The sequence below is a fragment of the Pelodiscus sinensis genome, chromosome 6 (genome assembly GCF_052426305.1).
Source record: "Pelodiscus sinensis isolate ZL-2025 chromosome 6, ASM5242630v1, whole genome shotgun sequence".
NCBI lineage: Eukaryota > Metazoa > Chordata > Testudines > Trionychidae > Pelodiscus > Pelodiscus sinensis.
The window spans coordinates 35,335,182-35,467,520 of NC_143057.1; the positions used below are offsets into that span (position 1 = coordinate 35,335,182).

Here is a 132,339-nt window from a genome sequence, read left to right on the forward strand (position 1 = left end):
AATGAATATATTTAGTTCTATATCCTGCAATCAGATCTGCTAGCATGGACCTGAGCTTGGCTCTACATCTTCCACGTTAGGTGATCAGATTGCAGGTTTGAAGCCTTGAGATCAACTTGCTATTATCTTTAGAAAATATGTGCCATGAAAGTCAGTTGTTAACAATGAAAAGCATCATCTACCTGTAGCATTAAGCTAGGAAAAATAAAGGTGTTTGTGCACAAACCTTAGGCCTTTTTTTCCCCTAAAACTGGGCCTTTAACACTTTTTCCAAATGTCATTATGATCTCTGAAAAATAAACAACAGTTAAAATGTTACCATAAATGCCACTGATCATTAGATGTTTTCTTCAACAACAAACAGGAACACTCAGTTACATGCACAGCTACATTCCCTCTAAAATTTTCCATCGATGAGCGGAGTGAGTTTGTCTTGTGCACCAATATTGAGATCACATGTACTTGTTTGGATATGTGCACCGTGGCACCCACCAATGGCACTGCTCCCCGCGAGCCTCCACTGTGCAGAGACCCCAGCCCAGCCCCCCGCCATGCTGCGACCTTGAGCCCTGCTCCCAGGCAGTGCCACCCCACCCCTTTTGGGGAGAAGGTGAGACCTGCTCCCCCAGAAGGAGTGCTACTCCTGGGCAGCCTATGTGCAGGGCTAGTCCCTGCCTGGACAGAGGCAGTAATATGTGGAGAACCAAGGAGGAGCTGGCAGGAGGCTGAAGGGGGCAAGGAGCTCTGAGAGCCAGAGGGGGAAAGAAGGGTGTGTGTGTGTGTGCGTGCGGGGAATAGGGATGCAGGGGTCCCTAGACCCAGGAGCATCCACACAGCAGCCCGGCTCCAGCTCCAGCTCCAGCTCCAGCAGCACCTACCATGTGGCCCTGACTGCAGCTCCAGTACTAAGGAATCAGGGACAGCAGAGAGCTACCTGGCTGAGCCTTACTCCCCCACCAAGTCCACCAGCATCTAACCTTGCATCAGCATGCTACTGCACGGCTCTGCTGAGGAGGTGGGCAGGACTAAAATTCTCTCTGTGTGCCCACGCAAGCGCACGCCCTTGAAGAAACTTAGATGCGCAGTTAGTTCAGTTCATTTTGCACATTTTTGCATATGAATTACAGACCTTCTTTGTTCAAAGTGTGACTTTGAGTCATATTTCCTTTAAACCACTGTACATGACATTAAATGGATGGGCAACTCAAACTCCTTTCTCAACTTATCCCACACCTTAGTGTTCTTGATTACAATGTGTTTATGCTTCAGCCAGGGATCCTGAAGAAGGCTGTAATTCACACACTTGTTTCTCAATGAAACTGACTAAACATACACTCTCAGCAAAAAAAGGGATTGCTTCTGGATCACTGATAATTGAGAATGAAATTTACTTTCTCACTGAAGTTTAGATTTCTTTCAGACTTACAGTAAAAAGCCTTATAATATATCTAGCAGTACTAGTTCAAATCTCAACTGATCTATTATATAGGTGGCATTTTTCAGGAACACTAAATTGTCTTTCAAAATCTAGACTCTTTAAAAAAAATCCTTTGCTCCTTTTAAGCATAAGAAAATGAAAAACAGAAGAGCTGACTGAGCCCCCCTTGAAGTATTATTTTTGGAGAATACACATACTGGAGGATTTTATGTTGGGCAGTTGAAAGAAAGAAGAAAAGTTTCTTATGGACAGAAAAATAAACTAAGCATGCTTTTTGTTTGTTACTGAGGATCTTTTCCTTATCTGATAACAGGTATTAAAACAGAAACTGTAAACATAGTCCTGTGAAGAACAGGATGTCTAGTCAATAATCTGTTTCTTTAAAAAAGGAAATAAACAGGATTTCCCCCCTTGAATTACCATGGATCAGAGAAGTAAAGAAGAAACAGTCAAGGAGAAATCTCAACAGTTAATCAAATATAGGAGGAATGGAATGGAGCTATAACAGTACAGGTGGCCTTGAAACTCAGTAGGGGCAAACCTGAAAAAGGACTATCCAAAGTGAAAAAAAAAGAGAGGAAAATATAGCAAATGAATCCATTATTAGTGACAATTCATTTACTGTACTTCATGGCCAGAGGAAAGTGAATGAAAAGTACGTTAGATAAGTTGCCATCTTTTTAATGTTGCCTTTCATGTGTCAGATCATAATGTTTTAGCTGAAAAGATGTGTGAGGATATTTTTAATATCTTGGCAGCTTTGTAACTACAGGAAACTTAACACAAGAGGCATATTTACCTGCCATGATCCTCCAAAAAGAAAGTAATTATGGGAGTACAACTGAGTGCAGATATGGCAGATTTCACATATAATCTCATAAAACATGTAAATACCACTCTTTCTGGTTAAATCAGACCAAAATTCTCCTCTGCTTTGCATCCTGTGTGGTAATTTACACCTGTTCAAAGTGAATACAAAGTTAACATTAGAGACTACCAATTCAGAATGACAACAATTTATATCTTGTCTGTAAAGGTATTAATGACTAAACAAGGAGCAGGGCAGGAAGGAATCAGATCTAACATAAATAACCAGATTTTCACTAATTAGCTCAATAGACTCCATTAAATGCCACAAAAGTAGTACCACAGACAAACAAAGTAAACAGCATCATTGATACTGAAAAGACACCATGCCAGGTCAAGAAAGACAGCATAGGGATAGCTGCTTGTTCATTGGAAAGATCAATTGCACCTCCTGGTGGCAAACAAAAAATTACGTACATCTAATGTGGGTAGACTCTTTTCCTACATGAAATAAAATAAACCACATAAGAAATAGATTTTATCAATTTTAATGTATACCTTTTGATTTACTCAAGAACATCGGAAGATTGGCCTAGATGCAAATTGAAATGAAATCTATTATCTAAATGATAGAATATTCATTTTCTATTTTAGAAAAATTGTGCAGTGTACATACAATTTATACAGATCATTGTGGAAGGTGTGTTATTAATTGCTTGAATGTCTCTGTAAGTGTATGAGTAGAGAGGGAGAAAATTAGCTCATGGCTAGTATCATTGTCTCAGCTTCATCAACTAAAAAAAAATCTCTTGCTATATATAAAACAGTTTTTCCTGCTAGGCGACAGAATGGCGGCATCACACTCTCACACTCTCTGGACGTCATCATGCTACCATGCTCTCTGGAGATCTGCGAATACATTCAGTGCCAGGAGAGAACATTATTGTATTATGAATAAGGCTGAGTGCATCTCCTAAACTACAGTACCAGGTATTAAGTGCCAGAGACTAAATGGCCTCGCAACATAAAAACAAGGAATAAACCTTTATTATTAAATCCATGATTCAGACCACCAGCCCTTTTTGGGTGCTGTGCTCAGATTTACCCTAAGAGCTGGCTCGTTGAGGCTTTTGATCTGCACTGGATAAGGCTACACTTTGCAACAATATTGAATTGATGCTCATTACCACTACCATAATTCCCTGCTACCAACTTTTTACTCTTCTAATCCTTTTTAGCCACAATTATCAGGCCTCTTGGCAGCTGTGAAGAAGGCAAAAAACCAAAACCAAAACCAAAACAAAACCAACAACTGCCCCCACCCCGACATCTTGTAAATTGTGCCCTGAGGGAAATATTCCTCTCTGACCCTAAAGAGCAAGCCTGGATGCCCAACTCTAACAGCTGTAAGCTAGGTCAGGTGGGACAAGCTTCCCAAGATGAATGATTGCTGGGTGCCTGGGAATACTTAACCACAGAGTGAGGAAGTGGGAGGCCTTGCTGGAGCCAATCGGCTTCCTTTTTCCCTGGGCCCTGGTACTATATGAGTCTGTTTCGCTAGCATTATTGATAAATTAAAGCATTCAAAAATCATGAGTCAGCCCCCTGGCCCAAATCAAGTGTGGTTTAGAATAATGGGTTAAAAAAATACAACTAAAATGTGTATTCTTTTTATTTACTTTCTAATTTGTGAGCCTTTAGGATGTATTCTGCTCACGTTTTCAGGCTCTTCTCTGCAATCATGAGGACTAGAAACTTAACTTTTAATTTTAAAGGAAACCAGAAACTCTCATATATTTCCATGCCCCAAAGACCTGGGATTTTAAAAAAACCAAACCAAATGCCATGAGGCTTGTGAGTGATAAAACTGTGCGAGCTGGTAGCACTTCACAGTACTCAAATGTTTGGATCAGTTCTTGTTTCATCTGAAACAGTTTGGTCATTTCTAGTGGTGTGCATTTTAAATTAATCAACAGCTGCACATAATTTATTTGATGACCACAAAACAATAAAGCAAGCTTGGGAAAAGCTCTATTAAGCAATACTTTATCAATTTCCAGGCAGTCTCTTCATGCTACATGCTTTTACAGAACAGCCAATTAAAAATCAGTATTAAATATTAATGCAAATGGAGATGAGTTCAGGGAAAGAGAAAATACATCATACAACAGACAAAAAATACATAAAATAATGGAGGTCAGACCTGTAAAATAAATGCCTAGGGCTTTTCAATATAGTAGATGACAAGCTGCAAGGCCCCCATGGTGAAAATGTCTGCTTGGAAAGAAGGCACAGCAGTTCAATCAGTCTAAAAAGCCCTCCCCCAGTAGGCTGCAGGGGATATCTTTGAGGCAGTTGTGCAGCCAAAATAGTGGATGAGGCCAGGATACCTGGGAGATGTGCTTATTCATGGCCATTTTCAGGAAGCCTTGGTCAGTAAGGATTCTATCTGCATTAAAACAATCGGAGTCTGAATTTAACAAGTATTCCTTTATTCACAAATTTTATATTACAGCAAGTAATTCCTACTTCCTGGTTCCATCTGTAATTTACTGATCTATCCTTGTAGTCCAGCTCATGTCTTCTATGATAGAGGATCACATTTGGCCTCTGCAGCAGGGGCACTGTTGCCAACTCTCTTGATTTTATTGTGAGTCTCTTGATATTTGGAAGACTCATCTGGAATGCTGTTATATGAGAATTCAGTTCTCATTTTATAATAAACTTAAGTTTCTAACTCTCATGGTTGCAGAAAAGCTCAAAAATGTGAATCTTAAAGGCATGATACCTAGAAGATAAATTCAAAGAACCCCAAATTTTATATTTTTAAAAAATCTTATTTTTAAGCATGCTTCCTGATTTTTTGTGAGCCCCCAGCTGACCCCAGGTTCCGCTGCTGTGTGGAGCCCAGGATCAGCTGTGAGTCCCTAGCTGACCCCAGGCTCTACGGCGCATGTCCCTTTGAAATGCCAGAGGTGCCATTTTAAAGGGGCAGCTGCCACACAGCTGATCCACAGGTTCATGGAGCCCAGGATCAGCTGGGAGTTCCTAGCTGCGTGGAGCCCAGGATCAGCTGTGTGAAGCCCAGGATGAGCTGGGAGTCCCTCTGGCATTTCAAAGGAGCAGCTGCCATGGAGCCCAGAGTCAGCTGGGGTTCCCCAGCTGATCCTGGGCTCCACGTGGCATTTCTCCAGAACCTGGGGATCAGCTGTGCAATGGCTGCCCCTTTGAAATGCCACCTCCAAGCATTTCAAAGGGGGCAGTGGAGCCCAGGGTCAGCTGCGGAGTTCCCTGCTGATCCTGGGCTCTGTGCAGCATTTCCCCAGAACCTGGGGTCAGCTGGGGAGTCCCCAGCTGACCTCGGGCTTTGTGTGGAATGCAGCGTAGCATGGAGCCCAGGGTCAGCGGAGGACTCTGAGTCCCCCACTGACCCCAGGCTTCATGGCTTTGAAACGCACAAGAGCCCCTGCTGAGGATTCTTGTACATTTCAAAGCAGGCACCCACATGAAACCTGGAGTTATAGGGACTTCCCGCTTGCCCCGGGCTGTATGCGGAGTTCTGTATTCCTCCTTTAAAATGTACAAGAGCTCCAGCCCCCAAAAGGAGGAATGTGGAAGTGCTTATTGACTAGATGAGTAGTGGATGGAAATTCCATCGACTGGTCAATTAACCTTATTTGAACTCCTAATCTGGAGTTCTTTATAGTAAGTGGTGTTGAGGTGGCCTCATTGATATAGTACTTGCTTTGTTTCCTGATTTGATCACTATGGCTATGTCCAGACTGCAAGCCTCTTTCGAAAGAGCCTCTTTTGAAAAAGAGCGTCTAGACTACAACCAGTACTTTTGAAAAAGCAAGCGGCTTTTTTTGAAAGAGAGCACCCAGGCACTCTGGATGCTCTCTTTCAAAAAAGCACAGTTTGCATTACATAGTGCCTTTTTTCGAAAGAGCACTTTCAAAAAAAGGCATTCTTCCTCATAAAATGAGGTTTTCCATGGTTGAAAAAACTGCCGTGTTCTTTCGATTTACTTTTGAAAGAACGCAGCAGCAGTCTAGACACAGGGGAAGTTTTTTTGAAAAAAGGCCACTTTTTCGAAAAAACCCTGTAGTCTTGACACACCCTATGTGGTGATCACTGACTAGCTTTTAGAGGTGCTATAGCTTTCTTTTGGCATGGAAGTTAAAGGTTTCATGAGTTATATTTTGGCCTATTGTCAGCCGACGGTCAGGGCAGTGAGTGGTGTGTGTGTGTGTGCTATACACCCGAGACTTCAACTGCTGAGACCGGGGTCCCAGATTGACGAGCGCCCCAATAAGTTTGCAGGGAGAGCTTATTACACTTCAGATTTTAGCTGCTAGAATCTGTGATTCCTTCACAGCGGGCAGCCTGGGGGAGGCTGAGAAGTGCCCCCAACGGATCTGCCACCTGGGAGTGACACAAATCCAAACGCCCAAGCTCTTCCTATATCTGTCCCTTAAGACCGGCTGAAGTTCTTTTAAATTGTGCCTGGTTCTGTTACAGCAACTGAAGGAGTCAGGTTAAAGCTTAAACAGTTACAGGTTTATTGAGGAAGCTTATAAATCATATGGTTGCAATGGCTATTGTTCTATTTCTTAACTGCTAGCAAAATATAGATCTTAAAAATGGTTACAAAGAAGATAAAGATAGGAAAAACAGAAATAATAGTACCAAGTAACAGCTTAATCTTTAAAGAGCTCTTAGTCTGTGTACACTTAAGACAGAGGACCACATCCAGGTACAATTTTTACCCCCTTCTGTGCCTCTCGACTCCAGCCTGTCAGGCCAGGGCCGGTCCCTCAATTCCTAGGAAAGAGGAAAATACGAGGTGGGCGTCCCCATAGAACCTCGGGAGGTCAAACACCTAACCCGACCAGCAGGTAGAGGGTAGATTGACACTCAAAAGTGAATATGCTGCTGTACCCATCTTTATACCCATTGGGTCACGTATTTCTCTTTCTTATCTGTGATGCCACATAGTGCTGGTCTGCCTTTTGTGAGACCAGTTCTTACAAGGGAGTTGTGAACTTAATTTACACTTGTAAGAGAGAGTTGAGAGGATTAAATTGGAAGTACTGGAGATTCTTTTCTCAGTGGGGGATTCCTCTCCCAGGGACGGCTGTGTGTTCGTATCAACATGGGTTCCAGCCGGACACTTCTCGCAGCCTCGAGGCCAGCTTATTGCCTTAATCGTTCTCTCCTCATATCTATGTTTTTAGCTTCTCAGGATCAGATGAGCCAGCATAGACTATGCTGATTTTATTGTTCCTTCTCTGTCCTGTATGCTTCAGGAACCTCAGAGAGGCAAAATAAGATGGATGAGATGGGGGCAGAGGGTGCTGTCTGGCTACACCTGTGACTGTAGTGGTGTTAACAGGTCACTTCACCTTGAATAGATACTTTAAACATGTTAACTGCCTGTGATGAACAATCTGTTCCTCCTAGTATTTAGCTGTAGCATGGAATACTTCTCTCGGACCTGAAAAAGTTCTGTGTATTTTGAAAGCTTTTCTCTTTCATCAACACATGTTGGTCAAATAAAAGCTATTACCTCACAAACCTTGTCTTGTAATCATGTTGGTCCCACCATATTAACAACACCACTGCAAACATGAGGACAAGATCAAGGTTAGATCATAATAGTGACCAGATGCCGTTCCAGATGGAATGGAATGTCTGGTTTTACACATTCAGATAATGGAGGAGATCTGGGGACTAAATGTGTGAAAATTACAAATGTCACACCCAGATCACCACCTCCTGTAGTTTGAGGTCAGGGTTCACCTCTGCTCTTAGTGATGCCACAGAGGTGAGCCACTAAAACTCCATGAGCAACTAAAACTGAGGCTATGTCTAGACAATGGGGCTTTTCCAGGATACTGAAGGGAATGCGTCTGCGCTTCTGCTTTTTTTTTTTGCGGAAGAGCAGACATGCTCTTTTGGAAGCCCTGTCTTCCTCTTCCCACAAGGAAGAAGGGCTCTTCCGAAAGAGGTTTATTTCCCAAAATTTGGCCCAGTGTAGACAAGCACAGTTTCTAAATTAAATTGAGCAAAAAATATAGTAAATAAATCTGTGTGGTTTCAAAAAACAAACATCAGATGACACCATTGTCTTTCTAACTATGGACATAGCTCTTATTGTTTCTCATCATTCCTAACAATAATAATTAGAATTGGGGAATAGCCATAACACTTTAATCCAGATCCAGATTTTGAAGAACTTCAAATTTCAGCAGTGTTTGAATTCTCAGTTCCCATTAGAGATATTGAAAAGTTAAACCCTAATCACAAAATTCAAGATTGGGGTTTGTTTCCCATTTACACCTTAAAGTTCAGTATTGCTCCGGATACAATTTTTTATTTAAACTGAGTTGTATTATTATTAATGAATAATTTACTGGATTGGCCATTTTGTTCCCCAATCACCTAGCTTTATGAAATTCTTTTGAAGCTTTTCATAGTCTTGCTTTGTTCTTAACTATCTTAAGCAGTTTAGTATCATCTGCAAATTTTGCCACCTAAGTGTTTACCCCTTTCTCCAGATCATTTATAAACAGGTTAAATAGGACTGATTCCAATATGGTCCCTTAGGGGGTCTCCACTAGTTACCTCTCTCCATTCTGAAAACTGACCATTTATCTCTACCCTTTGTTTCCTGTCTTTTAGCCAGTTATCAGTCCATGAGAGGACCTTCCCTCTTATCACATGACAACTTGGTTTCCTTAAGAGCCTTTGATGAGGGACATTTTCAAAGGCTTTCTGGAAATCTAAGTTCATTATGTCCACTGGATCCCCCTTGTCCACCTGCTTGCAGACCTGCTGAAAGAACTATAGTAGATTAGTAAGGCATGATTTCCCTTTACAGAATCTATGCGGACTTTTTCCCAACAAATTATGTTCATTTCTATGTCTGAAAATTCTATTCTTAACTATAGTTTCAACTAATATGCTTGGTACTGATGACAGACTTTACGTTCTGTGATTGACAAGATCGCCTCTAGAACCTTTTAAAAATACTGGCAACACATTAGCTATCTTCCAGTTATTAGGTACAGAAGCTGATTTAAAGGACAGGTTGCAAACCACAATTAATAGTTCCACAATTTCACATTTGAGTTCCTTCAGAACTCTTGAGTGAGTGCCGTCTGGTCCCAGGGTATGTCTACACTACCACCCTAGTTCGAACTAGGGTGGTAATGTAGGCAACCGGAGTTGCAAATGAAGCCCGGGATTTGAATTTCTTGGGCTTCATTTGCATCTTGCCGAGCGCTGCCATTTTTAAATGTCTGCTAGTGCGGACTCCGTGCCCCGTGGCTACATGGGGCACGGACAAGGTAGTTCGGATTAGGCTTCCTACTCCGAACTACCGTTACTCTTCATTCCACTAGTGGACCTTTAAAAATGGTGGTGCCCGGCAAGATGCAAATGAAGCCCGGGAAATTCAAATCCCGGGCTTCATTTGCAACGCCGGTTGCCTACATTACCACCCTCGTTCGAACTAGGGTGGTAGTATAGACATACCTCCAGTGACTTATTACTGTTTAGTTTATCAGTTTGTTCCAAAACCTCCACTAATGACGTACCCTCCTCACTCCTCCCCCTGAAATTTGGAAACTCAAGAGTGTCTGAAAATTATTTTTTGGGGGGACTCAAACTGCTGCATAAGGTGTTCCATACAGAACTGGCAGTAAAATCCACCCATCATCATTACTGCAATCCATCAGCAAAATCTTTGAAAATATTTGTTTAAAATATAAATTGAATGCTCTAAAAAAAAGAAGCAAAATCTTTTCAGGGGGAACTTTTTAAAAGAAATTCATACATTGTAAAGAAAGTGCAGGCTTCACTTTGAACATTATTTTTCTTCAGAGTTAGTAAATGGTGTAAAAATGGATAGAATTCTATATCACAGTAGATATGTTTGCACTTATAACCTTTAAAAGTGAAATCACTTTTTAAATAACCTGATCCTTCAGTATTGTATATTTCTAGACTAAGATCTCTTTGAAATGTTTTTGAGAAGTGATCCCTCCATTTAAAAAAAAGTTTTATTATTTTTTACCTTAATGCAGCCGCAGTTTAGTATAGAATACTATTTTATAAAACTTACATAATTTGTTTCTAAATTGATCACAGTACAAACAAGGCCTGTAAGAGTCATAAGGAAGAGATCTATGTAGCTTCAAGATGGTCATGACAGTGGAGTTTTAAATCCATTAAACTGATTTATTAAAGCTCAATTAATTTGTCAATCAACATTTATTAGGTTATAGTCCAATAACTGTCTAATTAAACCAAAATTAAATGTATTCTAGGAGACATTATTTTACTATTTGGCTGACATGGAACGCAGAATCACTCAAGGCCCTTTTGCTGATTTTCATCCCATTGACATCAATGACACAATTCTCATCAATGTTAGTGACAGTGGCTTTTTTCCAGGTCCTTCTGTTCATGTGAAACTCCTAGCTTGATTTCCAGCCCAAAAGAGGTTCAGAGAGATTTGAATAAGTAAATGAATTGCTCAGTATTGTGTGAACCATTTAACAGTTAACCCAGTTCCATTCTGCATCTGTTTTTATCTTTGTTCTCCCTCAAGCTTGAATTACACCTCCCTGGAAACTGAGATTTTATAGAAAGTTCTACAGAATGCATCAGCTCTTTAGCGTTTCATGTTTAAAGTAAATAGCCTATGTGACACCTAAGCCAAAGAAATCTGCAGAAGATACATGACAAGAATACTAATGAAATCTGACTGCCTTTACTTTAAACAAAGCTCTTAGTTGCATGAATTACAATACAGATGCTAATCAACATTAAGACGTGGGAGGCTCTGTACATTAAATTCATAGAAAATTAGGGAAACTGTCAGGACTTGTTGGTGGGAAATATTTTAGCTTGCAGCAGAGAAGTTTGGATGGAATCCAAACTGCATAGATGCCAATGTTTTAAACTGCTTGAATTATATCATGAGAAAAAAAATATAGAAACCAAGTTTCTGCCTTTCTTTCCTTTTAAGAACACTGGACTGGTGCTGAAAAAGATCAGTCATACAAACTACTATTAGCTATATGTTCTGTGATCATTTTCTTTAACTTACAGCTAAAATAATCGTGGCTTATATTGGAAAAAATAATATACAAATACAAATTTAAGTTCCTCCCTCCACCCAACTCTTAGGGCTTATCTACACTACAAGTTATGGAAGTTAAAATTATATTGTTTAGGGATATGAATAAGCTACTCCCCTTAGCAACCTAAGTTATATCAACTTAAGGCTGGGTGTGGACACCACTGACAGCAGAATAGCTACCCCATCTCACCAGGGGAGCTGACAGGCTCACCCATTTCCTGAGCAAGGTGAGTGGGGGGGTTCCTGTAAGAGGCGGGATGGGAAGCATCCAGCCCTCAGTGCCACCTAGACCAGTCCTCAGAGCCACCTGGAGCATGCACTGCAGGGCTATTTTGGAGATTTAAAGGGCCCAGACTTCAGGCACTACCACTGCTGCTATAGCAGCATCCGGGAGCCCTAGATCACCACTCCCCCACCAGTGGGCCTGCCTCTCACAGAAGTGATTTTATTATCCCAACAGGATATCTGTAGTGCTTCTAATGCAGAAGCTAGTGTAGTGCTTCTAGCTGTAGTATGAGTTACATTTCACAGTTATTATTTTCTCTGTGTTTCTTCTTTGGTTTAAGAAAGAACTCTACTGTTCTAATGTAAATCAGTCTTGAAAAATAAATAATAGACTTGACTAAACAAATATTGAGAGGTCTGAATTATCAATATTACCATTCATTTTTTTCTGTGACTATTAGAAATAGATCCTCTGTGCTCTTAACTCCCATCACAGGCAATGAGGGTCCAGGCTATGATTCAGGAAAGCACTTATCCACATACTTGACTTTAAAATTTCAGTGGGGCTTAAGCATATGCTTAAAGTCAAGCACTTGCTGAAATGTTTTCCGGATAGAGATGCTTTCCTGAATTGGAGTCCAATGGGAATTTTGTCACTGGCTTACACTGGAATACAATGGAGCTCACAGGGAGCCACAAGTTCTCAGTCCCTGAAAAAGTTTATAGTGTCTGAGAAAAGGACATATTTTCTACTGTTCTGAAGAGAGATCCATTAAAGTTAGCATTAAAACATATCTCTAATTTTAATATCTTAGTGTCATATGACACGGCAACGGGTCTTTTGCAGCCTGCAGGCCTCAGAGAGCAGGAATGGAAATTTCCATGTATGCTGTCTGCAGCTCAGCATAGCCCTGTACCTGCAGGCGTAAACACCAGATGTCTCTTATCAGACGGCCTTCATCAGCCGTAACTCCCTAGGCTTGTTGACTGGGAGCTGACTTTGGGGTAAATAACATGATCTCAGCTCTCAGTTCCATGGGAACATTGAAGGTGGCATTAGGCCAGTTCGCGCACACGCAGTAAACAGCTGGAGGATAATATAATTGGGAGTCCTGCCCCTAAGGGAGTCTCCTTGCAGACCTCTCACCTCAGAGGTGACCCGAGATTCCCCCAGCTGGAGCCACGTCTACCGCAGCCCTGATGTGAGGCATCTCGGGATTGGGACTCCCCATGGCAGAAGGGATGTAAGCATTTCAAGGAGCCTTTTACTCCTTTAAGCATTGTTCTGTAGTGCTTTTGCTTGCTAAGGTGTACCCTGTGAAGTGTAGTAGCAGTGGGGTAGTAAGCTTAATAAAGTACATTATCCTTATAGCTCTGTGTTGAAGCAAATCCCATAATTCTCTTCATCCTTGAGCATTGTTGGCTGACACTTGGGGCCTACACATCTCTAATTTTACTATCTTGTTTGTTTAAAACAAACAAAAGGTAGTTTTTCTTCGCTCATCGCACAGTCAACCTGTGAAACTCCTTGCCAGAGGATGTGGTGAAGGCTAGGACTTTAACAGGGTTCAAAAAAGAGCTAGATAGATTCATGGAAGTTAGGTCTATCAATGGATTGGTAGGAATGGTATCTCTAGCCTCTTTTTCTCTGGAGGTGGGTGACAGGAGCTTACAGAATATCTCATAGTCCCATTATCTTGGTGGAGCTGAAGACACTCAGAAACCTGTAGGATACAAATCTAGTTAATAAAAAAATTGTATACATTATTGTAAAAGGTGGCATGACATTATTTTTTTTGGTGTAAAATGGCTAATGATTATTGTATCATATGATTTCTAAAAAAGATACAGCAAAAGAAGTATAAGAATATTGAAGTAGCCCTCTAACTGGTGAAGGTACAAACCCGTCCAAAGCAACCAGCTGAGAATATGTCAACCACAGAAAAGACAGAGTCAGTAACAAACTGAAGTTTGATGAAAATGTTACTTGTTACTGCTAAAGGGGCATTAGCATTATCACTACAATAGAAGAGTATATCCACCCTTCTCAGTTATATTCTTTTTTCATTATTTCAAAATCCCTAAATGGTTATAAAAATATTATATTACACAGATGATGTTTCATTGTACATTAAATGAAGAATTCATTGGAAATGAGCTAGTAATGAATTATTTTAGATCCGAGCATAACAAACAGGTAATATTATGCTACAGACATGGTAATCAACACTTGATTATTCATAGCTGTTTCATTCGGGGAGTAGGTCATTTTACATGCAATGAACATAAACATTACTTCATAGAAATATCTGTGTAAGGTGAAAGATTTCCTTCCTTATGCTATACAGTTCCACACGTGAAACAATATTACATGATGTTCAAAGCCAGATAGTATCATTTCATTCATATAAAGTTTAAGAATATTGAGTTTAAACACTAGGGTAGTAATTGACATTCTACTTTCATGCAGGAAGAACACACACACACAAACACACACACACACACACCCTCTACCACTCGATTTTTAATTAACACTCTAAAGAATGGCAGAAACATACCCACCCAATAAAAACATTCATTCGCCAGATTTACAATTTCATTATGCTGCCTTATCAAAACCAAGAATGAATATAACAATTTTCTTTGTGCTGCGTATAATCCTAGATCACCATACCTTTTACAAAGCAGCAGTATTCAGAGAAACACAACAGTTGTCCTGTTGCAACATCCTTCAAAAATAGAATTCATGTAGTCACAGCAAGAAGCACCTAATTTCTCTGAAATTGCCAACATATTATAGAACTAAGATATTTTTCTATAAGACTGGCAATTGATGCATCCAAATAGGCACTTGTCGTCAGAGGGATTTATTCATCTTGCACCTCAAAATTATCATCATCATCAAATGTTTACATGACCAAGTGGCTGCTGCATAAACACATGGTTTAATTGACTGATGCCTCTGGACATCGTCTTAAAATCATAGAATCTTAGAATCATAGAATCCTAGAACTGGAAGGGACCTCGAGAGGTCATCAACTCCAGTCCTCTGCCCACATGGCAGGACCAGCCATTGTTTAGATTATCCTTGACAGGTCTGTCTAACCTTCTCTTAAAAATCTCCAGTGATGGAGATTCCACAACCCTCCTAGGCAATTTATTCCATTGGCTAATGGTTTAACCACCCTGACAGTTAGGAAGTTTTTCCTAATATCTAACCTAAGCCTCTCTTGCTGCAATTGAAGCTCATTGCTTCTTGTCCTATCCTCAGAGGCCAAGGAGAACAATTTTTCTCCCTCCTCCTTGTAACACTCTTTTAGATACTTGAAAACTACTATCATGTCCCCTCTCAGTTTTCTCTTTTTTCTAAACTAAACAAGCCCAATTCTTCCTATCTTCCCTCATAGGTCATGTTTTCTAGACCTTTAATCACTTTTGTTGCTCTTTTCCGGACCTTCTCCGATTTCTCTACATCTTTCTTGAAATATATTGCCCAGAACTGGACACAATACTCCAACTGAGGATTAATCAGCCCAGAGTGGAGTGGAAGAATGACTTTGCATGTCTTGCTCACAACATTCCTGTAATGTATCTCAGAATTATGTTTGCTTTTTTTGCAACAGTGTCACACTGTTGACTTATGTTTAATTTGTGGTCCACTATGACTCCTAAATCCCTTTCAGCAGTACTCCTTCCTAGACTGTCACTTCCTATTCTGTGTGTGTAAAACTGAAATGTCTATGTAAAACTAGAAAAAATTTAAGATGGTACAGCATGTGTCTTCGTTTTATTTTGAAGCCATTGATGATAAAGTATTTGTCTCAATGTGCCATTGAAAGTAAGTGGAGCATCTCCACTACCAAGCTGGTTATTTTGAAATAAGGGGCTGGTTATTTTGAAATAATAACTCTTGCTTTCCACGAGCAACAACGCTTATTTCAAAATAGCTATTTTGAAATAGCGGTAGTGTGGATGTTCCACTGCTTCTATTTCAAAATAACGACTTCCAGACTCATTCAAAGTAATTACTCCCCAGTGCTTCCTGGAGCTTTAAGTTGAGGTAGTGCATCCACATTAAGGGAGCATGCTCAGACTAATTTTGAGGCTTTCCTGTAGTGTGGACGCACTATTTTGAAATAGTTACTTTGGGAGTTATTATTTTGAAATAAGTTATTTTGAAATAATTTCCTAGTATAGACATGCCCTTCAAGAAACTATGACCAGTGGGAGAGAGACTGAGCCAGCATAGACTTATGAGGAGAGAGCAAGAGGGTGACAGGGACAGGAGGAAAACCAGGGACTACTGGTGTGGACAGTAAGGAGAAAGTGATTGGGGTCACTTATTTTGGGAGGGTAGCAAAAAAGGCAGGGCTCATGGAAGGACTTCAAGTTTCTTCATCAGCACAATGTATCTATGGCTATGTCCAAGTAAATGACATCTAGAGCTAAGGAATTATTTCAGTTTTTCACATGGTAATGGGAAAGCAGCAAAGTGGGTAGATTTCATTTGAGTGTTGAACAGCACAGCATAAAAGAGGAGATTAATTTGGCATACTGTGAAGTTTAAAAAAAAAAAAAACCCATCTGGCTACATAGGTGTAGACTAGGAATGCCTTTATTGACATAAATTAATTTATACTAATGCAGAACATGCAGAAAAGGAGAATCGGTGCTAACATATTCATTCCTTTTATCCCTTGTATCAGATGGAAGAGAGTCTAGTCAAAGGTAGAGAAGGGAAATAAGTTGATTGTGCTAATGACTCCTATATAAGTAATATACAACTAAAGGTTGAAAGGCTATACAACTGATGCTCTGTATTAATCTCAGAAAATGATTATAAATACTAGTCAGGCAGTAACTACCTGATTACTAATACAGGTCCTGAACCTGCAAATACTTAATAATACACTTAACTTTACTCGTGAGTTCAATGGAATTACTCATGGCTAATAAAATTTACCATAAGTGTGTATGCAGGATCAGGGCCATAATTAAGTGTGGAGATTTGTGCTAAAAGAACCAACATTTTAGGCTTGTCCTACATAACATACATGATGTCCATTCTGATTGGACAAAATGACTGGCCTGAAATTTGTTTAAATTATAGCCTTGTGTTAACAGCTATTATTAATAGCGCAGTCAAAGGCAGTGGAATAATAAACAATATTCAATATGTATTACATTGACATGAAGTACTGAAATAGCTTGTGATCTAATATCAACTAATTAAATTCAATTCAAATTAACAACATTTTAGGTAAAGCAGCCTATTTCATACCAATAAAAGTATTATCCAGAGAGAGCAATACAGATATCATTTTATAGTTCTAGACATAGATATATAGTTACAGAGATATTTATAATTTTGAATTGACTTAGAGATACTTGTAAACAGTTTAAACAGACAGACCACTTCCTCTTTAAAAGGGATAGATCAAATACCCAGACCTGTCCCATCATCAGAGTAGATGAAGGTCCTATACAAAAGTCTCCTAGCTTTAATTAAATAAATTAAAGATTCTGCAAATGTAGCTTTTCTTATTGCCCATAAATGAATGTCTGAGAAATCCATGATGAGTATGAAAGAGTTGGGAAATGCAGATGAGCGCAGAGAACTGGGGGAAGGAAGAACATGAGGGAGCACAGGAATCTGGAGAGAGAAGCTGTTATGGTGAGAAATACAGAGAAGATATTGAGTGCACAGAGTTGGAGTGCAAAGAATTTGGGGAAAAGTAAGTGTGTGAAGAGAGATAGGACTAGTGTTTTAAAGCCAGGGGTCCCAATTTCAATTTACCTTAGGGCTAGTGCTAGTCCTCAAATCCTCCTAGTCAGCCCACAGCTTCCCCCTCCCCAACTAGCTAGCTCCCTGCTTCCATCCCCCTGCTGAACACAGCTTCTTCCCCAGTGTCTGGGCAGCAGAACTCAGGAGTGGGAGCCAGTGCTGGGAGGGACAGAAGAGGTTGTGTTCCTGCACTGAAGGGAGAGAGCAGCCCAGGCACAGCGAGGGTCCGAGGAGAGCAGTTCCTGGAGAGAGAGGGGTGCTAAGAGGCTGCTGCATTGTAATCTCAGTTGTGCTCCAGGACAGGTGAGATTGTGGGATTTTCCTGGGAAAACAGAGTTAGATTTAAAAGCAACCATGATGGAGGGTTTCTAGCTCCAGATTCCTAGCCCCGGGGCTGGGTTGTTTTCACTTTCAGCTGAGCATAGCCTTTCAACTCTCCCTGCGCAGGGGAGGGATCTGAACCCCTCTGATGCATGTTGACAGCTTTATTTTGTGTTGTTAATGAATGAATTGAAAAAATGGACATCAGTTGCTGGAGAGAGACAGCCTCCCAGGGGCTGAGAGTTATGTGGTCCCATGGTGCTCAGGCTCTAGGAATAATGCTGGGCAGGGGGTGTTTATCTCCACGCTACTCCCGCTCCAAGTGCTCCTGCAGCCAATGGGAGCTGTTGGGGTGGTTCCTCTGGGCAGCAATGAGCAGAGACCCTCTGGTCTCCCTGCCCAGGATGCTGCCAGAGGAAGGTGCCCCAGATAAGCATTGCACATCTGCAGGGCCAGCCCACAACATTTTGGCACCTGAGGTGGGGATCTCAACTGATGCCCCCATACCCCCTCGCTTGGGCCAAAACTTTGAAAGGTCTCAATTCTGCCTTCTTCCTGTTCTACTTCTCTCATGGCACTCCACCATCTCTGTGCATCTAGAGCAGAGAGAATACATATGCACCAGCAGAAGACACAATTTTCTACACTCTGGGTCCTAGTGGTTCCCCCTACAGTCTGGCACCTGAAGCGGCCGCCTCAGTTCGCCTCATGGTAAGGCCCGCCCTGACCGCCTGCCTTCTCTCTCCCCCTACTTTCTCTTTCCTCCCCACCTTCTCTTCCCTCCTGCACCTAAACTTCATCCTAGAACCTGCATTCTTCATCCTTCCCTACACCCCCATCCTCTGACCTAGTCCAGAAGCTGGACCCCAACCCTCTCCCGTATCCAAACTCCATGCCAGAGCCTATACCCTCATCCCTCCTGCATCCAACCCTCCCCTCAGAACCTGCACTCTGCACCCAAATTCTGTCCCAGAGCCTTAGTCAGGTTGGGAAAGGGCTTGGACCTGTTCTGGGCACCACCAAGATTTCTATAAAACTTGCCCCTCTCTTACACAACCTTGTGCCCCATGATAGATTAAGTTTAAAGTCGATTTTAAAGCAAACTTGAAAACATCTCCTTCTTCCAAGAAAGTATTTTGCACTGTCTGAATGAAACATTTTAAATCTCATATATATTGTTTTTAAAAATCTCATAGATTGAAATTCACAGACCAGAATAGATCACCTTAAACTTTACACACATGTCCACATAAATAAGCAGCAAACCTATTCTCTTCTGACCAGCCAGCAAACATAGTGTGTGAAGTGTGCCAGGACTTACTCAAGGCATTGCAAAACAAGGGAAGGCTTCCAGAAATTAAGTACACAGCAAGGGAACCATTTGGGGGTAGGCAGAGAGGGAGTAGCTGGGAGCAACACTGCTTGCTCACTTAATCATCTCTTCCCCTTCCCTTGCTTTCACTCCCCAAGAAGGAGTATTGTGGTTCACTCATTCTTTCCCCCTCCCTTCCCTGAGCTTGATAGTCTTTGCACAGCCAATAGGAATGCAGAAGTGTTTCTGGCAGAGGTAATAACAGGGCTGGGTGCTTCTGCCGCACTTTTCAAATTCATTTTCCTGAAACAAACCGGATGGGGGGAAGGGAAGGGAGCTCCGGGCTTAGGACAGAAGATGCTTGCTGCAGATTTTATCAAGATCTGCCATTGACCTGGGAAGAAGTAGGTTGTGCCCATGAAAGCTCATGATACCATCTACATGTTTTGTTAGCCTTTAAAGTACTACCAGACCATTTGTTGTTTTCAGGGCTGGCCCAAGTCATTTTGGCGCCCAGGGCCTGGGCGTGCAGCACTGCCCCCGGGCACACCGTGCATGCACGAGCCCGCCTGTGGGGTGCAGGCCCACCCCCGGGGAGCATGGCACAAATCTGGCCATGACCACTGGCGCGCAGCCTGGGACCCGCCACCGGGGCGCACGGCACATGCGCTGCCCAGCCTGGCCTGGCCACCGCTGCTGGCACACGCACCGGGCCATGCAGGGCTCCGTGGCCATGGGGGGTCGGGTGCTGCTGGCCGGCGCCGCGGGGCCGGCACTGCAGGAGCCGGGCACGCGACACCTGATGGCAGCTATAAGGGACGCCGCGCACCACTTACAGCTGCCATCAGGTGCCCCCCATCGGTTGGCGCCCCGGGCAGCTGCTCGGCTCACCCACCCCTCAGTCCAGCCCTGGTTGTTTTTTAAGTTTATCCTGTACAGACTAACTCGGCTACCCCCTGAAGCTTCTGTTACAACAAAGGCAGGAGTAAGTGCTTTATGACACAAGTATACACAAGGCTCCTCAAGTGTAGAAGGGGGCTGAGATCTTTCCCTGCTGTCACCAAATAAAGGTGAGCTGACTCCACAATAAATAGTGTTTAAATTAGACTTAAAACTGCCCCATTTTTTCCAATTCTCTATTTTTTGAGGGGGTGGGGAAATGGCAGTACCTCAGTGTAGTCATTTAGTCCCACTTATCTGTGAGAATCTTTCCTTCGCCTACAATGGATTAGGCATCAGGTTACCAGATAGAGCCATAGAGGCAGTTACCCACAAAGGCTGATTCCTCTGTGCCCTTGATCTTACCAAATCTCCCCTCCCAGGCTATGTCCAGATTCAGGGGTTTTTTCGGGAAAAGTAGCCTTTTTCCAAAAAAACTTCCCCTGCGCCCAGACTCAAGCCGCGTTCTTTCGAAATTAAATCAAAAGAACGCGGCTTTTCTTTCGATGGCGGTAAACCTCATTGCACGAGGAAAAACGCCTTCTTTCGAAAGTTCCTCTTTCGAAAGAAGGCGTTCTTCAATGTAAATAGGGCTTCTTCAAAAGAGAGCATCCAGACTCACTGGATGCTTTCTTTCGAAAAAGCAAGCCGCTTTTTCGAAAGTTCAACGTGCAGTCTAGACGCTCTCTTTCGAAAGAGGCTTGCAGTCTAGACATAGACCCAGGGTTGCACTTTTCCCTAGAACTTATTTTGAGGTGTTGCTGCTCCTTTTTGTGTGCAAAATGATACAAGCAACTGCTGCCCTTAAACAGCCATATTACAGCTATGTTCTGATGCATCTCCTCTTCCAACTGCATGCTAATGGTTTCTGACCATGTGGTTTTTTGTGTGATTTATTTGAGTTGGTTCCATATGAGTTGGGCAAGCACAAATAAAGTGACAGGAAGATTATAGATAATGAGCTGCTAAGAGACACCTAAAAGCATAAAAAACTATCATGATTTTAAAGTAGGTTGTCAAAAACTCCCAATGCTTAACCACATTGTCATTCAAGTATGTAAGACCGAAAGCAGACTCATAACTGCAAACTTGAACCAAACCAGATAACAAGGTCTCTAACCAAACCAGATAACAGGATAATCATTGTTAAGCTCTTGGTGTTAAATAAGTCTTCAGATAATGAAATTAAGTGCATGAAACTCCATGTCTTCGCCTTTGAAGTCACTGGGCTTCACTTACATCAAACTGATATGAACCACAAATGAAAAGATGGTTGAAACTGAACCTTTGCCATACATTAGATCAAACTTCATTGCACCATGACCCCATGAGGGAGGAGACCAAAACCTAAGCCCACTCAAGGCTCCTTCATGCTGGGCAAGGGGGACAAATCCAAAGGCTTCAGCACCACGTGGAGGGGCCTGTAGCCTGAGCCACACTACCCAGTGCTGAAGCCTTTGAACTCTGGCCTCTGGCAATGGGGCTTGGGTTTCAGCCCTGGACCTCATCAAGTTTTGCACCATCTCTGGTGATCCCATTAAAACCATCCACAAACCTGACCCACAATTTGAGAACTGCTGCATTAAAGCCACTGCTGGCAAAGGTCACCTGTTAAAAAGACACTGGAATTCCAGAGACACTGGAAAAACTAACACTGCCTTTAATTCACAGACCCATTCTTAGTCTTCTCAATTAGTACAGCTAAATGTCTTATTTAACATACCAAGTTGTGTACTCAGATCCATATGATAAGGTCAAACCTCTTGTTTTTAAATTTATTGCTGTGATTTTTAACTAAACTGTAGTATTCCAGACATCCAAATATATTAACTCTTACTTTACCATTTTTCAGCTATTTCTATGAAATCAAGCAATTTTTTTCTATGGATTTCACCAAAGTTGGAGGTAGCTCAATCTGTTTTGAATATCTGCATTCACCAGCTTTAGGAATTTTGGTGCATAACATAGAAAATTATCATATAAAATGTTTTATGTCTGTCTAAATCATCATGTTTTTTTTTCTTCACAATTTCATTTTTATTTAAAATAGCAATAAATAAGGCAAATATCATCTAAGGGTTCTGCGTGCTTATCTTCTAGGCAAACTTTGTGCTGCAAATGAATTACTACATCTTCATCAGATAAGATGCCAAGTGAATACTTTAGCATGTGTTACTTTAGGATCAGTCCTAGTGAGCAGCTAGTAGTTGTGGGACAGATTTTGGCTTCTCCTTATGTGCAGGATGGGATATGCCACAAAAAAATTCCCTTCCTCTTGCATCCCTGCTCAAGGGCCAGCCACACTCTGGCTGGAGAAGCACAGCCACTGCCTATGGCTCACACTACTTTTCTTGAAGAGTCAGGATGAATAGAATGATGTCACTTTGCCCCTCCTCTGGATGGGAACTTATGCTGTGTTCTGTCTAATAAGGCAGATCGTCTACTACAATATACCGTGATCTAGACTCTTAAGAGCAATCCTGGCTGAACTATGCAGAACTCTTCCTGGAATTGTCACTGCCATCTGAACATACCTTCTGTCCCTATTCTCTGCTACTGAGCTATTGCTTTAAAACATTTGATTTGTCCTTTTCATATGTGTTCATTTTTTAAAATTGTATCTTTTGGTATATATGGCTGTGACAATTTTCTTCCACTATTTGATCTGAGGAAGTGGGTCTGGCCCACGAAAGCTCATCACCTAATAAACCATCTTGTTAGTCTTTAAAGTGCTACACAGTCCTGTTTTTTGTTTTAAGAATAGTAAGTGAGCCACATGAGTGGTCCTCCTTCATCTCAGCGGTCCGCATGACTAATGATGGGCAACCTAAAGCCTGGGACCCAGTGGGATTCCACCTGCGGCTCATGGACCTCCTGTCTTCTCCCTCCCCTCTGTGTCTCTCATGTACTGGGGCACTAGAGCCCCACGCTTCCTGCTCCTTCCCCACCCTCCCAGCACTTTTGGAGCACCTTGCTTTCTACCAAAGCTCGAACAGTCACAAACAGCTGATTTATGGCATTTAAGCTCTAGGAGGGAGAGGGAGGAGCCAGATGGAGTATGAATCAGCAGATTTGTGGTGCTCCAGAAGTGCTGGGAGGGAGGCAGAGAAGGAGGAAGTGTGGGGCTCTAATGTCCCAGCATGCAAGAGGCACATGGGGGGATAAAGAGGAGTTGCACACCACCACTTTAAAGCAAGGACCCTGAACTGGGGCTTGTGATCACAGATGATGACCAGCTACCTCTCCTACATTGCTAAATGGAAGCAGGGGAGAGATACTTGAGATCCCAGCTAAACAGGGAGAGGAATCATGGTAGAAGAGTGGGTTCATATTATGGAAAACACCGTGACTCTGTCTCAGAGCAACAATCCAGCCCCCATATATTTTTTGTTTCAAATTCGATACATTTGCATTCGAATTTACCTCAGACTTTGTGTGGATTGGGAGTAGGGTTGCCAGATGGTTTAACCAAAAATACCAAACACTTCCCCTCTCCCCCCAAAAAAAACTGTTGAGAAAAAAAAGGGGGAGACCAAAGTTGTTGAACAACAGCCAAAAAAAGGACCTCGACAGTTATTAAGCAAAACCCCCCCAAAACAACAACAACAAAAAACAAACAAGAAAACCCCCCCAGCATGGCCCCTTTAAGACCTTTTTTGCTGGTGGCCTTCTTGTTTTCTTACTCTCTGCCGGAAGAGAGCTCCCCTGTGGAACCAGGTAAGCAGGAGGTGGGGGAGAAAGGAGGGGAGCACCTTGGGAGGGTTGGGGGGGTCCAGGAAGGGCCCAGGGGCTGGGCCCAGGCCTCGTTGTTGAGTGTGTCGTAGGGTTGCCAGGTGTCTGGTATTTTCACCTCCTGGCAGGGAAAAAAATCAGAAAATACTGGACATTTTAGGTGTCCAATATTTTCTGATTTTTTTTACTGGACAGGAGACAAAAATACCAGACGGTCTGGGTCAATACTGGACACCTGGCAGCCCTAGTTGGGAATAGGAGAAGGAGAAGTTGGGGCTATTTAATGTACCTCATATTAACTGTTAAATATTCATGTGTGTGTCAGGGCCTGACTGGGACATTTAACACATTACACTTTCACTTTACTCTCAAATTCTGTTGTCTCCAAGTTGCAAAAATAAAATAAAATAAAAATAAAGTACCTGATTTTACTTCCCTGTAAATTAGATATTGAGATGCAATTAAAGAAGTCTATTAAATGTAAGAAAAAGTTGGTGTGAAGTGTTTCATTTTATATTGCTACTAGCAGGTGAGGCCCATTGTTGACCTGGAAAAGTCATTTTCCGTAGATTACACTTATAGGAAAGTTCAAGAAATTACATGTAACAGAATTTTTTCATTAATGTGCCTGCAAAAGGGAAGTTAAAATTTGTAGGATTTAAACTTAAAACATTATTCATTTTGTTGACTAATTACAGTACCATACATAGTAAATTTGAATCAGAAACCTGTAAAACTTCCATTACTCTTTCCATAACTAATTTGAATTATTTTGTGATTTGTAACAGTAAAAGTGTTCTTTGCACTAAAATGACAGTTGAATAGGTGACCTGATTTTAATTTTGTTAGCAAATATTTTTTTGAACTCTCATCATACCAGTCATGACTTTTTTCTGATGAAAAACAAAAGTAACTATTAAAACCTTTCACCAGGCATATTCTGGCATAAAAAGTAGTACATTCAGCTAATTTAAGTGACACCTTTGGTTTGTATAGGTGATCCCAAAGTATGACTTTATTTTGCACAAACAAATCCACAAACAAACAAACCCTTCCAAATATATATTGCTATATTTCCCATCTCTATTCAAGTCTACATTTATTTTAAGTATGTAGGGTTTTTGTTGTTTTTGTTTTTTGTTATTCAGTGAATACTAGTAAACAAAACTTTCATTGTTTTCTCTTTTAGGTGCTTTCACTTTTGGCAATGCTGTTTGAAGCAAAGATGTCCTTTTCAGAGGTGATGGCCACCCTTGTTATTATGGCGTTTGTTTTAATTTCTATAAGCATAATAGGTAATAAGACCAAAAGGCACATCTTCCCACCAGGTCCATGGTCACTACCAATTGTGGGGAACCTGCTTCAGCTTGGAGAATATCCTCACCTTTCATTTATCCAAATGAGGAAAAAATATGGGGACGTGTCTCTCTTAAAGCTAGGTATAGTACCTGTTGTTGTAGTGAATGGTCTAGAGATGGTGAAACAAGTGTTACTAAGAGATGAAGAGAGTTTTGCTGGCAGGCCCAAGATGCATACCTTTTCTTTCTTTGCTGATGGAAAAAGTCTAACATTTTCTGTAGAATATGGGGAGAGCTGGAAACTCCACAAGAAAATTGCCAGTAAAGCTTTAAGATCCTTTTCAAAGTCAGAAGCCAAGGTATCTACTTGCTCTTGACTTCTAGAAGAGCATGTTTGTGCAGAAGCTTCAGCGCTGGTGAAAAGGTTCTTGGAGCTTTCTTCAGCGAAAGGTGCCTTTGAGCCCACTAGTATTACCACCTGCATTGTTGCAAATGTCGTCTGTGCCCTGTGCTTTGGCAAAAGGTATGAATATAATGATGAAGAGTTTCTTAGTGTAAGGGGACTGTTAGACCCTTACTAAAACTCTGTGGGAGTTTTTGGTTCGCCAGCTCTCAGTGTCAAAAGGGGAAGGGTCCATGAGACTGACAGACCCCAGAGACAATGGAAAGCAGTCAACACTCCAGTTCAGCCTGACTGACAGGTTGGACAGGCCAGTGAGGAAAGTGAGAGGCCAGGCCCCGTCCTTCCTGTGAGCTGGGATTGTTCTGGGTCTCTCTGAGCAAGGAGAGAGCTGAGAGACAGCTAAGAGGAGCAAGCTGTGTGGACATGAAGTCCTGCAGCAACAGAGCCAGGCACAGAGAGCCCAAGGAGTGCAAGCTGTGCTGAGGGGCAGTTTTGCAGCAACAGAGCCAGGCACACACACCTCAAGGAGCGCAGACCCTGTCAGAGACTGGCAGTCAGAGACCGGCAGTGCTCAGAGAGCCAAAAGGGACAGAGAAGCAATGCAAGGAGCTGGAGACTGGCAAAGCAGCACAGCCTGCAGCTGGGTGTGGTGAGCAGCTGGGACCTGCAAAGTGTGGGGAGAGGCTCTGGGCAGGGAGATATCACCAGCTAAGAGGCCCAGCAGGCCAGACTGGGAGAGAGGTCTGGCCACTTAGAGCTTGAGGCTGTGTGGTCACTGCCAGAGCAAGCGTGTCCAGCCTGCAGCCCCCCTGCAGCACATCCAGGGCCTCTAAGGGGCCTCTAAGGAAGAGACAGTGGACTGTCCTTACACTCTGCAGACTGCTGTTTTGATGTCCCTGTGCTACAGAGCAGGGCTGTTTGTTCTCATTTAACCATTCTCATTTTTTCTTATTCTTTTCTCTTTAATCAGTTGATGTTTAATAAATTGTATTTGCTTTGAACCTTATGAAATGATCACTGGGCCAAGAAAGCATGCAGTGTGAAGAGAGCACCTCGGAGTGGGGACACCCTAACTCCTGCCCCTAGTGACTACAAGGTCGGGGATTAAGCCCCAGGAAACCTGGGCCCAGCCTTGTTGGGGTTTCGAGGACTCTGCTACTCAGGAGAGTGGAGGGGGAGCCCTCAGGATCAGGGAGGCCATGGGGTAAAGGAAGTGGGAGCGGGGACTCAGATCCTTTCGCTGGTCCATTTCACCGGGGTGGTATAGAAGCCAGTAAAGTTCCCCACAATAGCGGGACCATCCCCCCTCCCCCCGCCCCCGCTTACATTAGCATGCTTCGGATCAATGCGGATTTTCTAAAAGCCACAAGTATTATCAACCCAGGAGATTTTATGCCCTGGTTTCGTTATCTTCCAATTCCCATTGTCAAGGCTGCCCAGGGATTTTATGAGGTCTTAAATAACTTCATTGCACAACGAGTAGAAGAACATTATACCACATATGATAAGGTGAGGTTTCAAAACTATAGATCGATAACAACAATTTTGTAATTAATATTCTCTACTTGGAAGTGATAGGGGACTTCAACTATCCAGACATACATTGGGAAACTAACACAGCAGGGCACAGATTATCCAATACGTTTTTGGACTGCCTTGGAGACAATTTTTTCTTTTAGAAGGTTGAGAAAGTTACTAGGGGTCAAACTGTTCTAGATTTGATTTTTAACAAATAGAAAAGAACTGATTGAAAATTTGAAAGCGGAAGGCAAATTGGGTGAAAGTGATCATGAAATATTAGAGTTCATGATTCTAAGGAATGGTAGAAAGGAGAACAGACAAATAGAGACAATGGATTTCAGGAAGGCAGATTTTAGTAAACTCAGAAAGATGGTAGGTAAGGTATCATGGGAAGCAACATCAAGAGGAAAAACAACTGAAGACAGTTGGCAGTTTTTCAAAGGGACATTACTAAGGGCTCAAAAGCAAACTATTCCACTGCATAGGAAAGATAGAAAGTATGGCAAGAGAACACCTTGGCTTAACCAGGAGATCTTACATGATATAAAAATCAAAAAGGAGTTGTATAAAAAGTGAAAACTAGGTCAAATTAAAAAAGGATATATATAAGTTGAGGAGCCGGATCTGGCCTCTGAGCCAGTATTTGTCCACCTCCAGTATCAGACGATCTAAAGGAAATAAAATCAGCATGGAAACAAATGTGCTTAGGAACTGGTCTTTCTTAATTTCAGAAGAAAATTTCCACGAGGCCACTTCTACTAACTGATGCGTTAAAAAATAACCCTATAAACCTGGTGTCATATTCTAAAAGAGATATGTTTAAAGGAAATGCCTATCAACATTTACAGGTTTCTTTTTTTAATTTGTTCACAATGAACAGTTTTGGTCCTGAGTAATGTAAGGACCTGATTCTCCTATCACATGCACTGGTTTTACAACACTGGACCCAGCTTCATGACCTTGAGTGGAGAGACACTTCCGATTTGTGTGAGTAAGTGAGAGGAGAACCATGTTCTACACCTCAGACACCAGGAGATTACTTACAGGTTATCATGAGGAAATTTCTTGAGTGTTCAATCAGTTCAATCCCATTTACTTCAATAAGGGATTTGCCTGAGTAAAAGAAGGGGCAAAATCAGAAGTCTGGGTTCCTCCTTCTTCCGTGGCTGTCTGTTGTGATACTCCATTCTTCTTCCCCAGCTCCTCTTATTCCATCTGCAACCTATCAGCACAGCTCCCCTAGTCATCATTTCCAGCTATGAGGGGTTCGACAGATAATTTAATACAGTCCCATTACACATGATAATTTGTCTAGGCAGAATTTGTTTTTTATAATTGTGACAGATTTTTATCCATTAAAATTTTCAGAGATGCATAAAATCATTCATTTTGTTTAAATTTGTATCTATCTGAATTTTCATAATGGTGGGAGATGATTGGGTATGGGTCAGACAATTATTTGATGACAGCAGACATTGAGTTATAAATGAAGTTAAAGCTTTATATCCCTTTAAGCTCTAATACTTTCGGAAGCAACATTTTTCTTACCTTGCCTATATGTATATTTCAATTATTATTAAATGACCTTCAAAAACTAGTTTGGTGAAACTGATGTTTACCAACATCTACTGGTTAAAAATATCTTCTCTTTCCTAGACTAATCATAATACAGCTCCACTGTAATGCAGCCCCACTTCTCGTTGGTTCTCTGAAAGATTGGTGAGGTGATAATGGATAGCTCCCAAAGCTAAAGCACCAGCCCACCCATGTCCCTGCCGGCTCTTTCCTTATCCCTAGACAGGCAAAGGCATGGTCCAGTACTGGAAGACCTTTCATTTGGGTAGATCAATAGTACAGGACTGCAGGATTTTACCTTTTACAATGATGAGTGGCAGAGAGATTTGTCTAAAGGCACAAAGGGCAGTTAGACAACCAAGTTGCATTGGGAAGTCAGGCTACATGTTGCGTAAAGCAAAGTCCATTTAGCCTGGATATCTGAGTCCAATAATCTTCCAAAGTAAATCTACAATATAATATCTATATATTATTAAACAAGCACTCAGATGAATTCAATTATCTGTATTTTTTTTTTCCATTTCAGGAGTAATCAAATGAAACAAGCTTTCCATTTCTGCTAGGAAGAAGTACATATTTTCAGTCAACATTTGATAGAATGCTGCCAGATTCTCATATAAAATTTAACTTAATTGATTGAACGATATTATTCTGGATTTACAGAATTTAAATGAGAGCAGAGTCTGGACTATATTTTTTAGAGCTACTACTGACTATTGCTTAATTTTGTTTTTCAGAAATATACAGAAGTCAGTACTTTTCTAAACTAAATTTCCATGCGTCATGACATAGCTTTAAAAATATTAATTGTACTTGCAAGAATAGTCTTAGCAGGAATTTCCAAGATTCATATATGCTCTGTGAATTTCAGGTTAGAACACTACTTGCTATAGAAAGTTCTGTGAAAGCTTTTTGGATGAAAATAGTATCACAGATTTTGTTTTTGTTTTTTAGAATCATCTCAGAGACATTACTGATGCTCTAATAAGTTTAAGGAATGACAAAAGACTTGGTGGAAAAGCTCCGGTCTTATCTAATGATAAAATAATAAGTACAGTTAATGACATCTTTGGAGCTGGTAGGTATTAAAAAATACAACCAACTTTTTAAACTCTTGAGAAATTTTAAGTGTAGTTCAACTGGCATGTAAATATTTTATACCAGTGCAACACCTCCAACTTCCTTTATGATTTGTGTGTTTCATCTTATTTGTATGATGGCAGTAACCTGGTGATCCATTTATTTTGCAGGGTCAAAATTGTATTGTTGATACAGTTTCAACATGTTGTTTTGGATTTTCCTATATATTTGATTAAGAACCCAGACATTCAGACAAAAATTCAAGAAGAAATTGGTAAGGTATTTACTTTTTTAAAAAATGAAGCCTTTTGCTGTTTTCATGAACCATGTTAAACATTCCTGGGTTTTTTTCTTGGAAGATGAAAAGATTGGACTCAGATCACCTAGATTTGATGACAGGAAAGATTTGCATTATACAGAAGCTTTCATAAGTGAAGTCTTAAGGCACACTTCATTTATACCACTTACCATTCCTCACCGGTAAGAAGCAAAACGCAAGCTTGTTTCTGTCTAAATAAAATAAGTTGGAGAAATAATTATCATCCTTACTTTCTTCATTTAAGACTGAAATCCCAATTTGTCTATTTTAACTAGACACAGGGTTAAATATTTGAAGGAAATTAAGTATTTGAATACTGTTATAGCAATTTTCAGAGGGGTAGAGATGTGAGTCTGTTTCAGCAAAAACAACCAGGAGTCCGGTGGCACCTTAAAGACTAATACATTTATTTGGGCATAATACATTTATTAATATTTAAATAGCCCACAAAAGCTTATGCCCAAATAAATTTGTTAGTTTTTAAGGTGTTGCAGGCCTCCTGGTTGTTTTTGTTATAACAGTGCCTCCCATCCACTGCTTAAAATGAGCACTTTAGAGCAAATACTCAGCATCAATTCATGGAGTTTCATAGAAGTAAAATAGAACTCTATTTATTTACACCAACTATCTTCATCTTACACCATAGATATTTAGGGGCCCATTCTGATCTCTCTTATACCAGTATAAATCAACTGTGTCTAGACTGGCCAGTTTTTCCGGAAAATCAGCCGCTTTTCCGGAAAAACTTGCCAGCTGTCTACACTGGCTGCTTGAAAATTTCCCCAAAAGCACTGACTTCCTACTGTAAGAAATCAGTGCTTCTTGCGGAAATTCTGTGCTGCTCCCATTCAGGCAAAAGGGCCAGTGTAGACAGCTCAGATTTGTTTTTCACAAAAAAGCCCCGATTGCGAAAATGGCGATCGGGGCTTTTTTGCGGAAAAGTGCCTCTAGATTGGCACGGATGCTTTTCTGCTAAAAGTGCTTTTGCGGAAAAGCGTCCATGCCAATCTAGACGCGCTTTTCTGAAAATGCTTTTAACTGAAAAATTTTCTGTTAAAAACATTTCCGGAAAATCATGCCAGTCTAGACGTAGTCTATCTGAAGTCAGTTGTTGTACACTATGTATATGAGTATGAAAGCATATTAGGCCTTTAGTTTGCAGGAACAGCTACTGTAGATAAAGGAGATCAAATCTGGTGCCTCATGACATTGTCTAGCATTCAGTAATATTAAGTATGATCATCTAACTCATTAGATATAAGCATAGGGATGAAAAAAGTTTTATTATTTTGTTCCCTAAATGTTCAGAGAATTAGCATATGTTGATGTGATACATTTTCCTTTTCTAGTGCAACAAAAGAAACCTTTCTCAGTGGATACCTCATTCCCAAAGACACCGGTATCTTTGTTAATATGTATCAAGTAAATCATGATGAGTAAGTTTCTGACAATTTCATTTGTATGTTTCATAATGACATTTGGCACTTTATTAAAATCAGTATTTTTACTATGTTTATAAGAGGATAGATTGTGTTCACTTGGGCATACCACATATAAAATAGTAATGTACAAGGATCGGGAAGTAATCTCATTCTCCTCAAAATAGTTTATGAAGATGATTAGAACAGGGACAGAGCCATTAGGATGATTAGAACCAATCTTCGGGCTACGTAGTACAGTATCCTGTCTCTAACAGGGGTCAACATCAAAGCCTCCCCGGAACCCGCCCAAAATTCACCTGATCAATATATATGTCTGATATGGTGCTGAGATTATTTCCAGACCCACGCTGTAAAACAAAGCCTGATAATTGTGGTAATTTTAGCCTAGATATTGCAATGCCCTATGCTTTTCTGGTAAAGGTAGAGTCAAAATCTTCAGCTGAGTGTGAAGAGTTCTCAGTGCAGCTGAATTGGGGATGAACAGGTGTGTTTAGGCCACTGATACATTCCTCAAATTCTGGGGGTGTCTGCCTAGGCCCTGACACAAGTCAAAACTTCTCTGTTTTATATCTGCTATCCCTGGCCCCAGGGAGTCAGCCCTACAACTGGAGATCACTGGGCTACAGGGACACCCAGGCCACACAAACATGATGCCTCTACCAGTCCAAGGAGTACCCAAATGGACAGTTAAACTAGCTTTAGGACTGGTTTTCACCAGATAAATGAGCAGGAGGTTTGTTATGCTTTGTTCTTTACCCATTGTGGCCCTGAATCTGATCTTGCTAAAACAGAATGTACCTCAATGTAATGCTGTTCACTTCATTGGACTTTCTCCTTTATGCTGGTCTCAGTGAGAGCAGAGGCAAGCTCCATTTATTAATCATTACCTGAGGGAGGGAACATTTCTTCCAGATTCCCTTTGTGTAGTTTCCTTCCAATTTGCTCTGTCAGTGAATCAGGGATCCCCACATTGTGATCTTTAGGGAATCAGGACAACCTATGTGGAGAACCCATGCCTCTGGACTGATCTGTTATTTACCCACTGCAGTCTCTACTGGGTGCAGGTAGATATAGCATGCAGCCCCACAGCACTGTCCACTGCTATTCAGGTTCACCCATAAGGAATCGATTCTATGCATGGATCAAGGGAAAACAGCCAAGTCATGCATGATGCAACAAAATTCCATTATGTGATCTCTTTACACAAGTCTGTGATTTATTGAAAAAAAAAAACCAATGCAAATTTCATTTCGACTCATTTAGAAACTCAGATGCTCCGGTTGGCATAAGTAAATTGATTTATTTAGAAGTACAGGTTCCGTGTTTCTCTCTTTGTTTTCTGTACATGTAAGGGCATCTAAAAATTCATTTCTTTTTTCCATAGAACATTATGGGAAAATGCTGATTTGTTTAGATCAGAGAGATTTCTGAATGAAAACGGTGAACTCAACAAAGGCCTCGTTGAAAAAGTTTTGGTTTTTGGAATGGGAATAAGAAAGTGTTTGGGAGAGGACGTAGCTCAGAATGAGATTTTTATTATTCTTACCCCCATTTTGCAACAGCTAAGGCTTCAGAAATGTCTTGAGGACCAGCTAGATCTGACTCCAAAATATGGATTATCCATGAAACCTAAACCATATCAAATTCAAGTGGCACTGCGTACCTGAACAGTACATCCAGAGGAGCTGCACTTTAAAACATAACTATCACCAGTAAATTAGTGTAGGGAAATCCATTATCCATCATATAAGTTATCCATTTTCAAGGCTATTGCTTTGCATTTTTAATCTAAAGTGTATACAATAATCACAGTATCTTTAATCATCTTCTCTCTGATTATGCTAATGTCAATTAGTGACAGGTTATATTATTAACTCTTTGAATAAATAACTTTGTTTCTAACTGATTATTTTAGTGCACCTGTTCTCACTAATTTCCTAAAATAAAGTTTAAGAATACTTTTCAGTTTTGATTAAGAAAGTCAATGGTTATGTTAAGTGAAATCTTCCCCCATATGGAAATATTCCATGTTCCCTCTGACTGATGTTTCTTTTTTATTTCACTGCCTTAAACTTGAAGATTCTTGTAGTTGCATGAAGTGTTTTCCAGTGAGGGCACTTCTACGAGGACATTAGAGTATATAAAGAATGCATCAGAATCTGTCTTTCCTGTCAAGGTGAAATGGTATTTTCTGCATGATACATTCAGTAACAGTTTGGACATGAAAAGACCAAACTCTGGATCCCAAACCAAAGTCCAAATAAATAGACCTTGCACAAACAGTCTGCATTGTGGTGTAAAATCATCTCCCCAGGAAGTGAAGCACCTGTATAGCATCTCTGTAGCTGTCATTACAGCCCTTGGGCTGTAGTAGCAGCTGCATTCACTGTGCCATCATTTACCATCCCATCTGATTAACCTTGCTCAGTTTCAGGTTTGGTTTCAAAATAACCTTTCTCAAGCAGCCAGGCCTTGCAGCACCACATGAACTTGGTAATATCTCCTTGACAATGAATCCTTCAGGAATATCACATTTTCCAGGGAGGGGATGTGATTTCTGATATATAGAACAAAGAACTCATTCCTTCAAAGCCTGACTCATTTCCATAAATATCCAACTTGCCTTCCAGCCCAGGACAAAATGTGAAGGAAGGGGAGACTCTCTTCTGGTTCTGTTAAGGCTTTCTTCACTCTAGGAGAAAGCAGTGTTGGCAAATAGTCAGGTTCTCAATACAGCATTTCCCCACACAAAAGATGCATTGCCTCAAACATCAGCACTCTCATAAAAGCAATAATAATAATAATAACAACACTTTGATGGTGGGAATTTACAGCTGTCAGAAGGGGTCAGGTAGTGGTGTATATCATTATAGCCTGCAAGGACATAGGGCAGATTTGCCAGGTGCATTTGTTTTGGAGTCTATTAGTATGAATTTCACTTCATAAGCAAGAGGTGGGAAACTGATTGATTCCAGTCTGAAATATAGAGAGGCCGAAAATTTCTAATCACTTCAGTAAATGGAAGAGAGCAGTGGAGTGAAACAGTTCATTGGGACCTAGAGTAGCATGAAGAGGCATAGTAAGAAATCTATCCTATGTATTGTATGGTTCCCCCTGAATAATGTTTAATGTATTTGTCTTGTGGCATAGGGGAAATGCTAATAACAAACAAAAACCTGAGGTAGAGAGAAACTAAGTGATACAGGCAATTTGTGGTAAAGTAGTGGTTTGGATTTATATTTCCTAAAGCTGGGGTAAGCCCTTTAATCCTTCTTCCCCTAAGTACAATGTAATTATAGCATATGTGAAAACTAATGTTTTAGTAGCTGCACAAGATCTAATCCAAATTCCAGTGAAGTCTTTGGAAGTCTCGCTACTAACTTTGGAAGGCCTTAGACCAGGGCTGGCATTACCATGAGGTGAACTGAGGCAGCCGCTTCAGGTGCCAGACTGTGGTGGTGCTGGTGGTGGGGTGCCACTAGGACCCAGAGTGTAGAAAATTGTGTCTGCTGCTGGTGCATATGTAGGTAGCAGAGCAGTACCATGAGAAGAGTATACCAGGAAGAAGGCAGAATTGAGACATTTCAAAGTTTTGGCCAAAGCGAGGGGGAATAGGGGCATCATTTGAGCACCCCCACCTTCAGTTGCCAAAATGTTGTGGGCTGGCCCTGCCTTAGACTAGGCCCTAAGTCAGAAGGGAAGAGAGATTATTTAAGCTTCCAAGCAAAGCAATTGTAGGCACAAGTAGCTACTGGTTCTAAGATGTTAGAGTAGCTATTACTTTTTAAGTTCATGTCTCACAAGTAATCACACTCTTCTGCTGCAGCATGCATCATGGGCTGGGATATGGAAGGCATGGCTAAAGGGTTGTTTGCTTTTGTTGCCCAAATGTTTGACTTCCTGATATTTGTGTTTTGTATTTTTTAAAATTGTGATAGGTTGGCATAAGTGCTTTAGTAGGAGGTGCCTGGTAAACACGATTGGTACAGTAGCCATTATTTGTTGTAACAGTGTATCCTGTAATCTTAAAGAAAAGGAAGGTGCAATACTTTGGTATCCTATATAGAACCATAGAAGGATGGTGGGGTGAAGGAGTAGCCCTGAGTTGGGATCAAGTCATATCTCCTGGACCAATTTTGCATTGGATTTGGGCTCAACAATGAGTTAGGGAAGTTACCATTTCTTTGAATTTTGAAGTTTGCTCATGATAGTATATTTTATTCTGCTGCACATAATAAAGGTTACGAGATGCTTAATGGATGAGAGAAACACATAGTGTGAGGTGGCACAGATCTAAAGTCTGCTCTGACTTGTGGCAGTGGACTTGCGTGTTGCAACATTGAGAGAATTGATGGGAAGCCACTTTTTCCCCTTTCTGACCCCCTCCTTCCCCCCCCCCAGCAAGTTGTACCAACTGCTTGTTGCAGTTTGTGTCCTTTATACCATTCTTATATATCCTTTACTTGTTTCTCCTCCATGGATTAGTGAGGATGCCAGGAGCATTCCTATAACAATTCCTACTTGAATGTGTTTGTATGTGGGGGATGGTTATTAGCACTGAAGGATTGGCATGTGCATCACTGAGTGGTGAAAACACAGTAGGGCTCTTTTCAGCTGGAGAGTCTCTCTAGTTATTTATGTCATCACACTTTCGTCTCAGGCTCAATACTTTACTAAATACTATTATTAAGGACACTTACCCTGCTTGCTTCAGGTAACTAACAGAATGACTTGGGGCTTTGCATTCCCTTTCTATGAGTCTTACAGAGATAAAGTGAGCTGATGGCACAAAAGATGATTGTTTTGGAATGGGGCAGAGATGACCTAACAAGGGATGCTTGCTAGGAAACCATTCTTAATTGTATTCCTTAAAATAGGCTTGTAAACACATTCCTAGCAAAGCACGATCTCATTGTCATGTCTCTTCTTTATAGAAATGTAACTTTTATCTTGGGTTAGCATTTAAATTCTGTGGAGGGGAGGGGAGGTTTAAGAATTTTCAAAACTTTGTACATGCAGTAACAAATCAATGCAAAGCAATCGGTTCCCCTCTATACTGTTCCAGCTAAGAGGTTGCTTCTAATCTAGAACAAAGAGAATGGCATTAAGGATGAAGCTTTGGCATTTAATTCTGAATGTACAGTACTTGGTTTTGTGGCTACCACCTTCCCTAAAATTATCAAAAATCATGGTTTTTTTTTTTAAATCCTTCTAATTTTTTAATCAGTTAGAGTTCACACTTTCAGATTTTTTTTTCCACAGTCATAAAGGTTTGAAACTTCTATTTACATCAAAATGTGAGCTTTCTTTATTTTATTCATTCATATTACTTCAGGAATTGGGCTTTAGTAAAATTGTTCAACATTATAAATCAAGGCAGTGTTTAATATGGTACCTTACATTTAAATTGTTAATATCTGATTTTTTCCTATGGGTTATTGCAAAGTTAACTCTGAAGTTCTTGGCTTTTTAATGGTGGTTGTACTGCTTTCACCTCTTCTTAAAGTTAGTTGTGCTATCATTTTGCTCAGTACAGGGAAAAGAGGTTCTCTCGGTCTATAGTTCAAAAATTGGCATACTTTTCTATGATTTTTTTAATGCGTTTGTTTTCTCTCTTGTATTTGGTACCTTGCAATTTTACATGAAAGCTTTGGCATTTTAATTGCATCAGTTGATTTTTCGGGGGCGAGGGGAGCATACTTAACATTTTCTATTAGAACAATTTTTACCCTTTTAACAAAATTGGTACCATTTTCATTTTTTAACAGGCTTGATTCATTAGAAAAATGCATGCCCAAGGAAAGAATGGTAATGATGGAAGTCTGAAATCTGCTCTTGTCTTGTGTGTTTTGTTAATACTTATACATTATGTTCCTTCCCTTGTTAACATAAGTAGGCCCATAACGATGACTTGGGTCTCACAAAATATGGGGTTGCTTCCTTAGTTGATGGAAAAAGTACATTGCTAACTGCCTTGAATCATAAGTCTGATGAAGATGTTGCCTGTTGTCTGCCCCGCTAGTATGGCTTCTAGAAGCAAAAAAAAATCCCAAATCATGCCAATGTCATGTCATCTAGTCTTTGGGCCATTCAGTAGGTAGATGAGAATAAGAGTGTCCAGTGTAACATGGGGTATTACAATTGAAAGTTCCTGGCATGAGATCCTATGTTAATAAGAAGGAGCTGTTTTAGGAACACTTGCTGTAAGATGTCTCAAAAAAATTAAAAGGGATCATCTAGGGTAGCTTAGTTGTTACAAGTGCAGTAAAAGAGGAGAAATGGAATTTATCTTCCTATATCTTCCTTAACACAGAGAGCTTTAGTGAGCACTCATGACTTTTATAGTGGGGGAAATTGAAAAACTCTAATAAATGAAATGCAAACACAAATTACAAAGTACTTTGCATACCTTAAGGAAAGGTGACCTCATGAGCTGGGAAAAGTGTATACACGTACATCTTAGAATTTCAGACTTGGCTGAGAGATTGTGACAGCCATGTGTTCCCAATCAAGCAAATGCTGTTTATTAGCCGGAGGAAAGAAAACAATTTTCTACAATGTGTTCCTATCCTACTAATAGTTCTGATGGCCTGCTGAAGTGATGCCTATATGATAGTTTCTGAGCCTATACTGTAGCTCCATCTGCTGGTTGCTTTTGGAACATCGCTCCTTACATATTGAGGTCTAGTAAGAAATGAATAGCATACTAGCCAAAATCACAGATACCTTATTTCAGGGGGAGTGATTCTGTGTGATCATATGTTGTAGAAGCCTGCAGATGTAAATTAACTGTCATCTATTCATTCCATGTAAAGAGCTAAAGAACAACATCTGTAATCTGCTGTATATTAGAGTTCATGGGTCAGTCAGTCCATCCATGAGTCTAGGGCTATGTCTACACTGGCCCCTTTTCCGAAAGGGGCATGTTAATTTCACAGATCGTAATAGGGAAATCCGCGGGGGATTTAAATATCCCCTGCGGCATTTAAATAAAAATGTCCGCCGCTTTTTTCCAGCTTTTAGTAAAGCCGGAAAAGAGCGTCTACACTGGCCCCGATCCTCCGGAAAAAAAGCCCTTTTCCGGAGGATCTTATTCCTACTTCAAAGTAGGAACGAGCCCTATTTGTTCAAGATCTCCTCCTAAACAGTAAGAGCTAGGACCACCAAATTTGGTATGTAGCATCCTCTTATTATATCTTAAAGCATGGTTAGGGTTTGGTTGTGTCAGGACAATGAGATGTGCATGGAATGTGATTGTTTCTCATCAAACTGAAAGGCAGGGCTATGATAGCAAGGACAAGCGGTGAGGAGACCTGTGGCACCTTATAGACTAACCGAAGTGTTGGAGCATAACCTTTCGTGGGCAAAGACCCACTTCATCAGATGTATGTAGTGGAAATTTCCAGAGGCAGGTATAAATATGCAGGCCAGAATCAGGCTAGAGATAACGAGGTGGATCCAATCAGGGAGGATGAGGTCCACTTCTAGTATCTGATCTGGAGGTGTGAATACTAAGAGAGGAGAAGCTGCTTTTGTAGTTAACTAGCCATTCAGAGTCTTGAAGATGAACTGTAGCTCAGCAGTTTCTCTTTGAAGTCTGGTCCTGAAATTTTTTTGCTGCAGGATGGCTACCTTTAGATCTGCAATTGTGTGTCCAGGGAGATTGAAGTGTTCCCCTACAGGCTTTTGTATATTACCATTCCTAATACCTGATTTGTCTCCTTGCCACTTTTGCAGATTCAGACTAACATGGCTACCCCTCTGATACTCGATAGCAAGGACAGTTATACTCCTGAATGATCACAGGGGGTATCAAGCAAGTGCATCTCCAATAGCCCCCACAGTGCTGCGGAGCACCTTCTGGCCAAGTTGCATGACCTCCACTGCCCTGGGCCAGCCCAGAACAGCAGCTGGGCAACAATTCACAATTTTTTCATTTCATTTCACCTTATTTGGTTGATGAACTATCCACAAGCCACTTGTTCTCTCCTTGAATATATTCAAGAGTCAACATCAGTAATTCTGTAAATACATTAATTCTTGGTTTTCCAGTTCCATGCCTATCACATAGCCAGTTTCAGCCTTGCTTAGGGCTCAGAAGCCATTACCTTTCCCTCATCTGTGCCTAGGAGTTCTACTCTCTTTATTTCTCCTTCCTTTTTTTCTCTCTAAGCTGGAGGTGGCAGCCAGTCACTTTTGACACCACATCATAGCATAGTGAAGACAGCAGTACAGAATGCTGAGAAACATGACTGATTGTGACAGAGCTAAGTGCTTTATTATTAAATCAGAAGTGAAACAGACCAAGCTAGTTAGATTTCTTTTTTAATATATAACCCTCCCCTCCTCCCCTAATTTTACAAACACTTCCATATTTTACTTTCTCCAAGTTAAAACTGAGACTCGGTGTTATGAGATCTCTCTATTGATAGCCCCTTTTGACCAAAGTTTTGAGCCAATATTCAAGGTTTTTAGTGTTTCCATTAAGAGGCATAATTGATAATGTAGTTAGAATTTCTTTCCAACCCCGTTTATTTACAAAGAATGCACACAATGTCCTGTTTCACTGGACACAGTAGGAATCAAACAGCAGGAAACAATTTCCTTGCTTAATATTCCAAGCCTCTTTTCTATTATATTATATTCCAGTCCTCTACTCAAAAACCTCTCTTCACTTTATCTCGCTGTCATGCTACAAGTACTTATCTGGTTATCCTTGACTTTCTGGTGCCTTCTGCCTGCTTCTTTGGTGGTTCTGACTGCATCTGTGTTCAAACAAATACAGGTCCACCAAAACCAATAATCAGCTCTCTATGTTTGTATTTAGTTCCAGTGAACATACCTTCCTTATGGCCTGTGGTTTGGGTGGTGGCTACTATTGTTTTAGCTATCTTCTTGAATGAAGTGTGTCTGTTACACCTGTCCGTTTCATTGAGCTTTCACATCAGTATAATTGTGTATTTATAAACAAGGTGCTAGTAGATATTGCTCAAGTATACCTAGTATAAAGTCTCAGAGGAGTAGCTGTGTTGGTTTGTATCTGCAAAAACTATAGAGTTCTGTGGCACCTTAGAGACTAACAGATTTATTAGGGGCGTAAACTAATTCAATACTAAATTGATAACATTGAATTGTAAATGAATTCCTGTTCATCTGTCTCCCTTTGTAATCATGTTTTAAAATTATTTTGTAGAAGGATGGCTACTCAATCCATTACTGAATGTCCAGGGAGGTTAAAGTGTTCCCCTTCAGGTTTATATAAGTTGTCTGATTTGTGTCTATCTATTCTTTGGCATAGAAGACTGTCCAGTTTAGCCAATATACATGGCAGAGGGCCATTGCTGGCATGTTAGTGGATGAGCTCTGATGGTGGGGCTTATATAATTAGTCACAGTTTCCCTTCCTTGGGTATTCACATCTCCATACCGAATGCTGTAAATGACCCACTTCCACCCAGACTAGATTTGCTTCATTAACAAAAGCAACTTTTTCCGTATATATAGATACCCCTCCTACTTTAATTTCCACTCCAATTCATCTGATGAAGTGGGTTTTACCCATAAAAGTTAATTTCCTAATAAATCTTAGTGTTTAAGGTGCCACAGGACTCTGTGCTGTTTACACATAGTATAGTTCCTGGGTTTCCTCATCTAGGACTGAAAATTCTTGTGAACTACAAATGACTTGCTTTGTCCATCGGCACATAATGGCCAACATTTCTACTTCTAGTTGTACTGAGACCTACAATTTATTTTAAAGCCCATTACAGCATGTCCCTGAATGGGGCTGGCCAGTTATATTAACTGACTCACAGATTTGGACCCAAATTCATTTTTAGGTTATCTATGCTATCTCCTGCAACAATTCACTGATAGGAAGCTTATTTTTACCTTAATTTTCTTTCCATTATTTCTAATGTAATCAGTGTTGCTCCTCCTGCTCCAAACATTCTTAAATAAGCCCCTTTTGTCCTTAGTTGTGCATGTTAGTCTCTTTACACCAGGATCTAAAAGAGCCTGGGTCAGTGTAAATACTATCAGAAACCACATCAGACCCCTGTGGTCAGCGAAGTGCCTGGATTTTTCTCTCCAACCACCTTCAGATATATAATGAATTCTTTGTTGCAGAGCATGTTAAGACTTTTAAAACTTAAATGCTACCCTAATGTGAAGTTACATTTAATAGAAGGGCCAAAAGACGAAACACCCATGCAACATCATAGACTCCCAATAACCTGCAAGCTAACTTTATGGAACTAGTTGTGCTTATGTGAAGAGAGGCAGAGTGAGACGGGGGGACACTGAGGAATTGTGACGGGTATTCTGCTCCTATTTGATGATGACTCAATATTACCTTTGGCTTAGAGGCCCTCTTGAGCTGTGGAAAGTTCCCCAAGAAGGGTTTGTAGAAGTACAGAGTTCAGGGAGCCACAGTTCTTAGTGCAAGTATAGGCCCTAAGATCACTTGGCATATGCAGGAACAGCCTTTAGCCAGAAGGATGTTCTGCCTGTTACAAGATTGAGATTTAAGGTTGTTACATGTACTTTAAACACAAGAGAGTTTGGCAGATAAACCTCTCAGACTTTTTTTTTAAATTCTAATTACAAAATGGGACAGGGAAAGAGAACTGTGGAAAATCATCCATGCCCAACCAGAAGCATATTTTCTGTTGCAGGATACCAGTTAGAGCGTGCATAATTATATAAGCCACTTGGCTTGAGTTCAGCAATTTTTAGATGCTGTTTACTTTAAAATAGAACAGAGCCTTATAGAAGCAACATTTGTTGGCATGCAGCTACAATCTTCAGAATAAAAGAAAAAGGGTTTGTTTTTAGACCTACTCTTCAGACTGCAAGAACAAGAGACTCGTGACTTTTTTTTCTCTAAATTCCAGCTCTTGTCTCCAATCAAATTATTCCAGTTATAAGTAAGGGAGCTATGGTTGACTGGTCAAATGAGATTTAACCTGTTACTTAACAATTTGTAGGGGCTCCTTTCACCTCTACACATACACACATTCTATAAACACTACTGTGGCATGACCTTTATAAATAGCTTTTCCAAAGACTCAGTTACAATGCTGAATCAAGATTTTCTTCCTTTATTGTATTAAAGGATTACAGGCAAGGGGGAAAACAGAATGGAGAAATACATGCATGCATGTTAGTACTGGATGGCTATCTACTATGCTTGGCTTTATTTCTCAGTCATGCAGCATTCAGTCACATACAAACACAAAAAAGGAGCCAACACTAACATGAATTTGAACTCTCATGGAAATACCATTATTTAGACAAGCTTTTCTAAATATAAATATGTATGTACAAAAACCAACAAACTGGGATGCAGCCAGAACAGTGGGTTTCTTTTACTAACAAACAGAATCAATGATGAACCATTTGTTAAACTCTCTATTTTCCTGTTTTGAGCTGGCTGGAAATGTTTGAAGGTACAGTTTCTTTACAAACAAAATGCAAACATTATCTCTAGTTTTTTAGCTTTAGTCGTGGTGGGAAAGTTTCTATCAAAATTTTGCTGAAGAATGAACATTGATGATTTAAAAAAAAACAACACTCATTCACAAGTGTGTTTGCAAAAATAAATTTCTGATCAGTTCTATTCCTGTTAATCAAAGTTGGGCCCTTATATACCTTAGGTCCTGATGATGTGATAGGAACAGTATGGATGCATCTCTTTAGTCATGCAAAGATCCTGTTAAATTAGTGGGATTGTGGGTGGCCATAAGGGGGTCACACCCATGTACCGTATATTCCGGCGTACAAGACGACCTCTGAAGTTAAAAAACATCCCCCAAAAATCAGGGGTCGTCTTGTACGCCGGATGCCCCACCGCCGGAGCCCCTCCGCGGCTTTGAAAGCCTCGGGGGAAGCCGGCGGCGGGGCATCCCAGGCGCGCATAGGCTGCCCCCCCCGCCGGAGCCCCTCCGCGGCGCGGAGGGGCTCCGGCGGGGGGGCAGCCCATGCGCGCCTGGGATGCCCCGCCGCCGGCTTCCCCCGAGGCTTTCAAAGCCGCGGAGGGGCTCCGGCGGGGGGGCAGCCCATGCGCGCCTGGGATGCCCCCCCCGCCGGTTTCCCCCGAGGCTTTCAAAGCCGCGGAGGGGCTCCGGCGGGGGGGCAGCCCATGCGCGCCTGGGATGTCCCCCCCCCCGCCGGCTTCCCCTGAGGCTTTCAAAGCTGCGGAGGGGCTCCGGCGGGGGGGGAGCCCAGGCGCTCCTGGCAGCTTTGCTCCCGGTGCCTCTGGTCTGCTGGGGACCATCTCCAGCAGACCAGGGACACCGGGAGCAAAGGAGGCGGAGGGGCGCTGGCGTATAAGATGAAACCCTATCTTTTAATTAAAAAGATAGGGGGTCGTCTTATACGCCCAGTCGCCCTATACGCCGGAAAATACGGTAATCCCATTGTAGGTTCAGACTGGATTTTAAAAAATATTGAAATACTTCTAAACTAGGGGTCACATTTCTAGAAACACCAAAGTGACTGAGGAAACAAGTCCCATTGAAAGCCAGTGGGACTTAAGCTTGTGTGTCATTTAAGTGCTTTGGAAAGTTTTGCTTATTCTGCAATCAGTTTTCACTCCAGGGTTCTTTCACAGGGTGCTCTTTTACTCCACACTTTCCATATGACACCTTCACATTTGTAACAGGGGCCTCTGTCCAAGGCTGGTGGATCCCTTGCTGCTCCTCTGTCCCATCAGCATCCTAGAATATTAATATTATTAAACTAACCAATAAAAACTTTATAATTCACACTCAATATAGCAAACCAACCAGGCACCAATGGGGAACCAATCTAATGTCTAGACGAACTAGCATGGCTGTAGGATTCCAATGTACGTACAGCCATATGTGAAGCCTTTGGGGAAGGATTTGGGGTGAATAACCAGTAAATTGGTATGGGAAGGGTGACACTGATCTGGAATAGTAACTGCTGAACTGGACTTAAAAGGTCATTTGCTTTTGGTCTTTGTTTGATATTAACAATGTCTTGGTATTATTTATGGGAGAGAGAAAATTCATAGTGAACAATGTTTGGTGGTTGAAGTAGGATTCCAGGCAATGGGGGGCGGGTCTCATTGACAGCTCTCTGCATTACCACAGGAAGGAATAACTTATGTGGGGGAGCAAACCCCACTTGTCATGCAGCAGAAAATGGCATTGATTTGTTGACTAACATCACATTAAAGACGTTGAATCACTTACTGAGGCTTAAGGTTCCTTTCCTCTGGTGTATTTTGCATTGGGTCCCTTGCATCACAATGAACCCATTTGATTTCAGTCAGGCTTTGCTACAATTTACACTTTGTTTTAGAATGAAGTAGTGTCTAAATCAGTGTTTCTTAAACTTTAAGACTGAGGAACAGCAAACAAGATTTTTTTTTTTTTTAATGGGGAAGAATCAAAAGGGAAAGCCTCCAGGGAGCATGCTTTTATCCTTGGGGTGTGTGTGGGGATCTCAGTTCTCCCTCCCCCCCCAATGCAGCAGGGAACCCAGCACAGCTGCAGCACCAGGCCAGGCTTCCCACTGGCAGGGCGGCGGGGGGGAGGGACAGGGGGAGAGAGTAGAAACCCCAACTGTCCCTGCCAGATTAAACTCTGCCACTTCCCCAGCAGGCTGGGGAGGGGCGCAGGGGAGAGAGAGCAGCAATGCATGGGGGGGGGAGGGGTGAGCAGAGCCCAAGCGCACCCCGAGGGGGGAGGGGGCAGCAGAGCCCGAGCACACTGCAGGCGGGGGTGGGAGTGGCAGGCCTGAGCTGGGTTCCCTGCAGGCAGCAGTTTTAAAAGGCCAAGGTCTGGGAGCAGCCCCTTAGCTCTGGCCATCCCTCCTGCTCCCAGCAGCAGCGGATGCTGTGTGAACTGCCGCCTGCACATGTGGAGGAGGAGGCTGCTCAGCAGCAGAGGCTCCGTGGGACAGGGGCCATCCTGCGAGCTGTGGGGGAGAGGAGGCAGCCACAGCAGGAGCTGTCTACGGACTCTGCAGGGGGTGGGAGAGCATAATTTTTTTCTGTTTTCTCCATGGCACAGCTCTGACTGCCTCATGCCACAGAACACAGTTTCAGAAATGCTCGTCTAAATGGCACCTCATGTTATGAAGTAGGCAATCCCAATGACTGAAATTCAGACTTGTGTACATGTTTATAAGTCCTGCCCTTATCTACTCTGAGTGTCCAATCTTAAAAAGCTGAATAATCACCAAGACATCAACAAGATTCATAGGAGAAAATAAGTGGGTATGCTACTGTAAACCCCAAAGGATCAGTGCTTTTATTTGAGTTATGATTTTTTTTTTATTATACATGTGCTTAGTGGTTGATGTTCAACACCTCTTAAAAAGGAAAATAGATTTGCCTAGATCTGTGTGTAGTTCTTACTGAGAGCTCTCTTTCATGGACAGGCACATCAAATGAGGACAGATCATGAAGCTCAAAGCAAGTATATGATAGAGGTCTATAAAATCATGGAAAAAGTGAATAAGGAAAAGTTATTTACTTATTCCTACAATAAAGAACTAAATGTCACCAAATGAAATTAATAGGCAGTAGGTTTAAAACAAACAAAAGGAAGTTTTTCTTCACTCAGTGCACAGTCAGCCTGTGGAACTCCTTCCCAGAGGATGCTGTGAAGGCTAGAACTTTAACAGGGTTCAAAAAAGAGCTAGATAGATTCATAGTCCATCAATGGCTATTAGGATAGGTCAGAATGGTATTCCCTAGCCTCTGTTTCTCTGTAAGTGGGTGACAGGGGAGGAATCACATCAGGATTACCTGTTATGATCCCTCCCTCTGGGGCATCTGGTATTGGCCACTTTCGGCAGACAGGATACCAGGCTAGATGGACCTTTGATCTGACCCAGTATGGCTGTTCTTCTGTTCTTATCCAAAGCTTAATATAATTAGAGGAGGGTTTTATATTTTCTTGATAATTCCTCCTGCTCTTCTGTACTAAACACATTTTAAACACATTACCTGGAATTTTCTTTTGAGTATTTGCACAGCTTCATCTGGAAGTTGGCTTTTCTCACCATCACACTTTTTTTGGTCGGAATCTGGTCAGGGTCACAGTACAATTTTAAATTACTATAGTACAGTATAAACCTTTAGCAAATCAAAGCACGTGGCCAGTGTTCAGTCAAGTTTCCAATATTCCCCCTCCCCCAAGAACATGTAGCTCTGTGTGCATGGAACATTTTACCTACATGCTGTTGCCGACTTAGGGAAAAAGCGAACTGAATGTTTTGGCAGGAATGTCATTGTGATACTTCTCTACTGGCCCCATTAATTTCTCTCCTTCAGAAGGAATTTTATGAAGTCAAAGTGACATAAGATTTAGTCTTCCCATAGATGGTCTGAAATAGCAGTGTGAACGGAAATGTGAATTTCTCTATCCATTTCCTGATGTATTTTATTCATTACCAAGTGATATAATCATTTTGCACCCTTCTGACAATTTAAGGTTCCATCATCCCTATAAAAACCTCCATCTTGTAATACTGTAGTGTCACCAGCGCATTTTGGTTTTGAAAGTGTAAAAAAGACAACCAATGTTTTAACTGTATTTCCAAATTATGCTAGACCCATGAGTTTTTTACTAGAAAATTAAGGAATGGAGTAAAAATATATGGAATCTTTGCTGTTTCATGCTTTTACTACCTTGTAACACAATCAAATGCAAGTGTCTTGTTATAACCAAAAATATGCTATGACATTGGCATCACTAATAAACATGTCATACAATCTCTAAAATTAATTTGGCTCAGAACAGTTCAGCTCTTGTGAATTAAAAGGAAGCTCTCTCACCTGACAAGGTTAAATATGGACAATGTTTACTAATCCAGTCTGGGATTTCCCCCTTCTGGATACAATCCAATGCAATCTTCTCTGTTTCAGCATGTTCCAATTCAGACTTTGCATTTGCAAGATTTCTTGAAAGCTTTACTGAAAACTGTTCCCTACAAATGTATTCAGAAAGTCAAGGTCATTAGAGATGTGTGGTTTTTTTTGTTTGTTTTTCTTACATTTCTACTACAGGTTGGACCTCCCTGGTCTGGCACTTTTGGGACTTGACGGGTCCCAGATGATGGATTTTGCCAGCTCAGGGGAGGTCATTTCTGGCCCCCTCCAGCTTTGGCCCCACCAATGGCCTCCCAGCCAGCTACCCCATCTTGCTGGCCCCTGCTGCCCCTGTCAGCCACACATGGCCCTGCTAGGCAGCCCTGCTGCCTTTGCACACTGGGCTCCTGCTGTCACACTGGGCAGCTCCACTTCCTGTGTGCACTGGGCTCCCTCTGCCTTATTACCACATGTGGGGCTCCCACTGCCCTGCCAGCCTTCAGGGATCCCAGGTGCTAGCTCTTCATGGGATTCTCTGGTCCAAAAACCAAATGTGGTCCTATTGGAACACAGATGTTGCCACCCAGAGAGTCCTGATTAAGAGAGCTTCAATCTGTAGTCAGCACAAAGTGTACTGGAGGAAGGATTTTGAAAAAAGAAGTGGCAGAAAAGTATTGTGAGGTTCTAGATTCCTTCTAGTTTATATTGCTATGACTACATGGCAGGGGTGGGCAATAATTTTTGATGAGGGGGAGGGACCACTCCAAGAACTTGGAAAGTAGTCCAGGGCCTTACTCTTTCATGATACTCATAGAGGTGGTGCGGGGTCTGTGAGGTTAGTGCAGGAGGGAGTTTGGGTGAAGGAGGCAGTTGTGACCTGGGGCATTAAACTAGGGTGCAGGGGGTTGGATTGTAACCTAGGGCAGGGAATTGGGTTGTGAGCTAGGGCAGGAGATGACTGTGATGTGGGGTAGGGGATTGGTGTGTTGCCTCTGGGAGGAGGCATCAGTGCAGGAGGGGGGCAGAGGATTTGGGTATGTGGCGTAGGGGGGCAGAGGGTTGGGGAAGTGGGGGGGCTGGGGTGCCAGAGGCAGCCTCTGTCCAGGGAACTTAGTAGCAAGCAGCTGAATCTGCCTCCCTGCCTGCCTTGCACCCCACACAGGCTGCAGCTATGTGCTCTGTGAATAACTAGGAGCCCTTTGTGCTTATTGAAACAGGTGGTTCCCATTGGCCAGTTTCTGTCCAGAAGCCGGCCAATGGGATTGTGTTGGTGGTGCGAGCAGCTCCTAAAGCTCCTCCCCCCTCCCCCCCCATCCAGGCTCAGTTTTTGAAGTGAAAACACCCCGCAGCCACATTTCTGACTGGAGTGAGGCAAGTGGGGAGCCTCCTGGGGCTCCCCTCAGCATCCGTGGGCCAGATTCAGCCCACAGCTGGATTTTTCCTGAGCTTGCAGTATAGCATGGACTAGCTAAATACACTTTGTATATTTTAAGTTCTATAAAATACTAGATGGAAAAACTGTTCAAGCCAGCTACCAAGCTGTGGGTCTATTTGTTATACAATGAAATCTTTGTTATCCGGCACTCTTAACCAGAAAACTTTATTAACCAGCATGGCCCCCAGACACAATCCTGTCACATCTTCAGGTGCACAGGCCTGGCTTGGTTTACCATGATTGGCTTAACAATTTTTTATTTAAGAAGTTCTAATCATCTTTAACTCCAAATAGAAATGTGAGACCAACTGCCTCACACTACAAAACTACCAATATTAAAAACTTGAGTTTTACTATTGTCCATTGGGTTGATGAGACCCTCAGATAACCAGAATGCCCTAATCCCCGAGTGTGCCAGATAACACAGGTTTTACTGTATTTTATTGCTGGTTCTTTGCTATGCTCTCAGATCATTTCTTTTATGAAACATCCAGAGAAAGAGTCTCTACTTTTATTTTTCCATAGTAAGCCACATGTGGAATCTTATTTTAATCTGGGACATAAATCCCTAAGGAGTGGCTTGACATGAAAAACCCACAGACAAGAGTATCTGGTCTTGATACCACTAACCGTAAAAGAAACCCCTAAATATTGGCAGCACAATACAGATTCCAATGAAACCACTGACCTATCCACACTGGGTTTGCAAAACATTTATGAAATATTCTGTAAGCATCTAATTCTTCCATGATATCACATAGAATGTCTCAGAGGGGTATCCGTGTTAGTCTGTAAGGGCATGGCTACACTAGGAAATTATTTCAAAATAACTACATTCAAAATAATAGCTCCTGAAATAGCATGTCCCCACAACGGGGGAGCATTGAAGTTGTCAGAATTATTTTGAAATAGCATGTTCACACTGATTGGAACCTGTCTTGGACTTAGAGCCTCCAGAAGTGCTCTGGGGAGGGCATCAGAAGGATGTACGATCCTGTGGCTGCTTGATCAGGCAAACTCCGATGCACGCTTTCAGGGGCTCCTCCTCTACAGCCATTTCACACACACTCCTCCACGCCCCCCCCATGAGACATATAACAGACACAGTGTGCTCTGGCTGCCTTTGCAGATGCCACAGCACTCCAAGCACAGAGCCAGAGCTGCTGTAAAGCACTGCCAGTCACATGGGCCTCGTGCTGTCCCTCATGGTGCAGTACTTCCAGAAGGACAAGAACCAGCCCAGACCACAGGCCCTGATCACCCAGGTCCTGGAACTCTGGCTGCTGCAAAGGCCCCTCAGTCCCCCTGGACACTCTGGAACACCACTTCTGGTGAAGGGAGACCAGTTCGGACTGGTGGGGTCTCATAATTGTGCAGCTATGGGTTGATCAGCAGTGGCTGCAGAACTTCTGCATGTGGAAGGCCACCTTCCTTGTGCTCTGCAAGTGGCTCACTCCTGCTCTCAGGCAACAGGACACCCGACTGAGACCTGTCATTCCAATGCAGAAGTGTGTCACCATTGCCCTGTGGTGCCAGATAGCTGATGCTCCATCAGGAACCAATTCCATGTGGGGAAATCCACCATCAGGGCTGTGCTCATATAAGTAGTGAAGGCCATCAATCACGTGCTGCTACAGAGGGTCATCACTCTGGGGAACATGGACACCATCATGGATGACTTTGCTGCCATGGCTTCCCCAACTGTGAGGGTGGGGGGAGGGGTCCATAGATGACACACACAGCCTCATCCTGGTCCCAGACCACAGTGCCTCAGACTTCATCAAAAGAAAGGAATCCTTCTCCATGGTGCTGCAGGCCCACGTGAATCACAAGAGATGCTTCGCCAACATCAACATAAGGCACATGACACCCGCATCTTCCGGAACTCCTGCCTGTTCTGAAAGATGCACACCGGCACTTCTTTCCCTGACTGAACCGTCAGAGTTGGAGAGGTGAACATGCCCATTGTAATCCTGGGTAACGCAGTCTACTCCTTGCTCCCTTGATTCGTGAAGGCCTCCCAATGAGTACATCTACGCCAGGCTGAACTAGCGCTGCATGGTTGTGTGGCGGCTTTTCGCCATTAAAAGGGGAGGTACAGGAGTCTCCTCACCTGTCTAGACCTCAGTGAATGCAACATCCCCTTTGTAGTGGTGGACAGCTGTGTGCTGCTGCACAGCCTGTGTGAGAGCGAGGAGGAGACTTTTCTGCCAGGGTGGGGCAGAGGCTGAATGGCTGGCCAGAGCATACAAGTAGCTGGCACCAGCACCAGATGGAGAGAACATCAATGGGCTGTGCTCATCAGGGAGGCCTTGAGGGACAGTTTCATCCAAGGCCTGTTGTAAGGCACTCTCCCCTGTGTCTCTCCATAAAAGGCCCCTGCATTTCACCTTTCCTCCCATACCCCTCCCCTACAGAGCAAAGAATAAAACTTTTTTTCTTGACACAATAGGACTACTTATAGTGGGGCATATACAGCAATGTAGGGACTGGGGAAAGAACCTGGAATGGGAGGGGGAGAAGGGGAGCTCAGGGTTGGGGCTGGGGCTGCCTTCAACTGCCCAAGAGCTCCTAGCCATTACCACATGTTTTGGGGCCCCAGTGGCCCTTGGAGGGATTATGAAGGAAAACCATGGGGGTGGCGGGGAGGTGGCTGGGGGCACGCTCAATGCACAAGGCCATGTGTTCCATCACCAAGGTAAGGGAGGAGCACATGGCCTTGTGCTGGTGAGACAGCTGGTCCCAGGTGGCCTTTCTCTGCTCCTGGTCAGTGGCCTGCTCCAGGCGCTCCTCTTCGAGCCTCCGGACAAGGGACTGCAGGCAGGCCATCTACTCCCACAGCAGGTCCTCACAGGTTCTCTTCCTTCTGCGGAGTCAGGTAGATGAATGCTGGGGAATGTGCCAAGCTCACAGCTGGCCCGGCTGTGAAGAAAAGTGACAAGGGCAGTCATCCCAGGAGACACTGTGTATGAAGCCTAGCCCTAATCTCTGAGCCGAAATTGAAGGTCTCAGTTCAGAGGATGACGATGTGCTTTGAGCAAGTCCACCCAATGCCTATGCAGAGGGAAATTTCCTGCAGGGGCACAAATATCCCATGGGAGCTTTGCTACACCCACTGCCCAGGGTGTAGCAGACATGGGAAGGTTCCAGCCAGGCCAGGAGCCTACAGGTGGGAGGGAGAAGTGGGACAGCTCGGCTTCCTCCTGTGTCCCGCACAGGGTAGGTCTGGCACTAGTGGCATCCTGCAGCGAGGGAGTTTCTATTCCTGCCTGCTGGAGGAGGGGGTGGATGTTAGGGGAGGTGTGTGAGCGGCAGAGTCTGCTTGCCAGAGAGAGTGCTACTGGGATCCCCTCTTCTTCCCCTGGGCAGGTTCTCATGCAAGGAATCAGTCTCTGCATCACCGATCAGGAGCAGATGCTGCCTGAGTGCAGGCATGACCCTTTGCCACGTGTGTCATGGAGCTGAGTACTCTGGACTGGCGCTCCATGTGCACCCATACACAGAGGCTGTTGTATGACTTCAAGTAGGCTGAGCGAGGAGTGTGCAGCTCCTCACAGCCCATCATCTGCCCCTGGGTGTAGATAAAAAAGTTTTAGAACTCACCTGAAGTGCCTCCCCTCGTTTGAGTCCTGGGAGACCTCCTTAGTGGTGCGGGGAAGAAGGGAGGGACTGGCTCCAGGATGAGGATCAGGTCCTGGCTGGTGGGCCTGATTGCCTGGCTGGCCACCACCTTCTCCTCCACAATCCTGCTCTTCTGGAGGCTGATGCCGGGTGTGTCCTGGCTGAACTCGATAATGACAGGAAAGGAGGTGACCATCCCCTCTCCTAGGATGGCATCCAGCTGTTTGAAGCAGCAGCAGCAGCTGTGTGTTGCCACTCTGGAGCATCAGCTCTGCTCCCTGGCCTTGTGGTAGGCCTGCTGGAGCTCCTTTACCTTCATGTGAACATGGTTGTGGCCTGTGTCGGCCAGGCTGGCAGCGATGAGGCCATAAACCTCCACATTCCTCTTCCTGGTGTGGAGATCCTTGAGGCTGGTCTCCTTCCCCTCTTCCTTCCCCCAGACCTCAATGAGGTCCAGGATCTCTGCACCAGTCCAGGCCGTAGCTCTCCTGCATCCCTGTGTAGTGGCAGCTGAGGGAGCAGCAGAAGCGCTGGCAGCCATGAGAAGCTCTGAGAGCATGTTGGGACGGCTGGCCATGTGGCACAAGCCCTTCTCTTGCAGCCTGGAGTTTTAAGTTCCACAGGAGAAATGGAGCAGTGGAGATGCCTGGTGGGGTCAGAAGGGCAGCTACGAGAGGCTTCTGGAGGCCAATTATTTTGAATAAGGAGCATCAGATCGTCCACATTAGCGCTATTTTGAAATAGAATTTTGAAATCAGCGTGGTTCCCCAAGGAAAGCAGGAGCACAGATTTCAAAATAACCAACCTGTTAATTTTGGCTGGGTAGTGTGGATGCTCCGCTCACTATTTTGAAATAAGGGAGGTTCTTTTCAGATAATCCTGCTCTACACTAGGGAGTTAAGTTTAAAAACCATGAGGAGTCCTATGGCACCTTAGAGACTAACAAGTGTATTAGAATGGCATCTGTGTGCATTATGGCACGTATGGCGTATCTCTTAAGCATTTGGATCAAGGCAAACGATAGTTATTCTTACCATTGAATTGCTTTGCTTTTGACAGTTTATAAAATATGACACAATACTTCCTATTTTAACTTTCTTTCTGTGTGTATTAGAATGAAAACAGCCTAGTATTCTCTCCATTGTGTTTATGTACTGCTTCACGAAATATCCCATGTACCTTTTGTAATCTGTAGGTTTTTTTCCATAAATAACTTCATAGGATAGGATGTCAGCCTGCACATTATTAAATTCTTCTTTTCGATTATCCCTTTCAGCATCATTCTTGTCAATAAGCCGATTGATGTATTGTTGTGCCTCAGGTACATCACAATATAAAGTGTGAACCTAGTATGAATTAAAAATTGGATTTTTTAAAAAAATTCCTTAAATTTGGAGCAGTTATTTGCCATTTTTGTGATGCAATTTTCTGCCCTCCAGTGTGTGTGTGTGTGTGTGTGTGTGTGTGTGTGTGTGTGTGTGTGTGTGGTGTTTTTTTTTCCCCACGCAGTTAATCTCTCAGTAGGCAAAATTGGTAATGAAAATAATAACAATGAAAGACAAATTGCACTCATGGGGTAGTCATTTTCCCTAGGAGTTACTATTTATCACAGTGAATTTCAGTGGGATTTACGGTAAGTGCCTTACCAGACCATTTGCTAATGGGGTAGACTAACAAAACATGTAGATGGTATCATGAGCTTTCATGGGCACAGCCCACTTCTTTGTGCCCACGAAAGCTCATGATACCATCTACACGTTTTGTTAGTCTATAAAGTGCTACCAGACCATTTGCTTGCTGTGTGTTTTTTTTTTTTTTTTCCTGTAACAGACTAACTTGGCTTACGTCATTAGGCTCCTTTGAAAATTTCAGGTGTAACCATTACATAGAGCCATACATTTACAGACACACATCCAGCATAACTTTCTTATTTTTATCTTAAAAAAACAAAAACTTTAGTAGATTTTTATATTTTCTAGTCTTAGAACAGAGGTAGGAAAACTAAGGCCCAGGGGCTGGATGCAGCCCCTGGCTTGTCTGGATCTAGCCCCTGAGCATTGTCTTTCTCCTCTGTCAGGGGCCACTTCAGTGAGGGCTTTTTTTTTTTTTTTTGCGCTTCTTTCTTGTATTCAGCCCCCGATGGATTGGGAACCAAAAAAAGGTTCCCCACCCCCTCTTAGGAAACCCAATACATATTTTCCAGGGGTCTAATTAATATTTACCTTGCTCACAAGAGTTTTCATTAATGTTGTAACTGTGATTTGAGGCTTCATTGTTTTATGTTCACTCTCACTTTGTAAAAGTTCAGTCACCTCTCTCTCTCGTTTGTATAAGGACTGCTTTGCCACTTCCAGCGTGGCCTGTGCTTTCCACAGAAGCTCTTTTTGCAGCACATGTTCATGTTCCTCCACCTGGTCCACTACCTGAAATGTAGCAAAGCATAATTCACATTCCTATTCTAGCCCGAAGTAGAATCTGGCCTAACAGTGCAGAATCTTCATGATAGTAATGGAAAAGATGGAGCAAAAATAGAAAATCAGCAGTGGTCATTAGAAATAAAAAGTTGGTTTTTATCATACAGAATTTGGAGTTGTAATTTAGAATAGCAAACTGCAGAAGATGTTTGTAATAAGCCTTATGCTGTCCAAAATTAAAGAGGGCAAAATGAGTAATATTAATGGAGATGATGTGGACTTTAGAAATCACATGAAATCCAGGGTATAAATGTTTTTAAAGCCATAATAATGGAAAATACAGTGTTTCCTTTAATTTTAGAAATAGCTTAGAAAAGTAATCATTATGGCATTTATAAAATGTCTGCCTCTCATCATGCTTTGTTATTCCGCAATATAACTGAGGCATCAAAGTTCTAATGTGTATTTTTTTATTAATGAAACAGAGCATAAGTAAACTACAAAAATATGCAGAAATATGATTAGTAAGTTATAAATAAAGTAAATTTGACAGCACTATCCTAAAAAGATTTGTGTTAAAAATCCACTGTGCCTACATTATAGAAATATATCCGTTGGTATAAGAAACAATAAACAAACATTCTGCAATTGAGTCAAGCAAGAAATATTATAAATAAGTCTGTGTAGAGCTCAAATAATATTCAATTCTATTAATTTTTCATGCATTGTAACATGAATTAACAAGATCTTTAAGTTACATTTATCTATATCTGAGAGGTTTTTATAATTGTTACACTGAAGTTTATAAAGCTGTAAATCAGGTATGACACTGTTAAATGAAGTTGAGTTAATCTATAGTCTGCTAATCATGCTATCAACCATCTATATTAAATAGCATTATCCTCAGATCACATGAATTGAATATAATGCACTTCAAAAAAGTGATTTAAAAAAATTAATTCAAGGTAATATTCTGAAGGTGTTTCTCACCATCAGAAAGATTTTAAATTGGCAGTGAACATAATTTCGAAATAGTTAAATGTGGATAATGGAAAGGTTTAGGAATTTGTAATGGTAAAAATCATTTTAATCCTAGGTCATTGATTCAAACCAACACCATGCTGGTCATGCATGAAAGCAGCTACCCTTCATCCAGTGGCTGTTCAGAGACTTATATAAATAGAAACTGTGGTAACTGTTCAGTTACCACATATTAGTCATATATTAGGAATTTGCACTCTGTCAGGCTTAACAACCAGCAAGAACTGAATGGACCATAAAGGTTGAACTACCATTTCTTTCCTAGAAGGGGTCATCAGGCCAATGTTGTGGTGGGTGGGAAGCTTGCACTGTTAGGGTATGTCTAGACTACATGCCTCTGGCGACAGACATGTAAATTAGACTACCTGACATAGTCAATGAAGCCAGGATTTAAATATCCCCGGCTTCATTAAAATAAAAATGGCCACCATGCTGTGCCCGCTCAGCTGATCATCGGCACAGCGCGGTGGCCATTTTTATTTTAATGAAGCCGGGGATATTTAAATCCTGGCTTCATTGACTGTGTCGGGTAGTCTAATTTACATGCCTCTGGTGACAGAGGCATGTAGTCTAGACATACCCTTAATGCTTATGCTGTATCTCTTCTGTGGATTTGGGGGACTTCAGTCAAAAAGCCAGCCAGCCCTGGATTCATTTTTTTTTTCAACCACAGAGGAAGAGTGAGTTGCATTTCACCCTCTGTGATATTGTACAGCAGATTATACAGTAAGTGTTGTTATGTCTGACTCATAGCTTTATGTGATTTATAACAGAACATGTGTATATGAAAAAACATTGTAAATAGTCTGTTACCATGATTGTGCTTTCCACAAAAGACTTAGAACTCAAAATCGATTTTGTACACTGTGGCTCTGGTACTTTGATGGTACTTTTTATTTAACTTTTTCTCCACAAATCCTATTTTCTAGAAAAGGAATCCCAAAATAGCTATCCCACATCTTAACAGCAAGCCCGTTATTTCAAAATATAACTGGCTCACTATTCTGATGTCCCTGTAAACCTCATTCAATTAGGAATAAAGGACATTGCAGTATAGTGGTTATTTTGAAATTTGGCGCTATATAGACAGCGCCAAATTTCTAAATAAGCTATTTCAAAATTGACTCAAAATAAGTTACGCAATTTGCATAGCTCAAACTGCGTAGCTTATTTCAAGCTATGGGTGCAGTGCTGATGCACCCTAAGAGAACATGAGGTTGCAAGGTCAAGCACTCAAAAGTTAGGCAATCCCAGAATTAGGTTACTTATGCAACCTTTATTTACCCTGACATCAATCCCTGCTCCAAAGAACAAAGCACTAAATCTTCTTGATGAAACAATTTAAGAACATTTTGTTTGAACGTGAGGAAAACTGCATTTTCTCTTAATCTCATTGTTACAGTTTTCCTCCCTCTCGGGAGGAAACTCTCACCGGGTGACTCCCTACCCCAACGGTTAACCTGTAGTCCACAGTGTCCAACAGTCTTTTCCAAGTCACTTCAACTAATCTACTGCTGCCCGTGCGTAGGGAGGGAAGGGAGACCTGGGCCCACCCTCTCTCTAGGTCTCAGCCTAGGACCCTGAGAACAGGGATGACAGCCTCCTGTTCGGTCGGTGGGGATGTCCCGTAACTCACCAACCCACGGGCCACTTCTCAGCCCCATCCTGGGCGCCTTCCTCCTCCTCCTGTTGTGCTCCAAAGCGCTGCCCTCCTCCAGGGCCTCCTGCTGACCCATTCTGGCAACCTCTGTCTCCGGGGCTGCCTCACCCCATGCCCCTTTGCCAGGGCCGCTCCCTCCTTCCATCAGGCGGTTCTGCCCCAGCCTGATGGGGCGGCCCACTTTTCAAAGCCTGCACCCTCTGACTGGGATGCCAGTGAAGGTGCTGTCCCACTGTTGGGCTCAGTGGTGCAGGGCGCTCCCGTGCAAGCGCTTGCAGCGGCTGCCAAACATTCTCGGCATGGTAGCTTGAGCGCCGCGGTATTAAGGACAAGTGCTGCATCAGTGTGGGGTGTGGGATACCCCTCCTGCGCTCCCGACACTCCATCACACTCATTTTAAAAAATGGTAGAACAATTTTGGTTGAAATTTTCCAAATAAATTTCAACCTAAGGCCAGCAGTTAGAATTCAACACTTCACCCCAAAGTTTTAAACAACTGAAAATGGAATCTGACAATGGGAAGTGCTACTAACATACATGTAATAAAATTGTTCCGTTGTTCTAGGACACTACAGTATTGAACACTAATAACCCATGTAAACACACTGCAACAACATTAATAATGCAGTGTTTGAATAGTGCGTATTACTAGAACTGTGTAAATAGTTGGCAATAATTTATCAAATCAGTCTGGCCTCTTTCTTGATCACTGAATATTCTTGAGCAGATTGTGAACTTAACATATGCATTACTCAAAAGTATCCATTGATATTTTATTCTTTTAAACTCCATATTAATCCCAAATGATTCAGTCTTCTACCTTGAAATAATGGGTTACAGTTTGCCTGCTCATACCTAAAGCCCAACTAAAAGACATGAGTGATAAGTACCATTGCTCCAGACTCAGTCTGGAGATGAAAATAGCTTGATCTTCTCCATGCCATGCAAAGAGATGATCAGCTAGAACATAACCTTCAACTAGCAAGCATCAGTGAGGAGCTAAGGCAGAAAATAAAGGTCGCAACTATATGTCGGAGAAGAATTGAATACTTGAACTCACATACTTGAATGAGAACAGAAGTTAATACCAGCTGGACACTTTGTTTATTTCAACATGTACCAGACTGTCTGCCTTGTGTGAGCAAAATTCTAAAGATGATGCTTTTAGAAGACCAATTACGTGTCTTCTATTTTCTTTGACTTTTCTGTGATGGCCTTTAATACCCTTGAAACATGTACCTTTTCTGCTGTAACTAATGCTTTTTGCTGAGGAAAATCCATCTGAAAATTCACTATTTCTACCATTTTTTCCATATTCAGTCTGATCCTCTGAAGTTCCCGCAGTGCTAAATTGGGAAGGAACACAAGAAAGGAAAAAAAACACATTTGTAATATTTATAATTAATTGTAAAACTTGTCTTTTATTGCCAGGATGGGGATCAGAATAAACTGTGATTTATAGGAGAAAATTGGATTTTATTCAGAAATAGTTTTGTTTGTTAATTTATGAAAGTCTCTATAGAAATCAAAGTTGTAATAGGTATTTTTACATCATTTGAGGTGACTATTACTTTTGGATTTTTGTGGAGTCAGCAAAGTTGTAGGACCCTCTCACATTTGTAGTTTTTCCATTACAGTATACAATAAGGGTAATCATGGATTAAGGGGGCAGGAGGCATAGAGAATTCTCTACAACTTGAACTCCATTTATAGCTTGATCCAAAGCCCACCACAACTAACAGAAAATCTAATGTTAGCTTTGAATCTGAGTGAATTAGAAACGAGGCTTCACTAACCATTGAAAATAAAGAACAGATAAAGTTCATCTACCTCATCGAAACAAGCATGAGTCTGAAATATGAAACTTACTCAAAAAGTGCTGAGTATACAGATGATCTAGTTTTTGAGTGAAACTTTCTAGAATCCAAGTCTGCAAAATATGATAGGAATGAAATTATAAACAGATATCTTCCCAAAGAAATAATAAGGAATAATCATAGTAGTAATAAATCACAATTTAGTTTTGTGTAAGTAAACATTATTACTATAAAGCAGTCTTACTTCATTATAAGAATCAATGGGTAGAAACAGAATACCAGAACTACAGTCACAATAAATCAGTCTCTGCTGATTTTATCAGAACTTGCTCCCAAATGTCCTTAATAAAACTTTTCTGTGGGACTGTCTTCATCAACAGAGTCACATTATACCAAGTCCCTGGTTATACAATAGTAGGGACACACGTATTGTATATTACAGATTATGGATTTCTTTTGTTTTACTATTTGTGATGGTCAGTCTAGCTTCTCCAAACAGGACTGCACTATGCAATTACATAGTAGGGGAGCGCTTCTTTCTCAAATCTACTGTATATTTGAGAGAGCTTGCATATGTGTTCAAGAATTCCTCCCAAACCGCAAGAGCTAGGACCACCAAATTTTGTATACAGCTTCCTCTTAGCATAACTTAAAGCATGGGACAGCTTTTTATAAACCCATACAGAAAAGAGACACAATCAACAGGTAGATTCCAGTGGCTGAGTACCATCCTCCACCCCCACCCCCACCCCATCCAGGACTGCCCCAGCTCCCTTCCCCCCCCCCCCCCCCCAGGAACCCTTTTGGGAAGGTGGGGGCAGTGAAACTCTTCTTTCCTCCCCTTTCCCCCTAATTCATACGGGAACGTTACTGGCTGTTCCCCTTTTTCAGAGAGCACAGTTGGAAAGTGCACAATTGGCTACATTCCTCACTCTGGCAGGAACTCGGACCTACCCCAGCCATAGAACATGCACTTCTCCCCTGTTGTATAAAATATAAACCTGTCTAGATCAGTTAACCTGCTTAGAGAGGGCCATTGGTGGCATTTAAAGCAACATACACCCATAAAACATTCCTGAATAAGAAAGCTTGGAAATTCTGACAAAACAGAACTTTTTTTTTTTCTTTGATCAGCACTAAAGATTATAAGGCTGTTCAACTGCAGCTCAAGTGTAACTGAAGGGATACCTTGTGTGTGCGTCCATGCTTCTCAAATTAGACAAAACCAAAGAAAGTTAGGGCTTGTTATCCTTTAGTTTACACCAGTTTTTCACTGTATAGAGTGTAGGAGAAGAATTCTTTACAACCTGATTTTGAGGATCCCTGATCATTATTCTTGTGATTCAAAACATAAGTGGAAATGGAGTTAGTTTTAAATAAAAAGTTGATAACAGTTTAGGGAGTGCTATTGTAGCAGTGTGCTCTTGTCAAATATGATGACAAAATATTTTAAAAAAATGAAATTAAGGGCCATTGATTGCAACCATTTGACATAAATGTTTCTTTAAGTCTCATTATATAAGATAATGCTTCCATACTGAGGAACAATGTACCCGCTGGACCTCCCCACCTAACCAGTCCCAGATGAGGGATTTTGCTGGACCAATGGAGGTAATTTCTGGACCCCTGCCACCAGCCCCCCTGGTCCAGCCTGCTGACCTCCCGGCTGGCTCCCTTCCTCTTGCTGCTCTGCCGACCCCACTGTTCCGGGACCCACTGAGCAGCCCTGTGCTGGGGCTCTGGGATCTGTCAGACTGCTGTGCATGCGGCATTGGGGATCTGGGACCCTCAGGGCAGCCATGCACCGGGTCTCCCAATCCCGGTAGGCAGCTCTGCTGGGCAGCCCTGGGAAGTGCTGGGCAGCCCTTCCGTCAGCTTTCTGCGGTCTGCCCATGGCCTTGCCGGCCCCGCAGGGATCCTTGCTTCTGGCCTCCCAACATCCACTCTGGACCACAGATGTTGCCAGACCAGACAATCCTGGTTACGAGCGTTTCAAACTTTTGTAGTAATAAAGTGGTATATAATAATATGAGAAGGGCAATACTGGGTCAGGACAAAGGTCTGCCTACCCCAGTATCCTGTCTTCCAAAACTGGCCAATGCCAGATTCCCCAGAGGGAATGAACAGAATAGGTAAACATCATGTGATCCCTCTCCTGACATCCATTTCCAGTCTCTAACAATCAGAGTCTAGGGATCTCATTCTACCCATCCTGGCTAATAGCCATTGATGGATCTGACCTCCATGAATTTATCTAGCTCTTTTTTTTGAACCCTGTTAAATTCCTGGTCTTCCCAGCATCCTCTGGAAAGGAGTACCACAGGTTGTGCACTGCATGATTGTGTACTGCACTTCCTTTTGTTTGTTTTAAACCTGCTACCTATTTAATTTCATTTGGTGACCCCTAATGCTTTGGGAACAAGTAAATAACTTTTCCTTATTCACTTTCTCCATACCTGTCATGATTTTATTGACCTCTATCATATTCCCCCTTAGTCTCTTCGGGTATGTCTACACTGCCACCCTAGTTCGAACTAGGGTGGCTAATGTCGTCATTCGAACTTGCAAATGAAGCCCGGGATTTAAATATCTCAGGCTTCATTTGCATGTTCCCAGGTGCCGCCATTTTTAAACGCCCGTTAGTTCAAACTACCTGCCCGCGGCTACACACGGCATGGGCTCATTGCAGGAGAAGTAATGGTAGTTTGAATTAGGAGCTTTAATTCAAACTACCTAGCCCATGCCACATGTAGCCGCAGGCAGGTAGTTCGAACTACCGGGCATTTAAAAATGGAGGCACCTGGGAACATGCAAATGAAGCCCAGGATATTTAAATCCCGGGCTTCATTTGCAAGTTCGAATGACGACATTAGCCACCCTAGTTCGAACTAGGGTGGCTAGTGTAGACATACCCCTCTTTTCTAAGCTGAAAAGTCCCAGTCTTTTTACACTCTCTTCATATGGGACCCATTCCAAACCCTTAAAAATTTGTTGCCCTTTTCTAACCCTCTTCCAATATCAATATTTTTTTTTGAGATGAGGTGACCACATCTGTATTTAGATGTCTGAATAGCTATTTAAATTTGGAGCTGTTCATTCTGTGTATACAATTGCAATAATTACTCATGAACGCCAGGCCTCCTATTCCCCTGCAAATCTTGAAACAAACCATTATTCTGCCTACTTGACTAAGGGCCAAATTGTGATACCCCCATGCATGGTGACTAGCACTTTACTTCAGAAGTTCTATTGCCCTCAACAAAACATCTTGTGAATAAGACACTCCTTGTTGTGAGTAAATACATCACTTCCTGGCTCTGAGTGGTTTCATAAGCGTCAATGATAAATTGTGTTTGGGGCCTTTTTTTAATCTCTAGTCTGTTATTTTCATGGGATTATGAAGGATAGCTAAGGGAAATGCTATTCTTTTAACATCTGCATATGAAATATCAGCACTGATACATTTAAAAAACTATGTGAAAATATAGAAAATTAGAAAACTAAACACATCTGGGAAAATTAAAGAGCAGATTCTGCTCTGGGTTACGTAGATGTAAATCTGATGTAACTGAGATCAGAATGTATCACTGTGTATAATCTCTAACAAAGTTCTTTCCTTTTCCTACAAATCACAAGTAAAGTTAGAATTAAGACAGAAGCTCCTACCATTACCACTGTCCTCAAAGGGCACATTCTATTGGTGAATCAAAACGTACCTCTCAGCATTTTTAAAGGCGATAAGAATTCTAATGCCATGGCCTTCATTAGAATGAGTGTTATGAAACTGACACCTCAAAGTGATCAAAATAATGTATGCACAGCAAATGAAAGAAATTTCACTAGAGCATAAAATCATGTTCAAGAGGTAAATTTGTTATGAGATCACTTAATCCATAAAGAGAAAAAAAGATACTTAACTGTCATATTGAATTACTTTCCCTAATTACTGAGCCCTGCAATAGCCCGAGCAAGTAATGTCTTTTTAAGTTCACTTATTGAGCCAAACTTGGCAATGACTAGCATTCAGTGCAAATCCCAGTGAGGCGGGATTGCACAGGAGGTAGGTCAATGCTAAAATTGGTCTATTATTGCATAGCATAGAGACCAGGATAATTATTGAAGTAATTGAAATAAAAGGAGTTACACAGGTATAAGTGAAAAGAATCGGGCCTGTATACAACATGCATTTTCAGTAGAGTGCTCAGAGAATGATACCTGAAAATTGGGGCCCCACCATTAAAGATGTTTTGCATAAATCCCTGTGCCCTGTGTTGAAAATAAGCTTAATTCATTCACAGTTGTCTGGAGTAAATTGGGGCTCATGCTATTGAAGTCAATGCATTTATCCCAGTGTATAATTGGCAAGAAGGAAAAGGATCAGGCCCAGAGCTGTACCACACCCTTTTGATAACCTGTAGTACATTGCATTATATCCTGAGGCTGTCATCATTATAAACAAGGTCTCCCAAGAACAGAATGCAATGGAGATCTTTCTAGCTTACAGAACACTGTGTGACTAAAGTCCTTTTGCCTCTTCCAGCTGGAGAACATTCTGATACTGACTTAGTCCAGAACAAAGTTTTAGAAAGAGCAAAATGGGCTGGATTATCACCTGTGGCCAAGTGATGCTTCACACAACTGAGGAGAGGTAGGAATACAAGATATATTGATGCCATTTCTATGGCTGCCCTGGCAGCTGCTGGATTCTCCAGGCTTTTGTTGTAACTTGGAGCAGTCTCAGGGCTTCTCTAAATTATGCCCAGAGGTCCACAGACCCAAGAGGTTATTCTAGCAGTGAGAAATTGCACAAGTTCAGGGGTGCATAACACCTTTTCCTTGGGATCTCCCTCACTCCAAGTTATAGGAATACTGAGCTGGACAAGTTTGGCAGGTTTCTGGATGTTTTGGCCTACTAGAGAATTCCAGATCAGATGGAATTGACACGAGGAATCTCATTCAGTTTGTTTAATGAAAGTTATTTTTGTTAATTTTAAAGGCAATTATTGGCTAAAAACCAACCTCTGCTGTGTGTGTTAATCTCTCAGGAGCAAGGAAGAAGGAAATAATATGACTTTATAACAAGATACAAGAAAAAGGAAGTAATGTAAATAAAGGCATTTGCAAAAGTACCTCAGTGACTTAGGAGCATAGGCTGTACCCTGCAAGTCACTTAGGCTCTTTTGAATATTCCTCTCACACACTTGAAATCAGAAAAAAAAACTTGCTTTAGTTACCTTTTCTTCCGCCCATTTCTCATTTTGTTGCTTTATTTGATAAAGAAGATCTTTGTTTTCTTGGCTCAGTTGCCCATTTTTCTCCCTCAGACTCTGGATGCATTGGAATACGGCAATAAGGTAGTAATTCAAACTTTTTGTAACAGATCTTCATTTTGTAAAACAGAGATTCATTTATTACTATCAGTCAAACACAGTGTGGTGCAGACTACTAACCTCTGTGGATCAGCCACACAGGAACACACACACTTGGCTAGTGTACTATAACCACACTCAAAAATGTCATTGATTATTCTGAAGATACACCTGCTTATCTAAAGCAAATATTGCGCATGCATGAACCTATTCTTTAATGGGAAAGGAGAATTTATTAATCCTAGCTATTTAATCACTGGCAACAGGAATTATACAACTTTGTATATTAATTGAATATCTTAGAATCATAGAATACTAGAACTGGAAGGGACCTTGAGAGGTGATTGAGTCCAGTCCCCTGTCTTCACGGCAGGACTAAGCTCCATCTAGATCATCCCTGACAGACGTCTGTCTAACCTGCTCTTAAATATCTCCAGTGATAGAGATTCCACAACTTTCCTAGGCAATTTATTCCAGTGTTTAACCACCCTGACAGTTAGGAAATATTTCCTAATGTCCAACCTAAACCTCCCTTGCTGCGGTTTAAGCCCATTGCTTCTTGTCCCGTTATCAGAGGCCAATGAGAATAACTCTTCTCCCTCCTCTTTGTGACACCTTTTTCGATACTTGAAAACCACTATCCTGTCCCCCTCTCAGTCTTTCTCTTTTCTATTATTTTAAGTTGTAAGCTGGTGTTTCTTATTATTAATATAGATTGGTATCCCTTACCAAATGTGTACTTGATGAGAGATGCAGTTGTGGCTAGCATGGGAGATCTCTGCTCAGGGAACCTGTTCCTTAAATTGAGGTGAAGATCAGCTCAGCTATGAGCAAATCTTTTGGAAAATGTGCTGCATAAAGAACAATTCTGCATTGGCAGAGGGTTGGCCACAGTATTATTCTAGGTCTTTGCCACGACTTGATTATTTTCATTTGATTTCTGTGGCCCTGAGAAGAACAGATAATTTTGGATGGAAATAAGTGCCTTCGTGGCTAGGCTTTTGACATGATGGAGCAACTTTTCCAAGAAGTTTTGAGATTCCAGAGTTGGGGCAGTTCTTATGAAGTGAGATCAAGTGCTAATTAAGATTGCATAAGTAAGACAGAATGAAAAAAAATAAAATTGAAGGGCATTCTGAGAATAGCTCCATTGACATCAAAGCTATGTTCCTTTATGCCATCTGTGGATCTGCTCTGAATAGCATGAGTTTCTGCAATGAAAGTGAATACAAATAGGTGAAAGGCTATTGACTGTCTAGACTGCAGGCTTCTTTCAGAAGAGGCTTTTTCAGAAGAGATCTTCTGAAAAAACTTCTTCCGAAAGAGAGCATCCACACTGCCAAAGCGCATCGAAAAAGATACCTGCTTTTTCGAAAGATAGCATCCACACTGAATGGACACTATCTCGCATTTAAGCTGTGATTACTATGGATGGAGTGGCCACCAGGGCCACCTGTGCTTTTTCCTTTTTCCTCTTCTTTTGAAAGAACTCCCTCTTCCCTGTTCACACATGCCTTTTTCCAAAAGAGCTCTTTCGGAAAAAGGCTTCTTCCTCATAGAAGAGGTTTATCAATGATGGAAAAACCCCTCTTTTCTTTTGATTTCTCCCCCCCCCCCCCCCGAACACGATTGAAATGTGGACATAAGTGAAGTTTTTTTTTTTTAAAAATGGCCGTTTTTCAAAAAAACCCTCTGTAGTGTAGACATTGCCCAAGTGTTTTGAATAAATTTCTACTAAGTTGCATGTGCTGCACTTTTCAGTTGTCAGAAACTGTTCAATAAGCATGTCTGCAATTTCCAACCCTCTGATGAAATTTGCAGTTCTTAGTTACCTTAGCTGTATTTTGCCATTGCCTATTTTTCTTGTTCACCAGCTCTTGGTAGGCTTCTAACTGGGCTTTCAGGATCTTCATTTTTCCACTGTGCTGACTCTTTAGAACAGTTATGGCTTGCTCCTATACAAAGAAGTTAGATGAATAAAGAAAAAAGCTGGCCTCAGAAAACAACTAAAAACCGGAAAACCTAAAGTTTCATTAAAACAAAATCTTGGATCCCTAGTCTCATCCCTCTGTCACCCGTAAGCTTTCCCTATGCATCATACTGGCTTCTGTTAATCTTTAGATACCATCATTGTAATAAAAGTTTTTAACAAGCGCTCCTGATGTGGTGCCTTTTGGCCTTTTCCCCCCTCTCAGCAGATGTCTTTGAGAACAGGTCAGAGTGAATTTTGCTAAGAACAATACTGAGATCAAAGCACCTTAAAAAAATAGTTTCACTAGAAAATCTACAAGAGACTGAAATAAGTACAAACAAAAAAAACATAGCTATGTCTTAGTTTGCATCTAGACTCACCTAAGTTGAAAATAAAACAACACAACCTGCCACACCACTTTTACTAACAATATAGGTGTCAGATAATAAAGTAACTATACAACTTTAGGGCCTCTGGTCATGATTCTGATCTCACTAGTGTAAATTAAAAGTAACCCTATTAAAATTTGGGTAGTTATTTCACCAGTTTCACAGAAGTAATCATCAGCGGCACTCAGTTTGTGTTGCTCTCTTTTAGTTTGTCAAAGCATGGCCATTTTCTTTTAATTGGCTGTGTATCAGACATGTGCCATCTGCTGGAAGGATACCCCCAACTTTCTGTTTTCTTGCCCCCCTTCTTCATTCTATCTGTTTATATTTCTAATAATCAATTAAATCACTTGGAAGTGCTAGGTGTGATTGTGTGACCCTTACATTACCCATGAAATCTACATGATATTTGCATTTGTCCCTGGTGTATTAAGTAAATTCCATTCTTTGTCCAGGAACAATAGCCATTATATTCTGAACTCTCTCAACATTATATATGTAATCTTTGCTTCTTTAATTCAATTTCCTCTGGGTGTTTCCAAAGACTTCTTGAACCTGAATACATGTCTTTTTTTTTGTATACACTTTGTATAGTATGTTAATAATCCAATCCCTCTAGGAACTGGTTGGCAGTCTTTCCCTGGATCAGCCAGAGACCACAAGAAAGATAGTAAACCTAGTAAAGGGGTTTGGCTAAAGCAAAAGGTCCCAGAATGTGTTTTACAAGACATCTTACACTGATACTGTACATGTGCATCCACACATGGCCATTGTGCTGACTGCACCTGCTAGGAGCTTATGCTTTGAAAAGAGAATAATAGTGCTAGCAAAAATGTTACTGGTGAGAGACAAGTTAAGTGTGGACAAATACTTAACTGTGCCTAAAGAGAACGTTGGTCAGACCACAGTGTGGCTGTGTCTAGACTACACCTCTCTGTCTGCAGAGAGATGTAGATTAGGCATGTCGAAATTGCTAATAAAGCAGGGACTTCAATGTCCTGCGCTTCATTAGCATAAACATGGCTGCTGCTTTTTTTTTTTTTTTTTTTTTTTTTTTTTTTAAGAAACAGAGTTTTTTCGGGAAAAAAAAGCAGTCTAGATGTGGATCTTTCAAAAATAAACCCTTTTCCAAAAGATCCTGTAAACCTCATTTTTTGAGGAATACAGGATCTTTCAAAAAAGGGTTTATTTTCAAAAGATCCGGATCTAGACTGCCATTTTTTCGAGAAAACTCAGTTTTGAAAAAAGCGGTGGCCATGTTTATGCTAATGAAGCATGGGATATTTGAATCCCTGCTTTATTAGCAATTTCAACTTGCCTAATTTACATCTCTCTGTCGACAGAGAGGTGTAATCTAGACGTACCCTGACAGAATGAAGCATGGGATATTTGAATCCCTGCTTTATTAGCAATTTCAACTTGCCTAATTTACATCTCTCTGTCGACAGAGAGGTGTAATCTAGATGTACCCTGACAGACAAAAGGCATCTCTTTTACAATCCTAGTTATAATAGCTAGGTGATTGTGTTTCTTCATTTCACAGTAATATTGATTTGTATCAGAGAGGTCTTTTTCCATGGACAGTATCCCCCTCCATCACAGTAACTATTATACGTTCAGCTATTAAAAAAATACATTTGTGCACTCAAAACAGAAGCAGATGGGATCAGTGTGTAAGATAGAGATTGAGAACCATAATCCATCAAGGTGAAAGTCAGGAAGTTGTATTGGCCAACATCTTTTCAATATATTACTCTGTACTTTGCACTACCCTTTGCACTATAGCTCAATATGTATATTCTCTGTCATAATTTCAGTGGTTTTAGTCATCAGGTCAGTCACTAGAGGGAGTTCTCATCTAATAAGAAAGTCTGAAGCAAGTTTATAAAAAAAGGAAGTCTTCAGTTCCTGTGCATACTCGACACTTCACAGTCAAATAAGATAAAGGAAAGTAAATACAGAAAAAGAAAATGAAATATAACAAATCAAGGAGTGTAATTACATGATAAAAACTAAGAGCAAATTTCACTGAACCAAAGAAGTCAGTTTGTTTCTTTTTGTTTACGGGCTTACCGATGATATTACTGGGGACATAGAATGTGGCATTGCATGTATGTAAATAAGGAAGAATTTGTGCCTTCATAATATATTGATGGGGGGGGGGGGGGAAGAATTAACAATCCATCCAAACACTGATGTTAATCAATGGTCCTGGGTCAGTTTTTTTTTTTTTTGTCATGGGGGTGCAGAGTAGGGATGTTAAGGACTAGTCAGCAAGCAAATGTTTATCAGATAGTCGACAGGCTAGTTGACTAGTCTCTTCTCCCCTCCCCCCTTGCTGCCTCTATCAGAGGCAGCAAGATGCGGGGGGGAAAGAGAGGGGTACTTCAAAGCAGCAGTGCCGCATAGAGTCTGGATCCCAGGCCCTGTGCAGTGTTGTCCCTTTGAAATGCCGCTGAAGAGTTTCAAAGCAGCAGCACTATGTAGAGCCCAGGGGTCAGCTGTGAGGCACTGCTCCTTTTGAAAGGCCACTGCAGTGTTTGAAAGGCCACTGTGGTGTTTCAGTGCTGCGTGGAGCCTGGGGTCAGCTGGGGAGTCCCCAGCTGATCCTGGGCTCCATGTGGTGCTGACCCTTTGAAACACTGCTCTGCCCTATCGACTAATTGAATAGTCGATGCAAAGTGCATAGACTGTTTAGTGAATTTAATTATACTTAACATCCGTAGTGCAGAGTGGCACTCCCTTCCTTCCCCCATATATCAGGGTTGGAGAACCTCCAGCCCTGGGGAAGGATGCAGCCCTTGGCTTGTCTGAATGCAGCTCCCTGAGGCTCAGAGCCCACCGCCCAGCATTGGAGAGCCCATTCTAATACTCCAGTCCCTCTGTTGCACCCCTGGGAGCTGGAGCACACACAATCTTCTAGGATGAGCCCTCCTATGCTCTGGTGTGCAAGGGGATTGTAGGGAGTGTCTTTCTTCTTCTCAGTTGGGGGCCACAACGAGGGTTTCTCCCCTCCCCCCGTTCTTACATGTGTGAGGCCCTGACTGATTGTTCTGTGGGTCAGTGGCTCCTGACCCAAAAAAGGTTCTCCACCCCTGCCATATATGAGCCTCACTGCTCCTAGAGCTGGGGCTGGCAGTCAGGACTCTGCACAAGGTGCTAGTGGCCAGGGACCCCAAGGGTCAGGCAGCAGGATGAGACCCACATATGGGGCTTGGTGGCAAAGTCACCGTGGTCAGCAGCAAGGAGGCAGGGTTGTGATGCTGAAAGCCTTTGTGTGCTGCAGCACCCCCACATCCTTACTCACCATGCTTATGACATTAGTCTTTTCTAAAGAATTACCTGGTTATCCTTTCTTATGCAGTCCAACTCTTTGATTACCTTCATGTGTCTGATTTTCATTTGTTGCATATCTTTGACAATCTGTGGAAGATGCAAAAGGAAACAATCAACTCAGATCACTCTTAATTAATGTCAAGTGTATATGCACCATCAAATAATGAGTATAATCTGTGATTCTTATAAAATGCTAATCATAGCTCTAGTACAATCTAAGAATCCGATTTTTGCAAACACTTGCATAAGGAAATTTACTCATATAAGCAATCCATTACTTTCCAGGACCAAATCTTAAAATGAGAACAATCATTGCGTATTATTGTAATGCAATTGATTACATTTATTGGTTTTAAAACACATATGTATATATAACTTTGTTCTTGCACTGGGCCTCTAGGATTTTATTTTCCATTACAATGGTCTGAGTCAATTCCTCCCTGGGTTTAGACAATATGACTCAGTTGGTTGAGTGGTGTGAGTGCCTTTATTTTAATGAGTCTCTCTATTGCTTCACACTTTTCCTCTGTGAATTTGGCCTAAATAGAGCAAGTTTGAACAGAATCTTAAGTAAATAGAGAGCCTGTGAAGCAGTCTGAGGCTGGAAATGAAATAGTGGGACATCTTTGTACATGTGACATGGTTGCAGTGGCACTTTGTACATACTAATGTCTGGAAAGCCAGGTTTTGCACAACTGATGGAGTTGATTGCAGAGTAAAGTTTGTGCCAAGGTCAAGAGCAAAACAGGCAAATGAAAGGTTCAAGTGCAGGGACCTGATAGAGGAAATGGAGTTGTATTTGAGGATGCTCTTCTTTCCCAAAAGAAGCAGTTCTGAATTTCGTATGAGGACAGAAGTGGCTAGTATCAGTAAAAAGCTGCAGTAAGAGCTCAATAGAGAATGGGTTCTGTGCTATGGGCTACCCTAACACCCTCAATTAAAAGTGGACCAGGTCATTGTTTTGTGAAAATGATTAGAAAGAGAAGGAATAGTTACAGTTTGCAGGAAAGCCATCCCTTACATACAGCTATATTAGCATTACAGCAAATCCTATTATGCTAAATACTGTGGTAATAGTTACTGGGATTAAAGGGGAAAAGAATGGAAAGTGCAGGTACCTTTTATGACCTTGCCTCAGCTGCCACATCACTGGATCCATGATAACTGCAGACTAAGATGGCCTAGCCCATTACTGCTGCATAGTGCAGCCTGAAGTCTCACTTTTTTATCCTGAACCTTGCAAACAAATATTAAGTGCCTCCCGATAGATATGAACACAAAGCTCGCCTCAGGCATTTGTCAGGTTTGAATAAAAACAGACGCAAACCCGAAGGACGGGTGAAATTCGCTTTTTTTTTTTTTTTTTTTTTTTTTTTTTGCCACAAACTAACAAGTGGCTTCAGCATAGGACAGCTTTGAATCCTCAAACTCAGGCTCACTTATGTGCTATGGAAACAACAATAGTTACAAAGGGAAAATTCCACTGACGCTCTCCCATCCCAGCTCTGCCTTGTTCTCCTCTTTTGCTTTTGAGTGCCAGTCTTTTAGGCATAGTATCAAATTACATGTTGCAAGTAAGGAAATCTGCCTGGATTGTAAATCTCCACTCAAACTCACTGGAATGCAGATTCTAATGTGAGGTGAGAAGCTGATCCTGTTCTGAGGCTTGCAAACTTTTGGATAACTTTGTAGAATGTATTATTGTACTTGCTTCAGCACTTCCTGGTGCCACGTGGGGGTGGAACCAGTGTCACCTGACAACTAGGAGACTGGCTATTTTCCTAAGGGGAGGAAACAGCAATTTTGAGAGAGAAGCTGCTCTTTTGGGACTACCAGTCCAGCGACAATGAGTAATGGACAAACCTCACAAAGTTCAGAAGTCCTGCTCTCTATTGAGCTAGTGCATGAGAGAGAGAGAAGGAAATAGGGCATGCAAACCCACCCTCGCCCTTCTTTTAGAAATGCCTGGATCACTAGAAACAACCTATTCAGTATTCTCTCTGAGGCATAATCTTTAGAGGTTAAAGAATATATCCATTCCCCCAAAATGACAAATGCACATGCTGTGGTCAAACTTGAATACTTAATTCAGAATTAATACATGGGCCATATGTCTGTAAGAGTTGGCAGTGTTTGATATGACCACATTTGGCATTAAATGCCACTTTCCTCTACAGTCCTGTCTTCTGGAAACATGGGATTAGGTGAGATTCTTAGCTTTCATGTCTTTTAAAGTACACTTTAGCCCTTATAACTGCAGAATAAAACTTAAATATGTGATGCAAATGTACCTGATAGGCCCCAAACCCAAACAAACACCAGCAGATAAAGATCCCACCATTTAAACAAAAAAAAAACTTATGATTTTGGGGAGCAGGACTTGACTCATGATTAGCACTGTAATAAGACAAGTCACACTGTGAATATTTGCAATTGAACATTCACACTTGTCTAGTCAAATGATAATATTTCTATTTGCTAATTAATCTGACTAATCCTAAATAAACGACACAGCTCCAATTGTATAGAGTGTTTTTATATAAGTCAGAAGCTTTCATCTGGAATATTGCATTCAGTACTGGTTACCTCATGTCAAAAAGAATATTGCAGAATTACCAGTTCAGAGAAGAACGACAAGCATGAAAAATCCTTCATATGAAGAGATTGTAAACACAGATTGTTTACCTTAGAAAGGAGATGAAAACAATAAATGGTAGAGAAAAGGGTGATCAAGAGCCTCTGTTCTGTTGTATAACACTAGAACAAAGGGGCATTCAATGGAATTGGAAAGAGAACAAAGTGGAAACTGATAAAGGGAAATATCTTTTTCCATTGAACATTAGATTAGATGGTGAAACTCATTGCCACAGCATGCTTCTGAGGCCAAGAACTTAGCAAGATTCAAAGAAGGAGTGGTCTTTTTATATGGATAACAAGGATCTCCTGAGTTGTTATGGTGGATTCTAACACACACACAAACCTTATGCTTCAAGTATATGACAATTTTTAACTATCAGGGATTAGGATAAAACATTTATCGGGAAACAGAACAGTATTTTCCAGTTAACGGGGGCATTTCTTCCATCAGTCTCTGAGATCTATGGGAGGACACTGTTAGAGACAGGATAATAGATCGGAATCGATATCTTCTCTGTTAAATTTTGAATGTCACATATTGAAAAATAAATTGACATGTTTGAGCCCAATCTCTATAATTTTTTTAAAAAAGTCATAATGAACTTAGTTGAATAGAATTAAAATATATGGGGAACTAAAATTTGCCTGTCATAGCTTATGAGTATAGACATACTAATTTATTGGATAATTTCCTGTGTTGTACATTATTCTTTCAACTCAACAAATATTTGAATGCTTTCAATTTTTTTTACCTTGGTAATGTATAATTTAGCTAACTTGTATGGAATATATGGTTGCTCTTCTTTTGCCATGTATCCATCCAGCTCAGGCGGCCTGTGATTGTCAGGAGAGCAAACTCCAGGAGCTACTGTATATTAAAAATGTCTTTAACAACTAGACACACAGACAAAAGTGCACAAATAGCTAAGCTTTATATACAAGTTATATTTGTACAATTTTCATCCCAGACAAAGTGCAATATTTCAAACTTGGTATTTTTGTTTTTGATAAATAAGAGTTCTCCCCCAGGGGCTAACTTTTAGAAGTATGACTTTAAATTGCAGTCTCTGGCACAGGCAGCTGCTCAGATGTAAAACATTCTGAGGTGTCATTACTCAGATTGTTTCTGGAATCCATGTAATGGACTACAAAATACAGTTGGAAATGATTCACTAAACGTGCCTTCGCATGTCAGGACACTAGAGTTTAGCTCAACTGAAAATATTCCCCTCTAAAGTTTATTCCAGTTTATTGCTTTCATGGGTGATTTGTTTAAGGATTTATTTTGTTTCATCTCAATGCATTATGGAAACTGAACATTTAATATCCCTACCTTTTATCTTCCTTCCTTTTTAAAAACACGAATAATCACCACATTTATACATACCAGATTTCTTTAATCTGGTGGTACTTATAGGCAAATTATTACAGGTAATTACAATAGAATGGATGTTATTTCTACCAACCTATTTGTTTCATTCCTTATACTGCAATTCATAGATTAGAAGATTTCTAAAGGCCAAAAGATACCAATATTATCATCTAGTTTGACTCACTTCATAATACAGATTTACCCACATGGGTAGTTTATGAAAAAATAAAATTTGCATGAGGAAGGTATATGTAAAGAACAATATTTATTATGCATGACAGAGTATGTTCCTCAACTTGCATCAAAATACCTTCTTCTACAGCTGTTTTACTTCCTTTCCACCCAATCAGGCACTTCAAAAATGCCAACTTGTTCCCATTGATTCGGAGTTTGTTCAGCCAAGATTCTCTTTGTCCAATTCCAACTGTTAACAAAATGCAGTCACTAATTTCAGTTGAAAATCCAACACAGTAACTTATTTGCATAATAGTATAATTTAATGTCCAAAGAATTCTTAAACACAACGACCCTGCATTACTTCTGTTGAAACCAATGGCAATTTTGCAAGAGTAAGAATGGCAGTAAGAGGAGATTGATTAAATGGAGTTCTGCACATGGCAGAAGAGCATAATATTCAGTTGGGATCTAAATTCTTCAGTCTAAATCTGAGAGTAGAATTGTGCTGACACTGTTGGGGCTGCCCAGATTTTTGGTCCATCTTGACCTCTGTCATTTCTGGCTACTGTTGTCAGCATGCTCAGAGGCTTCTAAACCAATTTTGAAATAGCAAATTCACTGGGTCCCCCCCACCCCATTTACAGCCTCTTCTCTTTTATTCATGCTGAACAAGGCATGTGGAAGCAGAGACACTGGATGCAATCCTGGCTCTATTGAAGTCTTTAGAAAAACTCCTATTGACTTTAGTGGAACCAGGGTGTCATCCAATGTTCAAAAGGCAGGGGGTGGAGGTGGGACGAAGAATCTTATTGCTGCCCCAGAAGTGTGTGTTTTGTTTGTGTTGGCAGGCATTGCATTGTGCAGAATGTGTTTTGCTTTTCTTCACATAAATCCAAAACAAAATCAGAGCTGACCGCCACACCTAAATCTTTGGGCATCATTCTAAATCTGGCTCAATATTAAAAGTACACAGCTGGCTTATATTATGTCTATAATGGGTCAAACCCAGTCCTATGTACACTAAGACCTACAGTCTATGGGAAATTTTGGATCTTGAACCAATTTTGAAGTTGTCCCATTTCTACATTAAAAACTCCCCCTTTCTTGGTGTATGAGGAAATGCCAACAATCTAACAGCTCTATAATATGAGACCAGATCCTTAGCTGATGTTTATTGATATATAGCTTCATTGACTTCTTTGGAGATGAGCTGATTTACAAGAAGAAGGTCTCGCTCATAAATAATGCGATAGGTTTTATCTGGGCTATTAAAATGGAATGTCCTTTTATCAGCTACTTAGTTATATATTGGAGTTAGGGATGTTAGAAAGCAAGTACATAGCTAATTGTATAGTCGATAGCATTTCTATTGACTACATAATTAGTCGATAAGGGAGGAAGCCCCCTGGAGTTGCTTGCTCCCTGCTGTGGTTCTGCAGTTTAAATGTAGTAAGAGCCGCAGCAGGGGTAGCTCCTTTATGCGGTGCAAAGCGGAACTGAACTGGGCTTGCTCAGTGCTGGCTTGTGAAGGAACCAGCAGCCACTGTTTGCAGGACATCCTGGGGGGGATCTGGGACACCCGCACTCCCCTCCCCACCGTGGACAGGGACTGTTCCGGAGCTGAAGCAGCCTCTGTTCGTAGCCAGCTGCAGCTGCCAAGGACAAGGGTTGCATGTTGGATGCAGAGTAGCCTCTGCCTTGGCAACCCCGAGCCCACCATGGGAAAAGCCTGCTTCCAGCAATCTCCCATGCCCCTACCTCCCTCGCTGCTGCCTCTAATAGAGGCAGCATCAGGAGGAGAGGCAAGCAGCACCACAGTGATGGTGCTGGGGGAACCAGCTTTTAATCTGGCTCCCCCCACACCAGCACCAGCTCCTGCTTCCCCCTACCTCTTGCTGCCTCTGATGCGAATAGTCAAGTAGTCAACTCGACTACTCACATCACTAACTGGAAGCTTGGCACTTCTTTGGAGGCCTATCACCATGTGTCTTGTTTTCTAACAGCCAAGTTCTGGTGACATTTTTGTAGGGGATGAAAAGATTTTTGTAGACAAAAGGCTACATCTAGTTCAAAGGGTTACTCTCCTAAGCTATATTCTAGTGTCATTTACGGAACGCTGGTGATTTTACAATAGTCCCAGTGTACATATGTGCGTGAAGGGTGCATGTCGAACTATATGATGAAAAATTCCATTTCATGAAGGATTTAAGGATTATTGTGAATCAGAAGAAAACCTAACCATATTGAAATTCTCTGCAAAGGAAACCCTTAAATAGTCTTTTGGATTGATCAAACATTTTGATTTTGACTTTTTACAATGATACGTAAAATAAAAATATCAAAACAAATATTCCGTCCAAAACTAAATGTCAAAACATTGTGTTCCAAAAATGTTAAAATAACCAACATCAAAATGTTCTTTCTAATGAAATTTTGGTAAAATAGACAATTTTGTGAAGTGTTTAGAATTTGACAGCACTACATTTTTCCAATGGAAAATGATTCTAACCAAGTTTTTCTGACCACTTACAGATGGCTGAATGAAAGAGGAGACAAAATCTGGCACTAAAATTACTAAGGGGTAAATTTTGCTTTCACTTCTACCACCATGGAGACGCCCCTCAGTGACTGACCAATAAACCCACTAAGGCTACGTCTACACTGAAAGGTTTTTGAACAAAACCCGTGGAGCATCCACACCTCAAATGTGCTTTTGTGCAAGGAAATCAAGAGTAAAACGGTAGCACGGAGGGCTTTTCCCGCCATAGTTAAACCTCCTTTTATGAGGCATAACTCCCTCTTGTGCAAGAGTTCTTGCACAAAAAGGCAAGTGTGGATGTTCCAGAGGAGCAGGAAAGTGTGGGGAAAAAGCACAAGTGCTCTGATGGCCATTCTGTGAAGGACCATTCTGTGAATGGCCATCAGAGCTTTCTTGTGCAAGAGAATCCATGCAGTGGACTCTTGGGCAAAAGCACAATGCTTTTGTGATGTGCTTTGAGGTGTGGATGTGCTCTTGTGCAAGAAGGTTTTGTGCAAAAACTCTTGCGCAAAAGGCTTCTTGCACAAGAAGCATGTAGTGTAGACGTAGCCTAAGTGTCCATGATATCTGATGACATCTGATGACACGTGGTATGTCACAGCAACCTACTGGTCAGCTGGAAATCTCTGTTAAGTTTCTTTCTTTGTATATTTTAAACAGGAGATATACAATAGAGAGGAGACGGCGTGGAAATATATTTTTCTGAAGCTCTCTATATCACAACTGTGTCCACTCATAAGAAAGAAAGTAATTACTTCAATATATTTGTAGGTTGATGGGACTTTGAAAATATACAGAGGAATAATTTTTATGTAATATTTTTCTACATTGAGTTTCGTACATTGCTTGCACTCTGCCATTCTGTTAAGTGCAATTGTATATAATCTCCTCTATGCTTTCTTGATGTGATTTTTATTCTGAAATGTATGAGGAAAAGCCCAGTATAAATTGGGAAATTATCATGACTTTACAATTTAATCATCATGTTCAGACAATACCTTTTTTTCCCCAGTCCTAAAACATCTCTTTATGATACAACTATGGAAATAAACTCAACCACTTGAGGAAAATGGTAATAAATCCTCAGACACAAAAGCATGAATTCTCCCTGAGGAGCAGTTGCTAAAAAGTCACATAATAGCAATTTGTCAGAGGTTATGTGTATAGTGCCTCTTTCTATTTGGAGAGGTAGACATATCATATGCCTAGACTGCACAGTGTCACTTATGGATATTCAAGCTATGTCTTAAAGATATCTCATGTGACTTCTGCCTAAGATTCTTCTATGGCTCTGTGTGGGGTGGACAAGGCCCTGAAGTCCAGAAAAAGGGCAGTAGAGGCTACTCTACTCCAGCAAGGCTACAGTGGCTGCAGGGGAAGCAACCAATTGGGGCATGAAGGCCATATAAAAGGATCAGAGATCCTACAGATCAGAGCAGCAGTTAGTTGCTGTGTGGTGCACAAGGAGAGAAGATCGGGTAGCTGGCTGGAAGATTAGAAATTCCATGAACAGCTCAGTGTGGTAAGTTCATTGCAAACAAGCCAGAGACCTGAGGTAAAGGCGAAGGTCATACGGAAGCAGCCCAGAGAATTAGAACAACAGTGGAACAGACATAACTGCTCTTCACAGGTCTCTGGGCTGTGACCCAGAGTAGAGGGTGGGACTGGGTTCCCTCTCCTTCCCCCAGAATAACCCTTAATTAGCATAACCTACTAGGGAAAGTGGCAAGGATCTTGAGGCATTCTAGAGGTGAGGAATTGGACAACAGTAACCCAACCAAAGGGCTGGAAACAGAAGGCCCTTGAAAAGGTGAAGATAATGCATCTAGGAAGAAATCCCTGACGACATGACTCTATTCCAGAGTGGGAACAAACTGAGAAATTACAGAGAGCACCAAGAGAAACCATGTCAGACTTATACTCTGGAAAGTGTTTGTTTTATTTTGCACACAGACTGTGTGTGACTTGGCAGGAAGGCTGAATAACTCCAGCAAAGAAAGAGTTCAGGCACACACGGTTGGCTGGGGGCACTTATGGTAGGTGAGGATCATAGTATCTGAGCCCTAGATTCACAAAAATCTCTGCAGCCCCTAACTTTTAGGCACCTAGAAATATACTGGAACACACTGTAATTCATAAAGCTTGAGTTAGATACTTACATTCCTTATACAATGAATGGGTACAGACAGGCTGTGGCGGGTTTTAAGGGTGCGAGCCCCGCACCCCCGAAATCCCCCGGGCTCAGCCAGCGGGGTGGGGTGGGGCTCCGCGAACCCACCGCCTTCCAAATGCCCAGTTGCCCCGCCCTCCGGGGTTCACGGGCGAGTCCGGCCCCGGGTGCGATCACCCCTCGCCCCTTGTGGGGCCGAGGGGGCTCCGCGGACCCGGACCTGTACCTTCCCGGGCGGCCCCCGGCCGGGGGCCCGACTGGGGTTCTTGAGCCATCCCTCTACTCTCTGCCCCCTCGCCTTGCTGCCCCTCTCTGCGGGGAAGGGGGGGGGTGCTGTGTTCGACCGTCGTCGCCTTTTGGGCTTACGCTGAGGTCGGGGCGTGGGGGAGTGGGGGACCCGGGCCCGCCCTCACCACCGGGTCCCAGCCCGAGGCCCTAAGTGAGATGGGTGCTTTAAAGCGCTCCCCTCACGGCAGGCGGGGCAGCCGCCCGAAACTCGCCTGCCCACGGGCGCCAGAACGGCCCCGCCTCGGACTCCTTCCACTCCCGCTGCGCCGGCCCCCCGGGCCGGTGCAGAGTCAAGTCACTTACCCCGTCGTAGACGCCGGGTTCGTCCCAGGGCGAGCCTCCAGTTGCCGGGGTCGTCTCCCTTGGTCGCCCGGAAAGCCGGGTGCTTGGGGTGCCGGGAAGCCAGGGTGGCTGCCCGCTCACTTCCCCCTGCTTGGGCGTCCCGGTGCCCCTGTTATGGGTGCAGCCGGGTGACGTCAGGGGCGTCAGCCCCGCCCCCTCCAGCGGGTCCCCGCGCGGCTCCGGCCGAAGCGTGCCCGCGGCTTCCGCCCGGGGCGCGAACCGGGGCGCCCGCGCCGGACGCCTCCCGGGCCCCCGGTGTTTCCCCCGTCCCCTCTGGCGCGCGCCTGCCCCCGCCTTTAGCCGCTGCGGAGCCGGCGGCGCCGCGCCGAGCGGCTTCTGGCCGTCCCTGGCCGCCGCTTCCTGCTGGAGCGGGGGGGCCTCCCCCGCTCCTAGTGCGGACCCTGCTGGGTCCGTCACACAGGCACCTTAGACTACCTGAAAGGGAGGGAATCCAAAGAGGATGGAGCATGCATGGGATGTAATCAGGAAGACCAAAGCAAAACTGGAGTTGCAGCTAGAAAGGCTTGTAAAGGGTAACAAGAAAAAATTCTACAAGAAGAAAGTGTGGGATTCTTATTGAATAGGGAAGGCAAACTAGTAGCAGATGATGTAGAAAAAGATGAAGTGCTCAGTGTTTTGTGGAGTGGTTTTTTTTTTTTTGCCTTAGTCTTCATAGACAAGGTCAGCTCCCAGACTTCTGAACTGGGTATCACAATATGGGAGGGAGATGAGCAGTCCTCAGAAGTGAAAGAATTGGTTAAGAACTATTTAGAAAAGCTAGATATTCACAAGTCCATGCAACTGGATCTAATGTATCTGAGAGTGATGAAAATGGTAACTGATGTGATTGCAGAGCCATTGGCCATTATCTTTGAAAACTTGTAGTGGTCTGGGAGATCCCAGATGATTGGGGGAAAAAAGCAAGTGCTGTTATCTTTGTCCTTTTAAAAAAAAATCTGTGGTATGACTGATCAGTCAGTCTCACTTCAGTCTCTGGAAAAATCATGGAGCAGGTGCTCAAGAAATACATTATGAAACACTTGGAAGAGAGGAAGGTGATCAGGCACGGTCAATATGGCTTCAACAATGGCAAGTCATGCCTGATCGACCTAATTGCTTTCTATGATGAGGTAACTGGCTCTGTGAATAGGGGGAAAGTGGTGGACATGTTACATTTTGACTTTAGCAAAGATTTTGACATTGTTTCCCATAGTATTCTTGCTAATAAGTTAAAGTAGTACAGCTTGGATGAATGGACTCTAAGGTGGAAAGCTGTCTAGATTGTCAAGCTCCATAGGAAGTGATCAATGGCTCAATGTCTAGCTGGGCACTCTACTTTATAGTGGCTGACAAAGGGTAGGTCCTGGGTCCGGTTCTGTTCAAAATTTTCATTAATGATATGGATGAGGGGATGGATTGCACCCTCAGCAAGTTTACAGACACTAAGCTGGGGGATGCAAATATGCTGGGGAATAGGGATAGAGTCCATAGGGACCTAGACAAATTGGAGGATTGGAACACAAGAAATCTGAGGTTCAAAAAACAAATGCAGAACCCTGCAATTAGGACTGAAGAATCCCATGCACTGCTACAGGCCAGGGACTGATTAGCTACGTGGATGTTTGTCAGAAAATGACCTGGGGTTTAAGTAGATTAGAAGCTGGATATGAGTCAACAGTGTGCCCTTGTTGTCAAGAAGGCTAACAGATTATTTGACTGCATTAGTAGGAGCAATGCCAACAGATCAAGAGAGACAATTATTCTCCTCCATTCAGCACTGGTGAGGCCACATCTGGTGTATTGTATTCAGTTTTGGGCCCCCACTGCAGAGAAGATGAGGACAAACTGGAAAAAGTCCAGTGGAGAGCAATGAAAATGATTAGGGGGATGGAGTGCCTGGCGTATGAGGAGAGGCTGAGGGAACTGAGTTTATTTAGTCTTCTGAAAAGAAAATGGGGGAGGGGAGTTGATAGCAGCCTTCAACTACCTGAAGGGAGGTTCTAAAGAGAATGGAGCTAGGCTATTTTCAGTGGTGGCGTATGACAGAAGCAATGGTCTCAAGTTGTAGTGGAGGAGGTCTAGGTTGCATATTAGGAAAAACGATTCCACTCAGAAGGTGATGAAGCACTGGAATGGGTTACCTAGGGAGTGGTGCAATCTCCATCCATATGGTTTTTTAAGGCCAGGTTTGACAAAGCTTTGGCTGGAACAATTTATTTGGGGTTTAGTTACTTTCTTTGAGCAGAGGAGTAGACTAGATGACCTCCTGAGATCTCTTCCAACTCCAGTCTACAATTCTATGACCATGATTCACAAAACCAGCACACTAGGCAAAGAGCCACCTAAACTAATCAATGGGGGATTCTGACCAGAGGAGTATGTTATCTTGGTGGCTTAGGTTCTTTGGGCTGGAGGGAGACATCCATTTTTGCTAGTGATTCTCAGTTGTGACCTCCCTCACATCTCTCTCCTTTCTGAACGTTACTTTGGCTTTAGTTCTTCTGTTCTGATAATACTTGCTCATCTTCTGTGGTCTCTTTTCAACACCCCGTGAAGAGGGATTCTTGTTTTACAGATCTGGGAATTGGAGTGTCTGGCAATGCTTTCAGGCTCATCTAAATTCCAGCTCCTTAATCTAATTTAATTACCCACACTTTCTTATCTTAAATACCCTGCCTCCCTTTATAAACAAATAATGACTCCTGATCCCAGGGGTCCAAGCTGGGAGCAGTGCATCACCTTTGTAGAATTCATTACATTCCACACTCAGGCTGCTCATTGCCTTTGCCAAAAGCAGGCAAGCTGGGTGTGAGCCTCCTCCTGTTAGCAGAGGAAACTGACGGGGTGGAGAGCCATAGCCAGAGAACCCCAGAAACCTGAAGGAGAGGACTAGCCATGTTGCATTTAAGGGCTCTGCCTGGGAATGGGGTGTGCACTGTAAGCGGACCTCTAATTCAAAATTGGAGGGTGGGGGCAGAGGCAAGGAGGTGCTTCTGCCTCCCTTAAATGATTCCCCTGCTCTCGGGTGAGTACCCTAATCATAGGGCTATAAAGTGGGGCTCTCTCAGTCTCTTCCATTGAAGCTGTTGTACTTTGGATAAGTAATTTAGAGAATCAACATCAGAATAGACCACATCTCAGGTGAATGCCCTGACCACTAGATAAATGCCACCCCAAGTGTGCCTACTGGATCGGGCACTGTACTTGAGTTAGGCAGCCAAACGCCTATTTTGACTGGTTTGTAATTCACTCTGGGACTGAGGTGGGAGATGGCATTCAGACACCTAGAACGAGGCAGCAGTGTGCATGTCTTGAGGCAGGACCATAGAGTTCTAAGGAACCCTTTGCTGCAAAACCTTAGGCGATGGGCAAGTTTAGGATCTAGTGGGAATTTTGTGAATTTCAGTTGATTCTAAAACTAGGATTTATGCACGTAGATCAAGTGTTTAGGGACCTAAGTATTTGTGTGACTCTAGGCCTAAGTGACTTGCCCACAGACACACAGGAAACTTGTGATGGAGCATATTCTCGAATCATAAACGTGTAGGACTGCTACACAGTCAACCTCAATAGGTCATCAAATCCAGTCTCCTGCACTCAAGGAAGAACAGTATTATAGAGTCCAGTGGTCTCCAAACTTTTTAAGCACGAGATCACTTTTTGAATTTAAGTGCAATCTAGGATCTACCTCAAACCCAAAATACCCTTGTCCCACCTCCTTCATGCCCCTTCTCCAAAACCCTGCCCCTGCTCGCTCCATCCTCCTTCTATCCCCCATCCTCCCTCCTTTTCACCAGGCAGGGGCAGAGGGTTGGTGATTTGGAGTATAGAGGGGCTCTGAGCTGACCCTGGGGCAGAGGTTGGGATGTAGGAGGGGGGTTCAGGATACAGGCTCTATTAGGGTATGTCTACACTACAAAGTTAGTTCGAACTAACGGACGTTAGTTCGAACTAACTTTCATAGGCGCTACACTAGCGCTCTGTTAGTTCGAATTAAATTCGAACTAACGGAGCACTTAGTTCAAACTAGGTAATCCTCATTCCACGAGGATTAAGCCTAGTTCGAACTAGCTAGTTCGAATTAAGGGGTGTGTAGCCCCTTAATTCAAACTAGTGGGAGGCTAGTCCTCCCCAGGTTTCCCTTGTGGCCACTGTGGCCAACACCAGGGAAACTCGTCTGCCCCCCTCCCGGCCCCGGACCCTTTAAAGAGGCACGGGCTGGCTATGGTGCCCGTGCCAGGTGCAAGCCTGCCAGCACCCAGCCAGCAGACCCTGCACCTGGCATGGATCAAGCCACCCACCTGATGCCCCCCAGCCCTCCCCCTCTTCCCGGGACCAGGCTGGCGGCTCCCGGGAGCTTGCCCGGGACCGCAAGAAGCGGGCACCTGCCTGGGCTAGTGCGGACATCGTGGACCTTGTCCACGACCTCTGCACTAGGCACAGGAAAGTGGCCAGCTAGGGCAGAAGAGCTGCCAGCCTGGCCACCCAGGAGCAGGTGTGCATGAAAATCAAGGGGGTCCACTAAGACCCCCGACCCTGAGCTTACAATGGCCGTCCTGGGTCAGACCAAAGGTCCATCTAGCCCAGTAGCCTGTCTGCCGACAGCGGCCAACCCTAGGGACCCTGGAGGGGATGGACCGAAGACAGTGACCAAGCCATTTGTCTCGTGCCATCCCTCTCCAGCCTTCCACAAACCTTGGGCAGGGACACCACTCCTACCCCCTGGCTAATACCACTCCATGGACCCAACCTCCATGACTTGATCTCACTTCCCTTTAAACTCTGTTCTAGTTGTAGCCTTCACAGCCTCCTGCAGCAAGGAGTTCCACAGGTTGACTATTTGCTTTGTGAAGAACAACTTTCTGTTACTAGTTTGAAGCCTGCTACCCATTCCTTTCCTTTGGTGTCCTCTAGTCCTTCTTTATGGGAACTAATGAAGAACTTTTCTGTATGCACCCTCTCCACCCAACTCCTGCTTTTAGAGACCTCTATCCTGTCCCCCTTCCGTCTCCTCTTTTCTAAGCTGAAAAGTCCCAGTCTCTTTAGCCTCTCTTCATATGGGACCTGTTCCCAACCCCTGATCATTGTAGTTGCCCTCCCCTCTCCCACCCTCTCTCTTCCCTTCTCCCACCTCCTTTTCCCAGTCTCCCCCAGTTTTGTTCAATAAAGAGAGATTCTATTTTTGACCACACGTTTTCTTTATTTTTGAACACAATTGTCCTTTATTTTGTACATCAAGAAGAGGGGCTAGGGAAGGGTAAGTGGAAGGAGGTGAGGGAGGAATGGGGTACGTGCCCCCGATGGGGAGGACTGGGCTGGCTCTGCGGGCTTCTGGGGGTGGAAGCTCTCCTGCAGCCCCCCAATTGCCCCCTCTCCCCAGATGGCAGCCTGCGGCAAGTACAGCCGGTCTGATGGCCGAGTGTTGTGATGTGCCCAGTGTGGGTACTCCGGGCAATCCAAGCCAGGACTGGTTTGCAAGCGGGGCACCCCTGAGAACTGTCTGTCCGGGGTGGGGGTCGGGTCCCTTTAAGCACAGCCCTCGGCTAGCCTGAGACAGCATCTCCATGCTCTAAGTCCTCCTCTGATGCCCTGCCGGCACTGCTTCCGGCCATCCTTAACCCCGGTTCAGGGTCCACTTAATGTGGACGCGCTAGTTCGAATTAGCAGAACACTAATTCGAACTAGTTTTTAGTTCTAGATGCGTTAGTTCGAATTAGCTTAGTTCGAATTAACTAATTCGAACTAAGTTAGTTCGAATTAACTAATTCGAACTAAGTTAGTTCGAATTAGCGCTGTAGTGTAGACATAACCTAAGGGAATTTGGATCTTAGGGGCTAGGACAGGGACTCGGGGTGCAGGAGTGGGGTCGTGATTGGGGCAGGGGATCAGAGCTGGCTCCAGCTGGACACTGCGTACCTCAGGTGGCTCCTGGGTGGTAGGGCAGTGAGGCTAAGGCAGGATCACCCCCGCTCTGGCCCTGCACCGCTCTCCAAAACAGCCAGCAAACTCCATCCTTCCCAAGCCCTGTTGGCTCCCCCTGAGAGAGGGGCACCCTGAGATCAGTGCTCTTTCTCTCCCTTCCCTGCCCTGCACAGGAAGCAGGAGGCTCCCAGGGAGGGGCAACTCCAAGGCAGCAGTGTGAGGAGGGGCAGTTGAAGTGCTGTGCTTGATAGCCTCTTGGCCAGACCATTCAAGAGCACATGTCAAAGGCTCCAAGATCAACCAGTTGGTGACCACTGATTCTAGACCATCTCTGATAGGTCTTGTCTGACCCGCTCTTAAAAATCTCTAATGACAGAGATTCCACAACCTCCCTATGCAATTTATTCCAGTGTTTAACTGCCATGGCAGTTAGGAAGTTTTTCTTGATGTCCAATCTAAACTGCCCTAGCTGCAATTTAAGCCCATTGCTCCTATCATCAGAAACAAACAATTTGCCTCTCTCCTCCTTCTTGAAAACATTTTAGATACCTGAAAATTGTTCAAGGTGTCCTTGGTCTCCATGTCTTGGGCTAGCACCTAACTACTAGACCATGCTTCCTTGCACTTTGTTGCCTCAAAAGTGAGAGCAGCTCATAAACTGCACTAAAACAGCCACAATATTTTGCAATTCACTCCTTTCTAGTGTTAAATCTTGTCCAAATAAAAGTTCTTTCCTGTTTCAGTATACAAACAGGCAACAAAATCAAGGTTCTCCCATTTGTGGTAGTTCCATCATGTTCTTTTACCAGAATGAAACAATTCTCCCCCCTCCCCCCCCCCACGCACATTTCTAGCCACTCCTTTACATCCAGCACTTTCGGGCCTTGTACTTCAATAATAAGCACCATCTGCATCAATGATTCTGCCATTGATTCTTCTGTTGGTCTAGTTCCATTTCTTAGAGACCTGGCATAAAAATGGGATTGTGGAGTTTTGCTGTTCCTAGATAACTCATGCCAAGCTATCCGAGGGTTCCCTAGGAGTCAGACAGGTTACAGTAAGTAACCTGTCACAGCAAGTAAGAGTATAAAAAACATAGTTGGTATGATTCTCCTCTCACACTGACATTGTGGTGGTGCATCGCTATTGGTTTCAATAGAATTATTGCTTTGTAGTTGAGGATCAATTAAAGCAACTAACTCTTTTGATATTAAGCTATGGCATGGGACTTTCCATTGGACTCCATGTACTAATCTGTGTAAACCCTGATGTCAGAAAACAGATCTTAATGGATGTGGGAACACTGCTTCAGAGAAGTTATCCTGTTGCATTCTGCCTTCTTTTGTGTGCTTAATAATGTAAAAATCTAAAGCTAGTACAAAATTTGTAAAACACTGAATGGTTGCTTACCTTGTCCAATTTCTTCATCAATTGTTATACTTCTAATAGCACTTGAAGGATGAACTTGCATTTCATCTAAGTAGGCTGTAACGCTGCCTGGTAGAGGAACAGATGAGGTAAGGGTTGCCTGTGATTTAGGTTCCACGTCGCTCCTCAGTGAATCTTCAGTTACTTGAGTACTTGAAGGTATAACTGTTTGCACCCAAACTTCTGAAACATTAAGATTAAACAACAATTTGTGAAGTAACCGAAGAAAATGCTCATGGAAGAGATTTCAGTCCCGACTTAATGTCATGTAAAACTTTAATGAGAATGTGCTGCTTTCAGGTGGATTTTGCTTTATAAATAAACCTGAAAAGTCAAAGAGCTAAATGCAAGGAAACTCAAACATTCACAAAAATCTCTACAAAGAAAGAATGCAGAGTTTCTCACAGATAACATCTAAACATCATTGAAATATCCCAAATACGTTCATCAGCGAATATTTGTTGGCCAAATTATGGCTTCGTTTGCAGTTTCCGGTCAGTGGAGTTCATGTCAACTGATTTCAGATAGCTTTAAGCTGTCTTGGAACTGATCATTTTACATTATGAATCTGCACAGTGCTTTCCTTTTACATAGCCTTTCAAATAAGTTAAAGAGTCTGTTCCTTTTTAACAACCCATGTACTGTAGTTACTTTTTGCACGGCAAGGTTCACACCCTATCTGGAGAAAGACACTGCTTGACTAGCTTATAAGAGAGCAACCATGCATGAACAAATGCTAATAAACAAGAAATAAGAAAAACATAAAGACCAGATTTTCAAACAATTTATGCGTGTGTGAAATGCGTATGAAAATTTAAGGCCTAATTTATGATGGAGATTAATGTGACCATGCCCAGGTAATTTTGCTAAAGTGAAACCACAAATGTGCCTAATGAATCATTAGAACTTCCAAACACTAATTTTAGCATGCAATAATAACTGTGTATGGTAATTAAGCATACTCTAACACACCTAAACTGCTTGAAAATCTTGCCTTAAATAAGTGGATAAATAAATACACATCAGAAATAAACACATACCAGAAAGAACTAGAACATATGCAAGATTTTATTGAAACTAACATGGGTTGTTTATAGTTACAAGAAAAGAAGCTATTGTGTATATCACATGATACAGTCATAATGTTTTCATGGCAGTCTGAGCAAAATATAGTTTGCTTTTAATTTAATCTTGATTTTAGTGAGACCAAATCAAGCAAGTCACATTGCTGTATAAGTTCTGATTAAAATGAATTATTCAGTTATGTACTTTCATGTCCTGTCTAAACCACAGAAATATTGATGTTGCAGAGACTTGGTTGCAACCTAGAAGCCCTCTGGTGCATTTTCATATATGGTAAATGGGATAAATTGTATGTTAACAAAGTTCCTTAACTGTGCTATTGCCTTACTAAGTCAGAGGGCAAAATGTGTTCAAAATATGAAACACTGAAAGATTGAACTACATTTTAGCTGTGCTAATATAGTCTGACTTAATGGATAGTTATCTATGGTTTGATGTCTGGTTGATGACTGGTATCAAGTGGTGTGCTGCAAGGATCGGTTCTGGAGCCAGTTTTGTTCATCTTTATTAATGACCTGGATGAGGGATGGATTGCACCCTCATTGAGTTCACAGATGACACTAGAGGATAGGTAACGCAGTCCAGAGTGACCTAGACAAACAGGAAGATTGGGTCAAAAGAAAGCTGAGATTCTACAAGGACAACTGCAGAGTCCGGAATTTGGGATGGAAGAATCCCAAGATGTAACAGGCTGGGGGCCAACTGGCTAAATAGCAGGTCTGCAGAAATGGACCTAGGATTACAGTAGATGAGAAGCTGGATATGAGAAAACAGTATGCTCTTATAGCCAAGATGGCTAATGGCAACTTGGAGTGCATTAGTAGGAACATTTTCAGCTGCTCTAGGGAAGTGATTGTTCCCCTTTATTCAACACTGGTGAGGCCACATCTGGAGTATTATGTCCAATTCTGGGCCCCACTACAGAAAGATATGGATGCATTCAAGAGGATCCAGCAAAAGACACCAAAAATGATTAAGGGACTGGAACACGTGACTTATCAGGAGAAGCTGAGAAAGTTGGATTTATTTAGTCTAAAGGAGAGAAGTCTCAGAGGGGATTTGATAGCAGCCTTCAACTACCTGAAGGGGGTTCCAAAGAGGATAGAGGAAAGCTGTTCTCAGTGGTGACAGATGACAGAATGAGAAGCAATAGTCTCAAATTGAGGGACATCTAAGTTGTAGATTAGAAAAAAAAGATTTCCCTAGGGGTATGTCTACACTACAGCATTGTTTTGAAATAGCTTATTTTGAAATAACGTGTCTAGACCCAAAATGCATTTCAAAATAGCATTCTGCTATTTCGAAATAGTGCGTCCACACTGATAGGACGCTGAATCACATTTAAGGCCGTCTGGAACCAGTTCTGGCAGGGCATCAGGTCAGGTGTTAGCCTCAGGTAGCAGCCACACAAGATATCTGAGACCTGTGCTTAAAGGGACCCCCACCCCCACCCCCGGACAGCTGGTTCTAAGATTTCACTGCTTGCTTGGCTACCTTGCTGAGAGACAGCAAAGCATTTTTTTCTCTGCGTGCTCTGATTGCCCTCACTCAGGACACCACAGCACTCTGCAGCATGGAGCCAGAGCTGCCCCTGGGCACTCTGGTGCTTCTCCTGGACGTGTTGCTGCGAGTCTGGCCACGCATTCTGCAGGCAGAAACAGTGTCCCTGGTGTGCCCCACTGGGGGTTTGTGCCTCATTCCTCCCTCATGCCCTTCCACTTACCCCTCCCTAACTCCCCTTCCTGCTGTACAATAAAAGACATATGTGTTTATTACAACAAAGGCTCTTTATTGAACAAAACTGGGATGGGGAGAATGAAACTGAGGTGAGACTGGGGAAAGAAGGTGGGAGAGGGGAGCTGGCAAGGGGAGGAAGGAAAGGGGAAGAGGAGCTCAGGGTTGGGGATCTCACCGGCCCAACTGACTCCCAGCACTGAGGATGTGGGGGCCTTGGCATCCCTAGGGGTGTGGGGAGGGTAGGGAGGAAGAAGCAGGAGTGGGAGAAGGAGTGGTAGCTGGGGAGGCAGCAGAGGCTGGAGCAGCAGGAGGCAGCAAGCTCTGCCCCAGGGTCAATGACCACCTGGGGGGCACAGACCATCCTGCCCCCCCCCATGCCTCCTATGGCATCAAAATAAGGGCAGAAGCCTGGGTCTTCCCCTGGTTGGGAGCTGCCCCCTGTGGCCCTGGCATACGCCTGCAGCAGCTCCTTTATTTTCATGCGAACCTGCTCCTGGATTTGCATGTGACCTTTGGTGGCCAGGCTGGCAGCCATCCGCCTGTAGACGGTTGTGTTCCTCTGTTTAGTGCGGAGATCATGGATGTTGGAGGCTTCCCCCCCAAACCTGAATTAGGTCCCTGATTTCGCACTGGACCAGGCAGGCGCCCACCTTTTCTGGCCCCTGGCAGGCTCCTGGGAACTGGCAGACTGGTCCTGGGGAGCGGTGGAGGGCTGGCTGGCACTGGCTGCCTGGCTCATGCTGGGACAACTGGGTCAGGTGAGGCGACTGCTGGCTCTGGGCTGGCAGGCTTGGAGCTGGCAAAGGCACTGTGGCCAGAGTCTACCTCTTCAAGGGCTACAGAGAGAGAGAGAGAGAGAGGGGAAGAGGAGTTTTCTTGATTGTGCCCAGAGTGGCCACCAGGGCACCCTGGGAAGGGCTGGAGGCCCCCTATTTCAAAATAAGCATCTACACAACTCTTATTTTGAAATAGCAATTTCGAAATTGGTGCTAGTCCTTGTGGAATGAGGTTTACCAATTTTGAAATAAGCCCTCCACTATTTCAATTTAATTTCAAAATAGAGGTTTGGCTGTGTAAACACTGGTAAAGTTATTTCTAAATAACTTTGCTGTGTAGACATACCCTAAGGCTACGTCTAGACTGGAAGCCTCTTTCGAAACAACGCGGCTGCAGTCTAGACGCAGGTGAAGTTTTTTCGAAAAAAGGCTACTTTTTTCGAAAAAACCCTGCAGTCTAGACACACCCTAAGAGGTTGGGTAAGCACTGGAATGGGTTACCCAACCCATGGGAAGGTAGTGGAATTTCCATCCCTAGAGGTTTTTATGACCCCGCTTGACAAAGCCCTGGCTGGGATGATTTAGTTGGGATTGATCTTGTTTTTAATCAGGGGGTTAGACTTCCTGAGGTCACTTCTAACCCTATGATTCTTTGCGTTTATCCCCTAGTAAATGAGCTTTCCTACGAAGTAGTTTTTACAATTTGTCCCATGGAAACAATTCATTTCACCCATTAGGAAGACATATCCATGCTGCTCATTGACAAAAAAAAAAGTCACATATTACTTCTCTGCATTTTTAGAGAACAATCCTTGTACCAGTACAGGAACTGTAATGGGATTCCCTCCATGTGTAGCCTGGGACTGTGGGGTTGTTGTGCCACATTAACTCTCTCCAGGCTGGGCTGTCTCTCACAGTGCCTTCCTAGTGACCAGAAGCAACCCCTCCAGGTGCTGTTATCACTCCGCACAACTGCGTGTGGAGCACAACATTCAACCAGGTTGCATCAATGCTCCCAGAACCACTCATAAATCTCTTAGGCTACGTCTACACTGGTGGCTTCTTGAGCAAGAACAGCTGTTCTTGCTCAAAAACTTGGCGGGTGTCTACACTGCACACACGTTCTTGCGCAAGTAAATTTACAGTCTAGCATCAGAAAACAGGGCTTCTTCCAGAAGACTTATTCTTCTCCCCACGAGGAATAAGCCCTCTTGCACAAGAGGGCAGTGTAGACAGGCAACATGAATTTCTTGCGCAAGAAACCCCTATGGCTAAAATGTCCATCAGAGCTTTCTTGCGCAAGAGAGCATCCACAATGCCATAGATGCTCTTGCACAAAAGTACATGCCAGTGTAGACACGCTCTTGTGGAAGACTTTTTGCGCAAGGATTCTTCTGCAAAACAGTTCTTGCGCAAGAAGCTTCCAGTGTAGACGTAACCATTATGTAAGGCACCAGCTAAATCTCTGCCTCTGTAGCTCCCAGTACTGTATCTCAGTAATATATAATCTAATGTATTAATTGGTTCGCTACTTTGTCAATGGGAAGTGGACATATCCCAGCTTTTGTGAAACCTGAGTCAATAATGTGTCCTTCTTGCTAAAAAGGCCTACAGCATATTTGGCTGCATTAGTAGGGACATTGCCTTCAGATTGAGGGACGTGATTATATCCCTCTATTCAGCACTAGTGAGGCCACATCTGGAGGATCACATAGGGCTCCTAAGTACAGAAAAGATGTGGACAAATTGGAAAGAGTCCAGTGGAGGCAACAAAAATTATAAGGGGGCGCGGGGCACATGATTTATGAGAGAAGGCTGAGGGAACTGGGTTTATTTAATCTGCAGAAGAGAGCCATGGAGGGGGGTGGGGGCGAGGCATTTGATAGCAGCTTTCAACTACCTAAAGAGGATGGAGCCAGGCTGTTCTTGGTGTTGGCAGATGACCGAACAAGGAGAAATGGTCTTAAGTTGCAGCAGAGGAGCTCCAGGTGGGTATTAGGAAAAACTAGGAGGGCAATGAAACACTAGAATGAGTAACCTAAGAAGGTGAATCTCCATCCTTAGAGATTTTTAGGTCAGGCTTGAGAAAGCTCTGACTGGAATGATTTAGCAGGTGGGTCCTGCTTTGACTTGGGGGTTGGACTAGATAGCCTCCTAATGTCTCTTCCAACCCTAATTTTCTAAGATTCTATGATTTCTGATGTCACAATCTCAATGGAAACAAAGAACACAATAGCATAGCAAGAAGGTGCTAGATATGATGAGCAGGGTTACAAAATTGAAACACACCTAAAAGTTTATCATTGAAGCTGAATTACGTAAGTTATTGTTTTATCCATTGACTTCCTCTTGCAGAGTTGCATCAATATTCCTTTGTTATTGTAGAGTGGAACAAATTCAGCCCTTACTCAGAACTTGCAGGTAATCTGTTATTGTATGCCAAAATTCCTAGTGCAAGAATTTTGTAATCAGGGCATCTTCAAAAGATTTCATCACTGCCCCCAAAAGACTCATCCATGCTGGTAAATGCCTTCTCCACTGGTATTTTTACCATTAATTCCTTCCGAGCTCTTAAAAATAACAGTCAGTAAGGGAGGAAAAACCCTAATGAAACATAGTTTGTTGCTCTTATACTATTAGAGGTCATCTTTCCTTTAATATTATTAGACTGATGGATTTACTGTAATTATATAGCCTTTCAACGGTCATAAGGTGCTATAAAATTATGAATATTATTCATAGAATCATAGAATGTTAGAGCTGGAAGGGACTTCGAGAGATCATCAAGTCCAGTCCCCTGCCCTCATGGATAACATAAAAGGTCAGATGTGTACCCTTTTCTCCAAATCTGACTATTTCAATGGTTTCTTTAGAAATCTTTGACTTTGTCCCCAAATTAATTTGTTCCACAGCATATACCAAACAGACAAAGCAATGTTTTGTTCATTTTCAAATGGAAACCCAACCTGCAGTGTTATCGAATGTTGAGCTTGGAGTTGGGTGAAAACTCATTGGAGATGGTGGGCAGAACAGCCACCTTTCAGTCAGGATAAATGTAAGCAGCAGTTTAGTGTCATTTTTGGAGTAAACGGAAACAATACAAGGTACGACCCAAAATACCGTTCATATGCAAAGCTGATTAGGTACTGAGCTATGCTGGCAGATGGTTTTCAGTGGGGGTGGAATGAAAATCTATGGAGCTCTGTATCAGATGGAGCTGTCTGTATCAGAGAGAAAAGCAACAGAAATATCACAGAAGCAGACAGTGAAAGCAGCCACAAAGCTTGAAGCCAGCCAAAGAGGTATGTATAGAGTGACTCCGAGGAAAAACTAACAGAGAAAACTGTTGGGTGGAATGATGTCTGGAAAGATACTGGGACTGTAAAAAAAGGAAAATGTCTCCTGTTTGATTCTTCTTATGTTCAGGAATACAGGACTTTATGTACATTTTTTGTAAACAGACTGCATAAAAAAGAGGAGAAAATTCTTTTAACAGAACACAAGATGCTGGCTTGTCTTTTGAATTAAAAGGGGTAACAATAAGAAGCTTTATTCAGTTTGTCCAAGAGTAGTTCAGACATCTTTACCCTTATGCTCTTCTCTGGATACTTCCGGATTTATTAGGATTTAGTATGACTAAACCCTGGACAACCATTTTAAAATTAGGACTGTCCCAACTAGGATGCAGTCTAGTACGTCACAAAAAAGCTTTGCTCTGTTTCATGATAGGAGATCAAACTAAATGACAAATCCTCATAGTTTGAGGACAGTCTTTTTAGATTGTAATCTCTTGAAGGGAGGAGCTGTGTTTTCCTCTATTCAGAGAGCGCCTGCATTTTGGGAATTGCCACAATCTAAAATAATACTGAGGTGTAAAAAATGATCAGATTAAAAGAAATCAGGCCTCTATTTGAAGAAGCTAAATTCCAGCACTACTGGTGACTTCTTGATCCTATACTTGGACTGACAGGTTTATAATCCATTCTGAAAAAGTCCATTCAGGAAAACAGAGGAAAGACAGCATTGTGGATGCCAGGGCTGGCCTTACCATGAAGCGAACTGAGATGGCCGCCTCAGGTGCTAGACTGTGTGTGTGTGTGTGTGTGTGTGTGTGTGTGGGGGGAACCACTAGGACCCAGAGTGTAGAAAATTGTGTCGTCTGCTGGTGCAGTGAGGGGGCATCATTTGAGCTCCCTGCCTCAGGTGCCAAAATGTTGTGGACCAGCCCTGGTGAATGCCTATAGCAAACCCTGAAGAATACTTTGGTCCCTGAATTTTTGGAGTATCACTTAATTTCTCTACGTAATATTTTAACCCTATTAACACAGCTGTCTGTTTTAGTGAGCTTTTGTGAGCAAAATGTACAGATGACCTTGAGTGGAGAAAAAAGGGTGGCTATCAGAATTCATAACAGGAAAAGAAGGGAGAGGAAAAAAACGTACCTGTCAATAATAATGCCGGTGCTAATAAGGCTAATTCAGTGGACTAGAGGTGTCCCATATGTAGCTTTTGATGTCAATGATGCGTTAAACGTAAGGAAGACTGGTTTTATAATGGGCCATCCAGTTAGTGTCTTTGTTCAGGTCTGTTTGGGCTTTTTTTAAAATAGGGTTATGAACTATGTTTTGCCCAGCTGATTGTTCACAAACTTACTCAATTCCTCTTGAATATTATCTAACCCCTTCACACAGAATATCTCTAAAGATCTTGGTAAGTCCTAGGATAATGATTCTTTGGTTGGAATACACCTCAAGCTTGACAGACTCCTCTGTTTTGCATTAAACATGTGAAAGATTAAGTCCCCTTTCTCCCTGCCACCAAGCTTCCTCATATAGAAATAGTCCAGTAGAGCATATAGTGCTGTACATTATCCAACCTGTCTTTGCAAGGTAAAGGGTCAGAATGTGTGATTTTTTTTAATTAAATGTAGGTTGTGATTTCTCATTAGAGTTTTCTTTTGCCAGTATCAGAGGGTCCTATAGTTCTGAGCTTCATGGGATGAAAGACCCATTCAGCAAGTCTAGCATGTGGTTTTCTTTTCTTCATTCTTTCTTCTGAATGTCTATTAGCTTCTGTATGGTAGGCAAAACAGCTGACAAATGCATGGTAAAGAACATAACATGTATGTCAAATTGTGTGACAAAGGACAATGTCTGCTCACGATGAATTATCTCCGTTCCCAGAACTGAAAGGCCAGCATGGAGTATGAGCAGAGACTGTGGAGGTATTGAGGAAAATTAGCTGTAAACAGATAGGATTGCCTGAATGCTGTTTCTCCTTTGTTGCTTCCATTTAATCACAAAATAGAATTGATGATAAAGGTACAAATGTATTTAGTCTGGCTTGTTTCCATGCTTATTTCTATTTGTGAAATAATTAGTTTGGAATTCTGACAGCTTGCATGGATATTTTATGGGGCCCTGGAAAAGGGCTAAAACTGCTCACTGTGTTCTTTGACTGCAGTCCTTCCTGTTTCGTCTCAGGCTTCTATTCTTCTGTCTTTTGCCACTATTTTTTTTGTGGAAGCATGGGACCACACATTATCTCCAAAAATGTGCACACAGCCCTTCACTACAGATACACCTTTCATTTACCACCCACACCAATCCACACAACTCTCCCGGAACAACTCCCTGCACGTAGAAATCAACCTAACCACCCACACGACGACAAAAGAAGCATGCACAACCCTAAACATCACTCTGAAGCCAAGGATATTAGAGTCCATGTGAAGTGGTTGAAACAGCTACAAACATTTAGAATATCATCTGATTCAATCATCTCTGGCATTTCTGGTCTGTTGCTATTGGATTTTTAAATTCTCATTCATTTTTAGTTTTTTTTACACATGACTTTGTGAATTATAGCCATGTCACAGCACAGGGGTACAGCTGCTAATCTTGGTATGTATCCCCATAATGTGCATGGGTGGACTTTACAAATTCCAAAGGCTCAGGGGCTGGGCTGAAGGCCTTGAGGGATCTCAGAGCATCATCACTCAGGGTATGTCTACTCTACCCTCCTAATTCAAACTAGGAGGGTAATGTAGGCATACCGCACTTGCAAATGAAGCCCAGGATTTGAATTTCCCGGGCTTCATTTGCATGAAGCCGGCCGGCGCCATTTTTAAATGCCGGCAGTTCGAAACCTAATCCGAACTAGCTACTCCGTGCCGCGCGGCTACACGCGGCACGGAGTAGCTAGTTCGGATTAGGTTTCGAACTGCCGGCATTTAAAAATGGCGCCGGCCGGCTTCATGCAAATGAAGCCCGGGAAATTCAAATCCTGGGCTTCATTTGCAAGTGCGGTATGCCTACATTACCCTCCTAGTTTGAATTAGGAGGGTAGAGTAGACATACCCTGAGTGATGATGCTCTATGTCTACTCTACCCTCCTAATTCAAACTAGGAGGGTAATGTAGGCATACCGCACTTGCAAATGAAGCCCAGGATTTGAATTTCCCGGGCTTCATTTGCATGAAGCCGGCCGGCGCCATTTTTAAATGCCGGCAGTTCGAAACCTAATCCGAACTAGCTACTCCGTGCCGCGCGGCTACACGCGGCACGGAGTAGCTAGTTCGGATTAGGTTTCGAACTGCCGGCATTTAAAAATGACGCCGGCCGGCTTCATGCAAATGAAGCCCGGGAAATTCAAATCCTGGGCTTCATTTGCAAGTGAGGTATGCCTACATTACCCTCCTAGTTTGAATTAGGAGGGTAGTGTAGACATACCCTCAGTCTTTGGCCAGCTCAGGGAATAGCGCAGTGATACCCTGCTTCTTACACTCAGGTCATGACAATTCCAAGTTTCAATATTAGATTAACACTGAGCATGAAATGAGTGAGCTGTGTGCTTCAGGAATACATAAATATGAGTGTTGCCAGGGTCAAGGGACCCTGAGATAATTAAAGACTTTGATATAGAAAAAAAGATGATTTCACATAATAAAATGGCACCACATGACTTAAAGCACAGAAACATTAAAACAACTACGGTATTGCATGGGGAAAGTACGTGATATAAATAACAAATAGATCAGCTGAGCATGCTAGACTCACATTAATTGGAAAAAAAAAGGATAGAACAAACTGCTACTGAGTCCTTGAACTACAAAACTGCTTTAAACAAGCTTCACAATCAATTTAATTGCTAGGTATGAATTTAGTTTTAGAGATCCCAATTTGTCACTCTTGGATGTTCATACAGACTGGACCTCCATAGCCCATCTGTGGTCCGGCACTCCCAGGGAAAAGCTGGGCCCCGTGCTCAGAAACTCCTTCCCCACTCTCCTTAGAGCTTTCCGAGCATGGCAAATAGCTCATTTGTGACACTTCTCAGAGAGAAAGGAGGAGAAAGAATGGAGTGTTGAAGAGGGACATTTGAGGACAGAGGGAGAGTGGCTGTGCAGACCCATGACTGGGGCTGGGAATACAGTCCAGTGAACTTGGGGCTTGGTGCACTCTCGGAGGCTGTGCTCCTGATTCTTCATCATGGGGCTCCGCAGCCACCCTGCCTCTTCCTGTGAGCATCTCCCCATTTCCCAGTCGATCAATGCTGGCCCCTCTGCTGCCACCAGAGTGGAGCCCCACAGCTGGCAGCTGGCAGCAGCAGAGGGGCTGGTACTGACCTCCCCTGGTCTGGCAGATTACCTGTTTCAGGGCTGGCTCTTTTGTAGTTCAACCCGGAGAACCTTACTACAGTTAGCAGCTCTTCTTTCTTCCTCGAAGCTTCTGTGGATTGGATTCTCAAAGTATAAAACTGCATTTCCTAAATTATCCTGTTGACTTCAGTGGGACTACCTATACAGGCAGTCCCCGACTTACGCGGATCCGACTTACGTCGGATCCGCACTTACGAACGGAGCTTTCTCGCCCCGGAAGTCAGGTCGAGAAAGCCCCGTTCGTAAGCTGCTCTGGTGCCCCTGGTCTGCTGGAGACCGTCTCCAGCAGACCAGGGGCACTGGGCGGGTTCCCGCGCTTCTGAGGCTTTGCCAGAGCAAAGCCTCAGAAGCGCGGGAACCGCTGCTGCTGCCCCTTGAGACCCGGTGCCTGTGGTCTGCTGGGGACGGTCCCCAGCAGACCACAGGCCCCTGGACTGAAGCCGCAGCCGCGGGGGGGGTCCCGCACCTCTGAGGCTTTGCCAGCGCAAAGCCTCAGAGGCGCGGCACCCCGCTGCCGCTGCGGCTCTGCTCCCCGTGTCCCTGGTCTGCTGGGGGGGGGGGGCGCAGCTAGTGTGCTCCCCCCCCAGCAGACCAGGCTTTTGTTTTGGACTCTGGGGCAGAGCAGCTGGGGCGCTGCCGATTGGTCCTGCAGCGCCCGTGGGCACTACTGGACCAACCCGGCAGCACCCCAGCTGCTCTGCCCCAGGTCCTGATTCAGCCGCTGCTGGTCAGTTTCAGCAGCGGCTGAATCAGGACGTCTGGGGCAGAGCAGATGGGGTGCTGCTGGGTTGGTCCAGTAGCACCCCAGCTGCTCTGCCCCAGGCGTCCCCAAGTCAGCTTCTGCTGAAACTGACCAGCGCTGACTACAGGAAGCCCCAGGCAGAGTTGCTCTGCCCCGGGCTTCCTGGAATCAGCTGCTGATCAGTTTCAGCAGCAGCTGACTTGGGGACGCCTGGGGTTCTTAAGTTGATTCTGTATATAAGTCAGAACTGGCGGTCAGTTTCAGCAGTGTCTGAATCTGGACGCCAGTTCCGACTTACATACAGATTCAACTTAAGAACAAACCTACAGTCCCTATCTTGTACGTAACCCGGGGACTGCCTGTATTATAAATATCAGTGAAATGTAAGTTAATAAAGAGCCCTAAATCTTGAAGTGGTCTGATTTTTTTTTTAATCAGGCCTCTCCAACAAATTTTATAGGGAATTTTATCTGAATATGGACAGAGTAAAAAAAGACTTCAGATCTTGGATATAGCAGCAGAAAACATGTAGAAATATTTTTATGATGCTAACTCACCCACCACAAAACGTTCCTATATTTCACCCTTCTTCTGGATAGCTTCTTGCTGCCATGTTGCAAACTTTTAGAATACACTTTCTTGGGGCTAAGCAGCACAAGTTCTGAGGTTTCTATCATGCAGTTTGATCAGAGGCCACCAGACAAGAACATTGCACTCTCTGGGTCCCAAATCAGTGACAAGGTGCAACTTCCTTTTGAACACCAGAAGCAGAGGCTGCTTCAACATACTTCTTCATCAGGCAAATAAGAAATAGTGATTGCCTCTTCTTGGAGATGAAAGATTCACCTTCATTGTGCTACTAACACTTGCCAGGCCAGTGAAGGAAAAAAATCAAAGATCGGAAGAGAACTTCATTTTTTTAGCCATGTGTGCCTTTATTTGGCCAAGAAGCGTAAGACCATTGCTCCAAATGCTAAAGCAATTTACACGTAACAAAGAAAAAAACCCATGACAAATATGAACAACAGCGAATGCAGTTATAAGTACCTGTAGGGAAAATTTCATTGCCCGCCTGACTATGATTAAGTTATTTAAACAAATGTGTTCCAATGGTAGAAAAAATGTTTGTGTGTCTGAAAACTATAGGTACTGTGTGTGTGTGTCTATTTTTTTAAAGGGGTAATTTATTTAAAAAAAGGTTGAGAAACACTGATCTAGGCTGACCTCCCACACATTGCAGGCCACAGAACTCTCACACACTTGAAACAGACCCCTAACTTCTGGCTGAGTTATTCAAATCCTCCAATCATGATTTAAAAACTTCAGGTTACAGCGAATTTACCATTTATTCTAGTTTAAACCTGTAAATACCCCTATGCTGAAGAACTGCCCCCTGCAGGGTCTCTGCCAATCTGACCTGGGGGGAAAATTTCTTCCTGACCCTAAATATGGCAAGCTGTTAGATCCTGAGCATGTGGTTGAGACCCAGCAGGCAAAGACCTGAGAGAGAATTCCCTGTAGTTTTTAAATCAGAGCTCTGCCCACGTAGTGTCCCATCTGCAGCAGTTGGGTATTCTTTGCTATTGGCAGTTGCCAGTGGACCATGTGTGTGTTTGTAAGCTTCCCCTTCATACAATCCCTTCCATAAACTTACCAAGATCAAGCTTCAAGCTAGCAAGGTTCTCCTCTTTCCTCCTACCCCCGCCCCCTGCTGCTCTTCTTGGCAGGCTATTCCTGAACTCCACTCCTCTGGCAGTGAGAAACCTTTGCCCAATTTCAAGCCTAAATGTGGATAGCCAGTTTACAGATTGTTGTTCATGTTTCCACATTGGAGCTCAACATAAATAACACCTCTCCCTCCATTGTATTTATTCCGCTGATGTATTTGCAGAGAGCCATTCTCTCTCCCCTCAGCCTTCCTTTGGTTTGACTAACCAAACCAAACTCTTTGAGCTGTCTTTCTTGTTTGATCCTAGTAACCCTCTGCACCTTTCATCTTTTTTAAACATGGGAGACCAAAATTGCACACCGTATTCCCCATGATGTCTCACCAGTGCCTTGTATGATGGTACTAACACTTTCCTGTCTCAGCTGGAAAGATCTCACCTGACACATCCCAGGTCTGCATTAGCCTTTTCCATAGCCACATCACATCGATGGCTTAGTCATCCTGTGGGCCCAAGTTTCCTCCTCTTCTGTGACTTCCGACTGATGCGTCACAAAAAATTCTTGATAGTCCCTAGACCCATATCGTCCTACCAGTAGCAAACTAGCCACACGCAACCACCCAAATAGCAACATTGTTCAAGCCAACTAGCAACACTCAACCGGCCAATAATGGCTAGCATGTTGAACACCACGGCCCTATATGCATTTATTTAGGCATAAGTTTTTATGGGCAAAGAACCACTCCTTCAGATGCTTATGCCCAAATAAATCTGTTAAGGCTGCGTCTAGACTGGCATGATTTTCCGGAAATGCTTTTAACGGAAAAGTTTTCCGTTAAAAGCATTTGCGGAAAAGGGCGTCTAGATTGGCCACGGACACTTTTCCGCAAAAGCACTTTTTGCGTAAAAGGGTCCATGGCCAATCTAGACGCGCTTTTGTGCAAAAAAAGCCCCGATCGCCATTTTCACAATCAGGGCTTTTTTGCGCAAAACAAATCTCAGCTGTCTACACTGGCCCTATTGCGCAAAAGTTTTGCGCAAAAGGGACTTTTGCCCGAACGGGAGCAACATAGTATTTCCGCAAAAAGCACTGATTTCTTACAGTAGGAAATTCAAGTACTTTTGCGGAAATTCAAGCAGCCAGTGTGGACAGCTGGCAAGTTTTTCTGGAAAAGCATCTGATTTTCCGGAAAAACTGGCCAGTCTAGACACAGCCAAGGGGTGTATTTAGACTACAGGGTTTTGTTTTTTTTAAACTTCCCCTGCGTCTAGACTGCTGCCATGTTCTTTTCAAAGTAAATTGAAAGAAAGTGGCAGTTTCTTTGACTGTGGAAAACCTCATTTTACGAGGAATAACGCCTTTTTTTGAAAGTGCTTTTTCGAAAAAAGGCGCTATGTAATGCAAACTGTGCTTTTTCAAAAGAGAGCGTCTAGGCTCTCTTTTGAAAAAGCGGCTTGCTTTTTCAAAAGTACTGGTTGTAGTCTAGATGCTTTTTTTCGCAAGAGGCTTTTTCAAAAGTATCTTTCGAAAAAGGCTTGCAGTCTAGAATTAGCCAAGATGTGGTGTAACTCCTGCTGTTGTTGATTGGAGTAGGAGTTGAAGAAGTTCAACTCTTAGATATTCATGAAAATGAACCTTTTGAGTTTTACCCATAATAATGTTTTGGCTCCAAGGGGCACTAAATATATAGGGAAGGGGGTGCATTCAGAGCCATGTAATGAAAAAGCTATTTTTCTTGAGAACAGTCTCTTTTAGAGACAGGATAAGAGAATGTTTACTCCATCTCCTCTTTTTGCCTTCTGGCCTTTCATCTTGGGAAGAGCTTTAGTAAAGGAGTGCTATAAATAGGAATTTTGGTGATCTGGAGCAAAAAGTGAAAAACACCAAAGCCCTAAAAAATGTTTACTACCCTATCTTTGAAAGTCATATGATGCAGTGTCTTTGGGAAAACAAAATATCCCTCCTTCTTCCATCCATTTTATGCAACAGAGATCACTCAAGCACATCTCAGGGCAACCTCAAAGGGAGGGCCAAGATATGTGTATTTAAATAATACGAGTCCTTATGGCTACAGAGTTACTACAGTTACTGATACTCTGCATGTTTGCATATGCTGCGTGAGTTTAATCATATTCTGTACAAATACTGCCAATTAATAGGGACCCGTCTTGTTGGCTAGTTGCAACAAGTACAATGTTTGATTTAAGTTTAGGAATGCAACCTTACTCCCTGATGCTTGTTCTCACAGGATTACAACCATTTGCTATTATGATTTAAAATTGCTTACGAACCATGGGCTAAAGCAATACAGAAGAACATCCATACTGGGTCAGACCAAAGGTTCATCTAGCCTAAAATCCTGTTTTGTGACAGTGGCTAGTGCCAAGTGCCCCAGAGGAAATGAACAGAACAGGATATAATCAGGTGATCCATTCTCTGTTGATCATTCCCAGTTGACCATCCCTGCCCAACCTGGTTAATTGCCATTGATCGACTTATCCTCCAAGAATTTATCTAGTTATTTTTTAATCCTCTTCTAGTCTTGGCCTTCACAATATCCTTTGGCAAAGAGTTCCACAGGTTGACACTGCACTGTGTGAAGAAATTCATCCTTTTATGTGTTTTAAATCTGCTGCCTATTAATTTCATGACCCCCTAGCTCTTGTGTTATGCACAGAACTGCACAGTGGCACAATGGGGCCATTTAATCTGGCCTTTAAAGGCTCTGGCACGCAAAATGTTAAATAACAGGAGAGTTGGTAGAACAAAAGTAGGGTAAAGTTGATATTGATTAGAGTTGGTGGTGAATTGTGTATTTTTGACACGTTTTGTTTTATTCTGCAACAGAACAGAACCTTTCCAATATTTTATGCAATAAAAAGCAAAAGGTTTATGCTCATACAGCAAATCATCTAGTGGTCAGGCCACTCACCTGGGATGCAAGAGAATCAGGTGACTATCCTAACTGAAGGTTTTGAGGAGTTCTCTCTCTCTCTTTCTCTCCCCTCACTAACAAAAGTTGAGGTTCTGAAAAACCTTCCCAACAGAAGTTTAATTGAAACAGATATACTTCTGCAAAACAGCTTCAGATTTGACCAATCAGTATTTTTCGCCTACGTTGACAATAGAGCAGGGGGGGACTAGTTTGAGAGTGCTACTCCACCAGCAACCACCTACCCATGGTGACCATTCTAGGATGGAACAGACAACCCATAGAACCAGCTTGCACTAGCAGTGAATGCAAAGTAACCACACTGTATGGGGGAAGCTAAATCTCTGTTTCTACTCTAGATAGAACTAGAATCAAAATAAAAATATCTGCAATCTGCTATTCCTTCCTGATGATCAGAGAACAAAAATGGGGGGAACATTTTCACAACTCTTCATTTCTGATTTACATCAACATTTTCCAATCAGATGGTACGAACACCCCTGGTAGCTTATACACTGAACCTGCAATTACAGTAAACAGCCATGAGGCACTGTGGAAAGGAGTGATGCCATTCAATGTGTCAGTCAAGCAGGACTGCAACACTCAGTTGCTCCTAGAAGTTTTTTTCCCAGACTGTACTTTCAGGAATGTCATTAATGCTGTGGTTGGTGCATTTAATTGGTATTTGGAAAGACAGAAGGATAATGTTACCTGCTTTGCTTTGGCTTTCAGCTGCAGGAAAGACAGAATTTCTTTTCTTTTTCCAGAGCCAAGATCGTGGTGCCAATGGGATATTTTCTTCAGAAGCAAGATACTGTGCTAGATGGAAAAAGAAAATGTCAAATTTCTGGAGAAATCATTTTTTATTTCAAGTTGACTGGGTTAGTTAATGTGCAAAGGAAAAGAATGGAGAGAGAGAGAGAGAGAGGTCAGAGGTATAACAGGTAATATAAAAAAGACCACATAGGTACTCCTTTTTTTTTTACAATATGGCATAATAAAAAAGCAATGGAGATTCAGTAAAATGTGTGTGTGTGTGTGTGTGTATATATATATATATAGATATATAGATATAAAAGGCTCTTTTAAATCTTTTTTATACAACTTATAATTATACTATGTAATTCACTAACAGAGACAGAGAAATAATCTGAGGAAAGAATGGGGAAAGAGGAACTCTTGAGTTTTAAGTACAATTTGACGTTGCCATCCTCTGCTGTCTTGCTCAAGTCTCTTTTGTTCTCTGCCTTAAATTCTAATCATGTAACCTAGGATAATCTTTAATTAACAATAATGGTGATTTGTTAAAATCTTTAAAATGCCTTACAGATGAAAATCACTCAGTGATCATGAACAAGTCACCTGTTAACACCATGGTATGCTATCAATGTTAGGTAACTCTTAGTAATTGCTGATATTTTAATACCCTTTACAAATGCTGTATATTGTTACTTACACTTCACAGAAATTTGAGGCAAACAGATAAAAGAATAAGGGTCAAATCCCTGTCAGGTGCATGACCCAATTAGGTAGAGAAGAGAATGTGGCCTAAAGCCTACTGATACTCCCCGGGCTGTTTCATCCCCCTGTGTGAATTAGACCAATCTATACGGTACTGTAAACTGTCAGCTGTTACACAGCCAGGGATGGCTGAAACTCAAGGTGCTCTGCCTTCCTACACTGACACGAGCCCGACATTAGAAGAAAGAATTGTGAGTGGCAGGGGTAGGGGTAGGGTGTTACTTCATTCAGTACCTTTTACTTGATTCTGTATGTAGGCTAGTGATGCACAGAACTACATTTTCACATGAAAAGAAATACTAGAGATCAGGGCCGGATTAAGGGGGGAGACTACCCGGACAACTGCCCGGGGCACCAACCTATGGGGGGCACCTGATTGAAGTGGTAAGGGGCGCTGCATCAGGCGCCCCCCATAGGTTGCCGTCCTGGGGCACGGCGCCCCATACACGTCAGTCAGGTTCCATGCGCCTGGGGTGGGGTCGCATGTGTGCCTCATGCCCACTGCCCAGGGCGCAAGAATGACTTGGGCCAGCCCTGCTAGAGATGACAAACTGATCAGTTTCACTTCTTCTACCAACTCTGTGGGTATTTCATGAGCAGGCCAAAGAAGGGTCAGGCAAACAACTCATTACATTTCTTGTTGGCATTATGTGACACCTACCATCATTATGAGGCAATCTATAATAAAATGAGACTTCATTAAACTGTTGTCATGTGTCAGTGCCAAAAGTACACACAATGACTTTTAGCACAGATATAAGCCTCTCAAACTTAGCCAGTCTCCTTATCTGTCAAATATTTAGCAGATTAGGAATTTGCTGAAAGCAGGACATTTGAGTCTTCAATGGGGAGAACAATTTAGGCAGGTCTGAATTAAGACAACACTGAGTCCTAGCCACACCCCAACATCTGGGTCTTTGAAAGCCTTCCTCATTATTTGCTGCCAAAGATTTTAAAAATGTTCAACTGAACTGGTAGAACACACTGGCTAACTGCCTGGAAAATTAATTGAAGAGCTAAGCCAGTTTTTGACAGCTGTAGCCTCTTTTTCAAGGGAAGAAAGAATATTTTATTTTATTCAGCTAGTTCTGTTTAATGATTTGGTCATTCAACATTGAAAAACTAGGAGGAGTAGAAAAAGCAGAAATGATTGGAAAAGAAAACAATCTATGAATTAAAAATTAGGTGTGAGAGGAAGAGTTCTAAAATCTTGAGGGACGTGGTGGCCACAAATAAGTAGAATTTACTAACTACAAATATCTTCTTTGTTTAATATAACATTAAGGATTTTTAATACACAATGTTTTGATAAACTTTTGATAAACTTGCTTCTTATGTATCTGGCACATTTATATTTAATAAGAATAAAATGCTGGTTTTAAGCATTTTAACTGAACTGAAATTTCCATCCAAATAGAGCTTGATTTAACCCACAAGTAAAAAAACCAAAAAACAGCTAGTAAATAAGAAATGATTATTCACCCTTTTCTAACACAACAAAAACTTAAAATTAAGAATCTGAATAAATGTATTTTAAACTACTTAATTGTTTCAATAAATGTACACAGGTAGAGTGTATTTTCTTGGAAAGCAAAAAGAAGTACCAATGTCAGGGTAAAAGTTGTATTTAGTGGTGATTTTATATATTGTAATGGTTCCCAATCAATTAAAATCAACTTTTCTTTAGGAAAATAATTTAGGTACAAATGCCAAACATGATTCAAAGCTTTGTGTTTGGTGATTTTAAATAGTGATTAAAATTGGTAATTTAAATCACTTTGATATCAGTCAATCCAGCCGGACTTGCTTGCATTATCACAATTTGATTTTTCACAGCTTTTTTTCTGGAATGAATATTAATATATGAGAAGATCTTTGAACACAGATGTCACAATCTTCTGTCACATATCCTTTCCCCATCATTTTCTTTCGGTTCGGTCAAGCCACATTTCTTCATTGACAGATTCTGAATTCCTCAGCCTTGCCTAACAGCCTTGCTCAACTACATTGCCTAACAGAGTTGGCTAACAATGTTGCTAACCTTATTCATCTTAATGGATCCTAGTCCCCGTGCTTTGCCTTTTTTTTTTTTTTTAAGACAAGTATGTTCTTAGTCCTGGGATGCTGAAACTCATTCAAATTGCATTATCTCCCTAACTTCCCTCAAATTGAGAGATATTCAAAGATAGCTAAAACATCAATCAAAACTCTAATATTAGCAATTAATATTACTGGGCATTACCTTCTCCTACTTATTTCACAGCTACATTAGTTGGCATTCAGATATACCTAGTACATGGCTACAGGGAACCAAATTAAAATTATACATATTTCTGTTAAAAACAGCACAGCCAACCTAGCAGTGATGGAAAATACAGCCACAACATTTCTGGGGAATTATATGTAGTAGTGTAATGTTATTTGGGGAATAAAAAAATGACTCTCTTAGTATTATAACAATACTTCACATTTATATAGTACTTTAGATATTCAAAGCACTCTACAGGCATTGAGTTCTTACTCCTCACAATCCTGTAAGACAGGTGAGCAAATACGATCAATTCTAACCTCATGCCTGTCTTATTTAGATGCAGCTGTCTGAGAGTTCGAGTGAAATAACGCTTTATGACCCTGATTGCAACATATCCTGTGCACCAACTTCTGCAATCTTTGACATATTTAGTGATACAGAGACTTCTAAGCACATTGCTTGCTAAAGGATATTATCTATGCTCTTTTAAAATGGTTTATTTATAGAAGTGGGGAGCTTGTGGAGGCTAGGTTGTTACGGTGTATTTACAAACTGTTCTGTCTTGTAGGATGGAGAAGATTGTTCCCCCTCCCCACATCAGCCCTCAGAGCTGGTCTGAGTCACCATGAAGGAGTGGCATCGTGCTTCCTCCTCCTTTCTGTTCTGGAGCCTGCTCCCTGGAGTGAAGCAGGCGTGAACAGAGCTGGAATTGTTAAAGGCTGTGGTGCAGCCAGACAAGGGAAGGGGAAAACTTCTTCCTTGTTCCTATGTACCTGCATCCAATATGGGAGTGCTGAGGGCAGAAGCAAAAAGGTTCCTTGTTTGTATGAATGTAATTCTTCTGTTTGGGAAGCATCGCTATGCACAGCCCCATGGCCCAAACTGTACGACAGTAGAGAACCTCGTGTGCTGGGTGTTCAAATTGAAACACCTGAAGTTCAGGTCTTCAGAAAGTGCTGAACACCTATATTGAAAAATAAGGCCCCTTTAAGGTCTCAAGATAGTCTTCCAATACCAGAAGCACCCCAAATCACTAGTTGCCTTTGAAGATCTGGTCTGGGACCTTTTATTTTTAAATGTTCATGTGCCACAGAGCAAATTTTATTTTAAAAAAGTATATTTATGAGTAGAACAAGACCAAAGTTATGTAAAGAGCTTTCAGTTCACTGGAAAACCCAAAAATATTTTTCACAGTTATCAGAAATGAATACTTTTCTAAGTTGAACCAAAAACTTTAAAAAAATTGCTTCGAGTTCAAAGATATGTCTCATTCAACTTGAAACAATGCTTTATTTGCTTCTTTCTTTTTTATACTTTCAAAATGTTTAAAATTAAATAGAAGTTAATTTCAAACCTGAACACTGTTCTCAATTTTTTTTAAAAAACCCCAAAACATTTCATTTCTAAAATGTCAAAATAAAAATTTCCAAGAATATCTTTTTGGATCAAAACCAAATTCATCTAGACAAGATTCTTGTTTTTAACCTAATATTTCCCCTGCATTTTGAAGTTAACATTTTACATTTTTGTGCTATAAATGATCCATGTGTTTATATGCTTTATATGGAATGTTTACATGACAAGTTATAGCTAGCTGAAGAGAAACCTAGTAAATAACATTTACTAAAATCAATAGTACAGTTTTACTGCTCCTGCTTCATATTCTCCTCCCGATGTCAGACTGCTCTGAAAACAAAATAACTTGTTACTAGCATCATAATCATATACAAAATAAGTATGCAGATGGAATATAAGAACTAGTGAACATATCTTTAGCTGTCATGCAAATATCCCTAATAATAAAATGTATGGGAGGGAACAAACATGGGAATGCATGATATATAAGCCGAATTGTCTGTAAACAGAATGTGCTTCTGAAGATTTTGATGGGACATTAAATGATACCTTGTGTAAGTTTCCCAAACCCTGCCCCTAACAGCTAGGTTTCTTTTCTTTTTCTTTTCTTCCTCCAAAACAGACTTGCTCCAGCTCCATTGCACTACATCTTGTTTCTCCACAGCCACAGAAATAGGAGACTGAAAAATAAATGGGCCTAATTCTCCTCTTGCTTATACTTTGTGTAAATTAGGAGTAACTACTCTGCTGTTATTGAGATCAGAATCAGGTCCAACTTTATTTTTCTTTTCTTATTCCTGCTTACTTTTTAGTAGTTTCCTGTGTTTTTTCTTTTACTTCGCATAATCTTATTTGTTCCATTACTTTGTCAAATAGATTGGTTTATAAGTTCACTCACAAACAGGTTTATTTTATTAATGTGTTTACATAGTTCTGTTTTGATAGACCCTTTTAAGGTATGTCTACTTGTAAATTTAAATGAAGCGGCGATTATTTAAATCGCCGCTTCATTTTCCTATGCCTGGTAGCCTAATCTACATGCCTCTGGCGACAGGCTTTTGTCAACAGAGGCTTTGATGACAAAGAGCGTCTAGACTGCATCCAGTTCTGTTGACAAAGCAAGCCACTTTGTCGACATGAGAGTGTAGATGGAAAGGACAGTGTACATGCAATACCGCCGTTGACTGAACTCGGTGGTAGTGTAGATGCAGGTATAGTTTTGTCGACAAAAGTCCACTTTTGTCAACAAAACCCTATAGTCTAGACACACCCTCAGTGTATGGCAAGCCAGAGTGTAAATAAATCTGAAGCACACTAACATGCCACATGCTAACTTATGGTAAGACTCTTGCTACTATAGTGCATACTGCTGCAGAGGTCAAATCCCACTATGAAAGTTTTAGTATGAAGTATCAGCGACCATTCAATGACTTTGTGTCACATCTTATCTTGCTGCACATGAATTTCCTAGGTAGACAAACCTTTACTTTAAATGTACAGGCCAAATTAATTCCTAATGTGTCTGTTTCAGTCAGTGGAGTTAAACCAAGTATGCCTGTACTCCATTGAGTTTAATTTGTTTGTTTTGAAAGTCTATGAGATGCATAAAACCTTGTAACTAGTTGCCCTAAAGCCTCAGGTTGATAGGTGTGAACTTACCCTTTAATTAATATAATTGTAAACATAAGTCTTGCCTAAGACAAAAGGTATGAACCCACTCAGAGCTTTTTGGATGAGTATTATTAGGGTGTGTGTGTTTCGGGGGGGCCAAAGGTGCTGCAGAACACACACAGGCTAAGGTCACAGACAAGAACAGGGAGAGGCAGAGGAAAAGAGGAAAGCAAGTCAAGTTGGAGCTTGTAAGTGCAATATGACTATGTAAAAAGCTAGAAAGCTTTTGAGGCTGGTGTTGGCTGAAAAAGCTTGACGCACTAAGCAAAGACACTACTCCTTTTGTTCTTTTTTCCTATTCAGGAACACAGGGCTTTGTAAATTCTCTGTAAATAAACAAAACTGCATCAAACCCCCCAATATCACCAATTAATACTTTCAATTGGAACATCCCCCAAAGCCTCAAACTTTGACTAGTTGCTAGGTTCAAAATAGGCAACATTATTACCTCTTTTTTGGTAGTGCTGGCTTTAAAAAAGTACATTAACAGATTATTTTCTTATGTATGAAATTGTTGTCTTACACATTTTGTAAGTAAAATATTAAAGTTACCTGGGGTTTTATAACTGAAACGTAAGCATATTTACCCTAATTTCCTAATCTCTCTTTTTGTATATATTAACAATTTCCAATTGTTAAACCACACTTCAAATACAGCAGGCTTTTCTCATAGTGTAACACTAGGTGTTGATTATTGCATAGACTGAAGAAGGAAGATGCCCACTATATACAGTTAGCTTTAAGAAAGTTATAACCTATTTGCAAATCAAGTCGTGGTTTTATAATATCACATTTGAAATAGTCGTGAGCTCCAGCTCTGACTTTCTGATCTTCTTACTAGCTCAAGCCTTCTGAAAATAACATACAACCTCTCCTCTTCCAAAAGTAAAACTGTGAGCCAGCAGGACAGTTATTGAAGTTTTAACTGAGATATTCTTACTCTAGCAAGATTATTAGGTGTATTGGTTCTTTCACATCTCCATTAATGGAAATATTCATCAGTCCATATTTTTTTTTGCCTCGCTGACAACTTAGCTCTTTCTGTACATTCCTTAAATAGCTATGAAACCTTATTTTTACTGAAGTTCTTTTGCAGTTGTATAGCCTAAGAGGCAGAGGTCAGGTAGCCAGTAATTTTCAAGCTCTGAACTCAGCTTCCAGGTGCAAGTAATCAAATATATTACCTAAATTTTGCCTGGCACACCCCTCGTTTTCCCAGGAAATGGTGTACTGCCTACTGAGCAAACATTTTACCTCTTTTCATTAGAGAATACTTTAAAGCAAATTTACCTTCGTCCATGGTAAACAATCTGCAGATCAGAGACTGGCTCCACACAGGTAAAAATTAAGCTTACTATGTCCTGTATTAGACACCTATTGATCTCAAGAAATGCAGGAGCCTTGCAAGGGAACAGGATACTTTGCCAGTGGAAGGTCAGAAGTACTTTTCATGTGGATCAGGTTTCTTGTTCTGCATGACTTGTTAGTCATGCCATTAAGTAAATTAGTTCTGATGGTTTGTCCTACATTTACATGTGTAGCTACTTACACTGAAGGCTACAAATGTCTGCTTTTTTGGGGGGAGGGGAAGGTTAGTTTATGATCAAATATAACTCAAATCTGTTGTGCCACAGAGCTGGCTAAAATTCAAGAATACACAAGCTCACATGATATTTTTTTAAAAGCATAAATGTCCACAGTAAGGCCTAGCGTGGGGCACTTGCCCAGAGTGTTGTAACTGGGGCAGCATAGAACACCATGGCCCTGAGGGAGCAGCTACAGAGATGGAGGGAATGTTGACACTACCAAGTTTTGTGGAGGGCGTCAACACACAGAAAATGACAACGATAAAGTCACCAGTGTGTGTTCACATTTGCCAGCCTGTTGACAAATCGTGTTCTCACTGGGAGCTTCCCTGTTGACAGTGGGAACAATGCACTGGGCCTATGTACCCCACAGTGCCTGGTGACACTATCTCTCACTAGGTGTCGCAGAACTGTGGACTAAAGCATGGGACATCTTGGGGCCCTGCAATATATTCCGTCAGGCACCACTTTGTTCAGGGTCTTCTGGAGTCCATTTGTGCCTTTTCCAACTGTCATTCTTTGCTCTGCACTTTGGCATCTGCAGTGAGAGAGAAATTATCCTGCTGTTCTCCCACATGCTATTAGCTGTCATGAGAACCTTGCTGAGGGCAGCTGATATCATCTTGAAATCACTGACAGAGGAGGAGGACTTGGAGGAGCCTGACCGTGTCTGTGATATGGATAACAGCAACCTGTGATGGTATTTATCAGTCACAGAGCAGCTGCACAAGCCAGAGTGGCACTTTTGGACTACAACAAGCAGCACTGATTGGTGGGATTGAATCCTCATGCAGGTGTGGGATGAAGACCACTGGGTACAGAACTTTAGGATGCAAAAAAGCACCACAGATCAGAGGCCAGCAAGGCTTCAAGGACAACAGAATGCTGCCCCCTCAGTTGAGAAGCATGTGGCAATTGCTGTGTGGACGCTGGCAACTCTCGATTGCTACCGGTCCGTTGCAAATCAGTTTAGAGTGGGAAGTCTACTGTTGGAGATGTACTCCTGAAAGCATACAGAGCAATCAATCACATTCTACTACAGAGGACCATGACTCTGGAAAATGTGCATGACATAGTGGCTGACTTTGTAGACATGGGATTTTCCAACTGGGGGGGGGGGCAATAGATGGCACATACATTCCGATTTTAGGGCCAGTCCACTTTGCCTCTGAGGATATCAACAGGAAGGAATACTTCTTGATGGTGCTGCAGGTGTTTAGGGACTACTATGGGTACTTCACAGACATCGTGGTGTGGTCTGAAAAGGTGCTTGACACAGGCATCTTCAGGAACACTGACCTGCAGGTGGGGAATTTCTTTCCAGACCACAAGATTATAGTGGTGGATATGGAAATGTCCAATGTGAACCTGGGATACCTGGCTTACCTCTTGCAGCCCTGGAAGCAGGACATCAGTAAGGAACATTTAAAGAATAAGCTGAGCAGGTTTTGCATGGTGGTTGAATGAACCTTTCGGAGACTAAAGGTGAGATGGGGGTGTGTCTGTGGCAGACTAGACCTCGCTGAGGATAATATTTCCATGGACCACAGTTATCATCAGGTGTTGCACTTGGCATGGCTTGTGTGAAAGTAAGAGAGAATTATTTGCTCAGAGGTGGAACACTGAAACTCAGTGATTAGCTGCAGAATTTGACCAGATTGTCAGTTCTAGTGCCTGAGGAACTCAAAGGGCTGCTGTTAGCATCAGGGATGCTTTGAGGGTGCACTTTGAAAATGAGGGGCACCGAAATAAACCTCTACTACAATTGCTTACAAGCCACATCCCTCCACCCCCGTCCAGTGCAACACATAGCTGGGAACATGCATTTTAAGCCTGCTCCTGTGGATTGCAGTGACTGGTCTGTGGGATTGTTAAATGATAAATAAAAGAATAGAATTGTGATAGAAGTATGCTTTTAATCAGCAGAAAATAGTGCATGCTCAACCACTGGTAAGGGAGGTGCTGGCAAAGGACTACACCTCACAAATGTGTGTAGGTACAGGTATTATAATCAAAGTTGGGAGGGGGGTGGCGTTAACGGGAGAACGAGGGCTTCCAAAGTGGGAAGACATGGAAGAGGGGTTGCTGGACACAGAATTTTGAATCTATTGTGTGGGCGAGGGGGGATAAACCTATGTTGGATCACTCGGCTGCTTTACTAAAAACTTGAAGATCATTGTTCCTCCATCACCACGATCATGTGTGCTGTGGCCAGTTTGTCCTTGCAGCTCTATAGCTCCCTTTCCAAGCACTCACTCGCTGATTAATTTGCTCTTCACAAACCATATCCTCCCTCTTTCCTTTAGGGTGCTTCCTTATCTGTTGCCACATCTCTTCTGTAATCCATGGTGGGACCATTAAGGTCTCTGCTATTCAGCAGAATGTACAAAATGGAGTCTGTTAACATTGAGTCCAGCATTGTAATATTTCACATACAAATCTTTTTTCCATCATTTCCATTCGCTTTTCCATTGGCCCTTACAAGGGACACATCTCAGCAAGCACCGCATCATGGTGAGCAATGAGGTGGGGGTGGCTAGCGGCTGTGCATATACACAAAAGAAATTCCAGCCAGGGCTAGAAAATACCCTTTGCATAGTTCTAGTTATGACACTTCTGCACAGGCGTGTATCACCCTGGCAGACATCTCTTTGCTGAGGGGAAGCAAGAAAACCAGGGCACAACTCCGGTAGGCTCATGGCTTTTGCTCGGCTTCATATGCAGCCCACTTACATTCCACTTTGGTTCCCACACAAGTGGATGCTGAATGGTACAAGATAGTGTCTTGTGGGAAGGGGACAAAGCAACACTGCCATGCAATCTTCAGTAGAAAATTAACAAGCACATCTCCGAAACATCCTGCTTGGCCACATTGATTAGCTACACAGATAAGTGCCACTCATAGAACACAGCCAGCCTCCCACTTTCCTTAGTCCGCTGCCTTCCACTCCAGCCACTTACCTGCGCTTCCTCCCCTTCTTTCTGCTCCCTGGAAAATGCTTGCTCAGTCTGGCTATGTCCTTCAGCAGTGGAGACCAGTTTCTGGCTGCCAAACCCACTTGGTGACCTCATGGGGACCCTTTGGTCCTCATTTACCTCTTCCTTTCTTTAACTATGTCATCCTCTGGGTTAGGTCATCTAGGTACTGCCTCCGTGCCCTCTGAAATATCCACGAGCTCTTGTTGTTGGAGGTAAGTTCACCACTGAGGGCAGCATCTAGCTCCTTATAGAAACAATAGGTCTTTGATGATGCACTGGAGAGTCAGTCAACTCACCGGCCTTATGACAGGCTTGTCTGAGTTCTTTAATTTTCACTCTGCACTGCCGTGTGTCCCACTTGTACCCCTTTTCACACAAGGCACTAGAAATGTGTCTGCATGAGTCCCAGTTCCCACTGGTCACCTGAGCTGGGTCTGAACAGACTTCTCTCTCGATACACTGATCGGATCCAACAACTCCACAGCAGTCCATGCAGAGGACCATTTGGTGTGATGGCCAGGTATGGGCACCTGGGAAGACACCATAAGACCATGGCACACTAGGCCAGCTGGTGGGAGGAGAGGTTCATGTGCTCAGGCTGCATAGGGCACTATGATTTCTAAGGTTGGCCCTCTATGTTAAACTTTATCTACCCTGCACGTTTTTTTGACAATAAAGGGAGATAAGGAAGAAAAGCCTCACATGGAGCTGGAAGCTTTTTTTTGTCAAAGAAAATGGCTGGTTTTCCTCACAAAAGTCACATGGCAGTGTGAACGCTCAGGGTATGTCTACACAGCAAAGTTATTTCGAAATAACAGCCCTTATTTTGAAATAACTTTCCTAGCGTCTACACAGCCAAACTGCTATTTCGAAATAGCGGAGCGCTTATTTTGAATTTGGTAAACCTCATTCTACAAGGAAGAACACCAAATTTGAAATAGCTATTTCGAAATAAGTGCTGTGTAGACACTTATTTTGAAATAGGGGGCCTCCAGCCTTCCCAGAGTTCCCTGGTGGCCACTCCATCTTCAACCAAGAACACTTCTCTCCCTCCCTCCTTCCCCGGAACCCTTAAAGGTTTAAATTCTGGTCACACTGTGCCTGTGCCAGCTTCAAGCCTGCCAGCCCAGAGCCGGCAGTCACTGTCCCTGACCCAGTGGCCCCAAAACATAAGCCAGCAAGCCACTGGCAGCCAGCCTTCTACTGCTCCCCAGGAGCAGTCTGCCAGCTCCCAGGAGCCTGCCAGGGCCCAGAGAAGGTGGGTGGAAATCTTGGACCTCATTCAGGTTTGGGGGGGGGGATGCCCACAATGTCCATGATCTCCACACTAGATGGGGGGAATGCGGCCATCTATGGCAGGATAGCTGCCAGCCTGGCCACCAAAGGCTACATGCGAACCCAGGAGCAGGTTTGCATGACAATCAAGTTGGTTCGGCGAGGCCCTGAGCTTCCCCTCTCCCTTCTTCCCTTTGCTTCCCCCTTCCAGCTCCCTCCTCCCATGTTTTCCCCTCCCCTCTCCCACTTTCTCTTTTCCCCTCTCCCGCCTCCTTTCCCCAGTCTCACCAAAGTTTCATTCCCCCCTGTGACAAGTTCCCGTGAGCCTCTCCGGGCCAGCCCTGACTCAATCCATCAGGCGCATGCCCCGAGGTCTCTTCTTTACACGAAAAAAAACAAAAAATGTCTGTCTCACCCCAGAGGAGCATTGTAGACGGGTCTCTGGAGCCTATTACGCACTGGGACCACCTCCGCCAACTGCGTCTTGGAGGGGGAGCGCAGAAATAATGCCCAGGGTGGGGAAAAGGAGGCTTGGGCCCATCCTCACTCCGAGCCCCGACCCAGGGCCCTAAGGCAGGCAATGCTGTCTCTGCTCAGCGGATGGGGCAGTAGCCCTAAATGAATCCGCTCTCGGGTTTTGCGGCCCAGCCCAGGATTGCTTCTTTCCCCCTGCCCAGTAATTAGTTCCTCCTTGGCAGGGAGCCAGACTCACCACTTGCCTCGCCCCCGCCTGTAGCTCGTCAGGTTCCCTGCCCCTCTTATCCCTTCACCACCCTCTGATCCCTCCCTCTTGCTCTGGTGGCATCCCACCTTTTAAATACCCCACTGTGTTGCCGTCATCTGATGTCACCCCCCCGTGTGCCCCAGCGCACACGGCTGCGTTATCCCTGCGGCGCGCCGGGTGATGTCATGCTCTGGGTTCTCCGGTGGCTTTTCTTCCCTGGCCCACATGTGCCCACTGGCTGTACGCATCGGTGCGGCGGCCGGTCCAAGCTCCACCGCTTGTTCCCCACGGCGCGATTCAGAGCCGGTCCAAGTGCGAGGCGGCGGCGCCCTGTCACACACACTTTTGTTAAATAAAGAGAGTTTATATTCATGAAAATATGTGTATTTTATCTGACATCAGGAAGGGGGGTTAGGGAGGGGTAAGTGGCAGGACGTGAGGGAGGAATGAGGCACAAGCCCCGAGTGGGGCAGACCTAGGAGGCTCTTAGTGCTCCTCAGGGTGGAAGCTCTCCCTGATGGACCTTCTGGATGGCAGCCTGCAGAAAGTGCAGCCAGGCTCACAGCAACGCATCCAAGAGAAGCACCAGAGTGCCCAAGGGCAGCTCTGGCTCCATGTTGCAGAGTGCTGTGATGTCCCGAGTGAGGGCAACGAGAACACGCAGAGACAAAATGCTTTGCTGTCCCTCATTGAGGTAGACAAGCAAGCAGGGAAACCTGAGAACTGGCTGTCCGGGGGAAGGGAGGGGGCCTCTTTAAGCACAGACCTCAGATAGCCTCAGGCAGCAGTCCCACACAGTAAGTCCTGACCTGGTGCCCTGCTAGAACTGGTTCCGGCCAGCCTCAAATACAATTTAGAGTCCACTCAGTGTGGACATGCTATTTTGAAATATCAAAATGCTATTTCAAAATGCATTTTGTGTGTAAATGAGTTATTTTGAAATAAGCTATTTCGAAATAACTATTTCAAATTAACACTGTAGTGTAGACATATTACACAGTTTTGTCACTGAAAGGCACTTTTCCTTTACAAAACTTGCTAATATAGACAAAGCCTGAGCCTTTCTCGTCAACTTTGCCAGCATACCAAAGGGGTGCCTACCACTGCAGTGTTCTGACGGTGTTGATTACTCTCCTCTTCCATGTTCGTCTACTAGTTCGGAAATATGTAGGAAGGGTGTGTAGAACCATATCCTAACCTCTCCCTGTACCCTTGCAGGCAATTTTTATCACTGAAGAAAGGAGAGAGCCGTCCTTTCTTACAGGAATTGCTATTGTAATTGGCCCTAGTGAAGGTCATGCTACGGAGGCATTTAACATGACCTCCAACCCCATATACTTGAAAAGAGCAGATCACAAGAAAAGTAACAATTGAGCTGAGAATTTTATGTTCTCCATTTTTTTTTCCTCACTTGAATATGTAGCTCTCGTCCTGTCCAGGCAGTGGTATGAAATACAGAGCTCTAAAGTGTCTGATGAGACAATGCAAAATAAAGCACCTCCCCCTAAATTGTTAGAAAAGAGGAAATTTAAATGATCACAGTAGATGAACTCTCATAGGTGCAATGAATGCAAATCGTGACCTTCACTTAAAATCAGACTCATGTCTTTTTGAAGTTTAGAAACGTTCAGTTTGCAAATATCTCCTTCATGTCTGTGCTGCCTAATTTCCGTTGAAAGAATGTGAAATACGATATTCTTGTCACAGATCCAAATCTGATGAAACCAGGAAGCACTGAATATTTCATGAGACAGCTTGCTTTTATGTGATTTCAGGTCCACATTTCAGATACATTTCATATACAGCTAAATATACATGCTGGCACATGTTTATCTGAAATGACTTTTGATGTGTGTGTAAGTTGTGAAACTGGCATTACCTTTTAGAGCAAATATCTTCCATGTTGCAAAAGTGCTTGGCGGGGAAGTGTGTATAGAGCTCTCTTGCCCTTTTCCCCTCATGCACCTGACAAAGATCGGGGCAGAATTTAGACTTAGCATTCACATAAGCATTCTGCTCCCAGTTAAAGCACCTGACAGTGTGCTGCTAGGTACCACAGGGAGGCAGAGTCAATCATCTTGGGGAAAGACCAGCCTCAGATTTCCTCTCCCTCTTTATTCATATTCCTGTCCAGTAATGAGCACTGGGGCAAGCATTCATGTATTATCCCCTGTGGAACTATAAAATGTGCATCTCCTAGGCTTTTGTGAAACATCCTAGCACCGTAGGGTAGGCAGAATGGCTCCAGATGAATCCCTAATAGCTGTTGCTGTTCTGCTGCCCCACCTTTGTGGCTCAGAGGAACAAAAGCAGATGTCTGACTTTATAATGTAATCTGAAAGAGGGTGTTTTTTATTGCTGAAACTCCAGAGCTGATTACTTACCATTAATTAACAGAATAAACTTTTGACTGGAAGCTACTTACAAGTTAATACACGATACAACTCACAAGACTATTCCATTATCACAAAGGCCTATTTCAGGTAAAATCTCATTAACATCACAATTGGGTGTGATTTGAAGGAGATGAATAAATGTAGGTGAAGTTATTCCAAAATAACATACTTGGCGTCTACACCACAAGCGGTTATTTTGACATAAAGTCAAAATAATGTCAAGCTTGAGAGCTTGTTACTCTGACTCCTGTAACCTTCATTTTACAAGAAGTAAGGGAAGTTGGAGGAAGAGGGCTTTTTCTTGGACTTCCTGCTGTGTAGGCAGTGCCAAAAACCAAAATAAGGTATTTCGACTTGAGCTACATAATTGATGTAACTCAAGTTGCATAGCTTATTTTGGCTTTAGCCCTGCTGTGTGGACGAGCCCTTAGAGAAGTTGTGTTTTGTTGTGAGGTTTGAGGTTATGTTGATCTCTTCATAACAAACTTTTCACTCTTGATTTTGACAGTTCCATTGCTCCAGGGGAATGTAGCTGCCATGAGAGGTCTCTGATTTCTCCAAAAGAGCTCAGTCTACGTTAGTGTTCAGTAGCAATTATTATTAGGTTTCTCTTGAAGTTGTATAAACTTGTTGTGCTAAACCTTTCTAAGCCCCATTTTCTCAGCTGTTTCTAGAATACTTTCAGAGCAGACAATAACAAAGAAAAACTGGGTGAAAACTTCTAGTATAAAAATACCCTGCCTCTTCGGTTGTTTAAGGCAAAGTTCTGCCTTCAGTATGTCTTTTTGTTACTGTCAGTTCCATCATTGCATATAATATGTGCTAGGGTTCCCAGAAAACAATCTGATTGGCAGAATTAGGTATATAATCTAGAAGCATGAATAGACCTGTGCATTCTGTAAATCTGCCATCTAGTTCTTTAAGTATCCAATTCTGACACTTTTATTCATAAGGTGAAGTCCGCAAGTAGTCCCACTGATTTCATTACCACAGAATGAGTCCAAGGGAGAAGAACAGGGCCCAAACAGTAGCACCTTGATATCAGGTTTGCTTAGCTTTCCAGCAATTTGGGAATACATTTCTTTTTTGTAAAATCCTTGGAAATTTGTGGAACAATGGCTTCCCACATTCTTTCCTAGAGACTTCTAAGCGCAGGTCTACAAAATGGGATTAAGTTGACCTAAGTGATATAACAGCTACATGAATGACATAGCTGGAGTAGACATAGCTTAGGTCAATTCATTACAGTGTCTACACTGGGGTGGGCAAGAGAACCTTCAGGGGTCTTGCTGCTCCTCCGCTCCCAAGCCAATCAGGATCTGGGGCTGGGGGAAGTCCACAAATTCTCTTCCTGCTGCCTAGAGGGAACCACCAGCTGTTCAGAACAGCTAGCAGTTATATCTGGGGGAAGGCGGTGGGTGCAAAGACTTCACGTGCTCCCCCATCCCCAGGCCAATCAGGGTATGTGGGCGGGGAAGCATGGAAGTGTCCTGGCTCCTCCCCCACCTTTGAAGCCACTTCAAAAATTTGTGAAGTAGTCCCCCTTTTAAAATTATTGCCCACCCCGGTCTACACTGTCTGGATTGACGGGAGAAACTCTCCCATCCACTTACCTTGGGTTTCTCATTCCAGTGGAGTACTTGAGTTATTTGCTCTCAGTTTAGCAGGTCTTCTCTACATCTCCTAAATCAACCCCTGGTGGTGGATCTATTGCTGCAGTGTCAGTAGTGGAGACAAGCCCTGAGACAGTCTAAATTCATCAGGCCCTCAATATTTTTCTGATTGCAGTCCAGGACGCCAGGGACTCTGTAGCTGGAAGCCAAATTCTACTCCCTCAGACTACTTACTGCCTCCCTGGACCACTTTCTACCTTTTCTATTTCCTACAACAAGAGATTCTCAACCTGCAGCCATCCTTTTGTCTGATTTTTGGTGCATCAGCCTTATGACTGCCATTTTCTTCGTTTATTTTTAGCCAAGGTTTTTCTCTATCTCAATCTTCTTTCACTCTGTCCAGTACCCTTAAGGAAACACAAGGCTTTTACTGCAACATTCCATTTCCTTGACATTCTCACTAGTCCCTTTAGGGAAAAGTCTCTCATTCCAAGCTGACTCAATTTTTCATAAAGAAACTTTCTTTACATAGAGCATTGCCCACAATGCTACAGAACATGCGCAACAGTTGGTTTTTGTTTTTGCACGCATTACACAGCCTGTCTTTATGTCTAAGTTTAACTTCTCATTTAGGGCTGTGGTTCCCAACCTTTTTTATACCACAGACCAGAAAACCCATTCACAAACTTTTGGTGGGCCTGTAACATTTTATTTGCATATTCATTATGGTAATTAATTTTAAGAGTCCATGTATTTATTTTACATCGCATCTGGATGCACACAATGCATGTTGTAACGGGTCAGAGTTTGCAGATATCTATAACACTAAACAAAATTCATAGAAAAAATTCCCCTCTGGCTGGGGAATGACCGATACCTGCAAAGGGAGAGGCGCAAGGAGGGGTTGGGGTGTGAGAGACCCTGTTTAGCAACTGAAATTTTGTCGGGGCATACGAGCTGATGCCCCCAAGTGCTACCACCAGTCAACTCTGCTCGCCCTCCCCCGCCCCGCCTTATGGGGTGCTGGAGCTGCTATTGTATGTCCCCCATCTCCTTCTATACAATCCACCCAATATCTTATGCCTTTCCCTTCCCCAGCCAGGAAGCTCTTGCTCCCACAGTCTCCCCACTCTTCATCCCCCTTCCTTCCCTCCCTGTGACGCCCTCTCAGAGTTTCCTTCCATTGCACCCCTGCTCCCATTCACCCCATAAGTCTCCACTGAATTCCCCAACCTCCCTTCAGCACCTCCTGCATCCTCCTCCTGCCTCCGCCTCACACATTCCTGTTTCCCCTCAACTCTTCAGTCCCCTCCTCACCACCCCCCACCCTCCCCGAGCTGGCAGCAGCTTCCCTGGGCCCCAGGCAGAGATCACAGCCAGCTCTGTTGGGAGCAAGCCAGGGCCAAACCCTTCCCTTGCAGCCCCTGGGCACCACTCCCAGGGTGTGTGTGTGTCTCTTACTTGTCCCTGCAAGTGCTGCCCGCCCTGGGGCATGGGCTGGGCTAGGCAGGGACTACCCTGGGAGAGGCTCCTGGGGAGCAGTGGAATTGGCTCAGCTGGAGATTCTCCCTCCCAGCTGCAACCCGGGCTCTGAGGGCCCAGTAACGGCCCCTGCTGGGATTTGGGGATCCGCCCCATAGCCTGGTCCCAGAGTTGCCGTGAGCAGCAGCTGTGAGATGCTTCTTGCTGCTGGGGCTGAACTCAGCCCTGGCTGCCAGAGCTCCTGCTGACTGCTGCTGGGTCCTAGCAAGCAACCCGCCATGTCGCAGCCCTTTATCCTAGGGGCCCTCCCACTCCTGGACTTGGGCAGCATCCCTAGCATCAAGGCAGCATTATGCAGAGAAGCCAACGCAGTGTTGGGCCCAGGGAGAAGAGACAATCCCAGGGAGAGGAGAAGGTGGGATTCTGGGCAGACTGGGCCTTGCTCTAGAGTCCAGCCGAGACAATCTGCAAGGCATGGGAATGGCTTGGCAGTGTGCTGCATCCCAGCAGCCATCAGTTCGTGGCCCAGAACTGGCCCCAGACTGGCATTTGGGAACCACTAATTTAAGGCCTGTTAATACACTAAAAAATTACTTCACCTTTTTTGTCATGATTATGGAATATATATAGTATAGTCTTTGATTTTTGAGTTTACATCATAAAACCTTTGTCCTTTTGTTTCCTTAATCCATAGTTCTTGCCATTCCTTCACAAGCTCCTTTGTGACCACACTTAAATTCTTGCCTACATTTTTTAAAAGTTTGCTTGGCTGGATTGTCAGCAATCTCATTTCTAGGTATTCCAAAATGCATAAGAATTCATTCTATTGCTACACAGATACCTGCTTGTAATACTTCTATAGATAGTAGCATTATAAAAGCAGAAAATCTCACAATTTTTCTTGTCTCCTTTGGCCCATTTTTTGAACCCGACAGTATGAGGATATGTTTGCAACCCATATAATTTTGTTTGATAAGCTCCCAACCATCTTCACAAATATGTTTTGTATTTCTGTTTTCACAATTTCCCTTTACCTTTGCTCAGAACATTTGTTCTCATAACTTCAACCTGAGATTGAAGGAGGCGGTTCTCTATTGGCTCTTTGCAGCACAACTCTATCATTGTACCACTTGCAATTCAGACATTGGTCCTGGATAAGTTAGAAGTTTTTTAGGGTATGTCTACACAGTCAGAAAAGCCTGCAAGGTGGGAGGGTTAGTCTACACAGTACAGAAATAGCCCCACAGCCCAAGCCCCACAAGCCCGTGTTGTCTGGCATGGGCCAGCCACAGATTTTCTTTGCTGTGAAGTCATACTCAAAGAGCTAATTATGAGGCTTGGTATCTGTACTCTAAGGGTGTGTCTAGACTACAGGGTTTTGTTGACAAAAGTGGACTTTTGTCGACAAAACTATACCTGCGTCTATACTACTGCCGAGTTCTGTCGACATAATATCAACAGAACTCGGCAGTTTTGTCAAGACAGCGGTAAACCTCATCCTACGAGGAAAACGCCTTTTGTCGACAGAGTTCTGTCGAGAGAGGGCGTTACTACATCTACACTGTCCTTTACATCTACACTCTCATGTCGACAAAGCAGCTTGCTTTGTCGACAGAACTGGATGTAGTCTAGACACTCTTTGTCGACAGAGGCTTTGTCGACAGTATCTGTCGACAAAGCCTCTGTCGACAAAAGCCTGCAGTCTAGATGTACCAAGAAATTGGTCTTCTCAATGCTCTATATGTCATCAATACCTTCTTATCTGCATCTCATTTCTTCCCAGCTATACTTTTATATATGTTCATCCTACTTTTACAGTTTTGTATATTACACATGTGACCTTTCCAAGTTCCATTTCTTCCAACTTATTTTTGTCTTTGGTAATTCTTTGTGCCACTACCTTATATCTTTTATAATGTATTAAGTCCTTACCGTTCATTGTGTATTTTTCATGTTGTCTGTCTAATTTCTTCCCTCGTGCAGTAGAAAAGGAGAGCCAGAGAAATGAGGCCTAGTATGAGAGGCCGAGAGTAAGGACTAATGCCTGAAAGCCTGGCCCTGCTAATATTAAGTGAAGTTAGCAAGAAATAGGCTGTGAGCAAAAGTCAGGCCCTGATACAAAACAGGCCTGCATGCAAGTTCTCTGTATGGAATATGAATTCAGAAAGAACATGGGTGGTGTTTTTAAAATGCAAGCATTTCTAAGAAGAGTTAGGCACTGGATATTTGAATGAATACATTCCAGAAGGATTGTGCTGAAAATGACGATAATAAGTTATGGTTATAAACACAGTCCCAGGACCCATGGACCCCTGCAAACAACAAGGTCAGGATGACAGAGCGATGGATAGAGGTGTTGTGATCCAGTCAACAGGTACAAGGTAAAGCATTCTGACTAAGCAAATCAGAGGGGCCATATGTAACTTGTTTGTACCAATGTTTAAAAGAAGGGTCACAGAGGGGGTATCTTTGTCTGACCAAAAGGAAGAGCTCAAAGTCCTACTACTCACTGAGCAGGTCCATTGCAACAGGCATGCATGCATGAGTGTATCTGTAACCATTGAACTGGGGCACTAGGACTGGCTTCATTAACAGTAAACCTGGCCGAGCGTCTTCGCAACGGAACTGAGTCTTCTTGGGCAGTTTGTTCAAGGGCTGTGTCTGCAGATAGAGCTATCCCATCCATAGCCAGACTGGTCCCTGTCCAACGTTTTGTGTGTTTAACTTTTCCTTAGCCTTGATGCTTAGTAAGCATAGGGATGTAATCACTTCCCCTTCTGTCGTCTTTATTAATTTCCTAGCTGCATTTACTAGCTATATTATTTGTTGCACTTCTTAAAATATGCTTCCTGTTAGCTGTTTCCTGACTTTATAATCAGACACTCCGCAGCAGGGGCTTCATTATTAATTAAGCCTGGCTTTCTATGTCTCACAGTGCTGCCAGCTAAGTTATCTGGCCCAACAGGCTCATATTACCTCTTCCAGAGCATGTGGGGTGTGCACCCCATCACACTTTGACTGACTTAAATTTGGCCAGGATATCACCCTTAGCTTCTAGGATGTTCCTGAAAGATCACTCGTGTTATAGCCCATAATGCTATGGAAACTGGTGATTTTAGATTATTATTATAGCTAATTATTTTAATCATTTTAATGCATGACTTCTCACAAGCATTTCGTATGATCCTAGATGGTCAAATTGCGGTTTACCATGAGACTTAGAGAACACCTTTATTAGGTACAGTATATATTGAATGCAATTAAATGGATCACGGGGATTACAGGATAGCTTTGGTTGATGTAATGCACTTGTTCCTTGCTCTTCTAAATAAGGTAGTAGTGCTGGAATATAGACAGCTGAATAAAGGGCAATTATTTCTCTCATTTATAAACTGGAATAACACCACTTTTCCACTCCAGAATAAAGAAGATAGAAGGACAGGGCATTTTTTCTCCTCCATAATTTTAATGCTTTAGTCCTACAGAAATGATTATGCAATCCAGACAGGATTATAGTTCCAACTAGAAGTTTGGTTAGAGTGGAAAAAATAGCCTGCAGAGAGTCATCTATAGTCTGGATGACCCCTTCCCCTTCACTAAAGGTCAAGGCCTAAATTCTAACTTGGACTAAATGCTATGGAGACTGAGAATCCACTTTAAATCCTTGCCAGGGTTTATCTGAACCTTTGGTCTGGATATAGAATCATAGAACACTAGAACTGGAAGGGACCTTGAGAGATCATCAAGTTCAGTCCCCTGCCCTAACGGCAGGACCAACCACCGTCTAGATCATCCCTGATAGATGTCCGTCTAATATGCTTTTAAATATCTCCTGTGATGGAGATTCAACAACCTCCCAAGGCAATTTATTCCAGTTTTTAAACCACTCTGTTAGGAAGTTTTTCCTAATGTCCAACCTAAACCTCTCTTGCTGCAGTTTAAGCCCATTGCTTCTTGTCCTATCATCAGAGACCAAGGAAACAATTTCCCCCCTTCTCCCTGTGACATGACACCTTTTTAGATACCTGAAAACCGTTATCATGTACCTTCTGAGTCTTCTCTTTTCCAAATTAAAGAAGCCCAATGCCTTCAGCCTTCCCTTATAACTCATGTTTTCTAGACCTTTAATCATGTTTGTTGCTCTTCTCTGGACCTTCTCCAATTTCTCCACATCTTTCTTCAAATGTGGTGCTGGAACAATACTCAACTGAAGCCTAATCAGCGCAGAGTAGAGCAGAAGAATTACTTCTGCTGTCTTGCTCACAACACTCCTGTTAATGCAGCCCAGAATCATGTTTGCTTTTTTTTGCAACAGTGTCACACTTTTGACTCATATTTAGTTTGTGGTCCACTATAACCCCTAAATCCCTTGCTGTAGTACTTCTTTCTAGTCAGTCGCTTCCCATTCTGTATGTGTGAAACTGATTGTTCCTTCCTAAATGGAGTACTTTGCATTTGTCCTTATTAAACTTCATCCTGTTTACTGCAGACTATTTCTCCAGTTTGTCCAGATCATTTTGAATTATGACCCTATCCTCCAAAGCACTTGCAACCTCTCCAAGCTTGGTATCATCTGCAATCTTAATAAGCATACTCTCTATGCCATCATAGTATAAAATACTCTGAGGGTGCTGTGTACCTGCTTACCTTCTGCCCACCCCTGTTGGGGTAGGTAGGCAGGAAATATATAGATAGTAGGCAAAGCAGGGTAGAATTCAGGATACCGTATTCAGGATTGGGGTCTAAAGTCACAATCTAGCATTATATGTGATGCGGAGCTGATGTGCTATCTAGTCCTCATTTTCTTGACTATCAGACAAATTTACTCTTTCTTCTCTGGTATCAAACAGTCTTACTATTTCTAGCTATGAAGCTGCCAAACTAAAGGGACTATCAGTTAACAGGGTGAGGAAAATATCAATATCTGTTGCTGATTTAATTAGTGTTTGTGAAAGATAGTTGAATCCTGTAATGTGGGACAAATATTCTTATTTTAAGGTATCAGTTTACGTCTGAAACTTTTTCTGGCCCCTCCTAGGAATGTTTTAAGTATATTAATTAGCATAGCAATTAGTCAGTTCAAATTTTCAAAAGCTGAAAATATATCTATCTCTTCTGTGTTCCCAAACCAAGTTACTGAAATAAGCCAGGAAAAAAACTGAATAGGACCAAGATTCTCTTTATTGCTGACATTTTATGATTAATGGAAACAATGGAGAATTATTTCCTACAGCGTGGTAAGAACAGAGTATATAGATCAGGAGTATTGGAGGAGGCATATACAGTCATTTTACCAAGGCCACTAATATGTCTTTTTTGCTCTGTCAATTGCATTTGTTTTTTCAGTTTTCCTTTCAGCAGTCATTCCTCTTTCTTTTATTATAATGGCCTATCACCTTTTGTTTCTATGTGCCGAAAGTACTGAAATCAAAACAGTTGTCATTTTCTGGGTTTCTCCCTCTGTAGCTGTTTGGAGTTATGCTTCCCCTACTCCCCCGCCTCCCCCGGCCCTTCCCGGTGGGTGGAGTTATCTGACTCATGGTCTTCCTGAAATTGGAGTAGTGAGTCACTAGCACAGAGCTGTACTGTACAGTACAATCAATACAGCCATGAAAAAAATGCAGTCATTTGACTTAGATTACTTGATGATTTTATCCTCACTCTTTTCTAGAATGAAGATATTGTTACATGTTCAAAGGCTCATTTTCTAGGATTGTTTGATAAGTAGCAATATACAGCATGAGGCATTACTGTCATAGTACAAGTTATAGAGGAAAAACACAAATGTTTTCCCTCTCTTGTAATCGTTATCCTTCTAGAATACACACACTACAATCACTGATGACAATGTCATATACAAAATACATAACATATAAAATTACTACACACATTGGCATTTAAGCTGGTGCTAAGTGATTATGATACTGTGGATTCAATTCCCCTTCCCCCTCCCTCAGATATGGGACTCCTGGAAGCAAAGCTATAGGGGAGGAGTGAAATTTCCTCAAGTCTTTGTGCCTCCAGAGTGCAGATGAAAGCAGAATGGTTCACAAAAGCTCAAGAGTGTTCAGCAGCAGACTTCTTTTATTTCTGCTTCAGAAATGAGCTGTTCTGTTCCCTGTAGTGTCTGCTGCTGCTGAAAGTTGGTGTATATATGTCAGCCGACGGTCAGGGCAGTGTGTGTGTGTATGTTTCCGAGAAAAGGTTTAACGTCCGTGCCTTTACTGCTAGGACCGGGGTCCCATCGCAGAGGGTGGCCAGCAGGCCAACAGACGCCCCGTTATATAGGAAGAGCTTATTACATCTTAGATTTCAGCTGCTAGAATTTCATAATTCCTTCACAGCGGGCAGCCTTGGGGAAAGACTGAAAGATGCCCCAGTGGATCCTGTCACCTGGGAGTGACACAGATCCAAACGCCCAAGCTCTTCCTATAACTGTCCCTTTAGACCGGCTGAAGTTCTTTTAAATTGTGCTTGGTTCTGTTACAGCAACTGAAGGAGGCAGGTTAAAGCTTAAACAGTTACAGGTTTATTGAGGAAGCTTATAAATCATATGGTTGCAATGGCTATTGTTCTATTTCTTAACTATTAGCAAAATATAGGTCTTAAAAATGGTTACAAAGAAGATAAAGATAGAAAAATAGAAATAATGGTACCAAGTAACAGCTTACTCTTTCTATGTGTACACTTAAGACAGAGGACCACATCCAGGTACCATTTTTACCCCCTTCTGTGCCTCTCGACTCCAGCATGTCAGGCCAGGGCCGGTCCCTCAATTCCTAGGAAAGACGAAAATACGAGGTGGGCGTCCCCATAGAACCTCGGGAGGTCAAACACCTAACCCGACCAGCAGGTAGAGGGTAGAATGACACTCAAAGTGAGTGTGTGCTGGGCCCATCTTATATAATCATGGGGTCACGTATTTCTCTTTCTTATCTGTAATGCCAATTGATGCTGGTCTGTCTGCTGTGAGACCAGTTCTTACAAGGAAGTTGTGAACTTAATTTACACTTGTAAGAGAGAATTGAGGTGATTAAATTTTGAAGTACTGGACATTGTTTTCTCAGTGGGAAATTCCTCTCAGGGACTGTGTGTGTTCGAATCAACATAGGTGCCAGCCGCAGCCTCGAGGCCAGCTTATTGACTTAACTGCTCTCTATCCACATATCTGTGTTTCAGCTTCTCAGGATCAGATGAGCCAGCATAGACTATGCTGATATTATTGCTCCTTCTCTGTCCTGTATGCTTCAGAGAGGCAAATAAGATGGATGATATGGGGTTAGTCTGTCTGGCCACAATATACTGGCAAGAGATTCACTGACATCTCCACCTATGGGTCCTGCCATAAAGGATTAGCAGAATTTACTTCTAAGGATGGGCCATTTTTGTATTCTGATACCAACGAGTAGCTACTGGTACAATGTTTGTTTGAGCTCTTTTGGGGAGAGACTCTACTGCAGCTATCCTAAGGGGGTCTCCAATCATGACTGAGACTGCTGGGTCCTACTGCCATTTACATTTACTCCAATTCATCTGATGAAGTGGGCTTTACCCATGAAAGCTCGTGTTTCTATACATTTTTGTTAGTCTCTAAAGGGGGCATCTAAACAAGCACAGTTATTACAAAATAACTGACACTTTCAAAATAACAGTGCAAGCGTCTACACAGCAATTCCGTTATTTTGAAATAACAGATGGCTTATTCCAATTTCTGTAAACCCCATTTCATGAGGAATAATGCCTATTTTGAGAGAGCTATTTTGGAATAGCTGTAGTGTGGATGCTCCACTGCTGCTATTTTGAAATAGCGCCTTCCCAGAGACATTCAAAGTAATTACTTCCTACTGCCTCCTGAGGGTTTAAATCAAGGTAGTAAGTCCACATTAGGGAAGCCTGCCTTGGATTAATTTTGAGGTTTCCCTGTAGTGTAGACGCGCTATTTTGAAATGAGCTATTTTGGAGTATTTCCAAAATAGCTGATGTATCCTAAGGTACTACTAATTGTTTTTAGAGTTTTGTCTATAGTTATAATACTGACATAAATAGCTCAGGATATTGGAAGCCTCAGAGATAGTGGCAAAAAATTTCCAAGTGGAAATGTGTCTGCCTCCATTGCTGTAATAAGTAGAGGGTGTCTCATAAGCTGCATGATAACTTGAGAGACCCATGCTGAAACCAGAGAGTTGGGATTCCATCTCATTTTTGTACCTTGAGTGGCCCATAGTGTGTGAGATTCCTCTATGGGTGATCACAGTTTCTTTCCTTCTTTTGAGACTGAAAAACACTTTTTCACTAGTTCTGAAATCTTGCTCTCCTGGCTTTACAGTAACATGATGAAATAGGGGAGTGGAAAAACTGACTGAACCAGTCAGTAAATTTTAGGTTAGGAAAGATGTTTGCTACAAAACACTCATGCTGCTTTGTGTCTTGAGACATTTAAAAATATGAAGAACAGAACTTCGGAAAGTCAAAATGGGTTAGTCATTCACTGGCAAAAGAAAGATCTATCGTATTTTCAATGACTATGAATCTTAGATGCCTTTGCCCTACATCACAGTATAAACTTTTGTTTTAGCAGATTTATCCCTGTTGACTTATTCAGAATAATCTTTGTTCCATTCCTTCACCAACCCTATTCTGATCTTTCTTGCTTCCTCTAGTACCAAAGCAAATGATGCCTCAATAGATCTCATTCTAGGGATGTCAACCTGTAGTTGACTACACAATTAATTGATAAGCTTGGGCTTAAAGCATTCTCTTCCCTCCCCTTGTTTCCTCTGTATAGAGGCAGCAGAGTGGAGTGGTAGGGGGCTCCCCGGGAATGAGGCTGGGAGTGCACTGGCTGCCGGCCCCATGACTGGGGACTACTGAATAATTGTGTAACTGCTAAAGTTTTGATGTGGTTACACAATTATTCAACTAATTGATATCTAACATCCCTATCTCAGTCAGAAGAAAACTGCCCTTCATTCTCACCATCAGCCTGTATTCTTACATCTCATATGCACAAGGTATTATGGGTGCAGATCCCAGATTGAAATGGGTCTGGTTAATGAGAACACAACCTCATTTTATTAACTGTTTATTAACTTTTCTCCTCTGATGTTTAATGCCTCCAATTTGGATGGAAGGCAGAAAGAAAGAAGAGGGCTCATCTTCACTTTCCACATTAGCTTTTCTAGCTGGCTTTAAATGTAAATTTAATTGCAGCATGTCTCAGATACCTGACCTGTTTGTCTCATTTGAGCTGTGAGGCAGATCTTCTGATATGCAAATTGTAGATTTGATTGCATGTCACACTTCATCATATATGTCTTTAAGGAACATTTCAAACTGAATCACGCTGTATGTATTTTTGCATTGCACAAAGTATATGTCTTAGGTCTTTCTTTAGTGACTTGCTATTATATAATATTTTGCTAGCACCTTATAAAAACTTTGAATTGCTGAGCTCTCTTGGGACAAAATCCCTTACTAAAGATGGACCCCAAAACAGAACACACACAAATCTGAAAGCATGCAAACCATAGCAAGTCTGTGAGAGGAATTTGAAGTCAAAATCCAAACTTGTATATGAACTTCAATAGCATTATATTTGTTTAATGTATTTGTATTGCAGTAGAGTGTCAGTACTGTACATCATGGACTAAGACTCCCTATGCAAGCATAGGAAAAAAAAACAGTTCCTGCCTCCAAAGTGCTTATAAGTAAACATAAAACAAGAGGGTACAGATAGACAGGGGGAGAATAACATGATGAGGTAC

At 42.6% G+C, this 132,339-nt stretch overlaps 2 protein-coding genes across 2 annotated transcripts; one reads left to right on the forward strand and one right to left on the reverse strand.

Moving 5' to 3' along the window:
• The first annotated feature begins 12,767 nt into the window (after window positions 1–12,767).
• On the forward strand, window positions 12,768–104,660 carry LOC102452968 (cytochrome P450 1A5-like). The gene is given in 10 exon segments (XM_089779236.1): window positions 12,768–12,865; window positions 24,900–25,573; window positions 26,743–26,920; window positions 29,462–29,589; window positions 29,783–29,810; window positions 29,813–29,861; window positions 29,947–30,067; window positions 31,256–31,342; window positions 32,733–34,427; window positions 104,489–104,660. Coding segments are annotated over 8 exon segments (1,530 nt in total). The 5' UTR covers window positions 12,768–12,865; window positions 24,900–24,917; the 3' UTR covers window positions 33,016–34,427; window positions 104,489–104,660.
• Window positions 43,530–111,952, reverse strand: LOC102452715 (uncharacterized). The gene is made up of 15 exons (XM_014580963.4): window positions 111,811–111,952; window positions 104,433–104,540; window positions 87,106–87,306; window positions 74,568–74,681; window positions 73,638–73,753; window positions 70,255–70,335; window positions 66,384–66,506; window positions 64,417–64,509; window positions 59,235–59,295; window positions 58,605–58,711; window positions 54,473–54,673; window positions 53,430–53,596; window positions 47,162–47,313; window positions 46,331–46,410; window positions 43,530–44,066 (listed from the first exon to the last, which is right to left on the reverse strand). The coding sequence occupies exons 1-15, from the start codon at window positions 111,818–111,820 to the stop codon at window positions 43,932–43,934; spliced, it is 1,749 nt and encodes a 582-aa protein (XP_014436449.3). The 5' UTR covers window positions 111,821–111,952; the 3' UTR covers window positions 43,530–43,931.
• Between the last annotated feature and the right edge of the window lie 20,387 nt (window positions 111,953–132,339).

Excerpts from the sequence above, each read along its gene's own strand:
- LOC102452715 (XM_014580963.4), bottom strand. Across the intron at positions 87,307-104,432 it reads TGAAAGCCAAAGCAAAGCAG|AAGTTTGGGTGCAAACAGTT; the intron begins GTAACATTATCC and ends TTAATGTTTCAG. Across the intron at positions 74,682-87,105 it reads TGATGAAGAAATTGGACAAG|TTGGAATTGGACAAAGAGAA; the intron begins GTAAGCAACCAT and ends TTTTGTTAACAG.